At 40.1% G+C, this 112,429-nt stretch overlaps 2 protein-coding genes across 6 annotated transcripts; one reads left to right on the top strand and one right to left on the bottom strand.

The window, feature by feature from the left end:
• Positions 1-2,909: 2,909 nt before the first annotated feature.
• Positions 2,910-15,086, bottom strand: LOC137179755 (choline transporter-like protein 1). Its single transcript, XM_067584693.1, has 16 exons — positions 14,800-15,086; positions 14,442-14,528; positions 12,808-12,950; positions 11,597-11,733; positions 10,607-10,700; positions 10,116-10,285; positions 8,994-9,083; positions 8,654-8,796; positions 7,765-7,951; positions 5,814-5,982; positions 5,072-5,228; positions 4,840-4,923; positions 4,613-4,750; positions 4,248-4,484; positions 3,630-3,704; positions 2,910-3,421 (listed from the first exon to the last, which is right to left on the bottom strand). The coding sequence occupies exons 1-16, from the start codon at positions 14,821-14,823 to the stop codon at positions 3,398-3,400; spliced, it is 1,959 nt and encodes a 652-aa protein (XP_067440794.1). The 5' UTR covers positions 14,824-15,086; the 3' UTR covers positions 2,910-3,397.
• A 300-nt stretch (positions 15,087-15,386) lies between these two features.
• Positions 15,387-105,084, top strand: dlc1 (DLC1 Rho GTPase activating protein). 5 transcript variants are annotated; one of them, XM_067584688.1, is made up of 20 exons: positions 15,387-15,681; positions 16,168-16,299; positions 16,573-16,638; positions 24,189-26,188; positions 30,735-30,869; positions 31,115-31,228; positions 45,191-45,224; positions 86,919-86,990; positions 88,736-88,817; positions 90,037-90,100; positions 92,568-94,246; positions 95,102-95,281; positions 96,782-96,941; positions 98,054-98,261; positions 98,883-99,099; positions 99,618-99,732; positions 101,101-101,316; positions 102,502-102,719; positions 102,853-103,026; positions 103,150-105,084. In XM_067584688.1, the coding sequence occupies exons 4-20, from the start codon at positions 24,254-24,256 to the stop codon at positions 103,247-103,249; spliced, it is 5,703 nt and encodes a 1,900-aa protein (XP_067440789.1). In that variant the 5' UTR covers positions 15,387-15,681; positions 16,168-16,299; positions 16,573-16,638; positions 24,189-24,253; the 3' UTR covers positions 103,250-105,084. The 5 variants fall into 5 exon arrangements, with proteins under 5 accessions (XP_067440789.1, XP_067440790.1, XP_067440792.1 ...); XM_067584689.1 differs by having other exon boundaries at positions 16,573-16,698; XM_067584691.1 differs by lacking the exon at positions 16,573-16,638.
• The last annotated feature ends 7,345 nt before the right edge of the window (positions 105,085-112,429 follow it).

Here is a 112,429-nt window from a genome sequence, read left to right as displayed (position 1 = left end):
TCCAGTGTCCTGCCAAGTGTGAATATCAGCCAAAAGGATATTTGCCCAAGTATTATAACGGAAAATAACACAGCTTAGACAAAGAAATAAGTGTTCCAGAGTTAATCCATCAAACTACTATTTCCAAGGTCATAAATGAACATTCAAGCTCAAATATTGTGTTATTGTTTTTTAAAGATGTGTTGTTCAAATTAACAATTAACTACCAAAATGGGCTGATGAAGTTTTTGTTTTACATGTACATTTGCTATTATGTTAAACTGCATGTTAAGTATTCTAGTGCTGTATAATTAATACCATATTTAACCATTTTGTTCAGTCATACCACAAAGTAAGTTGCATGGGAAGACCTGTTTTTGTGGACTGAGAAGCGAATTAAACGTGGCCTATGTGTACGAGTGCATGTGCTCTCTTCCTCAGATTATGATGATTACGATCACCATCATTATTTTCTATTTGTTTTGTTACAGCTTTACACTGTTTGCATGTGTACAGCAGCATTGTGGGCTCCTTTCATCGCTCAAATCTTGTTTGTGTACTGAATGAAAGCACTGTTGAAAAGGCCTGAGCTGAGCTTCCAGGGCAAGCTGCTGAGGAGGCAGTAAAGTCTCACCTTAATGGTTAAGTCACTGTTGGTCAATACACTCTCTGACACACACGCACACACACAACCACACACACACTTAGGAGGCTCATGTTACTGCGGCTGAGTCAGCACAAACAATACACATCCATATAGAGGAGTGGGACAGGACAGGTTTAATGGTTGTAAACTATTTACCAGTTGAATCAGAGCTTTAGAGCTTTTGTCAAGAAGCAAATGATTATTTCATGTATCGCCTGTGCTGAAAACACTATAGGATGATATGCAGCACCCATTTTCAAATAAATAAATTAAATCCACCTATACTTCTGAATATGTTGAGATTAAAGTTTTAAATCGTCAAAAAGGACACAAAATCACCATGTACATGATATTCATTTATAATATATTCTGAGATGCTAAAATAAATTTCACTTACGTCTACAGATACTAGTGTACAACAAGACTCTGTAGTTTTATTCCAAAATATAAAGAAGTAAAATAGGTTTTTGTGGCTTGGGTTTTCCTAAGAAAGTGAAAGGTGATTGATTGAAGTCACCAAACTTCAGCCAACTCACTCAAAAACTCAGTCACTTAATGTCCAAGTCTTCTTCCTTTTGTACTATAATAACTGGCGTTGTCAGCACCACAACTGTTCAAGTGAAAGATTTACAACATTTAAGAGAACAATCCAATTCAAGTTGTCAAATCTTGCTGCTTCCTGCCTGAAGCGGCCCCCGAGCAGAACACGCTTTCCCGTCTTTTAGTGCAATGACAAAGGGCTTCCAGGAATGGTTAGTGTGCAGTAAGTACTGAAGACATCACTTAGGTGTGACTCACTACCAGCCATCAAGCTGTTTTCCTCTGGATTCCTGTGTTTTATGGAGGTGGACAGCAGTGCTCAGAGAGAGCTTTCCCATCAATAACCTAACTGCTTAGTGGCTTGATTCTTGTCTGGTCAATGCTGGACTGGAAAGAAAATGGAGGGGATGAGGCAGTAATCTATGCATCAGTAGATTGCAGATATAGTCATGTGGAATTGGATTTATGGAAGGTCAGCCTACCTCCATGGAGATGATAGTAAACATTTCCAAATGCAAGGTATAGTAACTTCAGTAGTCATAGTAATGAAATTCTAAAGGAATAAACTCTTTTATATACTGTATACCCCAGGAACATGTTTTTAATATGTACATAGAAATTTAATATAAGTGATGAAAAATATGTTTTAGAGATAACAATAAAAATATAGGTATTAACATTGCAGAGATACATTTGGTATATATCTGTATCACAGTACAAATATATTTTCTCAACATATATAAACTTAGTTTTAAACTTTTTCATCCAATTTCCCAAAAGCTACCGACTTCTTCATTTTGGTTTCATCTTTTCTAAATCAAATAAAAATGAGGTCACGAAATATGTAAATGACGTCAAAAAGGTGATGAGAAATCAAATTGGCAAAATAATTTATTTTTCTGAAGTGGATCCAGAGAAGTCTAAACATATTAGTCCTGCTATGAGGTTGTAATGTAATTTTGTTCTCATTATCTTTGAAGGGCATGACATCTATAGTGGATGTTAAAATGGAAATGTCATTCATTTTAAAGGAGTTGCTGCCCTCAGGTGGTTGAAGCTAGATGCTCTCATTTTGTTAATGCCAGTGGTTTATGCTGCAACTTTTTCTAAATGACTTTTTAGTTGGCTATAATGTATTTGAGGAGGGTGTGAGTTGAGGAAAACCTCTAAGAATCAATAAATTACATTTTGTGTTAATGTTTAACTAACAGCTTCTAACAGAACAATAATCAAATTGATTTTGCTCTGTTTATTTTGCTTGCCAAGTTATCCTTACCTAATCCTTATCATGTTTGTTTAAGCATTTAGACTATTCTGTTGCAGATTGAAGTGCTCTTTTCAATGTCTTTTTTTACATTAATCATTTTTATTCATTTCTGTCTCCTGCACATTACAAGTATTTCTGTACCTTTTCTATTTTATACCAGCAGAACGAGATTTAAAAGGACTTGAAAGTGACATCCTCAACAATCCTGTACAATATCCCAAACAAAAAAAAGGTCAGTTTTTCTATTATCTTGTGTATATTGTATTTGCACCTCCTGCTAGAGCTATTGTATTATGTAAATTTAAAACTGAACGTAGTTTATTTCATGCTGCCCCCTGCTGTTTAGAAATGATGATGCATGGGCAGCATTTAATACTCTGCAGCACACTGACCATGAATGCTCTGATATCACTCCGCTATGTGAGCTATCTTTATGTTTTCTATTCTCTGCAGGGTTTTACAGATGTGGACACAAGATCAAACAATAAAACTGTGTTTTAATTTATTTAAGTACAAAATTTAAGAAGAAATAAACAACTTGAACAGTCTTTGACATAACACAGTCACTTACTAATTATCTAAAAAGGAAAACTGAACATGTTAAACCATGTTAAATTGTTCTTATTATTATCATTTAAAATGTTATAAAAGGGGAGACTCACGTGCATAAGAAAATGGAGAAGAAATAGCAAACCCATCTTATTAATAAAAAAATACAAACCCAAATGAGCTATTGCCATTTTACAACTATTAGTGTCAAACTTGAAACTTTCGAGATCTCCTTTTCAGAAATAGAAAATAAAACTCAATGCATCTTTTGCTGAAACTCAATGTAGCTTCTCTATAAAGTCATCTAAATGATAAAGTTATCTTATTGATGTCCCTGGAGTGTAACGCTGGTCAACTCTGAGTTAAGCTTTTGGAGTATCTGTAGTGGTTTTGGCATCTGTTTTTTGGTTACTTCGTCAAGCTAAAGTTCCTCCACGTGACTGCAAGACAAAAAAAAAACAAAAACAAAGAAATATTTACACACTATGTATTCATCAGATTGTCATTCAGAACTACAATTCTGCTATTCACACATTGTATTAGAGTTGTACACAGCCTAGTTGTCCCGAACCAGCTGGTTTGCTTATTTATTTATTCTGAATCAAATAATAACCATACTGATAGGACCCCAAAGACTTTCTAACTCACCATGGACTTCATTTCACGTCCGTCTCCATCATCTGGATTGTGCCGACCCATCTTCTTACTATTCTCAACAAATTCCTGGGATGGGAAAGACAGAAAAAAACAGGATTATATAACATTTGCTTGACACTCATTTGTATCCAATAGAATTTGGTTTTACCAATAAAAATGATATTAATATTATAATAATATTATAACCAGATCACAAATTATTCTTGGGGAGTATCTTTCCACTGAGCTCTGGATGTGAATTACAGACATTTTTTTGGACACAAAGAAAAGTAGGCATTTTAAACTGTCAGAAGCAGTTGAAAATGTTGGTTCTCACTTCACAAGTAGTGAAGTAAAGGAGTAAAAGGAAGTAAAAGGAAATGCTGACTTCACGCAAACCACTGTGTCAAACTAAATAAATGACAAAATAAAACATTTGATATTTTGAAAACACTATCAAATGTTGCCCCCAAAAAGCATAAAAAACTTCTGAAACTCCAATCGTAGGGGCAAAAATGAAACTCTAGACATGTTCCTTCTTACAACACCAAGGTTGTAAAAATGTCCTCTAACAGTAAACTGGTATCTTCTGTATTCCCTATATACAGTACATATGTCCTCTGCCCTCACCATTAAGGCCTTGTCCATGTAGTACTCCCGCCCGGGGCTGCCATCATTATACTTAGAGTCCACAGCAAAGCAGAGGAAGAGAACGTCGACTACATTCTCAAAGACCGAAAGGAAGCAGTGGGCCACCAGGAAGGCAAACAAACAGACGATGAGTAGAGGCAGGACCCACACGGTGTACTCTCTCTGGTAGTTCAGGGCCAGGACGCCGGCAAAAGCTGTACACGAGACTATAAGCACCTGACAATAAAGATATAATGCTGGTTACAAAACGTCAGGTTGGGGGAGATTCTCACATTTAAAAACTCCAAAATTCCTAAAATGGACAAACATCAGCAGCCAAGAGGCCCAATTAATCTCTGTGGTACCTTTCCCAAGAAGAGGACAAAGTCCCCCACAGTGTTTATGGCAGCCACTCGGAGGGCATTCTCCACCAGAATAACGAAAGCGTCACGGGCTGAGGTGCAGAAATTGGTGCTGTTGATGGCTGTCGCAATGTAAGCATTCTGAAACAATGAGATACAGACATGTACACTGTAAATGCTTGGGATCTTGTATCCACAATATACTTGCTTTTCTTCCTGAGATTACTTACTTGATTCAAGTATGCTAGACACTTCTCAAGACACCACAGGCAGCAGACACAAGCTTTCAGCATGCAGCGAGCACAGGCGTTTTCCTATGAAGAATGAATAAATTCAAACGTTAACAAACTTATAACAAATATCTATAAAAACACCCATATAGTGACTACTAACAGGCTTAATGTGAGTTCAAAATGGAGTTTTGCAACAATTTTAAATACACTGTATAATTTTACAGCTCACCTTTCCTTTGAGTTGACTGTGAATATATGTTAGGATGAGACGAGGGATCTTAACGAGCGTGATGATGAAGGAGCCTTTGGCTATAGTACCCAAGTGGTAACGGAAGGTACGCGCCATAGCGGAAAGGATAGGAGTAGCTGGCATCTGAGATTTATTCCTTAAAGAGAAGTAATAAACATCAAATTAAAAATATTTTGTGTAAGTTATTTTTGGTTTCTGTCGAATATATCTGATATGATAAAAAATCATGTTTGAGTATTTCTTATGTCAAAATCTTTCTCTCTTCTTTTCCTGTAAAACATTAGAATATTTTTGATGACTCGTCATGAATCAATTAATCCAATCAAATCAGAGAATGGTTAATTTCTCCCTCATCCTGGTCGCTCTGATTGAACGTGAGTGGTGGAGGTGAGGATGGAGGCCAACAGTCCTCTAAAGCTCTATATCTCAATACAACTCCACATCTCTACAGCTCTGTATTGTGATGTATTTGCTAAGCCACGCCGACTTTTGAGCAAATCTGAAGGATTCCATCAACGCCCTCTCGAAATTATACCTCTCCCCACACATAATCTGTTTCACTCTGAAATAAGTGACATTACAGAAGTTATCTAATGGTTTTTCCACTGTGACTTTCAGTTAATCACATAGAGAAAGAAGACATACCATACTTAACATCATATAGCATAAAGAATAAACTATCAAATAAATGTGACAGCAAAGACAACATTAAGCTTTCTACCTTGTGAAGTAGTAAGTGACCACAGCTCCAGCGATGGTCATCTGCTGGAAGGCAAGAATGAACTCACTGATCCAGATGAGACCCACAGCGTGGTACCACACTGTGTACTGAAGAGGCCCCACCACGTGATATTCAACCATACCTGTAGAGTTGTTCTTCACTGGTGTTCCTGTGAGGGAATAAAGGCTTGAGTTTGGGTTGTTTCAGTGTTCCCCCCTAAACTTGTGCTTCTACTGTTCAGCACTCTGTATTTCCTTGGTACTCTCATGCATCCTACCTGGAAACAAACACAATAATACTTTACCTGTCTGACATTTACTTGTTATTAATAGGGCTGTAGTCTCCTGGTCGACTGGTCAATTAGTTGGTCGATATGCTCTTGTCTGACCAAATTCTCATTGGTTGAATAATCGCCGTGTTACTTTCATAAGGAGAAAAGTGCTACATCAATAGCCTTCCAGGATTGATCCATTTGCTGTGGCGGGAGCGACAGACTAACAAATTACCTGTGAAAACGTATTCAAAACACCCCCATTGTTTTCACAACTTTGAACTCGCCCAACCTAACGGAGACTGCTGGGACTATGTCTATTAGACAGTCTACTAGGTCTGTACTGTACTTTACTGAATGAGTGTTTCTCCTACAATGATAACAACAAGAACCCCCGCCAGACCAAAAAAAATTTTTAATGCCAAAAATAACACCAAATATCCATTCCTTCAGAAATCAACAGCGTTTGCGAGTCTCTGTGCAGTGTTGTTCCAATACGCAAGTCAACCTCTGTGTCGTTGCCTGGGAAACTATTGGTAGCGTAGCTCCGTTGAGGAATACGGCATTGTGTGATATGTGTATGTAGTGGGTGGGAAAGAGCGAGCAGCAGATAAGTGATGGTGAACGTGAGCGGAGCAGAGGAAAAGGTTAGTAGTAAGTTGTCAGTCTGGCAGTAAATGTACAGTACAGACAACAGTGTGTCAGTTAATAAATGATACAGATTCTCAAGACATCACGTCTGTTATTTAACAATTTTTAAGTGCCCACCCCGGTAATCGATTAGTTGAAGATTATGTAAGATTTCAGTCGATCAAGATTTTCTTTAGTTGACTACAGCCCTAGTTATTAATGTACTGCACGACTGTATCAATCAACTGAGTTGACTATGTTCTTTATGAACCAATTACTTTCCTTTATCATTTCAAATTGTTTGGTAAATGTATGTGAAGTTTCATGCAATTCCCAAACTCAACTGGGGAAAAAACTGTCTGACATGCATGTCAAAATATACTGTATTTGATTAATTTATAACCATGATATGTACCATCTGTTTTTTGCACACTCCTGAAGAGAAGGTAAAACAAGTCTAGAATCAAAATGAACTAATCTAACCAACAGATACAAATTAGGAAAGATCCAAGTTCAGAAAGGTCAGAGTTTACTGCAAGCACCTAATTTGTAATTTCACTCTAACATGATTACATTTCCACACTTACCACAAAACCCAAAAAACAGTAACTATGAAGACAGAAAATGTGATGTTTTGACTCTACTTGCTATCGCCTGTTGTTTAAAAAAAAAAAAAAAAATGAAAATCAGTAGAATAGAGAAGTGGGAGATGAGAGAAGTGGTTCTTTGACTCAAACCTCCCACATCACGAGACTAGCACAAGATTGAGAATGTGGGAGTTTAGTCATGCCACAAAACAAGCACGAAATGTCACAAATAACAAACTTGTTCTGCTTGTTTGGAAATGGTATCACTAACACTATCTAGCATAAGAAACTAGTCTGTGTGCTGCATTGACATTTAACAGTATTTTGGAGCGCCAGAGACACCAGAAGCATTTTGCATTGTGAGTGTGGTACTCATACAATGTAAACCTATGAACTCAATCTGTCAAACATCCACATGTATGAACTACTAATACAGGCACTCCCCACTAGCCTTCCTCCTAACCTGCACTCCCGAGGAAGAGAAGCACAGCAATCCAGTAGACCCAGAAGAGCATGAGGCAGAGGAAGGTCCAGAAAGGCTGCAGGGCCAGCAGGGGAAGATGGATGAAGACTTTACCAGCTACATGGAACAGGGAAATGGTGAGAGCCACACGCTTCCTCATGAAGAACATCACCAGCAGGAGAATTACCTGGAGGGTTACACAAAGAGTTTTCCAGTCACCTGATAAAAAAATCACTCAATAAGGCTGTGGAGTTAGAGAAGTAAATGTGTAACCTTCCTACATAACTGTCTGTATAACACAGATTGTTTTAAGCCATGTTAGCAGAGGGGCTCTAGGGACCTCAACATCGGTCCAGAGTGAAATATCTCAATAACTATTAACAACTATCGCCATGACACTTTGCACAGATATTCATGATTCCAAAAAGATGAATCCAGATGATGGTCCCTCGATTATTCATCTAGATTCAACATCAGCTCAAAATTTCACTTTGTCCAACGCTTTGATGTATGACCAAATACCAGAAAAACTAATGACATTCCCATCAGCCTCAGTTGTACTTTTATGTGCTATTAAGAGAACGTTAGCATACCTACATGCTAAACTGAACGATGACCATGCTGAACATTTTACTTGATATACATAAGCAAGTCATTGTGAGCATGCTAGCATTTGGCTAAAAGCACTGCTGTGCCTAAGTGCAGCCTCACAGAGCCGCGAGCATGGCTGTAGAATGTTAGTCTTGTTTCATTTCCTGGTACTAGATTTGTTTACTTTTGTGTACTTCTGAAACTGTGAAAAAGAGATACTGTTCGCTTACAATATAGAACATACACTTATTTCACGTACCAAATGCATACATATACAAAGCACTGTGATTGTACATACCGTGAAAATTGTAGCACCAATTGCATACACAAGTAGGGCCTTAACATTGTCCGAGCCCACTTCTTTCCCAAATACTGAGGTGGTTTTGTTATTTAGGGCACTCCTGTGGTCCACATACAGCCACCAGAGGATGCCTGTCCCAGCTGCAAAACATCACACCCATACGTGTAGAGTCAGAAAAGAGCTAAAACATTAACAGAATTTAAAATGATCTATACTGTATCTGCATAATGTAATTAAGAGTGCCTGAATTAAACAACTTAAAACTTTAAAATTAATTGTATTTTAAAGTGTTTAATCATAAGAGCTGTAGAACATTTATGTTGCTTTTGACAGTTACCTATGGTGCCGACGACTACCAGAACTGTTAGAATCCACACCAGCACTTTGGAGATGTAACGGATCACGACCATCATGATCAGGGACAGAACTGCATCAGAGATAAAAACATAGTGTATCTCATAAATATGTCAAACATTACAAACATAAAAGTAGTTACATCAAGCTTGGGCTGCAACTAATGATTATTTTCATTATTGATTAATCTGCCAAATATTTTCTTGATTAATTGATTTGTCATTTTGTCTATAAAATGTCAGAAAATAGTGAAAAATGCCTGTTAAAATCTTCCACAGCCCAAGATGACATCTTCAAATGTCTTGTTTTGTATGACTTACAGTCCAAAACCCAAATACACTCTGTTTACTATCAGAGAGGACAAAGAAAACCATAAAAATGTCACATTTGAGGAGCTAGACCTAACAAATGTTTGGCATTTTTGCTTAAAAAAACTTATAAACCGATTATTCAATACAATATGATCATCATCTTTAGAATAGTGGATCTGTTAAATGATCAATTGACTAATCATTGCAGCTCTACATCAAGCTACAGAAAAGGGCTAATTTTATCTGCCCATTGTAAGGTTTGATAAAACATTGCTTTATCTTAAATAAAAAAAATACATAGAACTATGCAAAATACTTAAGCCATTGGTTTGCATTTCATTTAAACAATAAAACATGAAGCTGTGAATGAGAAAAGCCCAAACATCCCATGTTGGGAACTGCTATTAGTCATCTAGCTTTGACAACCAACACCACAACTGACAGATTAAATAACTGAAATGATAGATGTCTGAAACTGACGTGGGATCAGTTTTGTCTTTTTTTGCCGTACCAATGGGAGGAGTTAGAGCAGACTTTAAATTAAAGCCTGTGGGCCAAACTTCAGTAGATACACTAACTGTAACCACTCAGACATTTCCTGTTTTATGACAAAAATAGCTTTCTTCCTTCCTCCTGAATCCTCCTGAGCAATAAGTTAGCAGCTGTGCAGGAGGAGCATCAGAAACATTTTTAAAAAAAACATACCAGTTGCTTGGCATTATATAAAATCAATTCATTATTCACCTAAAATATCCACACACATATTGTAAGCCGGCTATAACCGTGTGTTTTACCTAAAGCCAGCACACAAAGGCCCATGATGATGTCCTTGCTGGCCATCACCCCAGCGACAACCCGGCGCAGAACATTGTTGTCACTGACGAATGTCATGAATGCCTGGGCGAATTCAGCATAGCAGCCAATATCCACAGGAATACAACGGTGGAACAGTGGAACGGATTTACTACAACAAACAGGAAAAGATAAAGAACACAGGTTAATTTATTTTCAATGGATAGTTCTTGAAGCAGAGGAGTATTGACCGTGGCAGACTATTATTTCTTTTCTAATGTTATTCATTTGGTCCTTGTTGGTCATGAAACGTGTATAAGTAGGTCAGGTTTCAGTGTATTTTATGTGAAATTCTGTTTTAGAATTAAAGACTGAAATAAGTTAAACACATAATAATAAATTATAGAGTTCCTGTACTCATAACAGTGATATGGTCACACATGGGAGGTGTTATCCATCTCCAATCTATCCTGTCTATAAAAAACTGAATTACCTTGGTGGAACAGGGAGTTTGGGACATTTAGTGCTTCTTTCTGAATGGCTTGGGTATCTTGTAGGTGAAATATCATAGGTGCAGAGTGAAGATCCTATTGACAAAAAAACAAAAAATAAATTACACATTCAGTTTCATTAAAATATTCTAAAACCTTAATAAAAACCAAGAACAAGTGCTGAAGTACTTACTGTACAATCATATTTAATTGACATATTTAATGTTCAATTTTACTTGTCTTAAAGGATAGGTTCACAATTTTTGAAGTCTGTCTTAAAACATCAGTCATGTGTCCATATGAACACTGAAAGAGGTTTTCCTTGCTGTAAACATTCCTCCTGTTCATACTGGCTATTAAAAGTGCTTCAATTGTAAAGTGATGGGGGCCAAAATCCACAGTGTGTCCACAGTCATGCTGTGCAAAAATGCATTTAAAGGTTTATCTGTAGCTTATATGAGGCTTCATCAGTCTGAGTTAATCATATCAAGTGGATATCTGCCACATTTACAGTCTTTTTAGAATCTAATTCCCTCTTTGTGTTTCCTTGGACAGTGTTTCCCTGTTGAGCTGAGTATAACAAAAAGAGGGACTATGGCACTAAAAAGACTATAACATTGAAAGATATCTACTTGATTTGACTCATTTGGATTTGAAGCTTCATATTAGCTTCAGATAAACTTTTAAATACATTTTTGCACAGGAGGAGGCTTGTGGATTTTGGCGCCCACCACTTACATTGTAAGTGTATTATGAAGAGATTTTCTAATGGTCAGTATGAACAGGAGGAATTATTATAGCAAGAAAAACATATTTTCAATGTTCACTTGGGCACCTGACTGTTGTTTAAGAAAGACTTGAGAAATTGTGAACCCATCCTCTAACAATGTCATGAATATATAAAAATATCAATAAACCACAACACTCAACACAATTCATACACAGGACCATTTTTTTCTGTGAAATATTTCCACATGTGCGGTGCTTCTCACCATTGTTCAGAGCAAACTGCTTTAGATCAGAGTATGTCTTCAGTTCAGAAGCAGGGCATTTGGAAACACACAAGGCAATGGACTTGATCTTCCTGTTAATGATGTCGAGGTTGCACGGGTCTAGAAAGAAGACGTACCTGACAGACAGAACAATTGGAATTTCAGATTAATTAATTTAAGTATAAAGTTCTCCGACACAGATTCTTCCAAAATCAGAGACAGCATTCCACAACTTTCCTTTGATCAAAATATGAGTGGATTTGGTTATTACTATGCCAGTTGGGACTGTTCTGTCTTGGCAGAAAATGAAAGATGGTGACATTTGCTACCCTGTCACACAGATCCGTCTTTGTAGCTGAAACGCCTTTTATTCAAAGCCTCCATGGGCAATCAGCCCATCAATAAAGCATGACCCATTGTTTCAGTAAAACTGGGCCTGCAGGCTGCATGCTGATGGAAAGCTACTGCCCAAAAAGGAGGAATATGATAAAAGACTTCTCACAAAAACTACGCCAAGAAGAGAATATGTGACAATTCTTTCCAGATGATAAAAATATCACATTTACCTTGACTTACTATATAAGGAACTATAAACAGGGAGTTATGCTCTTAAACTACGCTATTCTAATGTAAGCAGCAAAACACTGCCACCATGGGTTAGTGTAGCTCTGTGCTGGTGAAATGTATCTACATTAATCTTCTGACTGACATCTTAAACTCATCAGTCACTTCAACAGACCAAACATCAGACGGACATGGTCAGAGAAAACTGAGTATTTTTCATAACATGTTACAACGTTTGTCTGACTTGTCTTCTGTTGACAACTACATCAACTTTCGTCTAAGAGTGAATGATCACACTGCTATTTGGGATATGTAATGCCAGTAGTTCAAGTCAATGTGCTGAACAGCAACTTATCAACTTTGTAAGACAAAATGGGGGATATAGTTAAGTGTTCACAAATGCAGCAACGGGTTTTTGTAGCAAATTAGATGAGGATCACATGATGCAATCCTTGCATGCACCCATGTAATTCTAAACGGCTTCTTCTGCACCACCCGTTCTCAACCAGAGAGGGCAAAAGAAGTCTCGAATGACAGCAGGGATTTGAATGCATCATTCAAAAAGAGTGTCTCACTCCATAGTGACAGAAATTGATGGATCTGGTGTAAATATCCCTGTTAAGGCATTAGTATCACATCAGACTAACTTATTTTCTATCATGTTTCGTCCACTGAGCTCCACTCCCTCAATCTTGGTGTTGTCCTGACCGCAGGTGTTGCCATAACTGTCATATCCTGAGATAATCCTGGAGGCACCTCCTGTGGCAATGGTGAAGCCACAGATACACACCTGCAGAAGATACAGATTAGAGTAGATAATGTTAACTATCGGCAGAATAATGTGAAAAACAAATATGTAGTACATTAATAAGCACACAGCACTCGTAGTTGCAGTCGTTTTTAATAGGTTATTTTCAAGAAATCTAGAATCAAGACATGCTTTTTAATTTTTCTATCAACAAAAATGGAAATGTCTGTAACATGCACTTAATTTTCAGGTTATTAGATACATCTATCTAAAACTAAATTTAACTTTCACGAATGTTATGATGTTCTGTTTTTGTTGAAGCTGTTTTATGGAGGTGTTGATTCAACTTTGTGGTCATGTTGGATGCCGTAGTTTGTGGCGCTGTTGAATTGTATTTATACAGAGGTGTTTCTAGTACATTTTATATCAAAGAGGTTGGACAGAACATTAATTTGTCAATATGACACAATAAACATCAACAGCACAACATACTACACTCTCAAAAACTACAATAAAGTTGAATAAACACCTCTCTAGATCAGTTTAAACATAAACTAAATTTACTGCAGGGCTGTTATGCAGAGGTAGATAATTGTTTGCATGAAAAGGGGCCACGTCACTGATTTCTATGCAGCCACCGATTGGTGTATAAAGCACACAGTAACATGTAATAGACGCGTGCATAAATACACTAAGTGGTCCATTAGTTAGGTACACTTTGTTGAAACAAGTGCTGTCTAATGCAATAGCCCTGCAACCTTCACAATGGTTATAATATTCAACTTTTGTTGTAACTTTTTTATAAAGGTGTTGATCCAACTTTATGGTTATTTTGAAGGCTTGAACATCTCAATTAGAGTTTGGTTTAATTTAGATGATATTGAACACCCTGTCATCTCATATTTTAAACTTAACACCTGCAAAATTTAAGAAAGCCATAAAAGCTGTTTTTATCTCCACAATGTTATCCTTATAGACTGTCTTTGTAAACTTCCCCCTAATAATAAATCATTTAAATTTTATTTTACTCACTTTGTGTACCTGCATATATGGATGTCTGCTAGTGTTTACAATCTTATCTTTTCTCTCTTTCCCATCCTTTTCATATTTTTCTCATTTTCTAATTGAATAAGGTATGCACTGGAGAGTGCCCTGATCAAGCCCCTCTGAAGGTTTTTTTTTGCACCTCTCCATCAGTTTTGTTTTTGTGTGTGTATCATTTGTACGTTGTGCATATGTATTAACAAATCAAAATTAAAAAAAATCAAAATCAAGGATTGTTTTTTGTTTGTTGTTATTGTTACCCTCACTGATATAAATGAGGTGGACAAAATATTAGAAACACCGCTAAGTACAACGCAATACAATTAAACAGCAACACAGCAGCCTCCAAAATGACCTTAAAGTTGAATCAACACCTTTCTAAAACAGTTTCGACAAACAAACTGAGTACTATAACTTTCATGAGGGTACGATCGACTGCTAGGCTGATGTATTAGACTGCATCAATCGCTCATTCAACTTGAGACTTACCATTCCGATACAAAACAGTGTGAATATGATGAGCCATGGGATGTCCGTGCAGCTGCGCTCCTCCAGTGGTTTCCAGTCACGTTTTCTCTGCCAAGGCATAAATAATAGATATGGACGGTTATCCTTAATTCTGTTTTTTTTTTTTTTTGTTGTTGTTGTTGGGAGTGCGGTGTAGAAGCTACCCTGCCGCTCCAAAAATCAGTAGACAAACCGCTGTGTTGTTGCTAAAAAAACAAGCTGCTGACTACTGCTGAAGACGTGACGTTACATACCACGTTACACACGCACAGACTCCTCTGAGAATTAGCATTACAGATCCCAAGTAGCCACAACTTCCACCATATTTGAGCTAACTTACCTCTGTACTGGTGCAACAGCCCATTGTGAGCAACGACAGCACGAACTTCAGCTAAACGAACGAAACCAAAACTTTTTTGTGACTTTTCTTCGGTTGAACTTCTCTTTAGATTCTTCGGCTCATTTCCCTTTCTCCCTACTTCCGTTACGATGGCACATTTATTCTCAATCGAAGTAGCAATTCACGGGTTTGGTTGTGTCCTCTTTAATTCAGTGACATACGCCCATATGTACTCGTCCCTGAGTTTACGGCGCCAGGTAAATGCGGAAGAAAACAAATTTACCATGCTGCCTTCAGGGACTGTCAGATATATCACAATTGGCAGTTGAGCGCCGAGAAACGTCGCGATAACCGATATGCAACAATAGCAGTTGTTGAAAAAAAAGCTGCCCACAAAGTTTCAATTTGCCTGTTATTTAGTTTTTGTCAATGGGTAACTCTGCATCTGACTGTTTTACGTCTTTGAAGCAACTGATGCATCAAAAAATCAAACCAGTTTTAGGTAAGTGGACACCAGTCAAGAATGACATGCTTATTCAAATAACAACACAATTATTCTATGCCCGATCATAAGACCACTTTTGTTGAAAAATATCTCTAAGTAATTAACTTAGATTTACTATAGAGGATGACTTACAAAGTTACGAGGTGCACTGAAAGCAGCATAGCGGTCTGCAGTTTGGATGCACGTGTAGAATTTGGCGCCGTTTACTGGAGTAACGAAGTAACTGTTGCTATGACGATTTTTTTTTTTTTTTTTGATGAATTTAATTCACGGTTGTGACCAGAAAATCAAAGCATAAAAAGGCAGCTAAAGCTTTATGAAAACGATAATTTAGTGGAGTTGTCACCCTGCGGCGGGCAATGCCTGAAGTGAACATGGTGAGTAATGCTTTAGGCACCGTCTATGTTTGGGTTATGAGACTTTTTTGTAGCAACGTCGCACCCTAAACTCGTTTTATTAATTGTCTGCTATTTCCTATCATGGGGTTTACGTTTTGAAACGTTAAGGGAATGGTTGGCTCCTTTCCTCCACACCGAGCTTAGAAATAAGCGCTAAATTAATTTCAGTTTGAGAGGGCAGAGGAGAGGCTGGACAATGAGTTTGAGTGAGACTGAACACACAACTAATGCCACTTTTACCTTAACGTTACATTTCTGCATGTCTTTTCATTCGAGTGAGCTTAAAATGCGCTCAAAACAATCAAGCTACAAGTTAATACTCAATGTTTATTATACCAAATGATTGCCCATCTACAGCAGCTCCCCACATTCACAAATATGAGTGTTTGTCTCCCCCAGCTGTCTGTGTCATGTTATTGCAACCTTCTTTTTTTTTCATCAAATGCAAATTTATTGATTTTACAGACACTCCCGGGTAGCCCTGCTGCCAGGGGACTGTGGGACTTCATCTTGCTCAGATACACTTGAGAAAGGATGTCTGCTGACACAGAGGCTGCTGTCAAAGCAAAGGGAAAAGGTAGTCATTTGAATTCCCAGGTAAATCCTGTGTCAGTAATGCATCTTTAAATGTTTGAGACAGTCCAGTGCTGCCCCTTTGTACATCTTCACCTCTGTCTTCTTCATAAGGGCCAACAGTTTTAGCCTGAATTTGTGTTCTTTGTACCAGGCTTGAAGATGGTCAGACATACTATTTAAAATACGCTGCCACTGGAGGCTCCTAACCAGATTCAGATGTTTGAAGTCACATCTTTTCATGGGGGCATCACCCCCCCTACCTGCTGTTTTTTGAGACATTTCTTCTCCTCATAGTGACGGTTTCCTGACCTGTACTGTTCCTGAGTGGGCTGGAATGTAAAACAGTTTCCTGAAGAAGAGGTGCCTTGCATTTTATTTTCCTCCTGCTCTTATTGCATTGCGTAGACACTGCAAGGGAAGGTAAATATTTAACTTAGGCAATCCACTTTTCACTCTATGAAGGGACAGCTGAGCAGTTTTGAAGATGTGTCCCTAACTGGACAAAATTCCTGCAGCTTTAGACCTTTTACATAATCCTTTTTTTAAAAAAACATTGTATTCCAGACATAAACACATTAATGTTTCCCTCATACCTGATAATTTCTTTCTTGTATGGATTAAAAGCATATAGGCCTATGAGTAAGGAAATGCATATGTTGCAGGACCAGAAAATATGATGAACACTACACTTTGTGAATGTATGCGAGAGAACAAGTGCAGATGTTGGGAGGATGGCACAGAAATGCGAACGAACATGGAGAGGAAACATAACTGTTCTGAGGTCTTTCATCGTATGATGAAACAACTCTTGGCCCCTCGTCTCCTGATTATTAGTCTCAAGTATTTCCTGCTGATGCTGCTGTGGCAACGGTGTCTAAGGACAACACGTTTTCCTGGATCCCTACTGGAAAAGTCAATGCCAGCACAGCATATGTTCAGCATAATCCTGGGTGGGTGGGGGGGTGGCTGTATGTAGTACGTCACTATCCTGGCCCTCATAAGGTCTGGTCCAAGCTCAAGAATCATTCCTCATAAACAACAGGACAAGACGATAAATATTATGTGGCTCAGTCTGCAGATACTTTTAGGAGTCGAGCTGTTAGAAAATGTCAAGCTTCGGAGGATGTAATGAAATTCAAAATGTGAATATGTTGTACCAATGTTTTGTTGCAGGAATGGGTGGATGGAGGGTGGTGATAAATTACTCACCTTTTAGTCTCTCAATACCTTCTTTGTGAATCATTTGACCTTTGTTAAAGCGAACAGTGCATCTTTCATGATGATGTCCAATCAAATGCTGTCCAATGCTTTCTCATTCCTGTGGTACTGTTAAAGAAAAATACCATAGTTTCAAATTGGCCCAAATAAGAGCAAATCTGAATTTGAGTTTTGATATTAAAAAAGGTCCAAAACAAAAGCAAAGTTAAACATTTGCTTGTTGAACCAGTTTAATTATATTAGATGGTGGGCTTGTTTGTTATTTGTCCATGAAATATTTACCACATTTAATGTACATATGAGGGTTCTGTGTGTATCTGTAGGTATGGCTATATGCATTCCTGCACACATTTAAAGGCTGTGAGAATGTGCTCAGGTGCTTGTGGTTATACGGTTATGGGGCATGTGTTTGAGTACACAAATGGAATACAGCTGTTGTTGCCCCCTAGCCGTGCCCTGATCCATATGGGACTGTCTGTCTGGGATGCTGGTAGACTGTCTCAGCAAAAAAACACAGAGTACTGCATTTACTTGTAAAAATGGATCCCTGACACTAACACATATCCTTTTCTAACACAAGATATCTTTTTTTCCCTCAATGGCATGTAATTCCTACTGAAATAGGATGTTTGGATCTTACAGTTTAAACCGCAAACCAATAGGATATCAGTTAAGGAGAGAAAGGCTGTTTGGTTTTGGTCAGAGAGGCAGAGAGGTGGGATTTCTTTCTGTTTGATGGTTTTCTTGGTTTTTGAGTTTCTGTTTAAGCATTCTTGTGCAGGATTAGGTCACTACTGTGGCAGGTTTTAGGGAAATAGAAGTCTCCATTTCATTGTATCTTCAATGTCTTATTTGAGATATGATGTTTACAGGTGTGTTAGGGTTGGAGATGTGATGATATACACTGTGAGATTATAGAAATGTGTCCATCGTCAGACATTTATATAATGTTTCTGCCAATGTAGTGAAACCTTTAATACCTCTGGTTCTGGCCAAAGACTATTGTAGACAATGCTGTGAAAAACTGCGCAGGACTGCTTTATGGCAATATTGGATTTGCAAGACTTTTGCATCAATCTCATGACATATCTTGTTTGTTGTGAATTGATTGTTCAGGCATTTTAATTGGCATTTTGCTGTTGTTATTAATTTATAAACAGTTTTTCAGTTAAAATTATATTATACTATATTTCTATCGCAATATCAATACTGTATATATTAATGTTACAATAGAAGATTTTTTCCACCACCCAATATTATTCACTTTATAATAAACCTATATGTTGGTATATTCAGGTTCATTAAAAACAAAATAAGGGCTTATTGGGATATCATGTTTATAAGCAGCAACATAAAAATGGGATTTTCCAGTAACCCGGGTATAAAGATGATATTGGTGTGTTTGGTGTGCAGTACAATATTGTGTGTTTGGAATATATAATGGTCATAATAAGCTTTACTGAACAATGACGATCTTGTGAATGGTTCAGGTGGTTTTGTATTACACAAATTATATTTGCTCATATGGGTTATATAATCACCACTGATAGGATTGGCCGGATTTACGCCACAAATATAATGACTGTAAATTATATTTGTTTTCCAGTAGGACAAATGACTTTCAAATGACTTCATGGTGACACTGTTGGTCATTCTGGCCTTTCAGCCATGGAAGAGTACTAAAAAACAGATGAGATCAGACCAGATGCTACACAGAGAACACTGTGGGTAGTTTCTCAGCGTGTGACAGTATTTTCCAATGTCGTCATAATAATATAAGGCCCAGATGATACAAGACTGTCTCATTTGATTTGATAAACCAAACAAAACATTATACTTTTCTACAACATTCACATACATACACACAGACGTGCATGAACACAATCACACACACACACACACACACACACACACACACACACACACACACACATATAATGTCCTCTCTTGTATCATGCACACACACACAAACACACACATACACACACAGACCCTCTCACAAGAAGATTAGATAGATTATTTTAGCCTGGAGATTGTTATGGTCTGTATCCTCAATAACTTGAACTTCCTGTTCCCACGGTAACAGTCACACTATAACCCATGATCACTGGCCAAGGCCCCCTCGGTTTCTCCCACGACGACTTCTTGTATTTAGACCCATACAAGCAAAGCACGTCAAAAACAGCGGATGATTAAATATAATTTTTCAATTAAGACAGCAATACAGCCTTGGCTGTTTTTTTAAATGTTCTGGAGCTGCATCATCTACAATGTTTCATTCAAGAATATTGCGATTGCTCAAGATCCCACTCAGGCCTCAAGCACAGTTATTTAAACCGACATGACTGTAGGCTTTTAAGAAGGAGTTGTTAACCACAGGGCATAGCAAGTGACAGGAAAGGATTGCAAGGATCTTGGTGTGGTTTGTTGATGTTATTTTTAGGTCCTCAGATGAGATTCTGGCATTTTGTTTTGTTTTCTTTTTAGTGTAAATGAACCCCGGATGAGATTTTACAACTTCATATGACTACTAGTGAATGGTTATTTGAAGAAGCCTTAAAAAGAGTGCAACAAAATCCTCTCAAAGCATTCTTTGTATATGCAAAGACTTAAAATGACTCAGTTCTGGGAGGGACGGTTTTTTTTTTTCTACAAGCATCACCTACTTTTTCCTACATGGGCAAACACTCTGTGTTCTTCAATGCCCATGATTTAGACTGGCTTATTTTTCCAATAATAAACTATATCAGTGAGGAATGTGAGGCTGTTTCCTTTGGGCCCTCACTGCTCCACTTAAGAAGCCAAGGGATTGAACAGTGGGGGATTATAGGGTGAATCATGAATAGGTCTTTCTTAACCATGCATATGTGACCACTCTAGACATGTGACCAATGATGCTGCATGCCTATGAGTGAGAATAGTCATCCTCATCCTCTGTGATGTGGGACTTAGGGTCTGGCCTGTAACGTTGACTCTTAAAAGGCAAATAAATACTCACATACTCTGAAATAACTCTCATATACAGTACATAGTCATTTACACAGATTCCAACATATACTGTACTCCACAAACATCCACACAAATGACCACAAACAACTGAAAATATTTCAGTGTTCATATCATCTAAGTTTTTCAGTTTTGTGAAGTCATAGTGCAAGTGCCAAGTTATTCTGAGAGAGAATCATTTTTTAGTCTACTTTTTATTTAATGGTTTAATGCTTCACTACTCTTCCAGCTCACTCACAACCACACATGCAGATTGTTGCTGCTGGGATCTAAGCTCACACATGTTGTTGATTGAACATGTGTTTGCACAATGTCACTGATGGATCAGATTATGACGTAGACCGGTTACCCTGTGGCTGTGGAAGATGGTCTGATTGGCAGGGGGAGGCCTTAGCTTTTTAAATTATAGGCTCGTGTTGGATGTCCACAGGAGGTAATGAGTGGATAGCCTGAGTCATGGTCTGTGTCGGCCTCTGCACTTCAATCACAAGCCATATCCATATGGAAGCTACTGTGACCAACCAGATCTGTATTTCGTTACACTGCACTTCGGCATAACCACAGACCACATCATGTGACATGCTACAGAGCAGTCTTGTTGAACTTGAATCCTTCCCCTTGTGCACGACCATCTGTGTCTCTGGAGAGCCAACATTGACGGCAGTGCACAGTTTCCCAGCGAGGCCCCAAAGAAAAGGCTCATCCAGAGCCTCACCTCACATCTGGATGACCCAGAGGTTAGAGGCCGGGGTTGCAGGACTTGTTGGAGGGGGCTTCATTCCAGTTCTCCCTTGTTTTTGGATTGTCCCTTTTGGTTTGATGCATTGCTTTTTTTTTTGAGCATTTGACCCATCTGGAATAAAGTCTTGAAAAATGTGGTCAGTGCTTGGGATTGTGTGAATTTGTCGACATAACTTTATGGAGTACTTGGATGTCACAAAAGAATATAGAAAAATGTGTTATTGTCAGTGTTATTAATTTATAAGTGCATTTTTTATGCTAATGTAAATCAGGAGGCTGAGGCCCTGGAGTTTTTTGACTGGCACACTCCACAAATAGAATGTGTAAAACATTCAGCTTGTTTTAAAGTATCAAAAAGTTCAAAGACAAATTAACTGATTAACATTCGTCTTAAATGGTCTCAGTCACATCAAGTGTAAATATCCCTGGCTTTGCCGTTTCTTTCTGTGAAGTGCCTCTGACAAATGACTATATTAGGAAATGAATTACTGGCATTTGGGTCATTTTTTTCTACCCGTAGGTCTCCTTTAAAACAAAGAAATCAGGTTGACAGCACTTTTAAAACTGTCCCCATCGTCATGTAACTTTTTAAAAGTGGTCAGATTTATATTTTCCAGATATGCTCACACAATATTTGAAAAATGCTTAATTAAAGAGTGTCTGAAATGATATCTCGTTTTGTAGTTGTTTTAACAGTGCCAGTGTGTTTAGTTAAGAATGCTTGTAGGGTTACAAGATGACAAATTTTTAAAAAAAGCATGCCTCAGATATAACTGCCAAAACATTAGAGCAATCTCTCTTGGCCCACAGCCAGAGGTCTTACAAGGCAGCCTGTCTGTTACTAATCTAAACCAACTGGTGGGAGCCTTTCCTAGCTTAGTGAAACAGCAAGCTAAGGAAGAATGAAGAAAAAGTCCACTGAGAAGAGGAAAGAGAGCGGTTTTGAGAGAACAGGGGACCTGAGAGGAAGTTTCTAAAATAGTGAGGAGAGAAAGCATATTAAAGGAGGGTGGAGTGAATAAATGCTTATAGTGTGCTGTGTGAGAACGGGGGATGGGGCTCCTAAGATGTGACTCAGACTCCCTGTCAAAACCAGCGGGGAGGGGACCTGATGAGAGAGGGATAGAACGGAGGAGAGCAGGGGTGGAGTAGGGGAAAGAAAACCCAGCCCCTCTTACACCACCCCGACTCTCGGCATTCAGCGTCAGCAAAAACTCTAATGTGATCAAGATGGAAGTTGTCTTTGGACTTTTCACTGCTCCCCGGCTTTCTGCCTGCTTTGGGGTCTTCTCTGCCTTTCCGACTGTTTTACAGTGAAGATACTGACTGCAGTCCAGGAAATGGCTTACAGAAACCCTGAGTAAAGACTGCTTACCGTGTGTCAAGTCTCTTGGATAGAGATGGATTCATATTTCCCAAACGTGGACGGATTGCGCTCAGTGGATGAATGAAAATGCAACTTGTGAAATATCTCTGGATAACTGTACTCAGAGCAAATACTGGATCTGAAACCTACTTGTTGGATTATCACCAGATGTTACATTGCTGAATATACAGCTACTGGATTATACTGTAAAACACTGTGTCATCACTGGAGAAAATACAGGAAGAAAACATTGTTATTCTAGCATGAAATATTGCAAATATATTGAGGTGACAATTCTGCTGTTGGTTCAATGGCAAGTTGAAGGAGCAACTGCTTTGGGATATTTTTTGTAACTTTCCTTATTGAACTAATAACCGGGCGCAGATTCATGCAAAGGTAGCAATGAGAGTTTGTACCATCCAGCACTCCTTCTGAGGAAACAAAAGGTGCGAACGTGGAGAAAAGACAAATGTCTAAAACTTAAAAAAAATCCCTTTATTGCTTAAGAAACTGTTGGATGTGTTAAGAAACAGCTTAGTGACATAATGTGCCAAATACTGATGATTTTAGAATATTTTTGAAAATGTGTTTCTTCGCAATTGACTCTTGTTACATATGAAAAATGATGATGGAAAATTATATTATAAAAAACAAGTCTGTAGTTTTATGTCACAAACAGATACAGTAGCCATATTCTAGATGTCCTATCAACTGTACTGTATCTCTTAATTCTTCTATTATATTCTGTTTTATTTAATATAGCAGATGTTCTGTTTGAAAGGTGTACATCTTGCTCATTGAAACCTTGTGTTTCTTTTACTTCTGTACATTCTGACCCAAAACAACGGAAAAAACAGAGCACAGTATAAAGCTGGATAATGCACTACAACTTGGTTTGATTTATGTGATAGGACACACAGTAAGTATTATGACAATGTTGGATTGCGGAGAACCAGCTGTTCTAGGGCACTGGCTGTCATTGACGGCCAAATTAAATTTTTGTTTCCTTTAAATAACTCATTTTTGTGGGTGCATGGGTATTTACAGAATGACAGTTAACAAACACCCTCAATATTTCAGACTTGTTTAACAGTTAAAGTCCAATGTGTACTGAGGGTTTGTGGTGTAAATTTGGCAAACTGGTTTGGTCACAGTTCACTTTGTAAAGACATTTAAAAGTAAACATGGGACATCTACATTTATTTAGCTGATTATCTTAATATTTTGGAATGCAGACTGCATTGCTTAACGCTTGAGGCAAAAACAACAGTTCTAGATCAAGGTCCTCTGGTGTAGTAAGCATGTTATAATATGAAATTTTAATATGTCTTGCTTGAAAAGTTATTAGTTTCCCATGTAAGATTAGCATAACTGGGAGTCCTGTCATCTTCAATCAGCGTTTATACTTTCTAGAGAGTTGAATGTAACGCCCCTCTTGAACTTCCACTCACAGCTCCATAGCTGTTTACTTTAAAAGGGAAACATTATTTAACATATTCTCATCTGCACTCAGTTACTGAAAACTCATGACCTGGGATCACTGGCTGTTTCTTATCCCCATTCCTCTTCTCAATTGCAGATCTGGTTCTCCGTTTTTCGCCTGGATTCAAACGCAGCCCTATGGGATAGCACTGGCTGTCCACCATGCCAGTAGCCATACGGAAAAGAAGTTGGGAGGAGCATGTGACTCACCCATCAGGATTACAGTACAGCTATGATGATCTGGATCTGGTCTGCTGTCATGGGGTTGACAGTGAGGGGCCTTGGATGGGTTCAGGGGCTTCCAAACAAGGTAGACGAACAAGGTGTGCCTCCATGCCAGAGGGCTGCCACCAACTGTCAACAGATGACGTGGCTCAGACACGGGATGTGACCGCCTCTGCTGTGCAGGATGATGATCAGTCTGAGCATTTGAAGCTAATGGAAAGCAATAGAAAAGTTCCACTGGATTTGCAGGAGGAGATAGTTCATGACTCTCATGTGTTGGTGGATGTTGACATTCCCCAAAGGAGCTCTGAATCAGAGAATCTCCAAACCGCAAGCAGTGGGAATTCTGAGGAGTTTCACTGTAACTCAAACAGTGGAAGGTCTAGTGCAAATATTTTTTGTGCAACTGATAGTAGCAGTCATAGTGAGAAAACTATCAATGGTGAAGGTGAGGTTGGCACAGAGAGTAGCCAGAGTCACGATGTCTGCGAGGACGATAATGTCTTTAAAAATCCACATATCTCTCATGAAGAGCAACAATGCATCTCTATCTCTTCAAACAATAGGCCTCCACTGTCTGAATGTGCTGCTGAACAGCCTGGCAAACTTCCAAATTGTCAGGAAACAAAGGAGAGCCAGACAGAGGGTTACAGCAGACCTCCTGAAATCTCTGAGGCCGCACAAAAGCGGTCCTCTGCTGCAGAACTCGAACCTCAGACTGACCTCCCAGATGTTGAGGAAGAGAAGATTTCCACCTCTGGCCATGCTGGTGCAAATGTAACCTTACCTGTTGGCGTGCTACACAGTTCAGTTAATATGATGGAGGGTGGTGATGTCATGTCACAGGCTAAGAAAACTGTGGAAGCAGTTGTGACTTTAGTGGTAGACGGAGAATGTGACAGCGGGATAACTGAAAGCTGGAGCTCAGATTCTGCTGACAAGCTGGATGGATTAAATGACCTAGAAACACTAAATGAAAATACAGGACTTAAACATCCCTCAAGAGACATTCAAGGAGGAGAGCGGGATCATCATGACTGCGCTGGAGTATTGGATCAGGCTCCTGGTTGTGAAATATCCTACCAGACATTGTTGGAACAGCATGATGTTGAAATGACAGCAATGAACGGGCCTCAGGGAGAGGAAAGTACACAAGCAGAAAGCAGCGAGAAACCGGCAGAAGTCAGGTATGGGCCAATTGTATCATCTGATATTTGTGTAAAAGGACAGTGTTGCAGCAAGGTGTCTGAACAACCAGATGCTGAAGGAGACCCCACACAGACAAACACTATTCAGTGTGCACACCCGTATTTGGAAACAACAGCTTCTGTAAGTCAACTAACTGAAAACACTGATGAAGCCTCAGTGTCCAAGGACTTAGCTGTTTATGAAGACCAAACTGTATCTCATCAGTTAGAAAATAGCTGCTCAAAGCTGGACACTATCCCAGAGGTTAGCCATGTTGAGGCACGTGACACCCCTGTACAGGCTCCTCAAAAGAACATTGCCTCAGCTGTCACCCAAAATCCAGCTGTTCACTCCCATATGGATGATAAACATGCAGCTACTGAACAGCATGCCGAAAACCCGCTGCCATGCTCTGCAGAGGTCAGTGATGAGCTCTCACTAGAGGGACTCCATGGCAACCAAGCCTCTGGTTGTTACTTCAGTGAGTCACCTGCCTCTGAGGTGGCAGATGGTCAGAGCGAACACCACAGGCCAGGAACCACAGTCTCCAGAATGGAGGAGACGGATGAGCCAGCACAGACAGTTATTTACAGTGACACACACCTTTCCAGTCCTGTTTTAGATGGGATGAGTGAGCCTGGAGATAAGAAAGAGGACAACGTGGTGCAAGTGCGCATGAGAAAGGTAAGGCCTTATATGATATAGTTATAGAAGGGATTCAGTATGATATAATTAATATTAGTTTAGATTAGTTTTGTCTTTGTTTCTGTATTGTTATTGTGGTACTGGCACTTCAGCACCTTAAATGAAGTCCTTTTTAAAAATAAACCGACACATACTGGGCATAAACGGCCTACAAATAATTTTTGTCCCACACTCTGGCAAGCGTCTTGGAAAACAATGACTTCACTCTCACATGCTTACAGATCTGTGAGTGGGGGGATCTGTGAAATGTTTTACTCTTTCTCAACCGCTCATTGCAAAACAAGGTCCTATAAGGGCATGGAGACTATGAATGTAGAGGGGTTTGAAAGCTCAACTAATCTCTTGGGTGAAAGGCTTTAAACTGCTTTCTCCAGCAAACTTCTATGCTCTGCTATTTACACACTACTAGCCAACATGCTTGTTAGGTACAGTAAAGTGCCAAAAAACTTAATAGCAGTTCATGAATTTAGCCTCACTGGAACAAAGTAAAGACTAGAGAACTGACACAGTATTTATTCACCATTAGTAGTTGCTGTGTTGGCCCTTTTGGTATGACAACAAGAAATTCATTATTTACAACGCAGGACGCATTAAGCAGGCATGTTGTTTAGACAAGTACCATATTGTTGAGAGTTAAATTCTTGTGATATGTTCTGGTTGAAGACAGTCATCTGCTTGTAAACAGCAACTCTTACAGTGTAGTATGAAAACCCAAAGTTCAAAGTTGTGTCTTTGCATACTAGTTATAAAAATGTGTTCATTTTGGCTCATATGTGCTGCACATTGGCAATTTTACAGAGGGGCCATGTCAGATGGAAAAACAGAAATTTGTACTCTTTCATAAAAAAACAATTACCTTTAAAATGCCTGGCTGTACACATCTAGGTTTAGTTATGTTAATATTTTTCTTGTATAAAGTAAACAGCATAATCAGTTATTTTCTGAGGTTGATGCATTCCTGTGGTAAGATATCACACACATTGTGCTACACTCAAGCGTGCAACATGACAGATAATATTGGCTTGTTGGTCTGTCAGCTGCAGGCTGTTTTGATGCTGATAGTTTATATAATTTAACAATATGCTGAATTTGTGATGATGTGTGGTATTGTCATGCTCAGTTGTAGACTGTGCTTTTAACTTAGCTCTGTATGTACTGTATCTAAACAGATGGTTTGTGATGTCATGTAGTTGCTAATACAGACTACCGCAACCTCCTTTGGAAAAAACAGTAAAACAACCTTGAATTGAAAGCCTAGAATCAGCTATGATGCTGGGTGAGTAACATATGTGACCAGTCATAGTGTTTGCTTGAAACTCTGGTTGTATCTGTAGCTGTGTAATTCCGCATATTATCATTCCATTATTTTATCAAAAATTCCTTGTTTGCACAGAAACTTTGGAGGTCCTGTTAGTCATGAGCAAGGTTGACGTCACCCCGTCAGCTGCCAAAAACGAGAGCTCACAGTCTAGTGTTGGGATATGGAAAACCAGTGCCACGTTTATTACCACTGGCTCCAGTTTCAATCTTTGGATGACTTTAAATCTTTGGATTAAATACCGAAAAAAACTGGCTCCTGGAGCTTGAAAAGAGGAGTTCAGCCATAAAAATGGAAGGCGCCAAGGCAATCCATCCACCATATGGTAATGGCTTGCCTCCTCTTTGAGGGTTTTCACCATGGGGTGTATACTGTATGTAGCCAGTTTACTCAGAGAATCTGCTTTAAGGGAGGTCATAATGACAAAAAAGAAATTAAGCTGTGGAAATTAGCATCATCATCCCCAAGGGAGGTAACGTACAGTATTTAGTATACAGAAAAAGGAGAAGAAGCTCTTGAATATCAAGAAAATTACAAAACTGATTTTACTATCTCTTAGTGGACAATGGCAACAGCAGCCTGGAATTATCTCTGATAAGATGTACAAAGCATGATTATGTTCCCTGTGGACCATGCTGTTGTTGCAGATTCAGTTTGTAAAATGAGCCCATCTGGTTTGCATAATGGCTTGAGATTAACCTGATATTGAGCTTTGTTACTGTGTTTATTTGTTTTAGCAACAAACCCTTATCCTGACCTCAGGGCCAAACTGGCTCAACAGTCGTTTATCTGACAGCAGACAACTTGGCAACATCACTGTCTCATTGCTCCCTATCTTTCTTTCTGCCTTTCTGTCCTCATTTTATTAATGAAATCATGCTCGTCATGGCTAATTGATAGATTGCTTGCATGAAACAGCAGGTATGTGCAGTAGTATGATGTATAATTATTTGCACGCCATGTTCAGCTCAGCAGAGAAAGAGACCCTCAGTTCAATGGACAGGTCTGAGAAATGGGATGAAGGCCACCGGGTGTACAAGGGGGTTTGAAAAAGAGAGCAAGGAAAGGGGAAGGAGGGGTCTAGGAGTTCAAACAGTGTGGGAACTGTCTCCCATCTCAAAAAACAGGAAGTGGAGAGGAATGTAACAGAAACCTCAAAAGATGGGAAAGAGAGAAAAGAAACCTTCTGAGAGCACCCAAACCACCAGAATGCCCCTAAAAAACATTGCCTCTCTGAGGCGCCTGACATTGCACTACACTTGTTTTTTACTCTGCTGTTTTGTGGTTGTTATTGCCATCTCCAGTCAGATGCTTTTGTTCATTCAGTGAGGCCTCGTAAAGATGTCATTGTTTTACCACTACACAATGATTCATTGTGATACTTTGCCAAGGAGATGCAACGTAGCAATGTGCACTACCACTAGCTAGGAATGCCAACGAATGCATCAATCTGAGACACGTTTCCATGACACACATGGCCCTCAATATCTATTTGCTCGCTCAGCAAACCCAATAGGAACTGCTTTTGACAGGGTAATTGGGCACTAACTGGAAAATAAATGTAAGCGCAAGTCATAAGACGTTATTAGGGACAGAGTTGGGAGCCAGGCGCAGGGCTGGAGCCGCAGCCTGTTTATCGTGATGCAGATTCTATCGAGGGTCCATAAGCCTGTCAACCCCACACACATTAGCATTAGTCACAACACAGTTCATATGAATGTTGTCATTCACACACACCCATTGTAAAGTTAACTCAAACAAGATCAAGCCACATCAGCCACATCACAGGATGTGTTTATGATATTTACGAAGTACTTAATTCATCCTGCATAACTCTGTGAGATTTATTTTTATTGTATCACACCTATGAACAGATGCAGCACATGAAAACCAGGCTCACATTCATATGTTAACATGCCTCTGTACCTTTGCACAAACATACAATCACAGTGGTTGTGTGTCTTGTGAGCTCACCCTCATAAAGGGTTGAACAGGGCCTGTTAGGGGGAGATTGTAACAAGGTTTGTTTGGGACTAATGAACAAACCGTGTGATGTCATTTCTTTGGGTTCTTCTTGGGAAAGAAGCTCAGACTCAGAGCCAGGATAAGAGACAGGCGAAAGGAAATGAAAACAAATACTGTGACAAGAATTGCGGGGAGGGATTTTACAAGTTTTTGAACTTCTAACAAGGGCTTATATCAAACAAAACAGGATGGAGGGGTAGCAGAGAATGACAGAGTGGTAGGCAGTGTGAGGGCGGGATAGATTGCACGTCATCTAGCTTGTCTTACTGGAGACACGCCACCTGAGGTCAGTGTGTGACTTGTTATCACAGTGTTAGAATGGCTCACTGAACAGTGCAAATTAGAGGACTAAGGGGCAAATATTTTAAGTAAGTAAGTAAATAAGTAAGTAATTAAGTAAGCAAAGATTTATTTATAAAGCACAAATCTTAAAATGGACCAGAGTTGATACAACAGCAGAGAGGAAGAGCAGAAAGGAGAAGGATACAGAAGAGCAGAAGGTGAAAGTGTCAGATTAAGAGTTATCACCAGCAGTTGGACAGGAAGAGAAAAGAGAAGTAAGGAGCAGGGAAAGATGGACGAACATGGTTAACAGAATAGAGCAGAGTTCCTCAAATATTTTAGCATAAAAGGCCAAGAGCCAAAGTTTAGAGATGGAACAGAACTGATTAATAGACGTCACAAATAAGTATTAATTGTATATTTGATATAATTGACAGTTACAAATATTATTTTTATTGGTATTTTTAATATAGTCAATATATATTTTCAATCAATATAAGTCAATATATACACTTTTCTGTGACATATGACTGAACTGCATATCTTTGAGTTTTGAACTATTGGTTGGACAAAGTATGACATTTCAATTTTCTGACAATTCATAGACTAAACAATTAATCAAGTAATTGAGAAAATAATCAGCAGATTAATCAATAATGAAAATGTTTCTTCGTTGCAGCCCTTCTTCCATGCCAACTGTTTAGTCTGGGTCCTCTGTTTTTTTCTATAGTGAATCAAACTATATTGATTATACGCTGCCCACTTGTTTCAATAAGAAACAATCCTGTCACACTGATCTGCATTATTCATTTTTAGGACCACAAGTAACATGCTAATAGTTTGCCTAACTACTTTATGCAATGACTATATTTTCCATCACTGATTTCTCTCTTTGTTCAGCGTGAGCATGCTCGTCTGGACTCAATGGTTTTGCTGCTGATGAAGTTGGACCAGTTGGACCAGGAAATTGAGAATGCCCTCAGTGTCACCTCTTCTATGGACAACAAACCCAACCTCCATCGACGACAATTCCTGGTACTCACCTGCATGTTACCTTGCTGGATTTGGCTTCAGTCTGTACTGCATTTCAAACAGTTTCTGTTATAGCAGGTTTAAATGAATATTGCACACAGTGGATCCAGATCCATTCATTCATACAGTAATCTTTATGAAGCATAGCAATGTCTATAGACATTCATCTACTGATGAACTAAGGAAAACACTGCTCTTTGCACAACAATGAAAGCTTACATTGTCACATTTGTCTTTTACTTGTGCAGGAGTTTGATTTAGGATCTGTGCCAGCAGCATCACAAAACCCTCCACTTCCACATGTTCCTGCCTCCTCCACCTCGGGACCTACACCAGCCCTTGGGGCAAAACCTAAGAGTGGGGTAAGTCAGGAGCTCTGTATCATACCATCGTACATCTATATCACAGCATGGCATGAAGTGAGACATTGGCATACTGTATGTAAAGACTGCATTTCTAGAATATAGGGTGAGAGTTTAGAAACTTTTCATGCCAAAATAACAACAGCATGAGTTGTTTAGAGACCAATTAAGAGACCCTTTAGACACAGATGCAATTTACCACTATCATTTCTCACCATCAGTCTTTACTTCCTTTTGGGCTTCATTTCCTTCACTTTTCAATTTTGAACTTTATGTAAACCAAAACAGTCACGCTTATGTGTTTAGAGTGTGGAGGTAATTCTTACAATATTTACAGATTTCCAAACAGACCCAAAGAAATTACGCAGCTTAAGAACAGTGCTGAAACTAGATTTCCAAAATCAATTTGTATGATTTTGAGAAACATAAGAAACATTGACATTGATTGTACATTGTTGTGGCTGTTTTTTCTTGTCAGTCCATGATTGCATTATTTTCTGCTGTGCATATAGCTACTGTGAAACAGCTTTTTATGTGTCCTGTATAAGAGATTTTTTTTTCTCTTGGGAAATAGTTGTACAGAAGTTTAAATAAAAGCAGCATACAGAGAGGGCACACACACACACACACACACACACACATAGTTGAAGTGAATCTCCCAATTGTAGGAATGTCCCCCAGCACTTAGGGTTTAGCCAAGCAGACGTTAAAACTCTATAATTAGCTGGTTCCAGAGCTCTAGACCCATTCGCCCCAACAAAGGGGTCAGAAGGGGGGTCTGGGAGGTGAAAAGCCAGGATGGGGGGGGCCAGGGGGGACACGCTTCAAGTGAAACATGCCTCTTCAAACCCCTTGCTTGCTCACTTAATGACTTTGTCAGCCTTGCATTGCCATTGCCTTCAGATTGAGAGCAATGTGAACAAGGCCAGTAGCCAGCAGACTGAGCACTCAAGCAAGCTTTTACAAGTTACGGTTTGTTGGAATAGAAATGTAAAAAAAATGTTGGTTTGGACCTTCATCTTGTGATGTAGTGATACACAATAGGAAAACCCAAATGAACAGGATGTTTCTGTTGAAAAATAGCCCTGTAGAACAAAACATTGCAACTTGTGGAAACGTTGGAATTCCTTGACAAAAAGGACATCTCACATTCCTGTGTTATCTGTCGCAATTCCTGGTTCACATTGCTTTTTCTTGCACGTCACAACTTTTTAAAGGAAGGCGATATCCCTTCTCATGTGTAGGTTAATTTAAGAGACACAGAGCAACATACTCTGTGATGCATGATGTATTATTTCTTTGGGCAACTGTTTCTACAACCTCCACTCCTAAAGTAACCCAAGGTAACTCACTAAGCTTGGGTAAACAGTGCTTTCACTGCACCTAATAGGAGGCTTTTTACAGTGGAGGCCCTGTGGGGTGATTGATTGAGGCCAAAGAGATGATGACTTCATGAAGGGGATTCTCAGTAGTTAATAGTTGTAGGGAACTGTTGTGTCCTTTCAGACTTAAAGTGTTGTGACGCCCACTTAATCTTTTTAGCTAGACAATACAAATCCTTTAAATGATGTAAACATAAGGCAGATGTGAAGGAGAGCCAGGGTTGAGGTTAAGCTTGAATTCAACCGGATGTGACTGTTGTGTTTTACAAGATAATAAGCTGATATTAAAAATACAGCACACATCATAGATTATTCAAGTACAGTATAATTACTATTACTAGCTTTAGTTACTGTATACAAATACTACTCAGTTCTAAATAACAGGGAAGGTATGTAGGGTCATGTAGCATTTTAACATAAAATCTTCCCAGAGGCAAAAGTCTAATCTTTGTTAGTCTTTGATGTGAGTGCAATCTCATGTTATAATGGGAATTAACTGGATTCTTTCTCCTAGTATTAGCTATTACACTGTTCCCTTTACAGCTTTTGTAGAAATTAAACAAAGGGTGTCTGAATCACCAGAACTGCTTTCAATTCAACAAATACACCACCACAAACTATGGTCTCAATAATAACGCTGTCAACACCTCTCTGACACAGTGTCAACAAAGGCTGAACATTACAGACAACAGAACTAAAGGATTTATTTTAGGGGTTTTGGATTATATTAAATTGTAAGGTTTTCCTTTTACTTTGTTTACCTCATATGCAGTGAATAGACACACCCAAACAATCAAATCATAGACTTAAAACAAACCTTGTACTGTATATGTTCAAAAATGTTTTAACAGCCAAAGTCCTGGCAAAGGCAAAGGCAAAAAAACTCTATTAAAATGAGAAAAATGCCAGATAATAAATCGATGGCTCTGTGCCACATAGCATTTTCACTAACATTTGCATAGGTTACCTTGAGCATGTGTTTGCATCAATCTTAGTAAGAAGATTTGCAGATTTATACAATTTACACCACATGTATCTTTTCAGCAATCTAATGGTGAATGCGACCCTTAAACATCAATGCAGAAACTCCTGTAATTTATGACAAGTCCCAGAAGTTAAGCTACATGTCACCATATTACAAAACAACCTTGATTCTGCACATAAAGTGCTGAAATAAACAGCACCATGCAAAAGGTCAGTGAGGGGTTCACCGAGATGAGATACACTGGGATCAATGCATTTTAGGTGTTTGTTCATTTTACACCTTTTAATGGAAAATAGACTGTGTGTGTTTATGGGTACATTTGTGTTTAGGTTTGTAGAGTCTGTGTGAATTGTTCCGTGTTTATCAATCTGTATTTGCATTCCTTCCATCATGTGTTGGATTATGCAAGGGATAACTGGTGTTTGTGTTATTACTGTCCCCCTGACACCTCCTGGCACTCGGTGTAACACTTCAGTGTGATTGTCCGAAGCACACACTCGTGCTGTTCTGCCTTTTATGTAACCATGATAAATGTGAAGTGGTGGTATGTGGCTGTGTACATTTGTGATGAGTGTCACATTCACTTGGCATGTACAATATCATTTACTTGCTGTTATGGATAAGGCATGGGGTTCAAGTGAATAGATTTTTGGCCTTACTAGCATAGCTGGTGGCTATTGTTAGCCTTCAGCAGGTGGCTGTTATTCTTGCATCGAATGTGGGGCTAACATCTAGCGGATGTTGTGCCACAGCAGGTGTTTTTTTCTCATGGTGGAACTGCTATTCTTTGCCCAGAGTGTTTTTGTTGGCAGGTTTCTGTTACTTGCTTAGTGGAGCAGGTGTCTTGCAATGATGTTTTGCTTGCATTGTTGTTTTGCAACAGGTGGGTTTTATTTGGTTTACAATCTGATATACTATTGATTTGACTGCATAGTATGTCCTTCTTTGGTGTCATTTTCTATCCCGAGTAGTATTAACTTTAGTGAAATTATCTAGTGATGTTGTTATTAATTTTTGAAGAATTACTATAATTTCTTGTCATACCAGTATTAGCAGTCATTAATTTGGCTTTATAAGTGTAATCTTTATTGACAAATTCCAGTTATGCGTGCTGAGAGAGCCATTTGTTATGTGACTCTATTTTTAGAGCTCTGTGGCTGCAGAGGATGTGCCAAGCCACAGAGGCGGGTGGAGGCTGCTGACCCCTGACCACCTTCCTCTGAATGTTACAGTCGGAAACAACATATCAGTCACCTTCAGCGCTGCGCTTTCCCACCAGCAAGACATACTCAGAATCCCCTGAAGACCTCTGCTACTGAACAAGGCACAGACCATGGCCGTCTGTTAAATTTAGCACAGGGGTGTTTTACATGTCATGCATATAGTGACAGGCCTACACCAGCCCCTCATCCTCTCCGTCTTTGGTAAACATTCCATAACAGGTCAACCTTTGACCCCATGTTTGGATCTGTATTCTGTCTCCGAGGCAACAGCGCTCCAAACATGACTTCTGTCATCTCCTTTGGTGGTTTTGTACCAGATTTCCATTCTCTGGAGCTTCCATGTCTGGATTTAATGTTTTCATTTTTGGGAGATGAATTATTGAGAGATATTTTAATTTTAGAATGACAAAAGACTTTATTCCCTGTCACTAGGTTATGTATGTACATAGCTCTTTATCTGTCTGTGGTTCAGCGGACAATAGAAGTGCTGTGGTTTGCGTGCTAAGGTCACTAGCAGATCTCTGCTCTGTCCTTCCTCTTGGTTCCGGTTTGGAAGCCTCGCAGTCCCCAAACATCCTTTATCCCAACCACACCTTCTCAATGTACCACTCAGATAAAAGACACAACTTTCACTGCTTTTGATTTATCTCTGCATTTGCTCCCACTCCCCCTCTCATGCCTGTCCTTGGTCAATAGTCAACACCATGTGCAGCAGGCATAATTATGTTTGCCTACACTCCACCCACATGTTTGGCTTAAAGACTGTAGTTGGCCATAATGAGTCAGGGAAGTATGAAATCAACCGCCATTCAGTCTGGAAATGGGTGCCAGTAGTTGCTCTGGTCAAGGCCACTCCAGCTGCTTTGTGTGGTGTCATTGTCCCCAAGGTCACTCCTCTGCTGAGCACAGCTGTAACAAGGAGACAAACACAGACCTGCTGTGGTTTTAAAAAAAAAAAAAGGCAAGAAAAAAGAAAAGGCTTGTGTTTGGAACAGGATGTGGAAAATGAACTTCTCCTCAACCCCCACAAGGAAATCTTGTTTTTCCTGTCAATTCAAGGCTATAGCCATTGCATAAAGCACTCCAAGAACAGGAGAGAAAAGGATACACAGAATAAATACATTTCTCTTTTTTTTTTTTGCAGTTGGCAGTGTTTTGTCAGAGAAAAAAATCCAAACAAAGCAGAGCAAACAGCTAGAACATGCCGTTATGACATTTATTGAAATAGTCCACATGTATCAGCCTGACTCAGTCTACATACTCAATATTTTAGCAAAATGGATTTAGATTATAATACGCTTAATTATTTCACAGAATGAGTGTTCTTTTCAAGTCAGATACCACATAAATCTCTGTGATTACAGCCCTGCGTCAATGGCACCTCTCACTGTGTTTGTTTTTTATGACAACAACTGTGGCTTGATGCTTAAATCACATCAGCTTAACCACCGATTTGATTTATTGTCTCCGTATGGTTTTTGGTACTTGGCTTTTGTATTTTTTTGCTAAAATGAATCATACTTTTTCAACCAATGTGAAGGCATCATTCTGGTGTGTTTGTTGCTAATAAATACTAGTCGGTAGTGTCAAAAGCACTCACTGAGTCAATGAAGCGAAACGCATATACATTACATAAAGGAGACAGTAAAAAGCACAAGGAATAGTTGTAGGATGATGGTACTTGTTGACAGTAAATCTTATGGATGACTGGAAAATGCAGGCATCTGGAAACACCCCTGCAGCCTGCTGATAATGAACCGCCATAAATCACAGAACGAACAAACTGAACGCTCTCTCAGACACACACACGCACAAATACACACACACAAATTCATAGATGCTGAAACATGTACACAGGAATGCACTGTAAAACCAGGTGCAATTTAGGCAACACTTATGCAGGCTTGTGGTTCAGGGTTTTAATTGGGATATTTGACTTGAGTGTGTGTTCACATATTTGTTTTGAATGTGTTTCCGTTGATATTTGCCTCAGCTAGTTAATTAACTCAGCCAATATACACCTGAGCTTCTCACTCAATTAATCATCTTTGCCCTCAGTTTTGGTGTCTAAGGATTGAAGAGGGCATACTTATTAAACATGTTTGTGTTTCATTTAAAGCTAAGTATCTTACTGCGACTTTTGAAACTGTATCTGTGCTCAAAGTCTGTTTACAGATAGGTTACCCAGAATTCAGTGCTCTGCTGACCTAGTTTAGCGAAATGCATTGCCCTCTAAAGTCAAGAGTGTTCACTAAATGTTACAAAATTATGACCCAGCAATGTCTCGCCCACTGGTCCTTCTGGTAAGTCAGTAAGCTGTATGTCTACCACAGGGCTGCTATGAGGCCACCATAGTCTTCTACTGAGGACAGTCTAATCCCTCTGTGTTGTTAACCCACTCTCTGCTTTCTCCCAAAAATGTCAGCGGCTAATCCGCGGGCTAGCATTGTTAGTGCAGTTGGGATCATAAGGCTTATCCCTATTAACGCTGCTCCATAAGCCACAAATTCAACCCAGTGAGTGGGAACAGGTGACACATTTTGTCTCTTAATCAGAATGATGTGAATAAAACAGTTCAACATGTTTTTATCACTAGTTTCCAAACTTTTTGACCAAATCTTTTCAACTTTTTCTGAGGCTAGAAAAATGATTTTAAAAAACTTCTCGATGAGTCAGTCAATGTGTGTCTGTAGATATGTTTGTGTGTGATACTGTTCTCCTCTATCTGGATTAAACAATTATGTAGAGAGGGAAGAGTGACATAAATGTATTCTGAAAATAGTGTAGATATTTGTTGTAATTTTATTGTTCTACATTGCTTTTTAGAAATATTATAGAGTGCCTGATTTTTCTCTTTATCACACATCAAATAGGATGCAAAAATCGACTCAGTACTATCAAACTTGTTAGTTTGTTATTTCCTCTTTGCTAAATGAACTAGTCTGCTGTGACTTATTGTGATGAGTCATTGACCATACAGGCAGAGTGTGTGAAATCAGTAACCAAAATGTAATTAAACTAGGCCAAATTATGTTGTTTAGCAGATGAACTACAGTGTTTGTCTTCAAGATCTGTTTAAAAAAAGTGAACTAGTTTCAATTTCCCATCAAGCAGTAACAGGGTGTATACAGTGTACCATGGAGGGCCTCATTTACAGTAACCTATTATATTGCAACTGTTGCCGTGTGACTATTGCACATGTGAAGATTGCAGTGTCAAGGCTGAAACAATATACTGCTCAGCCCTAACATGTAATCTCATGTTCTTCCAATGATAGGAAATAGTTAGCAACGTAAGCAGGGTTCTCACATTGGAGTCATTAAGGGAATTGTCCTTTGTTTAATTTATTCCAGGTGTTTCACTTAAAATGATTCAAAGATAGAAACACAGAATCAAGAAATGTTTTGGAGTACACAATTAGAACCACATGGCCTCATTCATGAAATATCTGATATTTTGTCTAGATTTTGTTTCTACAGACATTTCCATTTACCCACAGAGTAGTAAGATAAGCTACCTGTGTGAACAACTCAAAGGCTGCATTCAGTCCAATCTGGCAATGCAACATGGTATACATGGGTGTCTTCAGTCTGATCACTTATTTACGTGATTGGCCAATGTAGCACCTTGTCGGATGACATCACATTGCATTCCAGCAAAAGTTGAACCTGGTTCAACTTTTTTGCAGGACGACCGCTGTGTTTTTTTGCTGAGCCCTATGCGCTCCCCACCCCTGCATCGTAAACACACTGCCCCCATTCAAATGAATGGGAGGGCTGCTATTTTTCACATATTGCTGGACTTTGTCTGAATGCGGCCTAAAAAGTGATGACTAGTTAGTTTGCCTTATGGGAGGAAGAGTCTTATTGTCAGACAAATTAAATGTTATTGTCTCATCCGGTCATGGATTCCAAGGGCCAGTCAACAGTTCACAGTCTATGCTCCAGGAGCCCAGCACTAAATCCTACTAGACACTGCCTTAAACCAGAAGCTTGTTGCTTTGGCTTACTTTTGTAAACAAAGGCAAATGTGTCTGTGTGTGTGCGTATCCACTTCTCTCACTCTCTTTCACCCAATACAGAGCATTTCCCATGACTCAAGGTTGAATGAGAGAACAAGACCTCAGCTGGCAGTCTGAGAGTGTATGTGTATGAGTGATGCACAGTATGTACTGTAAAATCATTAACCTCCTAACACAGCTAAAGACTGAATGTGCACCCATTCATGTAATGGAATTCCCCTGGTCGTTTTACAATATGTCAATACATACTGAGACGTTTTTCGAGTGTCACCAAATTTCGTTTCTTTTCAAATAGCTGTTAAATCAAACATCTGGACAATAATATACCTCTTCTGCAGGAAACATTTCAACGCATCATTAGACCAAGTCATCGCATCACTTCCTGTTGACACACTCCAAGTGTGACATATGGAAACTATTAAAATGTGGAAAGGGGATGCGGGGGAGAAAGTATGAGGGGGGGGGGGGGGGGTTAGACTTTTCCTCAAAGAGAAGGGTAAAATGAAATTGTTTCCCACGTTTCCCTGCACACGTGCACTTGGGGGTCGACAGAGCATGGAGAATAAATTCCTTTATAAGTGCAGGGCAGAAAGAGCACATTCATGCCAGTCAAAAAACAGAATGAGCTCCGGATAACATCTCCAAGGGCCTTGGACATGCATGCGCATGCACACACGCACACACACAATGTCTCTCTTCCCTGTATCACACACACACACACACACACACACACACACACACACAGTTACCTTATACGTCTAGTGCTGGAGCCGCCAGCTTACCTGACCATAAGCCATCTGCACCAATTTAGCCATTTGCGTTAAGTGGTGGAGAAAAAGGTTTGGGTTAGCTTGAGCCCCCTAATCCTTGGCCAGCACAGACCATGGGTGGTCACACTCACATACTCATACACACACACACACACACACACACACACACACACACATACTGCAGCTGCAATGCAGGAGGGGGGTAGTGGATGAGAGGGTGGTGGTGGGGTTGAGTGAGGCATGGTGGACCGCTTGGGTTTGTTGTGCAAGAGCCACATGCCAATGGCTTGCTTAACGTCGCTGACTATTTCGCTCACACAGAGAGGCATGTGCACACAGCCGCACACAATGGAGAAACAAAACATAACTTGTTACTAGGGCAAAGTATCAATCCTTAATACTTTTTTTGTACTGACCAAAATTTGTTTGCAGCACTGACTCTCAAAAGCTGGCATTGAATGTCTACTGGACCACTGCTCAGTCCGAGCAAGCTCATGCTGCACAGTCAAAATTTGTTCAAAGTCTCAAAACTTTATTTTAAATTCTAGTGGAGATATCAAAGTTTCCAAAGATACCAAATATGTTGGCAGAATTTTGGGGTATTGTGTCTAAAGTTATGCACAATACATGTAGAATATTTCTATTTGATGGAATAGTGAAGCTGTAAAAAAAAACAAGGAGTGTTGGGTTTGCATATTTCACTCAGTATAAACATCATATTTCTTCTATGAAGAGCTGGAACAAGACGATACAAAATAAATACTGTCAGATAGATATGGTTTTAATGACCTTGAAGCTACTGAAGGGAATATGGGAAAAATAAGGCGAAGTAAGGTATTAAGAAAAGCATATTAGTGTCAGAACCATCATATTTGCACAAGTATATAAATATTTTAAACAATACTAGTTGTTAGTTTCAACACTAACTATACCATCAGACATTGCAATAACTAAACTAAATGATCAGAGTAAACATGTATCATTGATGTCCAGTGTTAAAAGCGTGCTTATGATTTGGTCAAATCAAACTAGCCAAAGTATTTCCACTCTGAAAAAGTTAACTTTTTTTCCAAGATTTCTGAAAAAATAACTTTTGTTAGTAATTGTAAAATCATCACTAAGACTGAAATGATGTGTGAGAAAATCTATTTTACTAAGCTTCTGGCTTCGGTAATGACAATAATGACCCGACAGCAGTTAATCACACAGGCACACATACTTTTAGGCCACTACACACCCACACATGTGTAAAGCAAACACATACCATACCCCCTGTGCCCCAACACAACCTACTTCCAGTAAATTAGTGGCAGTAAATGAGGCAGCTGACACTCGTGTGCTCTGCAGCCTACAGCTCCCCAGTGGACACCTGACACAGCCCAGACAACCCCACACTGAGACAACCTGCACTGTGGCATGCCAGGGGGAAACACAGGCAAACATCAGGAAAATATGTGACCATGGTGCTATGAAAACACTGGTACTCACTGGTACCCATTCATTCACATTCTTGTTAGGCTCTGTGGTCTCTCACTCACATTTATTCAACTGTAATTGCTATTATGACGGAAAACACGGCATTGTGTGAAGGTGAGATTTTCACTGAGTTTAAGTGACTTCATGGGTCATTGACAGGAACCCGTGGTGTAGTGTTTACACAATAGGAAGGGAGCACACTGGTGAACCGAAATGTCTTGTTAGTGTTAAGCAGAGAAGCCACACAGACCTCCCATATTGATTCCATTATTCAAGGCCATTCTTTCTACAAGTTGCGGAGTTGTAGATGGTTGTTGAAAATAAAGAAAGTCATTTATATAAGGTACACCACATGTGCAACAATATGACATAAGACATCTTTGGCACAAATCCACATACTGAATAATGAAGCTCAGTGTTATTAACATCCTGTGTGATACTATACTTAACTGTATCAGAATCAAAACACAAAGTATGCTCATTTGAATTAAATAAGGAAACAATTATCATGTTTTTGTACGCCAGAAAGTCTCATTGACAGGTGCATATAGGATCAAAAACCTGTGACTGTGAGAAAAACAAAGAATCCTGTGCACTGTCGATTACCTAGACCATCTGTATAGGACTGATAAAAAGGAAAATAGGTTGTTTGTGTTGTCTTGGCTGAGTCTTATAGCTTTCGCAGTGTTTTACACACACAGGGGGATGCAGCAAGGACACTGTGGCTGAAAAAGCAGAGCTAATATTACTTGAGTCCAACAGCTGAAACAGCACTGAATATAAATCTATCTCTGATTTCACCTCACTGTTGTTGTTCTGTTTATGCTGGTGATTTAGTGGCAGTGAAGCAAGTGGGAGTCTTTGGCTGTAGCTTCTCCCTAGTGTCTTTTTTAGGCAAGGCAAGGCAAGTTTATTTGTATAGCACATTTCAACAAGGCAATTCAAAGAGCTTTATATAAAACATAAAAGGCATCAAGACAAAATGTAAAAGCAACATAAGGGAATATAAAAAGAACTCACAGTTGCAGCAGACCTGCAGTTTTCTGGGAGTTTGTTCCAGTAATGTGGAGCATAAATCTGAACGCTGCCTCCATGTTTAGTTTTGACTCTGGGGACAGATAGCAGATCTGTCCCAGACGATCTGAGAAGTCTGGATGGTTCATAATGTAGCAGCAGATCAGAAATATAGTTTGGCCCTAAATCGTTCAGTGCTTTATAAAACAACAGTAGTATTTTGAAATCAATCCTTTTGTCCAGAGAGGGACTTTTTACCCACTATGTGTCTGAAATGTGACCCATGAAGTAATTAAATTCTTCTTTTCTTTTTGCCCACACATTGTCCACAACCACACACACATGCTCAAATACATACACACATATTCATATGTGCATACTATACACACACATACAAACACACTTCAGCAGGCATACCACTAGTGATGGAGTTGTGAAGATTTTAGATAAAGGATGTATGCACGGACAGCTCAACCGCTGGCTTCTAAAGAATCTGACTGAGACAGATTGGGACCAAGACAACACTTTATCCAGCATTAATCACACAACGTGTTAACAAAAACAAACTGGCGTATGAGAGCAGCCATTGTATTCACTCCCACCAGACTGTGTCACGCTTATGGTGGTTCATCAGAAAATATAAGAGCTCCCTGGAGATTCGAGACTCGAATGGCCTTTAGTCACATTTTTTCTTTTTAATGATTCATTCCATTTCTTACTGGTATTTGCTCTAAGTCAAAATGAATAACAATAAACGTCATGCTCTCATCTTAAATTCTGATCTGCTTATCTTCCACAGAAAGTGAAACAAAGAAGAAATTCCTATGAGCTACAAAAGTTCAAGTTAATCATATTTGTAAGCTTTAATGTGGAATCGCAGTGGACTAATTTGGGGAAATAAAGAAATCCCACAACATTGTGTTGAGATCTTGCAGGCATTATTATCTCATTGACAAACTCATACCTTTGTGTAGAGTTTACTGTTAGGCGCGGTGAAAAGAATGATGTCAGTCTTGATGCTAAGTAACAGTATTTCAACATTTCCGAGAAATCCTGTTTTGTCCGCCAGTTTGGACGGATATAAATAAGATAATACCGATGAACCACCGTTGCTATGGAAAAGAGCAAGTTAGAGGAACAAATAAGAGCAGTAGGAAATTCAAAATGTTTCATTGTTGAATTTGTCAACAAAACACAGCACCATAGATTTTAGTTTTTTATACTGATGACTCAACTGGGTGAGTTGAGTCATCAGTACAGCACACTGTCTGTCTAGAAAATGAATGAGACTTACTTCTGGAACAAGGGGTGTCAAAAATATCTCCTCCCACTTCTATGCCCTCCATCCTTTCTGCACCTGTATTTTTTTTATATTCAATACTAAGGTGTGTGGCAGGCTCATCAAGGTCAAATATGTCAACAAATGCATAGAAATCACCTGTATTTTAGATTTATTTTAGTATTTTAGGAACTATAAATGGGCAGATAGCCCAAATGCCTCTTTATGTTGTAAACGGACACCATGAGATATCTTAAATTTATGAAATTCATGGACAAAACATGGAAGTAGAATATTAAGATTAAATTAGGTTCTGACTGTTGAATCTGCTGTGTAAGTAGGTGCTAAATGGTAAAAAGTTTTTTAAAATGGTCACAGCAGGATACACAGCTAAAGCTTTTAAATGAGGCCTCAAAGAAAAAAATGGAAGAGGAGAGCATTTTATCTCAGTAGAAATATCAGGAGGAGAAGTGGATATTTACAGTTTCTACTCAAAGTCGCTAAATGGACAAAGTGGATAAATGCGGTTGAGAGTGTACGTTGTCCTCCTCACTCTGATCTCTTCTAGGGGAGTGTGGATTAAAACAGGTCAGGGTGTGGAGGTCAGCCAAGGAACCTGAGGTCAAAAGTCAGAGGCAAGAAAGACCTTTGCATTCCAACTGACTGCTGCCCGCTACACAGACACACACACACGCACACACACACACACACACACACACACACACACACACAGTTGTGTTTGCATCACTTCAACGGACATTACATTGACTCACATTCATTTCCTGGAGACTTATCCTAACTATAACAACTACTTGCCTAACCCTAAACTTACCTTAACTTCATCCTAAAATTATGATGAATTACGTTCAGGAGACTTGCTTTTTGTACCCATGAGGGAAGTGAGTTCCCACAACATGACTGTGCATGACTGTGGTGTTAGGAATACCTGGTCCACACACACACACACACACACACACACACTCTTTCTCTCTCGCTCTCTCTCTTTCTCACACTAATGCAATGACACATGCCTGCTTTATTTTTTTTTTTTTTAACCAGAAACTGTGTTGATGTAGCAGTATTTTCTAAAACCAACAATAGAGCCAAAGAAGGAAATATTACATGCACAGAATGATGGGAATCTACTATGGTTACAAAATGTGTTGTGATTTTATCAGTAATGTCTCTCCAGGCTACCTTCGTAAGGGCTGAATCAACATTGAATCAGAGGAGAGTAAGCTGTGTGCTCGGACCTCTAATGATGTGATATTTGTTCAGAAGTCCCTGGCGAGTTTGTTATCTGTTGTGACCATTTATTAAGACGTTTGCACATTGGAAAACTATGCAGATAGAGTGTTAGCCACCGTGTTCCTGGTGTGTGTGTGTGTGTGTGTGTGTGTCTTAAAAAAATATATATTCTTAAAAGGACAGAACAGAAAATATGTTGATAGTGTTGATCATTGCAGATTACAGTTATGGTGTGTAATGACCAGCACGTGTTACTGTACTCACCCTCATGGTCCAAATACACTGGACACAATTCGACAAACGGGAGTTGAAACACCTGTGACTTATTCTTTGTTGTCCATTGAATAAGAGGGAGAATGTGCGAAAGGATTCAAATTACTGATGTTTCATCAGTGGTTCCTTCCGTACGTTCCATTACACAAACACATTCATATATGTTTATTTAGGAATGTTTACAGGGCTTAAGAGAAATCAGGGGATTTTTTTGAGTCTCTTTTGTTACATGGCAAAAAGTATCATGAAAATCTAAACTCCAATTATATTTTTTTTTCTTCTCTTCTCTAGACCACTTCTACCATTCCTGAGAAAGAAAAAGCTGGTGAGTCCTTGTTCTTTTATCATTCTTATGTATTCAGTTTACCTTCAGATTATGACTGGCTTGATGAGAATCTTAATATGCAAGGTAATAGCATTCGGTTTGTTTTTTTCTTCTTTTTTTGTTGTATGTGTGTTTTGAGAAACCTTTTATCTGCCATTGATGTGGTCTGGGTCTGGTCTGGTGTCATGTGAAGAGCATCTGCAGTACAATTTCTGATTGATAGCCTTGTCTGGTGTTCACAACATGGGGCAAGAAAGAAGGAGGGAGGGAGCGGAGGAGGATAGGCTCTGGTTCTATGAGACACTGGATGTGAGTCTAGATAAGGACCTAGACTCATCTACTAAACCATCAAGCCTGTCGCCTTTTCAAGATAAGAGCCAGACTGGATGTCGAGTCTGATGCCCAAAACTTTTGACCCGTATTTATTTACCTTTTCCCCTCATCTCTCACTCACCTTCTTCCCAGCATGTAATGCAAATCAGAATAAACAGCTTAATGCCTAAAATATGTTAATCTTAATTTTTGTGACATGGATTTTTGTAGAACTTGTTCAGCATCAGACCTACAATTATGAGTCCTCGTGACTTCCTTCTGATGAATAGCCTTCACTGTACTGACATGTTATGTCATGACTTTGCAATGCTTGCCGTCATCCACTTTGCACACTTTATTAGGAATCGATCTTAAGAACATACTCAATCTGTAGTGACTGCTCCCTCCATTCTGGCTCCGGCCTCTCTGTCAGCAGTCTGACGGTAATGCACAGGGTCATCAGGGAACTATGGATGGACAGACCTACTTTCAGACAACCGGCAGGGGAGCAGTGTTCATTAAACACCCCCCTGTGTCGTCAGTCTGCTGGTAAACAATACCAGAGAGGTGGTTCGACGTTGGGACGAGGCTTTCATATTGCCCCCCGCTGTCTCAAAGCCAGCTGGGAGTCCTCACTCACTCTCGCTCTGTCTCTCCCTCTAATTACCGTCACTTGCTGAAAACCTTTCATGGAAAATGTGCAGAAGCTGTCAGTATATTTGTTCTTGTGTGTGTGTGTGTGTGTGTGTGTGTGTGTGTATGTGTGTGTGTGGGCACATGAGAGCACTACCTTTTGGCGGAAGGTCCCAAAAGTTTTTTTACAAGGGGACTAAAGCTTGCAAAAAATGCACAGTGCCAACTTCAAAGAGGTCAAACGTTCTTGGTCATTTTTCTTCATTTAAATCAGTCTGACTTCCTGTAAGCAAGTTATGTAACCTCCATCTCTGGGTCTGTGTGATGGAACCCAGGACCCTGGAGGGGGGTGGGGTATGATGGGGAGTTGGTGGAGTTTTGGGGGGACTTGATGGAGCACAAAGCCCAGTGTCCATTGTGACACTTCAAAGCCTCCTCTGTATCTCCACCGTTTAAGCCCCTGGGAATGACACATTTGTGACAGTGTTACATCACACGCTGTGCCCTAAAGGCTCCTGCTAAACTGCCATGAAAGACAGCTCATTCATGGTTAATTTTACTATCTCTGTGACAACGGAAGCACACTAGTGATCAACAAGAAGTTTCCACAGTTGATGACTTCCCTGCGGCAGCGGGCGTACCTCAGTGAGTGATCAGTGTCACGGCTTCCCTGTGCACAAAGAGGATGTGTCTACATGGTTACAACTGACAACCTGTTGTTTGGAAGTGTTCTTTATGGGGCTCCTGTGACGCTGGCTACAGCCTGAGCTGCAGAGCACTTGTACTCTGGAGTGGCGAGAAATGACATAACTCATGCCATCTGAAGATGATAAGGACAGTCATGCATACTTGCATGAAGCATGACTGTCCTTATCAGTAGGGTATGTTCTAGGAGAAAAATGACTTGCATCTGATGGGATAAGGGACCCTATGTGTATTTGATCTTATTGAAATTAAGAAATGTTAAATGGGGCATAAATGGAGCACAAAACAATCCATTTTCATGCTGTTTACACATAAATTACCATTATTTCCAAGCATTACACATCACAATTTATACATTTAGGAGAAAACCCTTCTGCAAACTTCTTAAATGAACTTTCATTATATGACTTACTGCATTTTTCATGTAAATGTTTTGACAGACTTGTTTATTAATTTATTTTGTTTGAACATACTGGACTGTACTGAGCTTACATATAAGAAGTAGAAACATTTTACAGCCATGTGTAAAACCCACAGGGGAATGTGATTGAAAGTTCTTAATTATGTTATCATGGCTCTGCAACTTGCCTCATAGTATCATCATATCATCAAAATAAATGGGAAAAAACAGAAAGTTTGAACTTAGAAATTGAATTCCCAATGTCCTTTACTCATAGGTATTATCTTTGATACAACACAGTACATTAATACTTTCAGTTAGGGTCCCTATAGTAGAATCTACAAAACAAACTCACAGGTAGTACGGTGTGTGTGGTGGCAATTTGTGTCTGATAAAGAAGACAAGACTCCACATCAGTCAGTGCTTATCCCGAAAAGCAGCTTGTTTAGCTCTGTGACCTCACATCCTCTTATCCAGGAAGTTGACAGGTTTACCTTATGTGAGTGAAAAAACAGAAAAGGAAAGATTAAGAGACAAGAGACCAAAGGCAGAGAGGACTTCATGTTATATACAAGTGTTCTGCTCTGTTGTGGATAAAATACAGAGTGGACTTTTAATATTTTACATTTATTTAGGAGTGGTTCTTGAATTCTCATTCTGGTTAACAATTGTCCTCTATATTCTTTCTCCTTAAGGGCCAAACACTGGAGGCATTGCTTCAGTGCTATCCCTCCTTATTAGTTCAGGTTATGGTAGGGAAGATGATAGTCGGTGGGGTTGAGTGAGCTTTAGAGACTGGATGAGAGGGATAAAAGCAGTCATTGTGAAGAGAGCATTTAAAGCTATCAGCATTACAACTCGCCACATTCATGTCATGTGGCGGTTACTTTAACTATCAATTTCTAACTTGGAAACACAGTAGACATCATCATCTCATCATCTAAGTCATAATGACAAGATTCTTCTGAAAGCTATGATTTGTCCGACTACATTGAGTAAACTTTGATGCTTTGATGATCAGTTAAAGGCAAATATAGCAGATATTGTGCTGTCTTGACCAACTGAAGAATTTTTTAACCATCACACAAAACACACTCACTGTTTTGAATTGTCCAGTGATGTGAATGCTTGCAAGTTCTAAACATGATAATCTTTCTCGTGTTACTTTCCATGCCACATGATGTAAAATTTTGTTTTGTCATAACATACTTCGGCTCATTGACAATCCTTGTTTGCTTAGTTTTGATTACAGATTGTGAAACTGACTTCACATGACACCGGTTTTGTACAAGCTACGGGAAGTGATAGACGTCAGCACAATGAGTTTTCATTACATGTACGCGACAGAAGCATGTAGATAACTGACTGTGTAACATTCTCATTCTCTCTCTCTCTCCCTTTCAACACCCGTAGAGCTTGTCAACACCAGCTTCAGAGATCCTTGGTTCCAAGAATGGTCTATCTTTTTTTTCCTTGATTGTAGCTGAGGTTAGAGGAACCATACTGCGCCTTCCTGATCTAAATATAAACTAGTGGGAATTTATAAACAGAACACAATGATGGGCATCCAACCAACAGCAGGGTTAAAGCCTGACCTTTTACCTACACTCATAGACTCATAGTCTACACCACTTGCATTGGTTGTAGGTGGAGGAAAGGAAAACTGAGGAAAGAGGAAGTGGTTTAGCACCCTCAGTGGGGTCCTGTATGGGAGGGGTGTTCTGACATTAGGGAGTTGGTGGTTCCTGTGAATAACTTGCCTCATCATTTCTGTCTGTCTGGGTCTCCTTTTAGTTTCCTTCTCTAGTTATACGTCGTTTCCCTTTCTTGTTAATATTCTTCCCTTCTTGGAATACCAGTGACAAATTCATGTACTTTGGTATTTAAAGCTAATTTTAAATGCAGCTGTGTTTTTACTTCAGTGATTCACAAAATTACAGAGACTGTTGACATCTGAGGATCTCAGTATAATATTAATCATCATGTTATTACACACATTGAAAATTCCCTTCTGTTGGTGTATCTTGCATCGTTCACCTTAAAAAACCAAACCAAAAACAAAAACAAACAAAAAAACCTCCAAAACATCAATCTGTTTACCCAAATGGAATTGTATATTTCAGAAGTCATATTTAGTGCTTAATAGGGATGTGCAGAGATCCCGGTATTTGTATTTGTATCTATATTTGTTGAGGCAGCAAAATTATTTGCATCTGTATTTGTATTCGAATAAAAGTGGAAAGACGCTTAAAAATCCTGTTTTTGTTTCTATGACACTTTTAATTTTAGAAAATTAAAGTGTTACAATAAGTGTTCGTGAATAAACTACCTTATGAAGGAGGTCCCCACATCGGGTCTTGAACTGGAGTCTCCCAGATCATAGATGACTGCGCTGATTACTGAGCTAAAACTTTACTCATCGCCTCATGCAGACAGACTTCTTCCTATTTATACACCCACAATACAGAGACAGCACACCATAGGGAGGAAATTCAAAGGCAATTCTTGCTTTGCACTTTTCATTTCTCGCCTATTTTTTACAACCTAACTTTGTGGAAAGGAGAAGGGGAATAACAGGTTATGGAGAGTCCCTTGGGAGCACTTTGCTTGTGTCAGTAGCTCAGCTTTATCTCTGGGGAACACCCCCAACAAATAATTTTTAAAATATTTGTATGAAACAAATATTCGTATAAAACCCACTATTTGTGCTTTGCCGAATAATGTATTTGTATTTGGGCAAACCCCTAGTGCTTAAATCAGTTCAGTTCAACATTTTTGGAAATACACTTATTTGCTTTCTTGATGAGAGTTAGATGAGAAGATCAATACTGCTAGCTTAGCTTAGCATCAAGACTGAAACCAGGGGGAAACAGCTATTCTGGCCCTGTCCAAAGTTGTGAAAAAAAATCCCTTCCAGCACTTCTAAATTTGACAGAGTAACACTTTATATCTAGTTCTTTTAAATGCATACACAAACAAAATGTAAAAGCAGCAAGTTGTGGTTTTATATTTTTTTTAAATATTAGACAGATCCAGGCTAGCCATTTCACCCTGCTTCCGCTCTTTATGCTAAGCTAAGCTAATTTCCTGCTGGTTCCAGCCTTATATTTAGCATATAAACATGAAAGTGGTATCAACCTTCTCATGTAACTCTTAGCAAAAAAAAAGGCATATATGCATAGTTCCCAAAATGTCAAACTTTGTTTTATATAAAAACTCATACAGGGATATGATTGTGTCTTGAGGAATATGTGCCAGATTTGATCATCATGGTAAACAACTAACAAAGTCTTTTCAGCACAGATGGTGTCTTAAAATCCCTGTTCATCCACATATCTTGTGACTTAGCTTTTTGGCTCCAGCAGACCACATTTAGAGTCCCCAAAGTGGAGAAATTTCCACACCAATTTCCACTTAATTTGGAGAATGTCACAGTGAAATCAACTTGCTTTCCCCATATCTGACCTGAGCTACTTTCCTCTTGTTTATACCCTGCAGCTGCATGCCCTTTGAGGACATCTCTCTCATTTGAGAAGGTGCTTTGGCAGATGTTATGAAGCTCCCTCAGCCTGGAGCCAAGTCAATAATAGCTCATGACTGATGTTTGTTTTTCTGTTACTTGTTCCTGCTCTTTGATTGAGTCTGCCTTATCCCACTTTTTTTGCCACACCTCCATACACAGTACAGGAGTCACGGTGTTTGTGCAAGGTCACATTCCTGGCCTCCCCCGTCAGTCTACGCCAGCCTTAACACTCTCACCCCTAACCAGCCCCTCCTCTCCCCTCCCATTTGACACACTCTCTCTCCATCTTCCTGTGTGGAGAGTGTTTTTGTACTGAGTTCATTCCATTTATATTTCGTGTTTCTACCTCAGTGGTGAATACATTTACAGATCCAACGTTAACTGTTCCTCTTGGGAAGCAATATGTTAATCATGGCTATATTTGACAATCTGGCATTTGAAAAAAAAGGTTTTACACATTTTTTGTTAAATTGGGAGATATTCAATATTCAGAATTCATCTTGAATCATCTTGAATGCCAGTAAGGGTCCCTCTGGTTTCAAAGGTATATTTTCTAAGTGTACTTTTAGTATCAGATTTGTATCTGAGATTAACTTGAGTTAAAGCTCAGAAACCTCTTTGGTCCTTTGTTAGTTTTGTGATCGCTTTCTTTGGGCATCCATCTCCAGAGCACTCTTAACAGGAAACCACTGCATTAAGGGGAATTTACAACAGGAAGTCAGCTTGCTTGAATCCCAGAATTAGAACAACAAGAGTCTTTAGAGGCATTGTGTCATTATTCTTAGTTTAGTGTAAACAGTACATGCAGCAGATCGCTGTGTGATTCATCACATAGATGAATTACACAAAAATGTGTAAAACCTTTTTTTTCAAATGCCATCACACATAGATGAATCACACAGATGCATAAAAATCTAGTATTACTTTTTATAGAAAACTGGCCATCATACTTTTTGTTTGCATACTTCACAGGGAACCTAGTCAATGAATAACAATATATGGATGGTAATAAACTATTTATTGTACCATGAAAAATTATTATATAGCACTGGTCTACTTTAGACAGTTGTATACAGTACTTGAATTCCATTTTTACCTCCACCAGAAAGGTTTTCTTTTCAGTCCTTTGTTTGTTAACAGGATATGTCTTGTTAACGTATCTCAATAAAATTTTGTAGACAATAAGTTAATGGCCCATGGAACAAGTGACTTATTTTTGGTACCAGGTCCAGGTGCAGGGTGGTTTTTAAGGCTTACTTATAGTTCCGACTCCCTTTACACTGCAACCTTCCTCAGAATGATCTGTGCTGTTACATAGGTATTCAAAATGAAAAATGATTTTGCTGTATTTTGACAAGCAGCTTTTGTCCGGGGAAATTACATTCTTTAAATAAGAAAGAAAAACGTGTTGGGATGTAACTAAGCAAACAAGGAGTGATTTTCTGCAAAGGTCCGTCCTTACTGTTGTGAATATCATTTTATTACTGCCCTGAACCAATGCTTCATCAGAAATGATGCCGCAGGAACATTTATCTGTAACCAGGGGACTGTAAATCTCCCAGTGTTGATGGTGTGAGATGCCCACTATGTCCTCAGGCTAATGAATCAGCCCTGGCCCAGCAGGCTCTGTCACTCCCTGGATAGTTTATTCCCCTCGTCTGGATGTTAGAGGGAGAGATCGTTTAGAGCATGGGAACTGATGACTGTTTGGATATACTATATATGGAGTATTATGTGTTTTTACAACATTTATATGTAACCTTATAAAGTTGATATGGCGGATGTGTTAACAGTTATCTATTTACTCATCCAGCAGACACAGAGCAATATTAGGAGATGTGTTTTTGGCCACTTGACAAATTTAAACCCGATATTCACTTTCCTTTTAGCCTGGTTTCTACTAACTCCTGACATAAATGTCTGGGTCTTTTGCAGCTAAATGCTCCATTATGTTCACAAGCTAGTTGCTAACTTTGTCTGACGTTTGATGCTGGGCAGGTAGCATACAGTGGGTTTTATCCATGAATGAATTAAGAAGAACTGGATACCCCATTCATTTCTATGAAAGTTTCTCACTGAACTCATACGCTGAAAAAGCATGGACTTCCTTGTGCTTCTGCACTTTTGGCCCATAGAGCATGCACACTAGAGTCTTTTTCCAGCCAAGCCGAAAACATGTGTGTCCAAGACTTCCACTGGCCAAGCCGACTGACTCCCTGTTTGCTTCCTGCACACATAAATGGGATAAAATAATTTAATCATATAGCTCTTCTCGACTTTCCAAATGTTAATGGACTGAATGGATCAAACTGATCATACATAAGTCATTTTGGGGAGTTTGTAAAAATCATCAATGTATTCATTGTTTCACAGCCGCTCCCTTTTGTTATCTAAAGGTGTTCGGTTGTTTGATATCTGATTTTTTGTTCTTGTATTAACTGGCACACAGATACACACAAGGTGTGATTGTATCAGATAGTGATAATGGAGTTGTATGAAAGTAGGGCAGACAGTAGGTGTGAAAGGGTGTCTGTTTGATAGCAGAGTAAGACTTCAAGCAGATGGTCACATCAAAGGGACTCGCACACAATTACAGTCACACTTGGGCACACCCACACATACATGCTTCAACATACCGACAGATTTTTGGCTGTGCTGTAAAGAATAGAGTATAGTGCATTGTTTTTCAGAGATGTTTTGATGATAGACTCTCACATACTGTTTATATACACTGTTTGAAGTTCTCCCAGAAACAACGCCCACCCTCGTTTTTCACCTCCCCTGTCTCCATTTCTAGGTCAGTATGTTGGCAGGTAACCCTCTCCTGCCTCTGTTCTGTGGAGGTAGTTTTAGGTACACACTCCTGGCACGCTGTTCACTTGTTTGACAGAAGGGGCATTCGGCAAGACTTTCCTTCCTGAGGTATGAGAACTCCATTGTTTTCCCCTGCCTCCCCTTTGCACCCCCCATTCAGGACATTTTCTCTCATATCCAGGTTACAGTCTGTGTATTGCCCTCTTATCACAGGTATAAACGAGACACCGAGAGGGAAAGCACACTGATATGTTGTTGTGATATGAATACTGACCCAGATGGTTTGAATTTGAGTATCTTTGAGTACACGTGCATGAAAACGATAATTTGATTCAGATCTCATGTGAGTCGAACAGGTGTTTTGAGGGAGGATAGTAAAATGTGATACTTTTATAGGATGTTTGTTTTTTTATGTATCCCATCCTAATCCTCATTTATAACGTTGTTAAAGAGGTAACTCCACAATTGTAGAAGCACAGACCGAAGGGTTGTGAAAAAGCAAAGATGCGGGAATCCAACCTTATCAGTCTCAGCAAACCTCAGGAGGCCATAAAGTCAATTGGGCGCGATAAGCACAATGCTATCAGCAGGGTGCAATAAGCCAATGCTGGGTACATTACCTTCACTTGCTGGAGCAATCAGCACGACTGGCTGATTTTCTTAAGTGTGAGCTTAGTGTGGAATGTAATGGAGGGCAATCTGAACAGCACATGCTGCTCACAACTACATGTACAAATAACCTAACACACTCAGCTAATGATTAACTTCTGCCTTAAAAACACACAAATATAGTATTTTTAAATCAAGTACATTATGATAAATATATTTTACATTTACTTTTTTTGGTCACTTGGTGGCAGTGGAACAAGCGACAACATTTACATATAACCTCATAAAATTAATATGGTGGATGGTGACTACATCAAAATCACATCACAGCTCAGCGTTGTCTGGGATTTCAACAGAGCTTTTTTAATTGAAAACAGCATCCCTCGGCAGCTAGAAACGGGTTGAATGAAAACGATGAGAGTGAAATAAAACAGTAAAGTTGTGAACTATAAAACCAAAACAATCAGCTGAAAGATGCTAAAATGCTTTGTAACATTGAGGGGAACTGCAGATTTATCTGTGGGTCTGTCACTATGAACGATTCCTTGCACATTGACATTTCACTTATTGTTAGTATGAAAATATAGAAAATATACTGCAGCTTGAATGTAGAGTATTTTAAAATTATTGTACAGGCCCTTGTATTCTTGTGCCTTTCACTTTATTTTGTCAAGCCAACACAAAGGCAGTTGATATTTGAGATTGGAATAATAACCTTGCACTGCTCTTTCTAAAATTTCAGAGGTAATTCGTTTATCTTCGAAAAAAGTTTACACTATAGATCCTAGTGTAAAGTGTTAATACAGCTACTCTGAAGTTGTTCACAGACCCCAGAGAGTTCTGCATGCTTGATGGAGGCTAAATCAGCATTATCCGATCAATTCAGTCTAAGTAATGGATTCCATTGTGTTGTTTTTGTCCATTTCAGTAGCTTAAGTTTTATGACATAAGGTTTACAGTACAAGCCTATTTCTCAAGGAGCTGCTAATGGCTAATTACTTTGGTTTGTGTTTCTGTGTGTGTGTGTGTGTGTGTGTGTGTGTGTGTGTGTGTGTGTGTGTGTACTATATACTCTATTATTTATGTACTGTATTTACACTAAAGTCATGTCATGGGTTGGACCATTTTCCATGGCTGAATGGCTGAGGAAGCTGATTAGTGGCTGTGGGGAATAACTGAAAGGTTCCTGTGGTAATATTTCAGCACCATGATTTTTTTCTCTCTTGACATCTCGTTGTCCTTTTGGGAAATTCCTTTTAAAAAATTTCACCATTTCGGGAATCCTTTAATTTTCCTGTAGCATTTTCTAAGTGATAATAACCTTTGACCACTTCATCATCTCACACTTCCTGTCTTTTGGTTTCAGTTCTGTGATGACTGCCACTTTAGCTGCTTGTAGACAAGAACGGGTGGAACTTCATAACAAGCAGGCTGCCCGGGCAACGGGTTATATAACTGGCATTGATGCCGTCTGTGTCTAGACAGGGTAGGGCGGGTGTAGAGTGGATGGGAGTAGAAAGGTGACAGAGAAGAGAGGCAAAAATTAAGATGTGAGATAAAAACAAAATGTGGAGAGAGATGCTAATCGTAACTCTGAGGCACTCAGATATTCACAGAGTGCTCTGGAGCTTGTGTCAGAAAGCACTTACTCACACACTTTCTTACACACATATATACGCACACACTGGCAGAATAGAATATGAGAGCATTGCAGCACTGGCTGGATGTGTCCCAGCAGTTACCGCACTGATTCTTGCTGCAGCAGATGGGAGTGCACAGTCAAGACTGGAACAGAACAGAGTGAGAAAGAGAAGGAGGCAGAAACCAGAACAGTACAGAGGATAGAACAGAGCCAGATCAATTGTCAGCTTATGATTTAATGCTTAAACATACAGTGTGGAGACAAGGCGAGAGTCTGGACTGACGTAGTTTTGGCCAGGTCTGTGCTGGATGCAAGCCGGCATGTCTCACTCTATGAGGCTGCTGCTGCTGCAGAGGTCCTTCAGTGACCACATCAGGTCCTCTACCTCGAGAGCCCTTGATATGCTCAGCAAGTCCACTCGAGAAAGTCGACTGGGAGGTGAGTGATGAATCACATCAGGATCTATGAAGGTATATGTACAGTATATGTACATGGTACATGTTTGTTTGCCTGGGTTTTGCATGTCATAGTGTATATACTGTATGTGTATGTGTGTGATTGTTTTGATACAGAACATACAATTGTAATTTCTTCCAAACATGTAAGGTTTCAGGTTCCTTAACAAGATGCAGAGCAGGATGGAAAAACTGCACTGTCATTGTCTCAGAGAGAATACAGGATATGCTGCAGGGCTGCAAGTGTTTCTGACAAACAGCTTTTAATGGATGTGTGTGGATGCTGCAGCTTAGATTTGTAGGTAATGGAAGATAATCACTGTCAGGCTTGTGTCATTGATTTTTTTCTTGTGCTGTATTTAACTGCAGGTGTATCTATGTTGGTGGGTGTGTGTGTGTGTGTGTGTGTGTGTGTGTGTGTGTACGCCGGACTTAGGCAGAGTTGTCATTTTTCCTCTTACCTGCTTTCACCACAGTTGCTTGTCCCATGTATAACTAATGAGCTGGATGTGCACATGGACGACTGAGTCCATTAGAATAGGTTTCTAACTCCCTGGCTAGCTGCTCTAGCTGCTTGCCTCTAAATAATAGAGATAGTACTCTATCTTATAAGAGCAGCAGCAAAGAAAATGGATTAACGGAGCTGCTCTTGAGGAATATTGACCGAAGATGGGTGATATCATCTACACAGGTTCAGGCCACTTCAAAGCACTTTTAAGACAGGTGTGATCATCCTTAAGGGTTACAGTTGACGTGACGTTTGGCTGCATCATGTTTGAAATCTTGACACCTTCCAAGTCAATACAGGTGCTGGTGTGCCTCTTTTCAAAGGGGGGGCACAGTTTTCCCACTGAAACCAGAGGTCAGTGCCCTGTGGCCTGACCTCCCTATTGAAGTAAAGAGCACCAGGTGATAAATATCCACTGCCAAACACTGTCCAGGATGTTTCAGGCTGTAAGCATATCTCACTGTCCCACATGAAAGTGGGAAGAGTTGAAAAGTGGGTCAAAGAATTATGACAGGATCTAATTACAGCTCTCATGGCATGTCACTAATTTCTCAGTTTTTTCCCTCTTTCTTCTGGATGTTAGCAGAATGTTGAGGCTTTAACATGGGCTTTTATTTAACAATAATTAAAACATTATGACTGTGAATTCATGCATGTGTGGTCCCAGCCATAAAGTGCAGAAACATATTGTTCTGTACCAAAAGAGCCTTTGGTGTTCTCAGTCAACATGTTTGTAAACACATGGGCTTGACAAGCCTTAACCTCTGTTGAAAGTTCATCATAAAAAGAGTGGAAGTTGCCTAAAATTTTGAAATTGCACTGACTTCATAGTATTTTAAATTGTGCTATATATAGGTTTATTCCTTATATTTAATGCTGTGCAAAAGTATGGCAATTAATTGTGACACTGTTTTACAGTTGGCTACCTGTGAAAAATATTCCACACCTAACTGACTTCTCTGGTGAAATAGTCTTGAGCTGCCTTGGAAAAATCATCTAGGATGCTGTAACTTGATATTTATTTACTATAACGTGAAGGTGACACGACTGTGGCATGTGATCCTTGATGATGCATGTGCATTAGCAAATAACACTCACGGCGTGCACTCAAGGACTGCATGTCAGTTCTTCAGCATCACACATCCTGAAACCCAATAGCCTTGTTGATGTTTCTCACCCTTGTTGCTGGTATGATCACATCACATATTGAAGCATGTTTACAGCTGTAGGGAAAAACATGGCAAAGAGGTTTACTATTTGACCATTTGTAAGAATGTGAAAGAAGGGGTTGTGGGACTTAGGGGCCTGTTTATGCTCCTTCACGAACTAAAGCCAAAGAAAGACCACAGACTGCCTCTGTTTGTGCAAAGTCTTAGTGTAGCCACAATTTGATGCCAAAATGGATACCAAAAATCGCACTGCACCACCAAATGGGCATTACCACACCCCCAGCTATGCCACTCCACCAATCTTTACAAACCACATAATGACTACACAAGCGCAAACAGACAAAAACCTGCTTTGTACCAGATGAAATTGGCAATCCATCAGCATGTAACCAACTGAACCAAAGTGTTTAGGACCAAACGACCCAAATGACCCCATGCTCTCCAGGACTGCAGCATCACACATCCTGAAACCCAATAGCCTTGTTGATGTTTCTCACCCTTGTCACTGGTATGATCACATCACATATTTAAGCATGTTTACAGCTGAAGGGAAAAACACGTGCCTGGAGGACACTGTGTTTATCCATTGACAAAACCCAGTTGTCATGCAAGTCTTTGTGCACACTGTGAATTGAATACATCATCAAAAAGATCACTGCTTCTTCAGGTTATTGTCCTGTGAAGCCCCCCTTAAATCAACCTCTTTTTCAAGTCAGAGCTTCTTTAGGACCTTATAAAGGGCTGATGACCCAAAGCTTTCAGCTTTTTATGTTTTCCTTTTAGGCCAAAGGTATGAAATTCCAACAAGACAGTAACAGATACTGAACCATTGAGGCTTAACAACGGTGCGGATCATCTAATGAATGAATCCTTCAATACTTCACAATGTTGGGCATATATGAATAAAGCAACCTATTGATTTATAGGAAGCACATGATTGTTATTGACATTTTTTGCAGAAATTACTGAAAAAAAGAGATCAGAGTCTGGAATGATTGGCATGCCTTCTGTTCTGTTTTAAGTGGTTGGTGGTAAGGTTCAGAGAGGTCAAAGGGCATCTGAAATCAGGGCAGATAGTAAGAAAAAAGAGTACAACGATGGATTCTGTCATCATACCTGCCTGCAAAATATTCCCATTAGTCAATTCATTAAGGACTCAAATCAGGTCGTAAAGTTTACTGTAATGCAGATTGAGATCAGTGCTTTTGAGCTGAGCTGCTTGAACAGAACAACAACAATTTTGTAACAATCACTCCGCTCTAAAAGCCTAAAGTAAACTGGGCTCTTTAGGTGATTGCTCATGGTTTCTGTGATATAAGATGGGAGGATTTTGTGTCAACACTACTAAACAAGCTGAAGAAGCACAGCACAGAGCAGCGAATGTGCAGTAACTGCTCACTGAAGTATATCAGCACCACTCAGCATATGAATTATTTTTCTCCTCCATGTCACTTATGCAGACCTACTCTCTTGTTTTCTCCAACTGACACGCATGTGCTCACCATCCTGCTCTTGCACTAAAACGTTTTGCGTGACCTGAATATTGTGTAACAGTCTCTATAAATGTCATGTTTACATTAAATTCACATTTTCTCATTTATAATGTAGTGCCACTTTTGTGGCATTGTGGTGTGATGTAATCATGGACTGCATCAAGGTAAAAGTTATTTCTGTTCTCCTCTTACACCACTTCCTGACTGGTTACCTGAGAGGCCTATTTACTTTATTATGCCTATCAAAATGCCACCGGACTAATGCTATTGCATAACGACTTGATCTTTATCAGTCGGTCCATTTTCCAAAGTCATGTGAAGGGAGGTAATAGGCCTAATAGGTTGGTTGATTTTATCTTGGCTTAGAATGTTTGAGCAAATGTGTATTGCGTAAGATGTGTAAGTGTTTGCTTTATGTAGCTGCAGATGAGTACATTATTTCAGTTTTCTGTTGTCTCATTCCATGACAAAAGTGGTTTTACAAACACCCTCTCATAAAAGTTTCGTTAATATCTCTCAGGCTAAATTTACTGTTGAGATAAGGTCTAAACTAGTTGTTTGCTAGTGGTTACAGAAATGTTCATAGGTTTAAGGATCTGCACTTTATTTACTGTCATGCTGGTTTGCTCTGTCTCAAGTTCTCAATGTTCAGTATCTTTGTGGGTATGGATAAGCATGCAGCTGCTGTATTTGCATATTATTATACCAATATTCACATATATCTCTTTATATCAGTTGTTAATACAGTCAAATGTTCACCCAGACCGTCATCTTCTAATATACACGTCTGTTAGATAGAAAAACATGACTTCAGGTTATATTTTTGTAAATGTAGCAACAAACACAAACCTCCAACAGGTCCTTTCACACCTTTTAAAAGCAGTTCACTTTCTGTTCCTGCCATGACACCCTGACAGATCTGTAGTGGGCTGGAAGTTCAGTTGGCTTCTCTTAAGAGGTAACCAACATTGTGTGGAAAGTACAGATAGATTTTGAGGTGCAATTATTCAGTGTGTGCAATGCTTGTGTGTGAAATGCAGTGTCTGTAACAGTGAACTATACCCCTCAAGTTTTCCGTCACTCTCAAAACACACCAAGCAGAAAGTCCAAGTTGGTCCTTTCATAATTTGCTGCTCCTTGATTATATCAGATGCTCGTTACATTCAGATTGCAAGAGCAGATTGATTAAAATTCACATCTTAATAAGTAAATCTGGCCCTCCGTGTACTGGAGATTTAAATGTTTCAGTGGAGTAATATCTGCTTCACTAATGCCTCCTCAAGATGTAAATAGCCCTGCTACTGTATATTCCAAATTACAGTCACAGTATAGGAATCTGTGACAGCCTACAGTTTGGTGTGCACAAGCATGTGTATACGGACCTTTGTGGACATCCTAGTGGCCCAGTGGTTTAACACAGATGCCATGTAAATGCAGCATCCCTGGTTCAGAACTAGCCAGTATTTGTTGCAAAGAGCTAAACCAAAAAAAAAATTATAGGTGTACTAGTTGAGCAATTTGTAAGAAAGTGAAAGAAGGGGTTTGTGGGACTTTATAGGGGCCTGTTTGTGCCCTTCACCAACTAAAGCCAAAGAAAGAGCACATACTGCCTGTGTTTGAGCAAAGTCTTAGTGTAGCCACAATGTGATGCCAAAAAGGATACCAATAATCACACTGCACTACCAAATCAGCATTAAAACACCCCCAGCTACACCACTCCACCAGTCTTTACAAACCACGTAATGACTACACAAGCACAAACAGACAAAAACCTGCCTTGTACCAGATGAAATTGGCAATCCATCAGTATGTAACCAACTGAACCAAAGTGGTTTGGACCAAATGACCCGTCAAGGGACCAGTTGACATTGCCATGCCTAGAGCTACATGCACTCAAAAGAGTGTGTGTAAAAACAGAAGTTCATACACTGGTTTGGTCAAGGTTTTTCAACTGAGGTAAAACAAATTCTGAAGACACCACTATAAAAACTGTACAAGTTGGTAGAGTCATGAAGGTCTTAAAATGATCTGTAGCCTAAACAATAATTTAGTACAATACAGCACAATACATTTATTTTTAGTTCTCTGTGTGGATTTAAACAGTTTTGTTTATTTAATATTTGCAAAACAAATATTAAATAAGAAAACATATATGCACTGGTCAAGTGCCAGTGTTTGAGTGTGTGTCTTTGTATGTGTGCCCCTACTTGTGCATGAATGTGTTATTGTTAAGTGCCACCGGGCTTTTGTATGAGGCTTAAGGGTGGGCCAGTGGGAGGTCCATAGACGTGTTCCGGTCTACTCAGGCCCTGCCTACTGTTAAACCAAACAGATGTCCAGGGCCTATTGTGGCCCTACAGGACTCTACAGGGATCCAGCAGGGCCATTTCACGCCTCAAGGACGCCCAAAGAGGAAGTCAGAAGGGGCGCAGCACTATGACATCAGCAGAGATCTGTTTGAATAAAAGCGTAGCAAGCAACCATGTAACAAATTAGCTTCAACAAGATACTTTCGCCCGAATGATGGACAGAGCTTTTCAAAATTTAATCAGCAATTGAACTTTAAAACATTTGGATTAGAATGAACATAACTTCAGATAAACACAAATGTGAAATGTGCATGTCTTCGGTTGAATTTTTTATGCGTATTTTCAAGACAACAAGCAGTGTTAGCACTGAGATCAAACTATATAACATAGGACTTTGCTCATTTAGTGTTAACTCCACTTTAAACACCCATGTCTGCCATGGTGGTCTTAGCAACAATTTAAGTGTTTGTGGTTTTGCTCCCAACATGTGTTTCAAGCCTGGTTAAGTTTTGTTAGTTCTCACAGCACATTTTCTGTCACTTGAAATTCTCCACTACATCTTGATGTCAACACTCCAGTAATTGTTGAATCGTTTCTTGGTGTCTTTCATTTTCCACAACAGATGTTCTTTTGATGTTTTATCACGGTCATTCCAGTGGCTTTATTTTAGCACCTGAAGATGCTCATTCTGTACAACAGCTTGTGATGTTCCTAGTAGGCACTAATTTCTTCATTGGCATGTCACATTTCAGTATGCTTTCACATTTAGGTCAAGCTGCTTTGTGTCTATAAATAGCCCCTCCTTATTACTTTATCAACGCAGATGAACTGCTCCACTGTCTACTTTTGTGCCTGCATCCCATCCTAGTCATGAGGATATAAAAAAAGTAGGCCAACATTGTTTCCTGTCATCTCTGTTTGTGCCTGAGATTTTATTGAAGCCCATGTGTGTCTCATGAGTGAACTGTGCCGCACGTGAACTGCTGAAACACTCATAAAAACAGTGTTTGTGTGCGGGGGCGTGTGTGAGTTAGTGATTAAGGGCATACCTAAAAGCATGCACAGACTCTTTCAGTGTGTTAGCATGCGTATGTGTGCACTATAAGATTACAGTCAATCTCGACTAGACATGACTATGGGATATGTGCCAGGGACATATTTTCTCTCTGCCTCATCATCCGTCATTTCCTATATGTGTGTTTTCATTTTTGTTAAGGTATTTTTACCCAGCACTTGGCTTCAAAACATGTCACTCAAACCTAGGTCTGTCTTGTCAAGATTCCCTCAGGCAGAAGGATATTAAAATTATGTTTACAGCCAAAGACTTTATGTTTACATTTAAAAAAAAAAAACATACAAAGAAAAAAAGCCACATGTATTGTATGTATTGTATCCAGAAAACAAGAATTCAAGGTTGACCTTAATACTTCGACAAAACAATCGCACTTTCACCAGTGCCTTCAGCTGTATGACACAGTCAGTGTTTCTTCTCGTCCATGTTGGCTTTAAGGGGACATATTATGCTTTTTGTGATTTTCTGTTATTTATATACTGTTATGATGTCAGATATCTATGTTAAACATGGTCAAACTTGAGGTTAATGTATGTAGAAAATGATTGATGCAAGTCAAAAGCCCAGCCTTCAACCTGCTCTGAACACTATATTTGCAATGGTTTTTTCTACCCTGGAGACGAGCTGTCGTTGGCTCGTCACACATACCCATAAAGGGCCATCCGTTCCATAGCCTTTGTTGCTAAGTTTTTTCCATGTGTTGTATGCATTGTCCACTCTCATATTTCAGATCAGATTTCAGCTTGAATGTGTACAAATGTATTTGAGAAGTTGACATTTCGAGTAAAGAATGAGCAAAAGTAGTGAGACTATAGTTTGTTTTGTGGTTTGTTGATGTAGCCTCCCGAGCTTCCGGAAGCTAACCAATCAGAAGAGAGTAGGCTCATCGGGAGTGGGGTCTTAAAGATACACAAGCTAAAACAGCCTGTTTTGAACAGAGGCTGACTGAGGTGCTGTGTAAAGAGTCAGTATAAATAAGAGGGTTTTTTTAAACTGTAAATTCTGTAAAGATATACCAAATATAGACTTGGCAATGTGCAGTTAATTAATAATTAATAAGTTAATAGCTTAATTCTTGACCTTGAGAATAGTAGTTTGACAAAACAATGGCAACTCTTTTTTCTTCTTTTTTGTGTCTATTACGAATTATAGTCAAAATGACTGAGTGTTCATATGATCCAATATTTTAAATGATTTTCCTTTTATTTGTGTAAATCTTTGCCTAAACGTTTATTTTAGTCAGTGTATGATAAATGAAAAAAGTATTTGCAGCATTTTCTGTGTTGCTGTGTCTTATTTGCAACAGAAAGATTTTAGGTAGTTAAAATTACTTCTTTAAAAAGAAGTTGACTCTGCGTCATGAAATATTTTTTCACCAGTTTGCCACAATTTGTTTTGTTTTGTTTTGTTTTTTTAACATTAATTACATGTGAAGGCTCAACTAGTTTGATTCTGCAGTTCAGCTCATTGTATTAGTGATGTGAGATGATGTATTAATGGCTTTAGTCTGTTTTGTCTTCAACAGAGATGTAATTAGATGTGATTTATACATTAACCAATGCCTATATCAACATAATAAATAAGGCAATATGACATTTGATAAATGATAGCGTTTTTTGTATACATTACTGTAATGTTTCCAAGGTTTTTGAATTTCTTTAGTGCAATAAATTATCATAGTGTTATTTTTGTGTCTGTATACTTTAATGTAGAAACAGTAAGAATATAGACAATATGTCATTTTTGCTACACTAGGCTCACGTCATTGAACGATATTGTCCTTTCCCATTTTATTAGGTTTGGCCAGGTTATTTGGACTGATTGTCTTGCTGTTATATAGGTGAGTGGTAGTCACTTAACTTGACATGTCAGTGTGTGAGGGTGAACACTCTTGAGATATTTATGATTGAATTAGAGTCCTTCAACGCTGTTCCTGTTCAGTGATTTAAAGCCCCCTTGTTTCTGCCCCCGTGCACTCACAAGGCCGCTTGTTTCGAAGACTCTGGAATGTTTTGCTAAACCCAGTGACTCCACCAAGCTCACGCCAAACCTGTTTACTTTGCTTGTTCTACCACGCTCCCTCTACTTCAGTCTTTCCTCACTTTCTCTTTTTAACACATGAACTCATTCAATGCGTCTCTTGACTCTCTCATTAAAAGACCCCTCTCTGTTTTATTGATCCGGCAATGTCTGATTTATTCTGTCTAGACCTTGAAGGGATGATTGATCCACAAAGCAGAGGTTGCAACATAAAAGACATATAATGATCACTTCTTTTTCTTAATAATTATTTTGATGCTGTTCTTACTTGTACTGTTGTGTAGACAGTGGATAATGGTAAGACCAGTTGTAGAAGGAGAAAGAGGGGAGTAACACACAGCATAAGTCCAAAGATCTCAGCCCTCAGCATTTTGAGCATGTAGCTAAAGTCTCAGTCTGCTGATTCGTGAACAGAATCCTAATCAGCCTATTCTTTCATTTCTGTTTCTGTTAGCCCTAATCATCACTCAAGTGGGACGTCTAGCACTTTTCAGCAAGATCACAAGTAGCCCACTTGATGCACACTCTTGACGTCTCATTGTTCCATTCACTGCCCATGCTTCGCTCCAGCAGCTGGAAGGTGATGTGATTGTTCAGCACAGAACTCGGCAAACACTCATCTCCTTCACAGACTGAAATCCAGTCCAGATATAACTGAGCTGGAACAACACGCCTGCTATTTCAAGTGTCCATTGACATTGCACGGAGATGGGGAGCAGATCCTTGCAGAGCTGAAACTCACAGAACTCCTGATTTGGCACAGCTTGGGATTCCCAAAGTGGCGTGCGCAAATATTTGCACACATTGTGGAATTCACTCCTACCTCGGCGCTTGAGAATGTCTGATTTCACACCGCAGACTTTCAGGCCGGTCCACTCCTATACCTTTCCGTCCTCTGTCAGCAGAAATAGTGTGCGTGCTACTGTGAGCAAGACTGCTTTGTTGGCACAGACAGAGCTGTCTTTATTAGCTTGAGTCACTGTGTGAAGAGCTCACTCCCAGCTTTAATCAATACTGCTGGGGTGATTGGTGCCACTGTATTAGAAGACTGATATGGTCTGTTCTGGGAAGAAGAGAACAGATGAGGCAGCCAAGTAAGAATGAATGCCGGTATATGATGACTATACACTAGAGATTTCAGGATGATGGATTTACTACAAAATAAAACCCTAAAGGCGGCCTCCCACAAGTTGATCCAGCTGAGCTGTTCCAGTCCCAGAGGTACTAGCCAGAATACACACCTAGGAACCTTTTTTATGACGCACTGTGAGGTGATCGATACCCCACTGTTCTGAGTGACGCAAGTGCCTCTGGAGAAAATCTCTACTAATCAAGTACATGATATTTGACATTTCAGCATGAGGTAAAAAGGCCTTTAATTGTATTTTGGGAGGATACATAGAGAGAGAGAGAGAGATTTCGCCTGAACCAAAACACGTGTTATGTGTGCACAGAGAAATGGACTGCATCTTCTAATGGGGTACACCCTGTTTAACAGTCTTTCCAGAGTGCACACTGATGGGTTGTGAAAAGGGCAATTTCACCTGTTATGTGTGCCAAACATTCAGAGGAGTTGTCCTCAAATGGAAGACTGACATAAGAGTGTGTGACCATCTGTGTGTGTACGTATGTAGAGGGTTTGTTCACCTCCTCCATGCACATCCATCTATCCACGCCTGTGAGGTATGAGGGAAGATGGGAGGCAAAGGTCAGAATATGACATCCAAGTAACAGTGAACAGATGCAAATGTCCATATGGACTGATTAGTTGTTTCTATATATTCAGAATGACAAAGCTGTCTTTTTCATATTTGGTATGGCAGTTAGTGTCCTAAAAGCACCAAGATGTATTACCTGTCCATACCGATGTAGTTTCTAACAAGACTTGTGATGTGAAACAAGATGATGGCGTGACGACTTGTTACTGGCCATTAGTTGTAAAACAGCCACATTCCGGAAGAATCTATTCCAGATGGGTACTTACAACATGTTTTAGTGCCCCATTAAAATGGTCTCATCTCTGGTGACTTAACTGCCTCTTGGGGTGCCTGATCTCATGGTATGTTGTTTGTTTACTCTCCAGTGGGCCTTAATTTCCTGTGTCTGTTGCTTTTTGAGGGTCCTGCAAGTCTCAGTGGGTTAGCCATCTTTAATTTACTCCGTCAATCCACAGGAGATTTTTGGCTAATCCTGTTGCTCTTGTTGGTATTTTTTGACCGTTCAAATACAACAAAGAGTTAATGGGAATGAATCTGGTCTCGAAATGGAATCTCCAATAAGAAAAAGCATGATGCACTTATGAAAAGTCCAAATACAGATGTCAAACTGGATAGTCATCAATTTAACACAACGCCATGTGATTCACAACACTGGCAGATGTCCTTAAGTCTATTGGCAATTGGGACAACTAGCCCTACTGTCAAAATATGAGAATCCCAGGGGCCAAAGAAGGATGGCTAATTATATTGACAGAACAGTATGACACTAACAGCCATCCCATTAAATGAAATGATCTTAGAAATGGGTGAAGATGTTGTCCAAGTGTTTACAGAAACAAAAACTGACCCATTTTCTCATGTGTCCCTCCAGTCACCCGCAAGAGACACCCTGTGATTATCATCATCCCACCGACCTGCCAGCTGCATTTAAGCAAGATGGTATCATTGAAAAAACGGGACACGGGCACATCGGTTTAAAATAACCCAGACAGTATACTTTACTTGAGGATGATCATCTATCTGAACAGTTGATCGCAAATATTTATGAAGATTTTTATCTTGTACTCATAATAGATGCCTTTCTTTTCCATTGAGGTCACAAGACTGCATGAGTCCCAGAGGTTGAAAAATACAAAGTAACACAGACATTTTGAGGGTGTTACAACCAAAAAAGGAAGATAAAAAGTAAAAGTCATTTGGATGAAAGAGTAAATCAGTACTTCAACACTTGAGACTTGTTCTTTCCTATAGACAGCCCACACTGTTGTCTTTTAACAATGACAGCAGCCATTCCCCAACTGTACCCTACTGGGTATTTTTGTAACCATGATGACAAAGGTCTAACCTTTTGGAGTAGTAATTTGAACCCAAACCACCCAAATCGTGATCTTTCCCTAACCCTAAACAAGCTGTTTCGTGCCTAAACCTAACCAAACCTTAACTATGGCATTGTCACATCATAAAATGGATTTGCTATTGGAAGTCACTAACAAATGATGTCATCCTGTCTATAATGGCATCAGATCAGTAAATGCTTATATTTGTCATTTTTGTTGTTTTTTGCTGTTTAATGTGGAGAACTCAATACTGACATGCTTTAATTCATTCAGTCTAGTTCTCAGATCAACAAAACGCATCTGTGTATAAAATTAAAATAAATCATACAAACTTAATGTGATGACTTGTCACTGTTTTTGGAGATACTTGTCGTATACAAATTTGAACATTTTAACATCACCAAAAGATGATTTAGGGTTGTGAACAAACATTTAAATGTCAAGGAGAGAGTTGCATGCTTAGACCTCTGCTAACGCATTGTTTCCACGCTGTACTTCTGCTGGAAGAAAGGTGGATTCTGTGGATTGTTTGTGCAAGCAAACACAAGAATACAATGTGTACCAGAAACAAGTTGGATGAGATCCATTGTCTGCATCAAAATAGAAATGGGACAGATGGTAGTTGATATGAAGAGTGAGTGGATGTGCCAAAGAAACTGGGAAGGGAATTGATCACAGATGGCTCTACAGAATCCAGAATGACAGTCGATGTTGGTGCTTTGACAGAAAAAAAACTAATGGAGGAGGCTTGGCTGTCATACGACCTCTATCGCATGCATGACCTGGTTCTTGAATCCTTATTTTCTCTACGCTGGAAAGTGACTGGTATTTTTATTTATGAGGAAGTTGACAGCCGCTCAGGATCCCCAGGCTAAGACATTTCCCTTTTTCCATCTCCTCATACTTTCCATTCTGCATTTGTCATTGTGTTAGGGAGGAACTGAAGATCCCTGACAGTTGAAACCATATCACAGTCATAAGCATCCCGGCTAAGAGGAACATTTTCAAATCGACCTCTTTAACCTATACTGCCCTCCATGCACTCTGTTAGATCTGATAGACAGTGTTGTAAATATTATTACTATGGCCTCCTATTGTTTTCTTAAAATTGTGTTGCAGTACTTGGATAAAGCCATTGTCAATAATTAGACCGGATAGTTAACTAAATGTGGGACTTTGTGATTCCAGCAAGCGTCTGTTGATCAGTAAGAATTTTGTTAGGGGTCTGGAGCTTTGCACCAAGAAAAATATATCAGTTGTTCTGGTGAGCCTCTGAGGAAGGAGTTATGGATGCCCTCAGGCCCCTGCCGGTTCCTTTAAAAGCCTTTTCTAAGAATCTCAAAGGGAAAGCTTGTGTCAGGACAACATTGTGATCCATCACAAGTTGTGTTCTGGACTACCAAATGGTATCAAGTTAACTCAGCATTGTATAAACTGTATAGAATCTGTATCTGTAGCAACATTTGAGAGACTTGAGATGTTTTTTCCAATCTTAAAGAGTCACAAGTTGAGTCGCTGGACTAGTGCTGACATGGCCTCTCTAGTATAACTTAATTTTGAGTCTTTTTCCTCACTCATCCCAATGGAGACCTCCACGGAGCTTTGACATAATCTCTCTTTAGACCGAGCAGCCACTTAATATCCTTTTCTACTTCAGATCGAGAGGTGTTGCTGGTGACCTTTCACCTCACAGTCACTTTGGGATCGTAACCCCTTTGCCACCCTTGAATGGGTGGACACAAGGCCACTCGCTGAGTGTTGTCACCCTCCGTGTCCAGGCCAACCTCCACTTTAACTCCTCACAGCTGGTAATAATACAAGCACTGGAGCGCTTAGCATTAGCATGTTGGCTAAGTGACACTTTGACAACTTAATGTCTTTTGTGTGTGTGTGAGGTCAGCGTCAGTGAACATAATGTGTGTCCAGCATGTCTTGCACTAAATGCCCTGACAGGTCAAAAAGTTGCCCTTGAACACAACATTTTTCATTCATCGGTTGTTAAATGAATGATCTGGGAATGCTATGAAGTTGAGGGCTTGTTTGATTTTGCCTGAGGTGACGTTGGACCTCCAGTTTTCCTTTTTTACAGAGATTCCTGTTTGTGTGTCGGTCCCTTTCTCAGATAGCTTTCATTTGAAACTTAATAAATAGTAAACATGTAGGGTCTTTTATTATCTCCGCCTGTGTTTCTGCAGGGTCAGTATAGCTGTCATGTGAACCATCTGCGTGGCTCTTACCAATATGCACGCACTGAAACGTGAGCTAGAAAAGCCTGACTGTCTGAGGCCTCAGGAGCATGAAAGTTTTGAGGATTGAGTTCAAAACATGCAGCCTCTTCTCCTACTCTTTATTTGCTCGTTCTTTGCTTGCCTCATTGCCTTAAAGCCATTAGCACTAAAAGCCAGGAAGCAAAGGGGGTTTTGTCTTGTTTTTATGGTTCTTAAAATCTGAAACAGTTTCTCTTAAGACAATGACGTGTTTTGATCTCTCTGTGGCTATAACGTCTCGACACAACTTTTACAAGGGCTCTGTTGTCCTAGGAGAAAACAGGGATCATTGTCTGTAGAAAATACAGTTGTTTGTGACATCATGTGACTTTCCTTTGAATAAAATTCTAGGATTCTTGCAATTTAAATGACAAAATGACAGCTTTTTCCCATTTTATTTTCAAAACAATTTTGCAACACAAGAAAGCAAAATTTCACTTCAGCTTTGGCAAGCTCCTGAGTTGACTACTTCAAACTGTCACAACTGCTGCCAATGCACTTCAACATTTTGGTGATCTAGCCTGTTGCTTTTTGTCACAACTACTATTAACATAATATTTTATTTTCATGCATCTGTCATAGTGGTTTGGACCAGTGACAATATCATTCTTGCATTTCTGCTCATCTCTCCAGTGTCCCTGTTTTAAGTTTCCTGTCCACTCCAATGTCTTCATTCATGGAGAAATTGGGGGAGGGGGGGGGGACTGGATAAACAGAGGGAGGTCAGCGATGAGAGCCAGAGCCCAATCTGTTGGGCATATGGAGGTTCTGTCACTGCTGCCAACCTCCAGCTGGACGGTATTAGTCCCCCTCCAAACTCAGGAGTCGAGCTATCATCCCCAAGGGAGCGATGAGGAGCAGAGGGACGAGGGGGGAGTCACATGTCTGAGTGCGGCTCCTGTTCATCACCCGAAGTCCCCACCCTCAAACACATCAGTGCTGTCCATTAGCTCCTAAAGTAAATAAACCAACTGTGTAGGACAGAGAGAAAGAGTGGGTAAAGAGCACTCAGGGCATCAGGGCTAATCACATAAAGTGTTAAAGTGTACCAGAGAAAATGTACCAGAGACTTAGACTTAAGACTTTTAAATATATATACCATTGTCTGCTATTATTATTGATGTTTAAGGAAGCACAAAGTTGATGAACTACTTAAAATTGCTGGTTAATCATTTTGTTTGGCCCATAAAGTGCTTGACCCAAATCCTATTTACAGTATCACATTTTCTCTTTTTAAGAAGACACAGGTCACAGTCCATTCATAATGAAGTTCTGTCCACTGCATACCTACAGGGATGCTGCCCTCTCCTTCTACAGCTAAACACATAAACTATCCTCCTACTGTTTATTTGTATTTGGCTTAATTCACCAGATTCCTTAGATTCCTGTGCACTGAATTTGGGCCAGCTATGCATAAAGATAAACATTCAGATTTTCCGACTGAAGTAAAGCCTTTCATAATCATATCAAAAACCTTCCTTGTTGGTCAGTGCTTACAGAAACCTACCTTAAAAACATGTCAAGCATGCAAATAAACGTCCACACATGCATAGATGTGCTCAGAAAAACTATTTCTGCCTGAATCTCCTTTATTCCTGCATGTGCAAGGCATTTGTCTTGTGAGTCTCATGCCCATCTCCAGTTTAGTAGGTCAAGGTTGTCACATGAGGAATGAGTTCATATCCCCTGGCTGATGTCGGCCTCCCTGCTGCGATTTGTCAAACAAAAGCTGAAGGGCAGAAAATTACTTGCACAGAAAGCAAAATGAGAGACAAAAAAGTCCTTTAATCTGACGTGTTCTACTTGGAGGGCAGAACAACAGTAATTATTGGAATTGCACCTGCAATTTTGTCAATAAGCTAGTTTCAGTGACAAGTATTTATCTTTTTTTGTAAAGAGTGTCATATTTATTACAGTAAATGTTAACTGGATGATTACTACCAATGCAATAAACACAACAGAGTCAAATCAATGCAATAGTCATTAAAGTTGTAGTTGTGTCAACATCAGCCACAGTCACCAAATGTTTCTTGTTTGGTTCGGCAATATACCAAAGGTAAGCAATTAATCAGATATTAGACTGCTATAACAGATCAAGAAAGCATTATTTTTTAGTTTACACAAATAGATTTTAAGTGACTGAAATATATTTTTCTAACCTCTACAATTTCAAGATGATTGACATCTTGGCTTGTAGTATCAAAACTTTTGAAAGTTCAATCACTGCATCACTTTTATCAAATAAGGTTTTCTACAATGAAGAAGAGATTGATTGCTTAGATTTTAGGCACTTATATCTGTGATTTTGATGTAGGATTTGTCATGGTATGTCTGTCTTTTATCCCATTTCTCTTTGATCTGTAGTAGCCCACTTTCTCATCTTATCTTCTGAAAAATGACACAAGACACAGGAGCTGTAAGAAGTCGGGAGTTGACAGAAATCACTCTGAAATTCAAACCTTTACTCTCTGGGCTCCTGGTTGCACTTTTGCAAAGGAGCCTCTGGATCAGTAATAATCTCCCAGCTGAACCTGGTTTGTGTTTGTCATGACAGCCTAGATGTCTGTATGGTCTGTCATGTGGCTCGCTAGAGGTCGGGGTTCAAAGGAGGTCATGGGTCAGGGCAGGGAAGACTATAGCATCAACTTCCTGCGTTACTCATTGGCTGATTCTGCACAGAGGAAGAATGGATATATGGTACTTTGGAATTTGGTCTTCACTCCACATGTATTGGACTCCATGACAAAATTCAAAAACAGGAAAGAGAGTAGAAGAGGGAAGAGAGTTCTGCACTTTCTATTGTCAAAGGTGTAATGGGACACCTCAGTATGGACATGCACATGCAGGACACATAGGAATATTTACAAGATAATAACATACCACTTATACAAACAGAAAGAAACACACACACGCTCACCCATTTTTTTATCCTGATGTCATATATCTCCTTGGCACGTTGGACATCCATCCACTCCCACCTTGTTCCTAATTCACTTAGCCTCCACAAATGTTGTTGCAAGGCTAAACTTTGCACCCAAGGCCCCATGATTCATGGCTGCTGAAAGTTAGTTGGCATACACTCATGCCAACTCTTCTAGACACCTGCCAACTCTGCCCTTATCCAGAACAATTCATCATGATGTCAGACAATACCAACAGACATCACATTCTCAGGTATCCTTGTCACTACATTTCTGTCATCCCTCTAATGAGACAAAATCCTCACTATAACCTGCTGGCATACAAGACACGCAAGGCATGGGATCAGCAACGCGATTGCGACCAAGAAATCTGAACTGTGGAATTTAATGGTGACCATAGAGAATTGCAGCTTTAAGTAATTACAAAATGCTTGAGGTAAGAGAGGTAACATGGAAAGAACAGACTTAATGTAAAACACAAAAAAAACTAAAACTAAAACCATCTCTTACAAGGAACTGTATTTTAAGTGCTTGTTTTATGAATAATATAGTCATGTAGGATGAGTGAGACACAAATTAGTTTGGATTATTTTGATCTAGCTGATGAGCCAGCGTGTTCAGTTTGGAAGTAGAGCTCAAATTATTCCAAGCAGCAAGTATTTTATACCTCACTTGGTTTGGAATAGGAATTCTGGAAATTTCCAGGGAGAGCGGCGCAGCTCAAAATGTTGCTGTGTGTTCATTTCACAGCCATATGCTTGGCATCCTTAACCACTCCCCAAGTATTCAGATGGTTTCCCAAGCAGACCTCCACCTCTTGTAATTCTTAGAAAATGTGGTCACACACATAGTAAGTCTTTATGTGCTGAAATGCCATTTCTCCAGTGTTAGAGCTTGTAGAAATAAAGCATACCAGCCTATTTTACTGACTGCAAGCCTAGAAAAACAGCACTTTACCATAAAATACTGTTTTTGGGGTCTGAGCAGTGACATTAATGTCAATAATAAACCTGTGTGCATAGTAAAACCACAGCAGTTTTTACAACATTTAAAGGTGGAATACTAGTTTGTTCAACTTAATTTACATGTTAACTATAATACTTGGAGGGAATAACACTGAATGATAAATATCGGATGCTATTGTTTGTTGTGTGTCCTCACAATTTTTACTTTCTCCTCTTCCTGCTTTCTCATCTTGCCATCTGAACAACCTGTTTATTCTGTTTTCCTGCACCCTCCAAATGCAACTTTTAATGTCAACTTTTTCCTCCCTTAATACCTTTCTGCCTTTTTCCAAAATCCCAAACAATTGCCTGTCTGGTTCTGCTCTTCCTATTCCATCCCTCTTCCAGCCTAAAGCAAACCATCACTAATCTGGTTTCCTCATGCATGACTAATATGAAAAATATGAGCAATAATCTGGGTCTGTTTGCATGTGTGTGTGTGTTCTTTTTTTGGCTTCTTCATCCTGCAGGATGAGAGAGAGATTAGAGAACTGCTGATCAGTGGATTTCCTAGACAGTTAACATTGTGTGCAACATGGCTGTTTAAATGTAAATATAATATCTGATACTCCAACATGTGGACCACTGATCTCAGCGTGACTATCCTTGCACATGTGTGTTTCTGTGTGTAAGTGTACATATGTATGTATATGTTAACTTTCACACTGTTTGCTTTAGCATTTACACATTAGTGTTGGCCAGTACTGTAATTTTCGCTGCCATTGTCTGAAAGCCAAGGTTCAGCAAAAGCCACACATGGTAGTGATTTAGGGGGAAACAGTGATTTAACTCTTTTAAGATGTCAGTTCTCAAAGAACAGGATTTACAGTCAACTGAGGAAAAAAATTTAACTCAGGGCATTAATAGTTCTAGGTACTCCTTTTGTTTGAGTAAGAAAATGTGAGTAAAAGAATAGTTTGCAATTGAATATGAAACTGCTGATGTCGGACACATCTGAGAAGTTCAGGGCTGAGATGTTACCAGGTTAGAGGTCTGTTTTGGACTTAAATTGAACCAAACCCATGGAAAACCAGTCTAAAGGAGACCAAGGTCAATCAAACCCGATACGGAAATACCCCACAATGATTATGCATAAACCAATCCGAACAGACCCTAATACTATCACTGAGAGCCATATGATGCACCACCAAGTAACGAGCAGTCGCAGTCAAAGAGTATCACAATTTCCCTGCATTTCACAGTTCATACTCTCTCGCCCCAAAAAATGCATTTTCTCCTGTGATAATTGTGACATACCACATGAAAAGAGCTAATAGTGAGTCCACTCTGATCCACTCTGTATTAGACCTAAAGACCCAAGACCTGCAGCAATGAAATGGCACCCTACCCAACCCGATTAAACTGAACAGGCCCTGTGTTGGGTATTAGATACTAAATACTGAGTGGACCTCTAAACTGGGTATCATAATCCATTGGTTTATGGTGGGTAAGTGGGTAAATTGCAGCCCTACTGTCTATAGCATCTGTACTTGTACCCAGCATCTGTAATTGAGTCTCTTTCAGACACAACAGTTTATACTTTTAATGATGTGTCTGGTACTTTGGGAGGAAAAATGTCCGTGGTATGAAGATTCTTTATAATCAATCTTGTTATGAAGAGGAGGACATTATCCAGGCTACTTGAAACCTAACTTAGCTTAATCAAATGTGAAACTTGATGTTTTTTCATTTTTGGTCAGTTTAGTTTGTTTAAAATGTAAGATTCTGCTCAGTTTTTTTTTTTAAATTTGCCTTGAAGAAATGTGTGTGTGTGTGTATGTATGCATGCATGTGTATGAAGACTAAACCACACTCAAGACTCCATCACTTAAAAGCTCATTATCCTTGCACAATGCATATCTTCAACAACCTTCCCTCAATGGTTCATTTTTCCTGCTTTAGATTTTTTTTTTTGTTCTTGTGCCATAATCTAAATACACCCTTACTTCTACTGTAGACAAAAAGAACCTTATAAATGGATGATCCAACATGAAGCTCTTGTTTTTTTGAAGTCCACCATCTGGATGAAAAATACATGCTAGTGCAACACAGATCCATTGTTTTTGTAAGTGTGTGTGTCAGCCTCCTGCCTCTATTGTGATCGTGGTCAGTCCATCAAAGCCCGGAGAGGGTGTCGGCGAGGCATTTGGTGCGCTGTCTGCTTCACACTTCCTTTGTTTGTGTGTGTGTTTGTGTGTGCGCTGGTCCTGGCCGCTGTCTCCCTACACTTCCTCCTCGCTATTGTGTGTAGAAGTATGTGCTCTCTCTCTCTCTCCCTCTTTCTCTCTCTCTCTCTCCATTTCTTTCTCTCTCTCTCTAATCACTGTCTTATTGGGCTGATCCCAAAGACCATGGATGAGCTATTTCTGGAGATTCCTGTTATGAAAAGATTATTTCCTCCCCTTCTCTTGGTCTCTCTCTCTCTCTCACACACACACACACACACACACACACACACACACACACACAAACACACAGCAGTTAAACTCATTATCTCAAACTGCATCAGTGAAAGGCAGAGGACAGGGGCTTGTCATTGGAGGCATTTGGATTCAAGTTTCAAGGACAGTGGTGGTCGTACAGATCAGTAGTGATAGCCTCTCTTTCGCCCTCTGTGTCTCTAAATAAAACACAATCACACACACAGTAAGATGAGTAAGTGGCATTGTAGTAAACACATAGATCACCTGTTGTGGTTTGTTGTGCTAGGTGGTGAAAAGCATCTTCAGGGCCTAATTTTAAGAAATTTTACCCACAAAAACAGACATTTACACATGTTCATCTCTATTTCAGGAGAGGTGCTATGACCTCTGCAGACCCATAATTTGGTTATCTCTTTTGTGAGTCTTTGTTGACACGGCCTTGGGTGTTTGTGTGTGTGTGTTGGACTGACACGTCCGTCCGCTGACCCTCACCTGGCCCCGCTGTTTGGGGTTAGGAATGGTAGAGGAGGGGAGCATAAACCCCAAGGCAATCCCATAGGAGGGCTCTCTATGGCAAGGGAGGGGGGGGGGGTCTTTCATCTTTATTCTGAATCTTTCTCTCAATTTTCTTTTTTTTTTATATTTCTGTCTTTTATATGTTTTCACTGTCCTCTCTTTATTTCTGTCTATCACTGTCTCTATAAAGGCTTATATCTAAAGGTCTTTTATCATTTTTCATACTCACTTTCTCTATTTTCCTCTTCCAGACACTCCCCTTGTGTCTCAGGGTCAGAGGTGACACTGTAAAGTTTACAACCTACAACAGTAGCTTCACCCAACAACCCAGCAGCAACAAGTTAAAGGGCCAATTTTATGAAAAATAAAAATGTCTGTGGTTTGTGTTGTTTTTAACACCTGTGCTTTTTTGTTTCTAAATAAATATGGAACAGCTAGCAACATGAGTGCAATATACTATGAATCACAAGATAATCCACTAAAATTCCCTCATGATAAACCTTTAAAAAAAGTGGTTATTTCTTTTACTTTTCCAAAGAAAAGTTGAATTTAATGCAGACTCTAATCTCTTGTGATTGCATCTCCTGATTTCCTCTCTTTTGTCCAAAGCCCTCATTATACTCGCGCGTATTTGATCTATATCTGAATCATAAGCCAAACAAGCAACTGACTTTGGCAAGCTTTGATGAATGAAAATTGTAGACACTCTTAAGACACACTCATTTGCCCCCGAGCGACTGGCAGCAGCAGCAGACTGCTTGTCTGGTCTCTCACACTTTACCACACACGTTCATCAACAGGCGCTGGCATTATTGTGTATTTATCACCACAGAAACACTTGAGAGCTTGAACCCTCTCATCTCTGTGCAGGGTTGTTGACCCATCTCAGCTGAGGGTAGATTTGAGTTGGGGTTTTGGGTGCAGCCTCTGGGTGGTCGGGTTTTGTGGCTCCGGGATTTGGCCTTGTTTGGTAATCTCTCTTCATCTCTCCTTCCTCTCTTTGCTCTCTCTCTCTCTCTCTCTCTCTCTCTCTCTCTATCCTTCCCCTATCTCAGCCGCTTTCCTTCACACACACACACACACACACACACACAAACAGACATAATTATCGTTCTCCTTACCCTCAGGTCACAGATTTAGGATAGAAATCACAAGGTTTTCCCCAATTTATGAGCTCAAAAGCTCACATGTTTTCCGTTTATGTATTTGCTGTTTGCGCACTGATATTAGTGCTGATCTGGTGACATAATACGTATGACCTCTAATGATCCTCTGTGTATTTTTAGTCACATTACTGAGTCCTACTCTACAGTATATAGCTATCATTTTTTTCTTTAGCTGTATATGGGTAGCAAACCTCAATGCTTTTTGAGTACCGGCTGAAATGTGACATATTGAAAACTGTCAAGTTGATACTGATTCTTTGTTTAGTTACTCTTTGATCAAATAAAGTAAAATAACAGAAATCCAAACAGACTAATTTGGAATTTGGGTTGGATAGTGTTAAGTAAAATGTACCATCAACACCAATGACAGATATAGAGAACATGAAAATCCATTGTTTTACAGCTGAGACCCCAAACAGGAAAAAAAATTGTCCAAAATCATCCATGAAATTAGGAAAATGTGTAAAGTTTTGAGGTGATGCGATGCTGTTAAGCATGTTTTCATGTTTTCAAAAAGGGCCTCAAACAGAATTAAGACAAGTCAGCACTGATGCATTATGAAATTTGATAAAAGGGGAGAGTTTTGTAGGTGAAACATGTTTATATTCTTGAAACTGAATGCAGTATTGAAAAAATGTATTATTTTGTTATACCGAAACTAATGTAAAAATTTAAAATGATACCCAGCCCTCCTTATGTGCCTTTAATGATAAAAGCCTCGTGATTTTACTGACTTTATTAGCTGGCAGGATCTCTTCTGAGTGAATCACTTGTGACTCTGTCAGCTGGGCCTTGTATGGCAGCCAACAGCAGACTGCACAGTTAGCCAGGGTTTTCTGCATCATCCTTTCCCCACTCTGACTCCTCACTCACCGTCCAAGCTTTGGATTACATGTATTTCCCTGCCACATGGTGACTCGTTTGGCTCTCCCTTTGTGCACCACCTCAGCGCCTGTGTGTTACTATGACAACAACACAGAGCTGGCTGATGCCAAAATGCTGATGTCGTTGAAGAGTTCTTGGAAAACCGTGGATGAAAAGTCCCGAAGGATTGTGGGGAAGAGGGGAAACTGGAAAACTCGACAGGCTGTTTTGAAATAGACCAATTATAAATGAGTAATGCACACCCCCCCCCCTCCGCCCCCCACCTCCACAAACTGTGTGCCCTCATGGTATTGAAGTTGTTTTACATTCGTCTTTTTGTCATATAATTACTTATTCTTTGTAGATACTTACAAAGCGTGATCAAAGTGTAATACTATCAACTTTACATCATCCAGACTTGTTGTTGCAGAGTCAACCTGAGCGTGGTGTACGTGCGTCAGGCGCGCCAAAGGCAAAGGCATTACCATACCTGCAACATTTCTCTTTTCACTGCACCACTTGCGCCTTTCAGACTAATCTCGGCGCACAAAGGAGCGTCTCTCAGTTGTCTCCAGTATTTTCTAATGATATGCAAACTGGGTGCCAACCTCCGAGTCAATTGCTGCCTACTGGACGGATTTGGTTGAGCTGAAATGAATACTGGGGAGTCCACTTTCGATTTATAAAGGTTGCTGTAACATTTATGAAACATAGGGCTTATAACTTAGTACATTAAATGAACAGCAAATAAACAAACAGACAAATAAATGAGATTATTAGAGGTTACGGTAAAATAAACGAGCAGCTGATAAGAGCAGCTTCGATGATTTGTGCGCTTTGACCGCATTATGACAGATATTGTAGGCTACTCGTTATAAACTTCACCCTACACATTATGAGCTGAGTGTGTCTCCAGCCTCTATCAGGTGGGGAGCAGCGGAGCGGGTGGAGGTGGGGTGGAGCCACGGCAGAGTTGCCCATTCCTAAAGCTTGAATCACTCTACTCTCCATTCACATTCCTGCTGGGGGACCGCTTCGCGCTGCACGCAGGGACACACGGCGTCGGGAGGATTTGAAGATTGTGGAATTCTGTCAATCGCAGCCCAATCAATTTATAACCATGGATTTACTGTCTCGCGCAACGGTCAGAGGACACTTGTTGCCGATTGTGTAGTTTGAGTTTTCTCTGGATTTATCATGCGGGCTTCGCTTTAACAGTGGAGTAGACCTGACTTTGGACAGTCGGAGCCTGCCGGGACGCAGCCGGGAGTTTTATGCTGAGGCTGGTCGCGAACGAGACTTTATAAAATGATACTAACACGTAAGTCTGTTTTAGAAATTACCATAAGTGTTTTGTAAAAGAATTATTTTAAAATGTCTTTTTAAAAGTTAAAAAAATGGTCATACATTCTGTGGTTTCGTGATTATCAATAAGGAGACACATACAGCCTGAACCTGTTAGTAATAGTCCACAACATGCCTGTTACTAGACACTTTTAATATGTAAGATTCTGGAGATCTGCTTGAATTTCAGCTTCAGTAAAACACTCTCTAAGTCTTCTTTAAGGCACACTGCTGCGGGCTGTCAGATAAGAAATCTCGCCGCTTTGCCCATAACTCCGTGTCTCCAATGTCCCCACTCCTGTTCACGGCTCACTAAAACCCCCCAGGTTTATTTTACTTACAACCTTTCCCACATTACACACCAGCTTGTCAGGGATGCTTTCCAGACTCCATACACATCTTTGTCTAAAATCTCCCACTTTTACGCACACAGCCGAGGCGACCCTGTGGCAGGTTAGCACGCTCTTGTTTGAATTGGATTAAAACGAAACTTTGATCCGTGTGGGGAAACAGGGTCGTGAACTGGAATATTCAGCCTAAATCGTATTTAGTGTTCTGTAAGATTATTGGTATTGTACCAGTCCGCGACACTTCTGCCATCTCGGTGCCTATACATTTTGTTTAACTGCTTGTGCCTTTTGCCTGAGTGCCGACCTTTTGCTAAGTTTGAGGGGATGTGGAAGCTGTATAAGATCCTGTTTTCAGCAGCGTTGGCCAGTGTAACTTAATTTGTGGGCATTGGCCCTCTGTCTCAACTGTTTCAACGGTTTGTTCCAACACATGGCTTCTTATCAGCTACCTCAGGTCTGAACAGATAGGAGCACAGTTGGGTTCAGTTGAGCCATATATCCATAAGCTGAGACACGACACTGACACACACACTTAAGAGTGACTCTTAAATAGACAGAAGAGTAATCTGGTAACAGTAATAAAAGGAACCACAAATCTCTGTCACTACACGTGTTTCTGTTTCTTTCAATCAGGGATAGGACAAGATGGTTTAATAGTAGTAGTAGTTTAGTGGCTAGATGCTGGCTGTTCTGAGAGAAGAGCAAATGAAGGAAGCATGTTTCATTGTCACTCTGTGAAACAGGATGTGAGCTGAGGCCTTATCTGCAGGATTTACATCCATCTGGCACACAGTTTCTTTATGTCCTGTGAGAAGACACAAATGTTCATTTTTGACGTTACCTTCCCTGTCCTGACATCTGTTTATGAATAGTTATTAAGGGGGTCCTGGCAGGTACGCTGTCATCTGTCTGTGGAAAGCCTATCAGATGCTTTCAGTATGCCTGGTCACCTGATCCACATCTAGGACCCTCTGTGTGAGCATAAATCTGTCATCAGGGAGCACAGGGGCCTTTGGGGTTAGCTCTGTGATGATCCATCTTGGCCAGCTGTGTGTTTGCATGCGTATGTGTCCGTGTATGCGTGCCTGCGCCGGCTGATGGTAGATAACTGGATTGGACCGTGGTAGTAACCTCATTATTCTTTTGTGTGTGTGTGTGTGTGTGTGTGTGTGTGTCAATGGGGCATAGCTTGAGGCCAGCCAGATGGTGATATTCCTGGCACCGTCTCACTTAGCTAACAGCCAGAGCTTCTCAGGGAACGCCAGCTGTCTCAGTCGTGGAATCACAAAACATGATACCCATCAGGAATAAAATCTGTTATCGCCCATCTTTGCATTCCAGCAGAGTACTCGAGGGAATTTACATTGGTCACATTAAAAAAAAAAAGGTATTTCTAGTTGACCAGATGTTATCATACTGACACAAGCTGTAATGGACATTGTGTTCAACCAGGACATAGTTTCACAAAGTCTAAGATCATGAATCAGTAAGAAACATGTTCTTCAAGTTCAAGAATACAGTTTGTCCTTGTCACTGTTGAGGTAAAGGACAAACACTGGCAGCATCTTGGCTCCTTGCCTTGATTATTGTAGATAACTACTGAGTCTGGCCTGGTTTATCACATCACCTGTCTAGACCCACTTTGCAGCTCTTTCAGAAAGACCCACTCAGACCTGGAGTTGATAACAACCCTCTTGACTGCTTTTTGGGTTGTTTCACAGTTGGCACTCCGAGACCTCACCATGTTCGGGTAATTCCAGATAAGCCACCTCAATTCACAACAGTTGTTAGTCAAGCATTCTTCTCAATCTGCCAACTTCAAAGACCCAGCCCCAGTGATAACTGTATTCAGACTCTTGACATCCAGTTTGCCATGTATGTAGCAGAGCCTTTGAGGTGGGGAGCAGCATCCTTTGTTTGCTAGCTGCTGACAAACTCCCACTGGAGCTTAGCATTCAGACTCAGCCAAGCCAGACCCTCCTGCGATGGAGGGAAACTGTGGCCGGCAATTGTGAGAATTTCCTGCCACAGGAAAGGAGAGAAGGGCCAGAGCAGAGTTGAAATAAGCACAGGGAGCAGATGAGATGAGGGTGAGAGCAGGCAAAAGAAAAGCAAAGAAAAGATAATTTTAGAAATCGATACCGTTGGGCAGTGGATGAAGCTTAACCCTGACCGGCCACTCACCAGTTCAGTTTTGGCTAAATTCCAGGAGAAAAGTCACTCGTGATCCATATGAGATCTCGATTAGCTTCGGCTTGGCTCTTATTAGTCATGTTATCTGCTAATAATCGCTCTCATCTCTCTTTCCCGCTGAGAAGAAGTGTGTCTCACTGTGTTGTTTTTGCTCATTCACATCAGCCAGAACTAATGTGTTGCTGACATTTTCATTCCTCCTGAGAGGATTTCTCTGTATTTCTCTCCATGTAGTCAAACATTTATGTAAATACAGAGAGAAGCATTTTCTAAAATCCATGTAACTGTTGTTCCAATGAGGCCGGTTCAGTTTTAGCAACATTCAATCTGTCTCTGTCCCAGCTGACGGACATGTTTCAGACATCCTGTGTTGACCCCTCAGTAGGACCAGAAGTTCTGGTCTGGTCAGCTTCAGAGATGAATCTATCCAGCTGTCTTTCTACATCCAAGCCAACCAGACAACCAGTGATGATGATGGGGTTCCCAAACACGAGGAAGGTCTGGTTTATGTACTAGCAGAAGGTTACCTTTTGCAGTCAGGAAATTACATGCTGCTGATACCTTATGTTGCTCCTATAGCTCCTAGCCTCAAGTCAACAGGGTCAAAATGGCACAAAGCTGACAAAGTACTTGTCAACTGGTGTGTATTTTAGACCAGCTAAATCTATCCGCACTTGCTTTCATTCCTCTTAAACAGTTGTCACTAAAAAAAAGACAATCTAAACATGAAAAAGAATGTGTCTCGAATGTGCTGTTCCAGAAATGACATTGCACAGAAGGAATTACGTGCAATCAGTTGCATAATTAGTTTGCCAGGACGTGTAGTATTTTCAGTAGTGTAGTTGGCTCTGAAACTTGAGTGCTGGCCTGATTCTTTTCACATTTGTAATCTGTTTTACTTCTGCCAACTTGGCACACGCAAACCAAATATCACCATGATTATCAAGGTGCCGAACTTCACTTTGAGGTGATAGATATTTCTCGCTGTCATATTTAAGTGTTGAACGCTTGCTCTTAAACATTTGTCCAGTGTGGCTTTATAACTGTCTGAACCATGAGGACGTTTGATAGGTACACACAATCACCGGAGCCATTGTTTGTCTTGGCTGCGTCCCCGCCTATTATCTGGCCAGGAACAAACGAAGGCAGGGTCTTACAGCCGGGTGGTCGGTGGCCACTGCAGCGCCGCTCGGCTCTCTTCCTGTGAGGGAAGCAGGAAGAGGAAGTGAGGTAGTTCCCTGGCGAGGGCTAAGGAATTGGGGCGGAAAGCAGAGGGAAGACAAAAAATAAAATACACCCACAAATCTCAAGTTATCGAAGCAAACAAAAATGTAAAGGATTGGGAGGGGTGTTGCAGAATGACATTTTTATGACCGCAGTCTCTGGGATATTCTTGTGAACATTGCTTTGCTGATCCAACTTTTTTTTTTTTTTTAAATTCCAGATGCATATGAGTGTGTGTGTGTGTGCGGCTCTATTGTTAGGTTGTTTGTGCCAGATGCCCCATGCCCCTGTTCACTTCCTGCAGCCAAACAAAAGGTAGAAAAATATTCTTGCTTCGCTCTGTGAATGAATGGAGACAATGTAGAGCACTGACAAATATTATTCAGTTTGATGCATCTGCGTGGTGAATGCTGTTGTCATTATTTTGTTTCCGAGGCACAGCAAGTTCACATTATGTCACTGTAAAGTAGATTTGACACACATGCTAGCCAAATGGGGTGTGTCACTGGATAGCTTCCCTCCAAAGGCACTTATTGGATCCCATGGTCCTTTTTGGAGAGTTTTAGGGGGGATGGAAAGCTAACCATGTGTTTGTATGTCTAATTTGCATTTCAATAGCTTTACTGTCTTTTGAGTGGTTTGTCTTTAAACATGAGGTTGGTCTTTGCAAACACACAGAGTTTGCATGCGCGCACACACACACTCACGTTGATACACAAGCGAACTCAAGAATCTGTAGACCTACGCTGGGCTTTCTTTCAAGAATGTTGGTATAATTACCCCTTGGTTTCTATGTTCCTCTTGGTTCACTACGCTCCAAAAATACTAGGTGCAACACACACACATACACACACACACATGGCTACTGAGACATGCCTTCTCACATCCACAGGGAAAAATAGAGCTCATTTGTTAAATGAATTAGCTAGTAAAACATAGCTGTTAATATGTTATTTGACACTTGGGTGCACGCTAGTGTCACAGTGGTTGCTTCAGGAGTCGCTGGCCCCTGCAGTGGCAGAGGGGAGACCCTGTGTTGGTCGTGTCACACCTTGTTGTCAAGGGGTTTGTCTGCCGTCTAGGCTTGTTGTTGGTATGTAAATGCTTATATATGGTTTAGGCCAGACCCTTTGCAGCAAAAGTCTTCTTCTGACCTCTCTGTCTGTCTTTTATGGTTACCTTTCTTTGTGCATGTCAAGTCAATTGTTGTTAATGTCTCACTTTTAATGATGACACTTTTAATGTCACTATTTACTACACATTTATCTCTGTATCTCACTAAGATGTATTCATTCACTTCTGAGGCAAGTTCTGTTTTCCTTTCATGCCCCTGTTCTTGAGCTAGTGCTAAAATAGTATCAATCCCTGGGTGTAATTTAGCTTTGAAATGAGGTGGAACTGCTAGACTGGTGTTTAAAAGATAAAATAAACCACTCTGCATCTCCTCACCGGTGGTTACTATTAGCTCAGTCATGCTCAGCCAAACGTTGCACCCCAACTAAAAGGGTAAGGGGCATTACTATAATGTCTGAGTGCAAGGAATGTGGAACTTGAAATAGAAACATTTGACTAACCTGTCAGACTTCCCCCACAGTTGCATGGATTTGCTTTGCACTGGTACCTTAAATAGCAAGTATTTCACTTTAGTGCTTTGCAGTCTATATGTTGTCACTTTCATCCATTTTTTCTTATCAGTGTCCTTTCCTGGCTTTGTTCCACAGGTTTTGTTTACAAGTTTTTCTCAAGGTTGTGCTACATTTGTACTTGCTGTCAACTCCACTAAAGAGGACATTGTAAAGTCAGCTCTTTAAGGCCTGGAGACATGTTTCTGTCTGTCTTCTGTCTACAAACTGCTCGCTGTGGGGGTGACGGAGCAATTGAGGAGGCAGGGGTGTGGGCAACCATTTGGCATATGTCATCTAAAGGGCTTTCACGGATAATTGGCTCCTCTGACACACAGTGAACCTCAACATTCAGTCTGGTACTTAGCATAACAAGCCCAAATGTCACACCTTGTTTTTAAAAGGAGTTATGGTGGAGTTTGTGACACAGTGTTGAAGACACATCCAGAACATAAAAGACTACAGTAAAGGCATAGCTGTTAGATTTTAAGTCTAAGAAATACAAATTTAGCATCTTCAAGGCATCTTAATGAAATGTTTTACAAATCACACAATGGCATATTCATCTGTGGGAACAGTCTTGTCATATGGGAAGAGGGTTTTTCTGTGTTCGAGATGTCTGTGTGAGCTTAAGTGGCACACACTTGGCGTGTGAGTGGGTTAACACAATTTGCACGAATGATGCTTTGAGCTTTAGCTTTAGAAGCATGTGAGAAGAGAGTGACCGAGTGTGAGATAGCTAATAAGGTCAAGGGGTTCACATTTGATAAGCCGCTAGCATGTCGTTGTGCTTTATCCTTGAGTTTTGTCTCACTTTGATATTTTGACAGGATATCATTTTAAAATGACATTGCACTTGAATGATGATTTAAAAAAGTCAATATATCAGAGGGTGTCATTATTTGCTGTTCTCAAAAGGGCGTTAATTTGTAAATCAGTCATGTTGTTATCACAGGCTATTTGGTTTGGTTTGTTTACTGTACGTGTACTTGTGGGTGGGTTGAGCTGTGTCTCACAACTCTAACTAATCTCTGTGTTGTTCCTATTTTTCTCATCTGCAGAGATTGAAGCCAAAGAGGCCTGTACCTGGCTCCGGGCAGCAGGGTTCCCTCAGTATGCCCAGCTTTATGAAGGTAAGGACCCGTCATGAGACACCTCAGCCCACACTCCCACCCCTGCTAATAATATCAAAGATAGTAAAGGAAAATAAGTGGATTAAAACATTTCATTTGAATTGATGTTGTGTAAGAATGCCATAGCTGTGTTGGGAATCATTTGTGAGTTATTTGGAAGGTTTGAGAAAATCCTTACTGAAATCTGTCAGATAGCTCTAGTAGTGCTAGGTAGTAGTGCTAGGTAGCTAATGAAACACATTTTCTTGAATTTTGATTAAATTAAGATGCAGAGATTTTTCTCATTTTTGCATGAAAATGAGATAGTAGTAGTCATTCCACCAGACAATGTTTGGCTCATATAAAAAATCGCTATGTCCTTATTCAAGCACACAAAACACCAACAACACAGAGACTTGCGTGCATGTTGGTGCACACCTCACACAGCATAACATTCCTGAGGAGTAAAGTTTTTTGTAGCACCAGCGCTTTACTCTACTTATACAAGCAAAGCCACACAAACCTCAGCAGTCCATATTCCAAACATTAACTATACTGTGATTATAATGTAACTTGGATAGTAACTTTATGAGGACCAAAGGTCTGTCTTAGCATGAACACAAACACAAAAAAATGTTTTCTACACCCTCTCAAGTTAGTCATGCAATGACAAATGGTTGAAAAAGAATGCTTTGCCCGACCCTTGAGTTTTAAATATACACTCACCAAAATACATCAAACATTCTTTACACTCCAACTATATACTATGGCATACCCTGGGCATACCAGTTGCCCCTTATGTAACTACAGGATGATGACAAGCTACTTTTGTCAACAGTTCATTGCTCGTTCCCACTTAACCGTGAAAGGTTTCCTATTTGAATGGAGACCTTATTGTGTTTCTGCAAAGGTGATGAGACTGTTTCCATACACACATGGACAGCAACATAGAAGCAAACTGCAAACCACAATCAATCACTGTACAGATTTTACAGCCTTGCTGCTTAGTCGCTTGAAGCTGTCCCCACACGATTAGGAATTTGTGCCGATGCATGACACATTTTTCCTTCTCTTGTATCCGTGGGACAATCTCTATTGTCTGTGCTGTCAAGACTATTGCCCCACTAAAGATAAGCAGACTGATAGGCCTGTTTCAGTACAGTAGGCTAAAGGTGCTGGCCTCCCCTGAATAGCATTTTCTTATCACTAATCCCCCTGAGGGTTTGGATGCAAGATTCCCATTTTGGGTTGGGTCAAGGCATTCCAGCAAATAATTTTAAAAAAAGTGTTCATCCTTATACCTAAACTTGCTTTATTTCCTGAGTGTTTTGTTGATCTATTCTTCATGTTAACCAGGCGCCATTACTAATTTTGTGACTCGGTGAATAAGTAATCCTATTAATGAGGTAGACCTGAGAGAAAGAACGAGAAGGAGAAGAGGAAGTAGGAGCTCTGAGCAGCGGTGGAGTACCTATTGTCATTCTTCAATCAATCCCCTGTTCTCTCCCTCTGTGCTCCACATCCCCCCTGCCTGCCGGCTCTGAAAGCTGCAGCTGTGTTTGTTTGGTCGGCTAAGACGCTACTTCCTCTTTTAGCTTTTCATCAAGGCTGTATGGGGGAGAAGGTGGGACGGAAGGCCTTGGCGGGTGTTTGAGTGGGTGGGTGTTTTAGGGCTAGGGGTTGTATCTTCGGTTTTATCTGAACACATTGAGCCAATCAGTAGCAGGGAGATGCCCTCACTAACCTGACTCTCTCTCTCTCTTTAGATGGTCAGTTTCCTATTGACATCTCTTCGGTCACCAGAGACCACGACTTTCTCGATCGGGATGCTATTGAGGCTCTCTGCAGGTGAAATTACAAGTCATACCGACCCTTTTGTCCTCCTTTCTCTTTCTTCTGATGTCATACATAATTCTTCTTATTCTTCCTCTTCATCTTTTCTACACTATCTCTTGTTTCCCCCCAAATGAAACCATGAAAGCATGACTTCAAAAGGAGGCATGCTTTGGAAAGTTTCTGATGAGATGAAAGAATGGCACGATAAGCACTTTGGAGACATGCAACTTTTCCTCTCCCCACTTGGTTTTCTATGTCCATATCCTCTGCTCTCTTTATTTTCTTTTTTTTTTTCTTTGGGGCTGATAGCGTTTACTTCAGTCATTAGAGTCTTTTGTATCGCCCTGCAAAGCACATATCTCACTGCAGGTTGCTGCAGTCACGCAATGCTCTTTACATTCAGTCCTGCTTTTCATGTTGTAGGAGACATAAGACATGTTGCCAATCCACAACTTGAGAGGAAATTGATTCAAAGCTTTGTTTATTTGATGTTTCCAGCATCCATTGTGTCGCCTTAATGTTCGTGAGAAAGGGCTAAATAGCAGTCAAAGTAAGAATGAAATAAAGTAACAATAGAGGAGGCTGGGATTGCATCCTTGCTGGTGGCACTGGCATATTAATTAGCATATGAGGAGGAGGTTAACGGCTCTTTAATGGAGTTGACTCCTTCATCAAATTCCAACTTTCAGTAATAAACCACAGCAGGTGTCCCTCCATACATCTGGAAGCTATCATCTCAATGTCTCCTCTCCTAGCCTTTCACCACCCCCAACTATCCCTCAGTTTCCATCCCTTCATCTCTCCATTGTTACATGATCTGCTCTAAGAGCTCTCCAGAGGGTGGACCCCACCACCCTCACTCCCCTTCTCCAGGTGGCTGGGGGGGATAAGCTTTCTGTCCCCTTCCCAGGTTTTCGTCGCCACTCCAGCAGATTTCATTCTCCTCTGTCTCTCCTTTTCTGTCTCCCTCTCATTCTCTTCCCGCTCATGTGGGGATTATCCTTCAGCAGGTCATTAGCCAGCCTGGGTGCACCCAAGCTCCTCCTCTGTCTCTCTCTTCCCCTCTTCTGTTTTTCATCTTGTTTCATCCTTTCTTCTATCATACATCCTCTTGGCCATGTCAGAGTGGTGAGAGGTTTCAAAATTAGGGGGCTAGAATATTTAAATTCTTTTAAAAAATCCTGTTTTAAATGTAATCTGTTTGGAATGTGTGTGTTTTTCGTGTTTGCAGGAGACTGAACACCCTCAACAAGTGCGCTCTAATGAGACTTGAGATATCACCACAAAGAAAACGAGTAAGTTTAAGTGCACATGCACACACATGAACTCCACTCCTCTCTGAAAAGCCCCTCCACACATCTCCTCAACCACAATTGCGTTTCCTCACCTCAACCATCAGTTCACTCTTGGCCACAGGGCGAAGCTGTGTTTTCTCTCATCTTGTTTAATGAGAAGGCACCTGTTGGGTTTATTTCTGTATGAAGTGGGTTGTGAGGACCCTAGGGGGAAGGAGGATAGCTTTAATGTCTAAATGAAGGGGTTGCAATCACCAGGACCTCCCCCTACTCAAGGCGTGCTCCCCTTCTTTCTCAAATACTTCCTCATACTTCTGGCTCACCATAAAAGGAATTAGTACGCTGCTTTTGTGGCACTCTTGCAGAATGAACCACCATACATCTTTTGTCCGTGATGATGCACGTAAGGGTCTTTGAGTGCATGCGATATCATGTTTTTACAATAAATTAGACGCCCTTCACCATCAGATTTCTCCTTCAAGGAAACTGACCTCTTGGAAAGTGTTTTTCCTCTTCAAAGAAAGGAGGCTAATTCCGTGAATATCCGATTTTAGACCATGCATGTTTCACATAAATTAGAGTGTCTAGTCAGAGATACAGTGTCACTTTGTGACAAGAATTGCTCCCTTTCACACAAATCAACCTTAATTCCCTAATGGCCTTAAGTGCTACATAGTAACATCCTTGTTCCATGTGTGGTGGTATTCATTAGGATGACCTTTTCTGTGTCACCTTTCATTTCAGGAGTCAACAGAGAAGAGTAGAGGAGTCAAAGAGGTTATTTGCCATCTTTGTGTGGGACGACACCACCCCCCCACCTAGACAGCTTAGGAATGCATTGATCTCCTCATGTCTTAACATTCCCTCTGTCTTAAATCTCCATCTCCATGTCTCTTGTTCTTTCTCATTTGCTCCTTGTATCTCTTATTGTAATAATAAATAGTTTTCATTCTGCCGGCTGCTGTGACGTCCAGTGTTGCAGTGAATGCTTTGGTGGTTTGATGGTTTGAGGATAAGATATCTCCAGAATGTTGACAAATGGTCAAAGCTCTATTGGCCTATCAGCCGCTCTCTATTCACAACGAACAGCATACTACCGTTATCTCACATTCCAGCCAACATAACTTGAGAAACAAGCCACCATGGAATCTGAAAATGTCATGAAAATCTCATGTTGTCCCCCTTGAATCATTGACTTTAATAAAAAGCCCTGTTTGTAGCAGGGATAGATCGCACTCTTTGTTCATTTTTATTTGAAATTACATCATGTTTCCACTGCAAAACATATAATTAATGATGCCTTTATGTGGAGCCCATGTGAGCAGTGAAAAATGGAACACTGGCACACAAGCAGTGGAACATGGATTTTGTGGATTTGATTATTTTTCTACTGGAATCTTTTATTCAAAGTGCTAATTTCCTGGCACAAGTTATTTGTTGCTTAAAATCTTCTCTAGTCGATTGCTTCTTAAACTTTTCATTTGGACATATACAAGAACGTTTTCATGGTTTGGGGGGATTCAGATTATAGATAGGGCTTTTGAAAGATGAAGAGAAGGGGGTGGTTAAATTGTGGTCTGTGGTTTGTTTATATGGGCTTTGGACTGTGATTGGAAACTGGGAAGAAGTCACCTGTGGAATCTCCCAGCCCAGCTTGTGTGTGTGTGTGTGTGTGTGTGTGTGTGTGTGTGTGTGTTTTAGAGAGGGTGGATATCTCTGTCACGGATAAGGAAAATAAGGAATGACAGTTGCAGTGTATCAGTGACACTGTCTCACACTCCATGTGTGTGTGCATACGTACAGACAGAGGGGATAAAAACTGTAGGGGGGGAATGACCCTAGTCTGGCTGGCTGCATTGTGAGCTATGGGGGTCATAATGGAATTTCCTGAACTCCCTCCAGGGCCTGAGATAGATTAACCAAACTGGGGGAGGTGTGTGCATTTTGCAAAGGTGCATTTGTGGTATATGTGGCTCAGTAATGGCCTCTTTTTTCTTTGTCTTGTGTATGTATTGTCCATGAAGTCAGGAAGTGATTGAGACGTGTTTACTAGCTGACCTATGGATAGCTTTGCTTCATCAAGACATATGCTTCATCACAAGACCTCAATTGTTATATTATGCAAAACGTTTGTCTTATAACATAATTGCTGTTAAATATCTTCTGAGAAACACTTAAAGAAGTGAATTCTTCATTAGAAGTTTGTATGTAAAGGTTCTTGGGTTGTGTAAGCATTTGAAAACCATCATATATCAGTATATTTCATATAGTTAACAGTAAGTACAATTATAAGATAAATTCCATAAGTCCAGAAAGTTTCCTGGATCAAAGTGAGGAATGTTGGAAAAGAAATGGAAAACATAGCAGTGCCTAATGTTCTCTAACTGTTCCTCTCCCTCCCTCTCTATTTTCCTTCCCTTCTCGCTCTTTCTTTCTCTCCCTTATCCCCTCCTTCTTTCTTATCCAGAGCGAGGACTCAGATGAGGATGAGCCTTGTGCCATCAGTGGACGCTGGACCTTCCAGAGGGACAGCAAGCGCTGGTCCCGTATGGAGGAGCTAGAGGTTTTCTCCACACTGCACACAGATGACGCCCAACCTCCATTCCCGAAGGACCAAGCATCCCAGAAAAGCAAGCTCACCCTACGTGAAGGAAACAGTTCAGAGAGTGTGCTGACTGATCTTAGTGAACAGCCTGAAGTGGGCTCCATCCATAGCAGCGGGAGTGGAGGAAGAGGAGAGGAGAAGAGCCACGGTGCCACCCTACATTTACCAAATGAAGCTGCACCAGCTGGTGCCACCCGTGCCAGCTCTGTAGCTAGCATGTGTTCATCCTCAGGCACAGGCGGGTCAGGATGTGCCAATGAGGACTCTCTGTCTGATGGGTTGCCTCCATCACCCCTGGAGACACTCGGACAGTTCACCTTTGATGTGAAAACAGGAATGGGAGGACTAGGAGGAAGTCTGGACCGTGGCGGCATCAGTGGCAAAAGCACACGCTCACGAGCTAAGAGCTTCCTCAAGAGGATGGAGAGTCTACGGCTCCGCAGCGGCACCTCCTCCAAGAGAAAGAAGAAGGGGAGCACCAGTGGAGGGAAGATAGAAATCAGTGGCCCTGTTATCAAAGAGGGTCTGGATGACGACAAGTTGCGGAGGCTCAACTGTGTGGACATCTCCAGTATCAACCTCAACCAGAACCTCAATCACCACCGCAATCCTACTCAGACTATGACACTTAACCGGAATCGCTCCGTATCCTACTCCACTCAGACCAGTAATGGCAGCACTGGAAGTACTGGGAGCAGCCAATCTGAAGCCAGCAGTGGAAGTGCAGTGAGCACACCAAGCCCAGTGACTCGCGCTCGCAGCCACAGCACAGCAGCAGGCTCTAGTAAGAGAGGAGGAATGTATTTAGAGGGTTTTGATCCTTTCAGCGTTCCCCAGCAAGCTTCAGACCGACAGCCAACACCCCCACCCAAATCTGCCCCGGCCATCCCATGCCAAGCTAGTAATGGGATGACAGTTCATGAGCAGAACCGTAGGAACAACCGCAGTGTTCGAGACAATAGCAGACAAGCGGAGGAGGAGGAAGAGGAGGAAGAGGACAGCATGATCTTCTTTTATTTACCAGAAGGTCACAAGCCCGGAACTTTCCCCAAAGCCCTGCAGGACGGGAGTTCACGCAACAACAATGTAAATGATAATGGGAACTCAGTGATCCTCAGAGGACGGCAAAGCAGACGTCAGCGTCGTGGCTCTTCAGGCTCTGTGGACAGCCGGCTCAGTTTTTATGACAACGTCCCTCACACTGAGAGAGAAGAGGACGTGGAGGAGGAAGAGGGGGATGAGCGCAAACTGGAGGAAGTGCTACAACATGTCAGCGGCCTGCAGCGTTTTGTTAACGCCTGGTCAGAGGCTGTGGCCGGTGAAGAGGAGGAGGAGGAGGAGGATGAAGAGGAGGAGGGAGACTCGGATTCGGCATTGGATTCAGCCTCCCCGTGCCCGTCCTCTCCTCTGCAGAACCGACTGGAGGAGACGGAGAACGGAAGTGACCAAGACAGCACAGGAAACCCACTGGGCGAAGGAGAGGAGGGGATGAGAGAGAGAAGAGATTCTGGTGTTGGAGCATCTTTAACAAGAACCAGCAGGTGTGTTACCAGTGCTGTATAACCATTAAAGGGTCAATTCACCCAAATTATGAAAAAGCATATTTTCTCACTTGTCATGGTTTTGAGATATCCACATTTATGCCTCTTCCGCAATATTTTATTTCCAAAAATGGTGTCCCTGCTACTCTGGATTATCCACAGACCCCGTTGTCTGTGCATACTCGGTTTTCATAGAGACTATATTTTCTTTTTTTTTAAGTGGAAAGCAGTTCCCATGAAAGCAGTTATTTTATATAACTTTTTGTTATCTGGGTGTACTGATTTTTTAAGATAGAAAAATATTATCCAAATTGCTGCTTCCAAACAGTCTTGTGCTTTCAGCCTTCTTCTGGTAAACTTTTTTTTTTAACTTGTTGCATGAAAATCCAAGGACAACAAAGCAAATCTGAGTCCAATAGAAAGACAAACACTGAGGTACCAATAAAAAAAGAGTTTTCTATAGAAAGTGACAGCAAAGGATAAACGTGGGGACGCGCTGAGACTTCTCTCCTTACGTAATGGTGCTGAATCCTCTGGAATGCTGCTTGGTCTCCATGGGGACTATTTCTGTTGCTTCAGGAATCCACAAGCCGAATTACATTTGGGGGGCTTGAGTTTTAGCCTTTTAGACAATCTCTTGATTAATGTGTGCATAAATCCCTGTAATCCCTAAACTGATCACTTGGAGGATAATACTGGAAAAACTGTGTGGCTTTGTGTTATTTTCTAAGTTTACGTGTTCACAAAAGCATGATGCAGATTCCAAGAGGTAAACTGCTTTTTTTCAATCAACATTCTTCTTCTCACATCTCCATTTGTGCCCTCCTCTTCTCTTTCCCTTTCCCCGTACTCCAGACCACAGAAACTCCGCTGGCCGAGCTTCCAGAACTCCCATCGGCCCAGCTTGGCCTCCGCCCAGCTCCAGATTAGCTGTCAGTCTGTGCTACAGATGAATCTCCTCCAGAAGCTTTCTCTGCTGCAGCTCACTGCTCTGCTGGAGAGGCACACCCCTACAAACAAACATGGCTTCAGCTGGTGAGTGGACTGGAGGAAAATAGATGGTTTATGTAAAGAACAAACAAAGTGCATATAATATGTTATATAAGTAAGTAATTTTTTTATTTTTTACATATGGATTTTTATTTTAATACCTGTAAAATACTGTCTGGGTCTGATTAGTTGTTCTTCATAATGCCCTTGAATTTATCCATTCAGCCGTCCATCCATTCTACCCCTTCGTCCCACCCGTCTCCAAATCCCCTCCATCTGCAGGTTGTTGTATAGTGTGGTGACGGCTGTCCGCAGAGGTTGGGTTTCACATTCTTTTCCCAGGCCTGTAATTGCTGGGAAGGGGTGTACATTGTCTTTTTCTCAACAGAGCAATCATGGCAGTTCACACGCATGGTGTTACAAGAGCTGGAGGCTGGAGAGATCTGCCTCAACACAATTATCCCTCCACCATTACCTTCTCTCTTTAGTCTGGAACACTTGTCTGAACTCACTCTATATGCTGCTCATGATTATCCAACCACACCCAATATCTTTTTGAGTACCATCCTTTTGGCTTTTGAGATCTTGCAGTAGCTATTGGCCTTACTTTTGCCAGCAAGTTAAAGACTAAACAGCGTTGACCATAAAACAGATTGCTGGACATTCTTCACAGTCAAAATAGTAGTTTATGTGTAGTAATATGGGTCAAATAAACATGAGCAATTACCCAGCACTACCTGTTTTGTAACATCTGGTGCGATATTTTTTAAAGGTCAAATGAAGAAAATTAACTAAATGTGAAAAATCACATCAAAATCAAACCTTCCTTGGACAGAAATAGAAAGTATTATGACAGTCTTATGACAGGCTGGGGCAGGCTGACAGACATATGTCTGTGGGCACGTTATGAAACGGTCAGAGTTGGATGTGTCAACTGGGTTTGTGTGGACTTGCTGTTCACTTCCACCCAAGTACGCATGCACACACACAGTTTCAAATAGTGAGACAGGCTCATTGTGCAGATGTATAAAGCAGTGGGACCTGCTCCCCTTTTGACACCCTGGCGAACATCCCACTCCCCCCCCCGCTATTCTCCCTCGTGGTTTCCTCCATGCACACACACACATAAAATACTCACAAACACACACACTTAGGTAGACAGGCTGTAGTCAACTGTAGCAATTCGACTGGGGACGCAGTGTTTTTTATTAAATATGAACTAAATGGACAACTGTGTCAGAGATTGTGAACAAATCCGTCTTGTGAGTCAAAATCTCTAATGTCAGTAGGGTTTTGTACAGATCTGGTTAATCCTGGTTATTGTATGATGTGTTGCTGTTTATTAAAAAGTAGCCTCTGCATGGACCTTTGTAGCACAGAATCAAGCCAAATCTTGATTCATACATCAGTAACAAGTAGGAATTAATGCAGCCATATCAAATTGTTAACCTTGTCAAAGGAATCCTTTGCTAAATGCAAGACTCATGTTTATGTCAATATTCCTTGTAGCAGATATTGATGAGCTACTTTTCTTGTGTGTTGCAGGGCTGTGCCAAAGTTTATGAAGCGGATCAAGGTGCGTGACTACAAAGACAGGAATGTGTTCGGTGTGCCACTACAAGTCATAGTCCAGCGGACAGGCCAACCCCTCCCTCAGGGAATTCAGCAAGCCATGCGCTACTTACGTAACCAATGTCTTGACCAGGTAACATACAGTACACAAATAAACACACATATTATATATGGACAGTTTTCTAATCCTGTGTATATACATGCAACTGTTCCAATGGATTAGGAAATTTCTGCCAGCCGGTCATTTAGCTTATAGTACAATTTTCAGTTTCACATCACATCGGTACCGACCAAGGTCCCAGACCGGAATTCTCCTCTGCTTGTTGGGAGAGGTGAATCGAGAATAATTCAGCCCAAAATTCCTGTAGTCTGAGCCTGGCTTAAGAGAAAAACCTTCTTTAAGGTGCTTAAGTTACATAATATCTGAATTTTAGGACATCTGCAATCAGTCAAATATTTATCTGAGATTTTTTTCATGGGATCTTACATAAGACAGAGCAGTGAATCGGAAAAAGTGTGATACCTACTTAGTCAGTGTGTGTATACGGTTTCTGTCTTTCCCCCTTTTTCTCTTCTCCCTGTCACACATACGCTGCAAGGAGGCCTGGGGAGAGTCAAAGTGTGCAGCTGTTAAGTCGGCTGTGTCTTTCTGTTTAATCCAGAGACAGTATGAAAGATTAAGATAAGAGTGCATGTGTACATTCAAAAGAGAAAAAAAAAGAGGGGAAAGGGAGAAAATAGCTATTAACGGAGGGCAAAACAGAAAAGAGAGTGATGGTGTCCTTTTCAAAGCAGGACAAGGCGCCTCTGTTTGGAAGTTGTGAAATCTCATGGAAAGTATTCAGGCTGGACAAGCCAATGGCCTTTTTCTCTTTTCCTCCCCAACATTGCCATTTTGTGCAGCCTTAAAAGGCCACTGATGAGGTCCTACACAATGTCAGTACAAGAATGCTTACAGGGTTTCATGGGAACTTTATGTAAATACAGTCAACAGGATCTGTTGTGATGTAACCATATTGACTGTAAGCTCTGGATTTTGGGGATCAGTCAAGAATATTTTTTTCAACAATATACTCCCAAAGCTTCAAAGGACTTTTTTGTTTGCTTTGGGCACATGAATTATTTCTGATACACCCTAATGATAAGATCAAATATTATATTCAGGGTAATACTGAGACTAATAAGGGATTTATAGTTCAAAGCTAACTTTCTTCACATGATGTAACCATTTCTCTCTGTGTTCAGGTGGGTCTTTTCAGGAAATCAGGAGTTAAATCTCGTATCCAAGCTCTGCGTCAGATGAATGAGGCGAGCGGTGCAGATGGCGGAGGAGTCAACTACGAGGGCCAATCAGCGTATGATGTTGCAGACATGCTGAAGCAGTACTTCAGAGATTTGCCCGAACCCCTGCTAACTAGCAAACTGTCTGAGACCTTCCTCCAGATCTATCAGTGTAAGAATACACACACACACACACACGTACATTTCAAGTATAAACACAAAATCCTACAGAGTCATACACATCTGTGGGAGGATTGTGTGTAGGAATACACAAGATGGTATTGTTTTAGAGCTGTAGATGCTTGCCTGCTGTGGAGCAAGTAATTGTAAAACTGTACAAAGAAAACAAACACGATGAGTCCGGTAAATACCTGTGGAATGAGGTGATATATGTGATACCGTAAATCCACACTGCTGCTACAGTATTGCCTCATCCCTCTTTGACTCACTGTTAACATGGACATCCTCTCAAGCTCTGTTACATTATGATTGTAATGGTAGCATTAGGAACTGTTTATATAAGGTGAAACAAAACCAGTCCTGTGCATGAAGTATGAAGCATGAAGCATACAGCAGACACACACATACAGGCTTATATAACCCACTTAGGTCGACACAGATCCCTTCATAACTCATTCCAGGCAGGCGAAAGGAAGGCCCTATACAAACTCCTTCCTGTGTAAACCATCAGACACAAAAAAGATGACATGTTGTAGTTGTTAGTAGTAATTTTCTGCATATAATATATAATATTGGAAAAGAACCATGACATCTTCTCTCTTCCTCTCTCCAGACATGCCTAAAGAGCTCCGTCTGCAGGCAGCACGTGCAGCCGTGCTGCTGCTGCCCGATGAGAACCGAGAGGCGCTGCGGACGCTGCTGTGCCTGCTGAGCGACGTGACTGCCAGCGTGGCCGAGAACCAGATGACCCCCACCAACCTGGCTGTCTGTCTGGCCCCGTCCCTCTTCCACCTCAACACCCTGCGTCGCAAGGAGAGCTCCTCACCAAGGTGTGTGTCTGCGTGTGTGTGTGTGTGTGTGTGTGTGTGTATGTCTGCTTCTACGCCACTGTAATTAGTTCATTTTATTATATCATTGCCTTTATTTTGATTACAGTCATTAGCAGTCATTGTAGTGGCAGCTTATATAACATGCAATATGCTGTATATTGTGAAAACAGGAAAGGGTCACTCTAAAGAAACAAAAAAGCAGGATATTGTAGATGGAGGACAGAGAAGACAAAGGAAGAGAGCAAAGCTTGAGAGAGGAGGAAGAGAGAGAGACATGGGAAATAGAAAGGTTACATAAACATCTTTATCTAATTAAGAAACACATATTTTGTTCCACATTTGTCAAAAGCTTGAAGAGAGTTCATCAGGTGTAAACAGCAAAACACTGTTTCTTTCTTTCCACCTTCAACCCCTGGCACTTCCTCTTCATTTTACACCCGTTGTGTGGACGATTGATGCTGTTACTAATCTTTCTGTGTCCACTTCTCTCCCTTTTTTCTCCTCTTCCTTGGTCAAAGGGTGATGAACAGGAAGCAGACACTGGGAAAGCCGGACCAGAGAGACCTGAATGAGAACCTGGCTGCCACTCATGGCCTGGCACACATGATACAGGAGTGCAGGAAACTCTTCCGGGTCAGTGCTTAACAACACCAGAGCTGAAAATGCTAATATCGTCACATACAAACGCAGTCGATCAAAGTGTGTTTGCTACAGAATGAATGTCACCTCTGGCTCACTGTACCATGTCATTACCAAACACCTTGTGTCTCAGTGTTTGTCCTGTAAACAAACATAGCCCAAGTTACATAACTCCTTTATCCAGTCCGTGCTATTATTTGCTCACACAGTGTTATCATTACATAAAGTAAATGTGCCAACTACTGCTTTAAATGCCTCCGTTGTACAGTACTAGACTTAACTTTGTGTCTCTGTGTACATTTACACCCAACTCAAGCCTCTTTGAGGAAAGTTCAAATACAGCATAGCCCCACAAAACCCACAAAGATGAATCCATCTCTGCCTGTTTGGTTCTGTGCATCCACAAGGAGAGCACTTCACCGGATAAACAGGAAATAATCAGCAAACTATGCGATTACTAATCCAATTCCAATCCCATTCGACCTAACAACGCCCTGTGCCCAGCACAGTCTTATCTGACATGCTACAGTAAAAGCTAAAGAGCTGCATACTGTGTGTCATTATTGTTCAAAGCTTTATTAGATTGTGGGAGAACTTCCTGGCTTCCTGTCATGGTTGCATCACACAACAAGCAAACCCAATTACCTCCTGAATTATTTTGTTTTAATTAGATTTCTATTTGCTCATGGAGGTCCATAAAAAGGAAGATGACCTATGAAATGACAGACTGTAATTTGCTTCCATTTCAACAAGCCTTTTCTTAGACAATAATATTGTTAGTATTCAATTAAACCTGAAAGATTGCACGTACAAACAGACAGAGAGCAAAAGGAAGAGATAGAGAGTCAGAATGAGTCAGCTAGGCAAACAAGGAGATGAAAATAGCATGTAGTGTGTTTCCTATGGTGGCCCTCAGAGCTCACGCACTGCCACTTAAGAAAACACATGCAAATAGACAAAACATAAACAAATTAAGGAACCACTGTAGTTCCCATATTTAATTATTTTGCATCCTTATACAAATTATGCTTAATTCAATTTCCCATTAATTAAGGGAATTAGTGTAATAGATGGATACGCCTGACAAAAAAAGAATCAGGAGGCATAGAAACAGTGCTGATGACTCTTATCTTACTTGTAACTCTAATTTGTAAGTTTTTAATCCTTTATATGCTCAGTGTCAGAAAAGTAATGTTGTAGAAACTTACTGATAATTTTCACAAATGAGGAAGCAGAGCCAAATCAAACACATTTAATCCTCACACACCTTAGCTGCTTATGGCCTCCAGTGACTCAATAGTAATTTACAGTACGAATAAATGTTCTGACTCTCATCGTCCTCCTTCTCCACCTCTCCCCCAGATCCCAGAGGAAATGAATCGCTGCAGGAACTCGTATGTGGAGCAGGCTCTGCTGCCACGACGCTTGGAGGAGCTCTCAAGTGAAGAGGCCGGGCAAGGAGGCTACAGGGCTTACCTACAGGAAAGCCTCGACGCCCTCCTCAAAGAGGCTAAAGACAAGTTCAAAGGTTATGACAGCTGCTCCACCCCTGAGCATGCTGAGCTGGCCTACAGGAAGGTAAGCCCACTTGCTTATGTATCAGTTTCACACATCATTCATTCAACAGATATGGCTTTCAGTGTGTTTGTTTGTGGTAGAAAGTGAATACAGTGATAAATCTGCCACAAAGCAAAAGCACTGAGATTCATGAAAGATTCATTAATGAGAGTAAAAACAGATCATCAGTCAATCTGTCTTCAGAGTGTAAACAAGCCGCCATCCATGAAGCACACACTGTCTTTTCAACTATCTCTGTTTCCTGTCTTTTCCCTTCCCTTTCTCCTCATTCTCTAAATATCTTGTGGAAAACCAGCAGTTAGGGTTTCCTGTATAGAAACACGTCCGTGTGAAACCGTCCTGGCCCTTGGCTTCTCATTCTCATCCCAGCCCTGGATTGTATCCCAGAATGACATCAGCTTGTCACACACACACTCGTACATACATACGCAACTTCACGATTATCCCAGGCCTACATTTCCTGTGTCTGGTGTGCAAGGCCCCTGTGTGAGGTTTATCTTTTCCCCAGTTTGAGAGTCACAAGGCAGAGAGAGAATGTGTGTTCTTTATCATCTGATGGCAGAACGAAGCAGCTGACTTGGCTAAAGGGCAATGCAGGGTTTTGAAACACAGCCCAACTGTTGTTCATAAAATTATGTCTTGATTACCACAACTAATTCCTGTAAATATGACTGATAAGATTATCAGGAAGGTTCCAAACGCTTGCATAAGACACTTGAATTTCATATATGTTAAACCCTTACAGCTCACTTTCAAAAATATATGATCTCAAGTACTGAAAAAAAAACATGATCCCACACTGTGACAGATTTGGATAAAAAAGTACCTAATCAATCATTTAGCCATGAGAACTGTGAAACATGTTATCTCAGTTTGAGAATTTTTCACAACACAATTATAAGGAGAGAAATAATGAAACTAAATTATTGCCCAGACTTATCTTCAGGACTCATGACCAACATTTTACTTTGGTCCCCTGTCAAAAACTTTATCTAAATTGCAACCATTAAACACAACATCTCCGTTTCACGTTCGGTTGAGAACCATTATTGCATGTAATTTCTTTCTCCCCTAATTTCCTCTCATTGCTCTACTTCAGGCTATCAAATAAATGCACAAAATGCCACCAAAATTTATAAAAGAACAGCATGTTAAGTAATTGGGCTTTTCCATCTGTCTCTCCAGGTGCATGATGGCTTTCCACTGCGTCTGTGGAAGGTGACTGCAGAGGTGCCTGCAAGTCCTGAGGAGGTCCTGACACGGCTGCTGCGGGAGCAGGGCCACTGGGACGAGGACCTGCTCGAGAGTCGGGTGGTGGAGACCCTGGACGAGAGGACGGAGGTCTACCAGTATGTTAGGAACACCATGGCCCCACATCCCACCAGAGACCACCTGGTGCTCAGGTAGACTATTTTCCTTCTCTTCCTCCTTCTCTATCTTACTTCTCTTTTTTTCTTCAATCTGTTCTGTTTTTTCACTATTTCCCTCTGATTTAATGATGTTTTTAAACCAAACTCTCTTTACTCTTTCAACCAGAACGTGGTTAACAGACTTGCCAAAAGGAGCATGTGCACTTGTGTGTACATCTGTGGACCATGAAGGGGCACCAGCGGTAGGCGTCCGGGCAAATGTCCTTACCTCACGCTACTTTATCGAGCCCTGCGGAGCCAACAAATCCAGACTCACACACATTTCCAGGATTGACTGCAGGTGAGTAGATAACCGACAGGAGGGAGAACGATTTAGATGTTTTATTAGGTCAATCAAAGTAATTTAGCTGATGATTCAATGAGACAAAATTTGCTAACGCTGTGTATCTTCATTGTTTTTCAGGGGTCGTTTCCCAGAGTGGTACAATAAACTGTATGGACACTTGTGTGCTGCTGAGGTGGCGCGGATACGTGACTCATTTACTGCGTCCATGGACAAATGAGAAAGCAGTGTGCAATTTGGGCAACAATAGTCTCAACAACTTCATTGAAGCCTAGACTGTTTTTGGATCCGACTGTGGATTTGAAATGACTCACTCCACCCATTTCAACAGAGAGGTGGACTGGGTCCAAGCCTCTTTATACACACATTTAAAGTACAAACCCTGGATCCTGGATTGAAGGACTTTTTTGCTCTGATTATATCACAAGAGACTGATGTTATCCTTTAAAACTGTTCTTTGGGGGCACTCCGTGTCCTGCCATGTCACACAGACATTTATCTGGGCCAAAGGACATGACGTCACTGATACAGGATGTGAGGTTTAAACTTTATCCAAGGGGTGCTATTGCTTCTGAGAAGCAAGGGGATTCAAGGTGTGTGTGTGCGTATGTATGTGTGTGTGTGAGTGTGTGCGTGTGCTTGTGTATGTGTGTTTGCATGAGTGTTCAGTACAACAAATGATACATAAATACATATTCCTTGCACTGGTTTCCAGTCGCAGCATAATGTGTACATACAGTATTCTGTTCACACTAACGGTTGGTGTCTGTCATGTGTTACCTCTGTCCCTTTTTCTGTTACAGCAAAGCACAGGAGGAATAGTAAACAATATTATGGTCAGTTGATTGATGAATCCATGGGTGAAGAAAGATGCGAATGTGCCGGTAATATGCAGACTGAGTGGAGACAATAGGCAGGATATTGTGAAATGACAGGTGGCTGATAGCACAGAGGGTTTTAGGGTTTCAATAGAGGAAGGCAGAGACAGATGAGAATCGGTGGCTGGCTCACCAAAAAGAAAAGAACGATCAAAAACGGGCCTCGTTTACAAACATAAAAATAGAAAAAGAATGCAAATTCAGCTTCAATGTGCACTGAGTTTGACATGGAAGTTGGAAGATACATGGGCAAAATTAGTAGCCAATCATTCTGTGACTTTCAAGAACAGTAAGAGCCCATAAGAAACTGTTTGTGAGCGTGGCTCAGTGTTGTAGACAGCAAACGTTACATATTTTACAGGAGACCAACAGATCTAATGGACCAAATTTAGAGAAACCTGAAAGAAGTCCCATCTTAAGCTTTTCCTCACTATGAAAAACATTAGCGGTTGTTGTTAAGAGCACAGTCGATTCCCATTTCTTTGAGATTGTTGTAGGCCTGACGTCACTTACACTAAACTATACATTTGGGAAGTAAGAAAAATATTGATTTCACAGTTGTTTTGATGTACACAAGAACAGAAATAAAACTGTTCTAACCTGCAACAGAAACCTCGAGCTATTCCTATAAGAGAAAAGATGAGATGTAAACAGAGAAAAAACAAAAGGTCCTTTTATAAAGGTGGAGATTTTACAGGTTTTACTGTAAAGAAGAGGGCAGATTGAATGTTTGTGTGATTTCAAAAGGAAGGAAAAATATCTTTGTGTAAGCTTCTCTCTGTGTACTGTTTTGTCAGTGTTTAAAAGAAGTAAGAGATTTGGGTCCTCATAACAAAGTTGACCTTCTTCGTCATTCGTAACACTCACGCTTCAATCTGAGGGCTCGCATCTTTCATGTTGAGTTGTATGATTAATTCACTAAAGTCATTGTTCATATCATAAGTGCTTGTACCTTAACTGTGTCTCTGCCAAATAATAACGCATGACAATGACAGTTAATTTAAAACAAATATATTTATACCTCAGATATATGTTTGTTTTGTATCATACCATTTTATTTTATTTTATTGTAAATGTTAAGCTTTGTGCTACAGAACTGAATAAATGTTTTATCTTTTTTATTAATATTATTTCTGTACAGGTTAATCAAAGTGCACTATTAAATGTATTAAAATATTTTTTTGTCTCTTGAGAGTTATGTAACCACAGACAGATTTTCTGACTAATAAGTTGAGGCTTTGTTCTGGTTTTTGCTCTTCAAATCCCTCATAATCTGTTCAGTCATTTGTTTACATTGTATTTTGTTCCGAGTGCTTACACCTTCTCAGATCCAGAGCTGGATTTCTCTCCTCACTTCCCCTCACCGCCACATCCACTTCTCTTCGTTTTGCCTTCATTCCACACACATTAATCCATGACTGGGCCAGCGAGGTGTGAACTGCGTTGCGCGCGGGTATCAACTGGCTGGTTAGATGGTGATCTCACTCCTTGTCTTGTTTCTTACATAACAGTTTCATATAGCAGAAGACAATGGGGTCCGTTGTTCCACAGCTGGCCTGGTCTAGACTCAAGGGGGGGGGGGGGCAGTCACGCGGCAAAAAATGAGTGGGTCCAAGGGTCAGAGCAGGGGCCATTGTACCCACTTTGCCAAGTAAGAAGTGGCCATCTGTAGGAGGAAAAACATCTTTCCCCCTGCATGTATTGTATGATGGTGTCACGTGCTGTACTTGTTTTGTTCTTGTACTTGTTTTGTTCCCGCTTTGCTCTTATCTAAACGTGAATTATTACGATCCATAAACTTAGAATGTGTATTTACATAGCTCGAGGACGGGTACTTTCCACACATGTACAGTGTGACAGCAGAAACAAGTATTAACTTGACTCTGAAAGCCCACAGCCAAGACAATGCATTTACATTTTGAGCTGGCATACTCACTCACTCACTCTCCTCTGGCGGACCGTGAACATTTCATGTACTCTCCTCTGGAACGAGAGATAAACCAGAGCACTCGCACACGTAACCACAAACGTATGCATGCATGTTCTCGCCTATGAATTTGTCATGTATGTTCAACACATTTGTCATTACTATTGTTTTTCCATAACAAAAACCTCTACAGGAATTTTCTGTCTTTCTCACTCCCCCCCCCCCCTCGTGTGTGTGCATACACTCCAAATGCTGGTATGTTTTGGCATGTGCATGTGTATGTATTTTTGCTGGGAACCCAAACACCTCGGAGAGATTATGCAGGGCCAGATAAGGCTGACCAAGAGTCAGCACCAGGGCCGCATTCCTGCACCGTTGTTTGAGAATCAAGCACAGGAGGTTTCCCACATTGATAAATGAATACAAACGTGTAAGCGCTTGCTTCAGTGTGTGTGTGTGTGTGTGCATTTCTTATACCCATTTGTCAAGCATTTATCAGAAATAATCTACTCAGTTTGTGACAGAACAGTAAGTTTACCGGTGAGTCCATACCAGGTCTGGTTTTTATATTTTATTATTAGATCCTAGAGAGACCTTGATTTGAAGTTAAACGTTTAACATCAGCCAGTGGGAGGAGACATTCAAGTTTTATAATCATCTGTATTTTAGTCCATTTATGAGGTGGAAAGTAGTGGAAGGCAGTCTCCTCAAGTTCAATATTTACGGGTATTGACGGGTAGCTAAAGTTAAATAGTCTTGAGATCAGATCTGGTGAGCAGTGGTTTTAAATTTGAGAAGAGAAGTGATATACTGAGCTTCTGACACATTTATAAATATAGTTCTCTTCTTGTTGCCAGTGAGGACCAACATGATATTTGTCTCTTGAAATGAAGCACAAAGCGCAATGATGAACTGCATTGAGTTGTTTTAAGGTAGAGCGAGGAGCATGAGGATGAATTCTATCTCCATAGTCAGTCAAAGACAGGATGGTTGACTGTACAATTATGTTCCTGTCCTCAAGACAGACACATGCATCTATTCTGATAAAGGAAACCTATTTTTATTTCTATAAAAGGGAACTTCTGATTTTAAAATCCCTCTGAACCGAAGAGTAGCATCATCACTACAAACTAGAGAGATCAAATGATGACAGTAGGTTTCAACCACCAACAGGGCTGATATTTCTACAAATGTTCTGCATCTATTTGTGCATATTCATGTGTCTTCACTGCACATTTGACAAGTCAGCCACATGTACAACTCTATAAATACACAACACTATAAACGCTAACCAGCTTATTGCAGATTGTTAGATTTATATGTATATTGAAGCAGAGTTGCTCCCTCAGCTTCCGCGCCAAAATCAGTGAATAGTCATGTTTGGTTACAAAAAATCCCACAGTCGTGCCAAATATCTGACAGGAACTGTGGGTCACACAGCTCTATGTGGACTGGAATTTTCTGATGGATCACTTGTAGTATTGTTGTGGCAACAGAAATTGTTTGAGAGGCAACATGGAAAAGTACGACAAGAGGAACAGTCACGCAATACTACCTTATATTGCTCCTCATTATGTTTCTACTGTATATTCCAGAAACTCAAAAAGCAGGAAGTAAAGATTTTAAGCAGAGAAGAACAAAACAAAGCAAAGCAGACATCACTACAGCATTGATTATGCAGATAAAACAAATTAGGTATACCAGAGTATGATCAGAAAGTCATTTACACACTGTAGTTACTTTAATGACCTAATAACTTGTGTGCCAGATGTGGGCAGATGTGACAGAGTCAAATCCAAAGCCCACAGAGGCGGTGTCACAGTCTTCATACATGGATAACCGAGTTATCCAGATTAGAGTATTGATGATTTGACATGAGTCTGGAGTTTTTTGGATCCTCAAAGCTGGCTTAAAATTAATCTGGAACTGTTGTTATGGCAACAAGTCCTTAAACCCAAACCTGGTAAAGTGCAGTTTTATTGACAACTAGCTGGATCATGACCAAGACGTATTAGGGTGAACCACATACATGAACTTTCAGATACAAATGTCCCACTTTCTTAGATTTATAATGAAAGAATGTGGAAATAATTATGGTTTAAGTGATGACATGTAGGTTATTGATAAGCCATTACGATCGGCTGTAATTATCACAATTTCTTTTTAATATCACTAGGATGAAGAGTTAACAATACTTATACATGATAAAAATATAAAACCAAATAAAAGTTTGTACCCTAAAAAGGAACCAATACAAATTCAGTTTGAGATAGAGACAAACTCAAATAAAAGTTTCTGATTGTTAAAAGACCAGCAGAGCCAGATGATGCAGTATGTAATCCTGCTTTTTGACATATTTTAATAATGATTGATTTTCATAAGAACATCACTTGCAGTCTAACTGCATTCACTGGTGATATCTGATTAACTGATCTGTGAAAGTGTGAGAACAGTAGGAACATTGCAGAACACAATGTAGGAACACACATAAAATGAAACTTATGTGCATGAATCATTTGTCCCAGTGCATGCTGGGAGGGTTCCCAACACACCCACCTTATGTAACTGCATGATTAGCACATGCTGATCATGATTTGTGCCTATTGTGCCTTTGTTATTCAAGATAACGTCATCCAGGATCAACAAATCAATCCTCAAACTGCCTTCAAAGAAACAAATTAGCTGGATGAGAATTGACAGGATTATTTTAACCTGATAACAGCATGTTAGCCTGCATTAGTTAAACACATTTGAAGAATAGGGCCCAGATATAGTAGTGTCTATGTTCAGTGTCTGTGTTTGTTTGTGTTGTGTTTGAAAGTGGCATAACACCGAAAAGGGACAGAAACAATGAGGAGGAGGAGGAGGTGTTCACTCACTTACCATTAGAGACACTGGAAGAACACTTTCACTGAAGTAAGTCAGTAAGATTTAAAAAGGTACAAACACTCACATGACTTGGGTCACGTGAGGACTGTAAATATTCTCTCAATTGAACAAATCAATATTTTTTCAGATGCCGCAGACTTTTTTCCAAGTTGTGTGAGTTGTTGAGCCTTTGAAGTCTTACACTCTGAGTTCAGTATCACTGACGCCCTTCTAGATATATACCTGCATTGCTTCTAATATTTATCTCTTTTTATGAATATATTTAACCTGTGTGGCACACAAAAGATGGCGCATTGAACACATCCAGTTGATGTCTTGTTTTTTAAATTTTTTTTATTGAACATCATGAACATATAAACATCTAGCAGTTAAATAGAAAATGTGCATTCTTGTGCAATTCAAAATATCATTGTGCAAAACATAATTATACTGTATGTCTAGTAAATACAAATATAAGAAAATATGTAAAATAAATAAAAATAATAAACAAAGTAATCACTATGAGATCCTTACAACATAATCAAATAAGATCCAAGAATAATGAGTAAACAATAATAACAATGGAAGACAACATAAAGTTAATCAGGGGACACAGAAAATAATTCTTCATAATACAATAGTGTCAACAGTCTTGAAGTATCAATGTACAAATTAGATTCAACCAGAGGAAAAAAATGTTTGGGAAAGACATTGTGGAATTTACCAAATAGAAGTTTAAGATAATTTATGTAACACAAAGATTTGTTATTACATTCAAATTTAGTAATAATGTCCCTTATAAGGAGTCTGGTTTTATTATAGAAAACAAGTTCATGACCGTTTCTGGCTCAGTGTCACAAAAGGTGCATGTTGGTGAATTTGGAAGTTATTGTGTTAGACTGGTGAATGTTATGTAAGAACTTAAAGTGAATTTACCTAATCTTGTTCAAAAAGCAGACCTGGAAGCCAGTTAATGTTATGAAATGTTATGTGAAATTTTCCAACTAATGTTGAAATTCCTCAAACTAAACACAAGGTGTCACAACTGAACAATTTATATCTGTTTTAAAGTTCAACACTGTCCTCTGGTGGTTGTTTGGATCAGCACAGACTCCTCTGCACCTCTCCTGTACCGGCTCCACAATCCAGTACAGTTTTTTTCAGTTGCTTAACCTCATTTTGTGAAACACTTCTTGTGAAACAATTCTCAAAACATCTTTGTATAACGAGCAGCACAAACCTTCATTTGTCTTCAAGCAGTAACATTTAACTTGTGTCGTTGCTGAAGACAAGACAGTCAAATGTCAAAGGAACTGCGTCAATATGACAGCAGTCACTAAATATTTTGATTTTTATGTAATTTCTAATTGAGAGTAACTTACAGTCACTTAGCAATACAGTAAGATTTATTTAAATTTACACCTAATTTAATAAAATCATGCCACATAAATGTGTGTTTCAACAGTTTATTCACACCTTTTTCAGTTCAGCTTTGTGGTGTGTCTCCAATACACACCAAGTACCTAATATAAGACAGTAATCTAAAACTGAAAGTTAAAATAAATTAAAGTACAGTAAAAATCGATCCACTAAGTCCACTTCTCTCTCTGAACAAACCAACACATACAGTTTACTTTCACATTATCTTTCTCTGATCTCTGCCTGCTGCATGTTCAGTAACTGTGGATCAGAAAACTCACTTTTTCCCCATTTGGTGTAAATGTGTTTACACCATGTTGTTGAGAAATGTGATAAACTCCACTAAAATTTGATTTTGACAAATATGTTACTAATTGAATTTAAAGATAAATCTGCTATCACTTATTTTTGTGACACTACTAGAAAACTGAAAGCACAGTAAGTTTGAAAGGTTGTGACAGTCTCACAGTTTTTCTCAGTTGCTTTGGCTCAGATCTCGAATAACAGCTGACGTTATCAAAACAATACATGAAATTCTTCACATTTTGTACACATCAGAAACAGCATTTCTCATTCTTTGTCACTATTTGCAAATGTTTTGGCACATTTAGGCAAATGACTGATCACAGTTGTCTACAATTTAAACAATTATTGGTTGTACATGTTTCTTCTCAGTTGAATAGTTTTACTCTCAAACATGTTAGAATTCCTTCATTGTGTAATTCATCACATGCAGAATAATCAATCTAATTGCCAAAATCAGCCGAGCCCATGTTACATATATTGCATTGATATAGAGTGGTTGTAAAGTCTGCTATACCCATAAGTTTGTTGTCAGGTGAAACTCAAACTTCATTTACAAATGGGGAGTTTCTCACATCTTAGATCAACCAATGGCATGTACTGTCCACTTAGCTTACATGTGTAAGTCATGAGTATGTTTTTATAGATTTATAGAGCTTGAGCGCAACAGAATTACTACAACTTGTGAACATGGAGGAGCCTGCTCAGATGAACATTGGACGGGGGCAACGGCGGTATAAAAGTGGAGGTGTACGATCATCGACCACAAAATATAATGTCTTTGCTTGCTGCACTGGATGCTGCTTGTGATGACATAACAGCAGAAGTGTGCAGAGGATGGTTGCAGCATACAAGACAATGCTTCCCCAGTTGCATTGCAAGGAGGTGACGATAATCTGTAGCCAAGCAGAAAGGAGTGACAGGATGTCCTGTGATTCCCAGCACTGTGATTTTATTTTCTTGATACACTGCTGCATATAGTAGACCTATGTTTTGTTTTAATTTTCAGTTTTGTTCTGTTTATTGTATTTTACTGTGTTGTGTGACCACTGCAGGAAAATACAATTGTTTTTCCTCACATTACATGCAAGTCTAAGTGTTCTTTTGTTTTACAAAGTGGAATGTGAAACCTTGTACTGTTGAATCAGTGTCTGAAAAGTTTTTACTTTGATACACAACAGCAACTCAGTGTGCTTCAGGAAAATAACAGTCTGGTGCAGCAGGCATTCAGTGTCAGTGAAAACATGAAGGACAAGACTGTTTGAAGATGAGGAGATGAGGAGATGAGGAGCACACTTCCAGAGTCCACTGTCATTCTGACAAAATCATTTCAACCACCTTGGTTTTACACAATTTCACAGGAATGTTTCATTTTCAATGACTTATTCATTGACTCAATAACTTAATATTTTGGGTGAGTAACAGTCTTTTGTAGGTTAACTTTAGTGTTTTGCATCTTCAGTGCTAAGAACATTAAAAATATTTCAAGAAATGTGCCAAAGCACACTCAGTCAATAAAGCTATGTATTGATTTTTATTAAAAGTATTAATCCTAATAACAAGAACAAAAACAGACACAAACCAGCACACGTTAACAGTTCATATGACCTCTGAGTCTCCTGTTATGTCTGTAAAAGACTGTTGTTTTTTTGCACTTGTTTACCTTTTAATTTAAAATACACAGAAATCCATAGCTGTACTGTTACTAAACACGTTATATGCATTTTAATATCTGTATTTTGTCCAGTTGTGTCTTTTGCTGTTTACTTTATTTAATTTGTAAGGGTGAGTTGTCTTATAGGAGTAATACTGTGCTTTACCAATAGAGGGCAGTATCCCTCCACAATATGCAAACCCCCATCAGGTTCACACCCAGTTTGGCCTCATACAACCTCAACTTAAAGGGAAACTTCGCTATTTCTCAACCTGAACCCTATTTTCCCATCTTTTTGTGTCTAAGTGACTAATGGGGACAACAATTTTTGAATTTGGTTCAGTATTGAGT

The sequence above is a fragment of the Thunnus thynnus genome, chromosome 3 (genome assembly GCF_963924715.1).
Source record: "Thunnus thynnus chromosome 3, fThuThy2.1, whole genome shotgun sequence".
In the NCBI taxonomy this organism is placed as follows: Eukaryota; Metazoa; Chordata; class Actinopteri; order Scombriformes; family Scombridae; genus Thunnus; species Thunnus thynnus.
Note: the sequence above shows the minus strand (reverse complement) of the source record. Positions and strands in the feature narration are given on the sequence as shown.

Excerpts from the sequence above, each read along its gene's own strand:
- dlc1 (XM_067584691.1), top strand. The coding sequence starts at position 24,254 with ATGCCAGTAGCCATACGGAAAAGAAGTTGGGAGGAGCATGTGACTCAC. Across the intron at positions 45,225-86,918 it reads TCCTGAGAAAGAAAAAGCTG|AGATTGAAGCCAAAGAGGCC; the intron begins GTGAGTCCTTGT and ends TCTCATCTGCAG. Across the intron at positions 86,991-88,735 it reads GTATGCCCAGCTTTATGAAG|ATGGTCAGTTTCCTATTGAC; the intron begins GTAAGGACCCGT and ends CTCTCTCTTTAG.
- LOC137179755 (XM_067584693.1), bottom strand. The coding sequence starts at position 14,823 with ATGGGCTGTTGCACCAGTACAGAG. Across the intron at positions 10,701-11,596 it reads GCAGTTTGCTCTGAACAATG|GATCTTCACTCTGCACCTAT; the intron begins GTGAGAAGCACC and ends TTTTGTCAATAG. Across the intron at positions 8,797-8,993 it reads GGTAGTCGTCGGCACCATAG|CTGGGACAGGCATCCTCTGG; the intron begins GTAACTGTCAAA and ends GATGTTTTGCAG.